Source organism: Botryllus schlosseri, chromosome 9 (assembly GCF_051294905.1).
Source record: "Botryllus schlosseri isolate E-star chromosome 9, Bs_hap1, whole genome shotgun sequence".
In the NCBI taxonomy this organism is placed as follows: Eukaryota; Metazoa; Chordata; class Ascidiacea; order Stolidobranchia; family Styelidae; genus Botryllus; species Botryllus schlosseri.
The window spans coordinates 3750783-3857539 of record NC_137244.1 but is presented as its reverse complement, the minus strand read 5'-3'; the positions used below and the strand labels follow the sequence as shown (position 1 = coordinate 3857539).

Sequence of the window (106757 nt, the reverse complement as noted above, 5' to 3'; positions counted from 1 at the left end):
TTGATTCGACCGTAATCTGAATATTACTGACACCGACTTTCAGTCACATTGAATTATTCACACATTCCACGCCGCTGTTTTAACAGTTATAGAATCAATACCAACTATCTCTAACCCGATAATATTCAATCATTTTGGTAATTTACCAACTTTAAATCCATTCGCGGATGTACTAAAGGTAAATCCAAATAATCCAAAATGAAATATTTGGACTTTGACATAGTCTGAATTGAAATAGATTGACAAACATGACTACCAACTTTCCCGCAGTCCCATTTCGATATTATATGCACATTGATTTGAAACAAGTAATGAAACATTGCAACTCTATTCGCGATCCCGCTTTCCGTTTGTCAAAGAGATATTTTAGCATCTTACCATAATCAAAAGAATTCTTCACAACATTAACAATTGTTAAAAATCTAGTTTTCAATTACTTGATTATATCACTACAACTCACAAACTTGAATTAATTCATCCTGGTTGTATTCGTATGATCGGTCTTTTTTTATTCGATTGTAAAGGTCGTTACTATTCTGAAGACAAAGTGTTTACTAATCGGTACATATACGATTTGACTTGGACATATTATATTTTGAGTATACGAGATTTGAATGTCCGAACAATAACTGAGAATTAATTTATCACAATTAAATCCGTATATTACAGCGTAAAAGATATTGGGGTGTCAGCAACTCTGTACGGTCGTAGTTACAACCACATTAACTAATCTACCCAGGCAACTCGTCATGATCATTCCTGAAATCAACACAAACACGACCACTGACTTGAGTTAACCACGAAACAGCATCAAGTTTTAAATCCGCTTGCAGCTGACGGATTATTCGAATGCATCGATGGAGAATATTATTGAACTCGTCGGTATTGTTACTTCAACAAATTACACCGACTGCGAAAGTTAATATCGAATGGTAAGACTTGATCACATATTTGTTGATCACAGACATGACAAAAAAAACATTACCGAGATTTTATAAACTAGTCATATTACTCTACACATCTATCAATATCAAAATGCGAGTCATCCAATTTTTCTACTAAAGTAACATTGCACTTTCGGATTCGGATTCGGTATAGTCATACAAATTGTATTAAATCCAACATCAAAACAAAAGGAATTTTTTTAGTTTATTGAAATCAAATCATTCGTCTTCGACTTGTGCTTTTCTAGATTGCACACAACAATTCGTTACGAATGAGCTGTAACCAAAGTTAAGAATTCTTTGTGTCCACAGATATAGAAGATGAATATAGCTAACACAATCACGAATCGACGTTTCAGAGTATTTCACGGATGTAATAAACTTGTTAGTGTCGCCTATCTAAAAGTATGCATGCGTTCGATTTCCATACCGACTGTTGCGATGTTTAGGATTCGCTTACAATGACCAAGAGTGAGGATTTAACATCAATGTCGTTACTGGAGGTATTCACAACAGAGAATCGAAACATTACACAGTGTGAAAATATATCTTTGATATCAAAGCACTATCCCAAGTACACGATTAATACTCAACTCCGTTCACACTTTCTATAGAACGTGCTAAACGTAAAATATCACGAGGTTGCACTCTAAGACTTTGATCATTACAAAAGTAAATTGAATATGTTTGCTCGACGCATTCAATTCAACTAGAAATGTCTAGTGCACAACAATCGTAATATTAAGGAAGTACTTGCTACACTGTAATTCACTAAACGTGTTTTGCATTGTTGTTCATTTGTAGCATTGATTGAAATTGTTTTTTTTTGAACCCTCAAATAATAATTCCCGACATGAAACCAAACCGCTGAAAGTCGTTACCAACACAAAGAAACACTTTGTACCATGTTTGCCAAATGTACCCTATGGTTAGGTGTACTAGAATTATTTGTGTAACACATACACCGACAATGTAATCGAGAATTTTTCCGTTGTCATTCGCTAAAGTAAATGTCATCACAATACTCTGTCACTAAAGATCTTAGTTGTATCTGATTGAATCACCGATAATTAACTCGCTAAATCAAACCATAAGGAAATTTCACTCACTCATCAGATATGAAACAGCGTCGCTTAATCGGTGTAGATCGTTTTTCTAAATGCAAATCATACCTGACCAACAGAAAACAATTTTCACTCACCTTGTAATGAAACCAAGTGGTGGACCTTCGTTCAATATTTTGTTTGTGTCAAATACTTTGCAATAAACACAGTGGAGTGGTCCAGCTTTACATCAGCAGACTGTAATCTGTAAATCAAGCTTACATCCGACTTGTAACTGTATCGTTTACCTAACCGAGTTGTATGCACAGTTTGATATTTTTTGTTATTTGGTAATTGCTGAATATACTACTTCGAAATACTCCCTTGAACGTAATTTCCATCATCGTAATAATCGAAGTACATTTGTGTCGAATTCGTAACAGCCGACTATGACATGATAAATTTTTGACAAGATATGCTTGGAAGATTGGTTGTATATCACGAAAAATAATTACCGCTCATATTGATACTGTTATCCATTGTTCGGTATTTTCAAACGAGTAAAATTTATTACTTGAGTTACTCCGCTTAATGCAAATGTAAACACAACCGTCTTTCAACATCGCAAAGACATCGATACAAAGTATACAATCAAACGCAACAAGTTTTACTTTTGTAGGTTGTATATGGTTATCCTGCATAACTCATTTCTTACCAAAGCCATATGAAATATATTCATGTTACACGAAAATATTCACTCATGCTACAAACCTGTACAATGATTGGTGGTGCTTTCAAACTGTTTCGATACCTCAAGAACTTTATTGTCTGAATGGTTGTTCATGTATCGTAATAATCAAGTAGTTCAACACAGAACTAGTACTAACAGAAACACCAGAGTTGTTTGCACAAAAGTTTGTATGTGTACAGTATACGAATACCATGTGTAAGTCCAGCACAATTGTGGTATCCATACGAGTTTAGTTAACACAATTTACGACACCGAGGTCGCGTCATCTTTCGTAAGACAACAAACCAAGGCTTCAGGATATGTCCATGTCATAGCAATGAATCGGCTACTCCAACAACAGAGTGCATATGTTTTCTAGTTACGGTGCTGACATCTTACACACAAATCAATCTACTTTGCTAACGAAAAGTGGTGAGTCATCATATGGTTATCCTCACTAGTAAAACATACTATCATACAAAATGGTCGTTATAGTTTGCACACCAACGGTACATCGTACAAGTAACAAGTCTCGAGAATCCAGTTATTCAAAAAACGTGAAAGTATTTCTACACCAAGTCGTTATGTTGACGAAAGCGTATATTGTAATATCATGATCGATTTGCATTCGTTGGTCACAAACTGTCACTACTCTAAGTAATTCTTTTTCACTCAAACACAAACGCATACTTGTCACCATTCGTTTTCATCAAGTACGAGTTCAAGAAGCTTACTTACTACGACATGAAGTCCGATTTAGTTTTGTAAATAGGTAAAATTTATTTTAGTAACACTACATCAACATCATCGAGTTGTGCGAATAGATTTACATCTGGTTTTAATCGAAGTACACAGCACGGTCTAATGTAGATTCCTCTCTATTGTACAGCAACTCGGTAATCGAAATGCATTAACATTTAAACAACGATCTTGGTTCGTCACGCGAAAAATATCTTTACTGTCGCGATACTCTGCACAAGATGTGTAAATCCTTTTCACACTCATAATAATACACTAACGGGATACCGGCGACAACGTTTAACAATACCAACGACACTGAACATACGATACCTACCCAAGTAAAAATATCATTTTCACCAGGAGGTCAGTCGTTACTTGTGTACAATTACCATTTTCCCTTGGGAGTTTAGCGTTACCCGAGTAACAAAACCATTTTCACTTGGAAATATATGTTCTCCCTCAACAACAAACGTTTTTCACTTGGAAATATATTTTTTCCCTGGGTAACAAACCCCCTTTCACTTGGAAATATATTTTTGCCCTGGATAACAAACCTTTTTCACTTGGAAATATATTTTTTTCTCTGGGTAACAAACCTTTTTCACTTGGGAATATATTTTTCCCCGATCAACAAACCTTTTTCACTTGGAAATATATTTTTTCCCCGATCAACAAACCATTTCACTGAGCAACAAACCCTTTTCTCCCCAGGCAACAATCCCTTTTCGTTTGGAAAACTATCATTTACCTGAGTAACAAAACCATTTCCATTTTGAAATCTGACAAACACACCTGACAATTTGATATTTTTGTATATTGTTACAACGGATAGCGACAAAATATACACCAACAACAACTCCAATACATTTGTGTAATCGCATATTCACTTGTGCTGATGCAACCCATCAAAATCATCGGTTACCCACATGCAATGTGCTGTTGTACATCGACGTTTATGTTTTTGGAAAATTGGACAATAGGCTTCGATAGTTCTGTGATGTCCGGGTTCGTGCTTTGGATTTTCCAGAGTCAAAATGTCTGAATAAAACACCTCCTTGACGATGTTTGGTATGTGGATAACGGTGTTCGGAAAACGGTTGGATTTATGTCACCCATCGCGATAACAACTCCAGGTCGAGTTTTCCTCCCGCATGTTTACTATATTGTATCTTTATTGGTCAATGTATGTCTCGACATTCAGTTTGAAATCGGAAACCCTGATAAAGTATGTAACCGGATCCGGATATCAACTGTGAATCGATAAACCAATGGACAATATTCAAAGTAAACATGTTACACCCTGTGTTTCCACGAAAAAATACCATCCAGACATACGTCGCGCTTGTTTGCCCTCACCAGTATACGCGTAAATGGAGGTGTGCGACATTGCATGCAATGTGTTGGTATACAAACATCGATCCACAGACATTATCATAGCCGGTAGTTTTGATGTAGATCGAATGTCACCCGATAACAATGTCATACCAATAAGCCACATTGCAATGACTCTGAGTCAATCTGAAGCATGACATACGGACACACAAACATAGGAACCGTAACATGGGTTATTCGCACGACGGTGAAAGTGAACTGTACAGTACATACCAATATTGTGTTCACAGTCAAATATGCGAACCGTGCACAATCATATACCCAAGTTTTTGTTGGATACGTACGAAACCGATAAATCGATACATATCTTTCCCCTGGACATCAATAATACAATCGCCATTCAAATGCATCGCTCGAATGTGAGGTTCGTCGGGTGTAAAATCCATGTAAAATAACACCAAAGTGTGCCTTCCGTGTTTTATTATTTCCACCGACGCTTCTTGTCTGTGTCGTAACACTATGGTGCTGGGACTTGAAAAGCGACAGATTGTGAAACGGATTGACATGACCAACTGAATCGATGACAATAGTGACGATGTCGTTTCAAAATGTTACCGATCTTTTGTAGCGATGACCGTTTCGAAATGTCACCGGACGAACTGGACCCTTACGATGATGTGTGTTATGATTGTGTGTGAAATCCCGAGGTAGTGTTCTATTGTGGTGTAGGATTGCAGTCTTCACAGAAACACACCTTATTGGATCACAGTATCAGTCCGAGATTTGCACGATATTTATCTGGAGTCGTTATGTGGGAGTAGCGACATCCATGCATCGTGATTTAGTGAAAGACTGATCGCAATCATTTCGAGCACCCATACTTCGATAGTTCATCACCTTGGTCAAACGCTGTACAACAGAGAACTTCGATGTCGACAACACGATGGATATTGCCCGATGTATCCAATTGGTCTGGGTGGTCTGTCCGGAGATAGGGTCATGACTATCTTGTAATGTTACAACGCGATAAAACCATCGAGTAAATCAGTGAACGGTGTGGAAATATCGATGTAATAGCGCGGACTCAGAGTCATTGCAATGTGGCTTATTGGTATGACATTGTTATCGGGTGACATTCGATCTACATCAAAACTACCGGCTATGATAATGTCTGTGGATCGATGTTTGTATACCAACACATTGCATGCAATGTCGCACACCTCCATTTACGCGTATACTGGTGAGGGCAAACAAGCGCGACGTATGTCTGGATGGTATTTTTTCGTGGAAACACAGGGTGTAACATGTTTACTTTGAATATTTTCCATTGGTTTATCGATTCACAGTTGATATCCGGATCCGGTTACATACTTTATCAGGGTTTCCGATTTCAAACTGAATGTCGAGACATACATTGACCAATAAAGATACAATATAGTAAACATGCGGGAGGAAAACTCGACCTGGAGTTGTTATCGCGATGGGTGACATAAATCCAACCGTTTTCCGAACACCGTTATCCACATACCAAACATCGTCAAGGAGGTGTTTTATTCAGACATTTTGACTCTGGAAAATCCAAAGCACGAACCCGGACATCACAGAACTATCGAAGCCTATTGTCCAATTTTCCAAAAACATAAACGTCGATGTACAACAGCACATTGCATGTGGGTAACCGATGATTTTGATGGGTTGCATCAGCACAAGTGAATATGCGATTACACAAATGTATTGGAGTTGTTGTTGGTGTATATTTTGTCGCTATCCGTTGTAACAATATACAAAAATATCAAATTGTCAGGTGTGTTTGTCAGATTTCAAAATGGAAATGGTTTTGTTACTCAGGTAAATGATAGTTTTCCAAACGAAAAGGGATTGTTGCCTGGGGAGAAAAGGGTTTGTTGCTCAGTGAAATGGTTTGTTGATCGGGGAAAAAATATATTTCCAAGTGAAAAAGGTTTGTTGATCGGGGAAAAATATATTCCCAAGTGAAAAAGGTTTGTTACCCAGAGAAAAAAATATATTTCCAAGTGAAAAAGGTTTGTTATCCAGGGCAAAAATATATTTCCAAGTGAAAGGGGGTTTGTTACCCAGGGAAAAAATATATTTCCAAGTGAAAAACGTTTGTTGTTGAGGGAGAACATATATTTCCAAGTGAAAATGGTTTTGTTACTCGGGTAACGCTAAACTCCCAAGGGAAAATGGTAATTGTACACAAGTAACGACTGACCTCCTGGTGAAAATGATATTTTTACTTGGGTAGGTATCGTATGTTCAGTGTCGTTGGTATTGTTAAACGTTGTCGCCGGTATCCCGTTAGTGTATTATTATGAGTGTGAAAAGGATTTACACATCTTGTGCAGAGTATCGCGACAGTAAAGATATTTTTCGCGTGACGAACCAAGATCGTTGTTTAAATGTTAATGCATTTCGATTACCGAGTTGCTGTACAATAGAGAGGAATCTACATTAGACCGTGCTGTGTACTTCGATTAAAACCAGATGTAAATCTATTCGCACAACTCGATGATGTTGATGTAGTGTTACTAAAATAAATTTTACCTATTTACAAAACTAAATCGGACTTCATGTCGTAGTAAGTAAGCTTCTTGAACTCGTACTTGATGAAAACGAATGGTGACAAGTATGCGTTTGTGTTTGAGTGAAAAAGAATTACTTAGAGTAGTGACAGTTTGTGACCAACGAATGCAAATCGATCATGATATTACAATATACGCTTTCGTCAACATAACGACTTGGTGTAGAAATACTTTCACGTTTTTTGAATAACTGGATTCTCGAGACTTGTTACTTGTACGATGTACCGTTGGTGTGCAAACTATAACGACCATTTTGTATGATAGTATGTTTTACTAGTGAGGATAACCATATGATGACTCACCACTTTTCGTTAGCAAAGTAGATTGATTTGTGTGTAAGATGTCAGCACCGTAACTAGAAAACATATGCACTCTGTTGTTGGAGTAGCCGATTCATTGCTATGACATGGACATATCCTGAAGCCTTGGTTTGTTGTCTTACGAAAGATGACGCGACCTCGGTGTCGTAAATTGTGTTAACTAAACTCGTATGGATACCACAATTGTGCTGGACTTACACATGGTATTCGTATACTGTACACATACAAACTTTTGTGCAAACAACTCTGGTGTTTCTGTTAGTACTAGTTCTGTGTTGAACTACTTGATTATTACGATACATGAACAACCATTCAGACAATAAAGTTCTTGAGGTATCGAAACAGTTTGAAAGCACCACCAATCATTGTACAGGTTTGTAGCATGAGTGAATATTTTCGTGTAACATGAATATATTTCATATGGCTTTGGTAAGAAATGAGTTATGCAGGATAACCATATACAACCTACAAAAGTAAAACTTGTTGCGTTTGATTGTATACTTTGTATCGATGTCTTTGCGATGTTGAAAGACGGTTGTGTTTACATTTGCATTAAGCGGAGTAACTCAAGTAATAAATTTTACTCGTTTGAAAATACCGAACAATGGATAACAGTATCAATATGAGCGGTAATTATTTTTCGTGATATACAACCAATCTTCCAAGCATATCTTGTCAAAAATTTATCATGTCATAGTCGGCTGTTACGAATTCGACACAAATGTACTTCGATTATTACGATGATGGAAATTACGTTCAAGGGAGTATTTCGAAGTAGTATATTCAGCAATTACCAAATAACAAAAAATATCAAACTGTGCATACAACTCGGTTAGGTAAACGATACAGTTACAAGTCGGATGTAAGCTTGATTTACAGATTACAGTCTGCTGATGTAAAGCTGGACCACTCCACTGTGTTTATTGCAAAGTATTTGACACAAACAAAATATTGAACGAAGGTCCACCACTTGGTTTCATTACAAGGTGAGTGAAAATTGTTTTCTGTTGGTCAGGTATGATTTGCATTTAGAAAAACGATCTACACCGATTAAGCGACGCTGTTTCATATCTGATGAGTGAGTGAAATTTCCTTATGGTTTGATTTAGCGAGTTAATTATCGGTGATTCAATCAGATACAACTAAGATCTTTAGTGACAGAGTATTGTGATGACATTTACTTTAGCGAATGACAACGGAAAAATTCTCGATTACATTGTCGGTGTATGTGTTACACAAATAATTCTAGTACACCTAACCATAGGGTACATTTGGCAAACATGGTACAAAGTGTTTCTTTGTGTTGGTAACGACTTTCAGCGGTTTGGTTTCATGTCGGGAATTATTATTTGAGGGTTCAAAAAAAAACAATTTCAATCAATGCTACAAATGAACAACAATGCAAAACACGTTTAGTGAATTACAGTGTAGCAAGTACTTCCTTAATATTACGATTGTTGTGCACTAGACATTTCTAGTTGAATTGAATGCGTCGAGCAAACATATTCAATTTACTTTTGTAATGATCAAAGTCTTAGAGTGCAACCTCGTGATATTTTACGTTTAGCACGTTCTATAGAAAGTGTGAACGGAGTTGAGTATTAATCGTGTACTTGGGATAGTGCTTTGATATCAAAGATATATTTTCACACTGTGTAATGTTTCGATTCTCTGTTGTGAATACCTCCAGTAACGACATTGATGTTAAATCCTCACTCTTGGTCATTGTAAGCGAATCCTAAACATCGCAACAGTCGGTATGGAAATCGAACGCATGCATACTTTTAGATAGGCGACACTAACAAGTTTATTACATCCGTGAAATACTCTGAAACGTCGATTCGTGATTGTGTTAGCTATATTCATCTTCTATATCTGTGGACACAAAGAATTCTTAACTTTGGTTACAGCTCATTCGTAACGAATTGTTGTGTGCAATCTAGAAAAGCACAAGTCGAAGACGAATGATTTGATTTCAATAAACTAAAAAAATTCCTTTTGTTTTGATGTTGGATTTAATACAATTTGTATGACTATACCGAATCCGAATCCGAAAGTGCAATGTTACTTTAGTAGAAAAATTGGATGACTCGCATTTTGATATTGATAGATGTGTAGAGTAATATGACTAGTTTATAAAATCTCGGTAATGTTTTTTTTGTCATGTCTGTGATCAACAAATATGTGATCAAGTCTTACCATTCGATATTAACTTTCGCAGTCGGTGTAATTTGTTGAAGTAACAATACCGACGAGTTCAATAATATTCTCCATCGATGCATTCGAATAATCCGTCAGCTGCAAGCGGATTTAAAACTTGATGCTGTTTCGTGGTTAACTCAAGTCAGTGGTCGTGTTTGTGTTGATTTCAGGAATGATCATGACGAGTTGCCTGGGTAGATTAGTTAATGTGGTTGTAACTACGACCGTACAGAGTTGCTGACACCCCAATATCTTTTACGCTGTAATATACGGATTTAATTGTGATAAATTAATTCTCAGTTATTGTTCGGACATTCAAATCTCGTATACTCAAAATATAATATGTCCAAGTCAAATCGTATATGTACCGATTAGTAAACACTTTGTCTTCAGAATAGTAACGACCTTTACAATCGAATAAAAAAAGACCGATCATACGAATACAACCAGGATGAATTAATTCAAGTTTGTGAGTTGTAGTGATATAATCAAGTAATTGAAAACTAGATTTTTAACAATTGTTAATGTTGTGAAGAATTCTTTTGATTATGGTAAGATGCTAAAATATCTCTTTGACAAACGGAAAGCGGGATCGCGAATAGAGTTGCAATGTTTCATTACTTGTTTCAAATCAATGTGCATATAATATCGAAATGGGACTGCGGGAAAGTTGGTAGTCATGTTTGTCAATCTATTTCAATTCAGACTATGTCAAAGTCCAAATATTTCATTTTGGATTATTTGGATTTACCTTTAGTACATCCGCGAATGGATTTAAAGTTGGTAAATTACCAAAATGATTGAATATTATCGGGTTAGAGATAGTTGGTATTGATTCTATAACTGTTAAAACAGCGGCGTGGAATGTGTGAATAATTCAATGTGACTGAAAGTCGGTGTCAGTAATATTCAGATTACGGTCGAATCAAAAGATCACATTAAAAAGATTTCTCAAATTAATTAGAATTGTACCGAATTAACACATTCAGATACGAATCAACTTGAGCTGTGTAGTAAGTTTCATTCCATTCAATTGATACATTGCTTGAATATTCGCATGATTCTTATCATACAACTAACGTCAAACACGGACAAAGTGTCAAAAACATATAGCGACCATACCAGAAAGTATCAAATTGTTGGTTTAGGAATCACCGTCTGCGACGACTCTGTGACAAACTAATTACGGAAATATTACCTTGTGAGCGGGCATGAGGGATCGCTTTGTCTGAAGCATTACCCTGTGAGTGTCGTAGGATTTTAAAATGATATCACACCCTTTTGAGTAAGCGTTCACTTCACAAAGGATTAGGGTTAGAGCGGAAATAAGTGACAATTTGTCGCTATTCAAGTTACCGACACTGGTGGTCCTGTCATTCGTTACTTATTAAATCTTACGAGTGAAATCGAGTTCTGTGACAAACTGCTTACTAAATTTTCACCACGTGAGCGATCGGTATGCCTGTAACACCAAGTCGCGAAAGATGGTTATGTCCGAGACATTATCTTGTCAGCGATCGCGGGATTTGTTATATATTTCACACCTAATTGAAGTGTTAGTTTGTGAGCGTGGTTATTGTTGGTATTCGAATCGCCGTCTACGCCGGTTCTGGGGTAATCTAATTACTCAAACATTACCATGTGAGTAATTCCTAGATTTTGCAAACTATTTTCACGCCTTTTTTGTTGAAAGTACGACATTCCGCCCGCAGTCTATACCCGAAAGTACGAATCATCGCCGCGTCCATAAGAATAACGATATATCATTGTCGTACTCGCCGTAATTTGGAATATACACATTAACTAAGGATCAATCACATGACTATTTACTTGATACATATTCAGCACCGGGCGGGAGATGTCTATACCCGAAAGGGTGATTCACGGTTGCACCCATAAGACACAATAGCCGCATGCCACCCCCGCCATAAGAATAACAATATATCATTGTCGTACTCACCGTAAACGTTGGGATTAACTCGAATCGGTCATATTTAATAATTTGGAATATACATACTAAGTAATGGCGTCGCTGTTTACTATACTTGATATTCAACACCACTTCATCGACACAACCTATACCAAGAGTCACCATGTGAGAGATGCCCATACCCGCAAGTACGACCTATCAACACGAGTTTTCGAGGCACCGCGAGAGAGATGGCTATACCTAGAAGAGTCACCGTGTGAGAGATGCCTATACCTGAAAAGGTAACCATGTCACCACCAGTTTTCACGGCACCGTGTGAGCGATCCCTATACCGAAAAGGGTTACCGTGTGAGAGGCTCCATAAGACACAATGGCACCGTGCGAGAGATAGGGGGGGTCAAAAGGGTCACCGTGCCAACACGAGTTTCGAGGCACCGTGTCAGCGGGCCCATAAGGAACCAATGGCGATTCGCGACCGATCTATATAACTACTGACAAGAATTTTTTGCCATGTCAAAAAATAATTTCCCCACTTATTTTCAATTCAACTTACAAATATAGTCACCCAAAATCCTAATAGTAAGCTTATTGCTCGCAGCTCCGTTAAAATGTAGCGTTTGAGCGCAAAGTTATGTAACACGGAAGAATGTGAGAATTTCGTGGTAAAGTTGACCAAATCATATCGGCTAACAATGATCTCCGCCGCTGAAGTTTTTTCCTGACTTCGAGTAATTATTTGAACAGTGAGTCCACCGCCAGTAGAATTGATGTTCGGCGAACCTCGCGCGTGCCGCACGAATTCCTTGGAAAGTCGTGGTCATCAAGATTATGCAGGTAATTGGCACGTTTACTGTTGTCTATAGCAGTGCTCTTCAACCGGGGTTTTCGTACACCCTAGGGTGTACCAAAATTTTAAAAGGGTGTACCACTCACATGGGGTGTACAGGGGTGTACCAGATCCGAATTAAAATGGACCGATGACTATATAGCTATCACAATAAACAGACAATTGTATGCTTCAGAACATCAATATGTTGACCGGGCGTGCATTATCGTAAAAGATCTTCATATCAGCTGTACTTGCTTGTAAGCTATATTCCTTTTGGTGTATCATTTCATTGAATGTATACTGAGCGTGGCGGAAATAACCATCATCGGTTGAAAGCGCTACTTTTTCAATAATAATAATAATAATAATTTTGGTGTATCATAAGCATATGTTTGTGCACATCACCTAAATGTTGTTATGGACTTTTGGATTCCTTTTGGAGTAGAAAATGATGGAGATGACATGTGTTCCGCTTACAATATTCGACTGATGATGCTTAAGGAAACCACTGCGAAGGTTCAGAAATATTAAATTCTACTTTCTGTGAGCTCCTTATAAATTGCGCAGTGTACATCATTACAGGAGCGTAGCCAGGGTGTCTCGATGAGGTCTAGTTTGAAAACCACTGTGCTGGCTGGTGGTCCGTATCCTCGAGCCCTGATTAGTATTTAGCATTTCAAATATGTTGCAGCATTGTTCATCCTTATTTCAATAGGCCAGCACCTGCAAACATACGGTCGCATGCAGCCGTTAAACAATATTTATGCAAAACATATTAATTAAATTAGAGCGTGTTTTGGCGTCGGTTAATATGAAATTTGAATTAACGAATAGGTTCTCAAATCTTTGAGAGATTTTAAACTTGAAAATTTTATTCACGCTTGCGCGATTCAGAGGACCAGGAGTTTTCGTATTTTATATAGTGTAATCTGAGTCCCACTGAACAAATGCAAACCGTAAAGGAAAATGATGCACCCCATAAAGAAATACAGAGACGGATTCGTATGCGTGTATATGCCTACACCCCCTCCATCAGCTCCATCACTTAATCATTCACGTGCGCCAAGAATGGATAAATAGTTGACAGTATATGAAACTACCCATATTATAGACGAAATAAATTTTCCACATGTTAAAGTTTTTAGCGCCCACGCGACTACTGTTACAATTAAAACTTCGATACGCAATAAGGTATACCTCAAGAAATCAGTGACGGCGCAGAACACCACAAGCGCTCTCCGCGGTGTGAAGTTACCAGTAGCCAATTTAACATGAGTATATGCAGGGCCGAAACAGCCCCCCACCCCCTAAAAAAACGTTGGTCTTGGGCCCCCATAGCGTCATAACCCAAACAGTAGACCCCTCATCACGGTCTACGTTTTAACCGCTACTTTGTCAGCGAAATTTGTTATACACGTTAGTGGGCTAGTTTATAGCGTAAGATCGCGCGAGGCGTGAAATTTTCTATCATTCGTGATTGAATCCGTCAATAATATCAGAAATTGCATACATATTGTCATAAATTTTGTTATTCTCTCTCTCTCTCTGCCCACGTAATCAAATCTACTTTAAGATTTACAATCAAAATGAAATGTATTGGAAAATGTAGAACCCGTAAATAAAAATAATTCGGGCGGGCCCCTTGGTCCCCTCTGGGGTTTCAGTCAGCACAAGGGCGGTCCTTTTTGACCAATGTTTTTTCGCTGCCGATCATTCTCGCACACTTCTAGGACTGCATTTTGTTACATGGCCCAAAACTGCATATGTCTTGGAGCGTCGTGACGCGGTAATGGCCCATTGCTATTAATCCTGCATATTTTTTCTTGGGGAAGGCTACCCAATAATCAAGAAATTAGACATTAAATCGAGCGTAGGGCGAAAAAAATTGAATGAAGTTGAACAAATTTTTAAAAATATAATTGATTATTAATGTTTATTCAAGAAATAATTTTGGACCCCTTTGAGCTCGCCCCCCACCCAATCGACGGGTTTGGGGTGCGGCAGTTGAAGTCCTGATTATATGACGTCCAGATGGGCCATTACGACTCTTCGCCGGAATGCGGTAGTATGCTATGTAAGGAATCGAAGCACGGCCGTGAATAACAGGGAGGTTGAACACCCCTGGGCTAGGCTTAGGCCTACTATACGGAATCAATGAGTTATCCGGTCAGGGGTGTACCAGTTTTAAGTTAACCTTAAAAGGGTGTACCACGATGAAAAAGGTTGAAGAGCACTGGTCTATAAGATGGTTGGTTTAGCTTTAAACTGCACATCTTGATTGCCTTGAGTTACAAACAGATATGTACCCTGCAGAAGTTCCCGATCCCTGAAGCTAGGCTGAAATGTCACATCACTCGACCCCTCAGTACGATTGAACGTGATTTGTTCTCATCACATTTCATTCCAAGAGATTTTTGAAGGTCAGGTCGGATCGGAGGAGTGCGAGTAGTCAGTAGTGTGACTTTTCATACGATGAACATTTGCCATTTAACTTAACCCCTGTGTATTGACATAACGCAGGTATTATAGTTGGGGATGGAATCATATGTAGGCCTACGTCTTTGTCTAAAATGTGTGGAGCTCTGAGTCGCATGTCCTTATTGTTTCAATTGGCTGATGAGATGACTATCTGCGCAACCCGTAAAGATTATAATAAATATTTACAGCGAACCCGAGGGATTTTTACTGTATGAATCGGGTATCTTGACCTTCGGTGAACAGAACAACGCTTACGGACCAATGCCTGAGGATCGCTAATATCAACTGTTAGTACCAACTCCAGAAGGCGCCTATCACAAACGGTGTATAGCAAGTCACGAGCTCATTGCCTGAAAATGTCGCAGCGCACTTAGAATTCTTGAATTTAGAACCACGGACAAAGCATTGGCCTTCCACTGCAGTGAGCAGCTGGTACACTGCAGTAACTAATCCAGATGCCAGCAATTATCAAATCAACTCGCATGATTAAGATAAACATGCATGGTACATTCGAGTATAGTTCTGGAGAATTTCTGCTCTACTTTCCAAGCACTGTCTGACAAATTACGTCAATGTTTTGTATTTGATATGTCGTAAATGATAGAAGAAAAGGCAATCAAATTCTAGGATTTCTTCTTCCCAGCCTTCACTGCTCGTCTTTCTTCTCTCCTTTGACGAAATTTCCTTCGCTTTTCATTCCTGGCAACCTCGTCGGGATCCTAAAAGTCATCAAAGAGAACATTTTAAACACCATTCACAGACTGAAAACCATTCTGAAATACGTTTAACGATGCTTTTGCATGCCAAATCCACTCCGAGTGACGTAGAAAATGAGTGATTTGGGAAATTATCGGGCAATTGAATTTTAGTAGCTTCAGTCTGCGGCTCTTGCCAACAACCAACGACAGATTTCAAAATAGTAGATTATTCGGCATGGTAATGAAACAGGCACTATATGGAGTCAAAGGAATATCAGAATTTTCAACCGACACCTATATGACACAATTTTACGGATAAACCGACAGTCTAGTTCTACCGATATCAAAATGTGATATATTTCAACTAGAACATTTCAGGTAGTGGGAGGTATTTGAAAAGTACGCCCCATATCGATTTCATTTATATACAATGAAACTGCAGCTGAGCGAAAATAGCATTCCCACTCCATTACATTTGAGGTAATACAAGACTCCGATCGCCACACTGACAGATATAGAGTTGCTATGAAATCAAGAATCTCACCTCTCCATTTCGCATGATTTCTTTCCGTTTATTCACTTTCCTGCGTTCGCCAAAATCCTTTTCTTCCAATTTCTGATCAAAACAACAAAACGCTCACACATACGCTGCAGTTGACATCAAGCGAGGCCACTCACAATTTCGACCTTTCTCCTCATGACGCTGACTTTCGCAAGGATTTTCAAGACCGCGTTCTCGTCCACTTCATATTCCTTCAATTTCGTACCTGAAATAAAACAAGTTGGTATGGCACCATTTGTCAGCGGCGAGGTTAACTTAGAACGGCGGTTCTTGACCATTTTTCTTCCAGCGCCCTCTTTCAAAAATATTCATAGCCTGGCGCTCATTTCCCCATATTTTTATTGCATGTACTAAAGCAGGGGTGGCCAACCTGCCGCCTTATGAATAAATTTGTGTGTGTTTGCAGCCAGTGACATGCAAATTTAATTAACGAATTGACACCCGAATTTATTTGACCATGAAATTTCTTTCGCGCTATGCGCGGTTAAGTGCGACTTCGCTTTTAATATAGTAGCGCCCTTTGCAATCTGATCCCCACAGTAAATGCGAACAGCAGAGGAAAATGATGCGCCCCCATATAAATGTATCAACTTCGAATCGTGTGCGACCTAAGAAAAAAAAATTCTTGTACGTTTGGGCGATTCCAATATCTTTCCACTACACTGACAATCCTGATGGGTGGTCAAGAAATAACAGCATCTAACTAATGACATGACTAAAAACAATTGGCCCACCGGAAGATGCATCATTTATAACTTGTCCTAAATTTTGAAAAACACCGTCTCTATCAACTCTAACATTGAGCTGAGAAAGGATAATCATTTGATATCAATATGTGAAACTAGTAATATTAATGACGGAACTCATTTGCGAATTCGAATAACAATAATGACACCCTGTAACAATTTCTAATATGACTGATTGTGATTTCGGTGCGTATAGTTAAGACGATATGAAAAAGCAGATTAGTCCGGAGTTCACAGGAATGGACATGGACAGTTCGACATGGGTATTTGACGTGCAGTTAATTCATTACCGTGCATTAATTCATTAAATCATTACTACATCCTGGAATACGGCCGTAGGCTACATAAGTAACCGAAATGCGGCCGAAATGCACATTGTGCTGCAACATGCAATACCTTGTTCGAAACATTTTGTTGGGAAAACCTTATCTAGTGTGATGGGATGATGTTAAGGGTGGCTTTACAAACTAAAATAACGTGTATGAAGCATAAAACCTACATTTTACATGATTTATTTTTATAATTTTTGCATACATCGGAGTGGAAGTCTCTGACACATGGTACGAGACTAGATTCATTCAAATTGAAGGCTCGATCTATTTTGCTGACATATTGCTTTCTTTTTCATCCGATCATCAGCTTGGTCCACTAATTCCCACTAATTTGTTAATTTTTTTACAGGACCCCATAGTACGTTGCTCAGAATTCTATGATACCGATTCGGCCTGCAAAATTTTCCACCCATAGTTGTGGCTTACACAAGGTATGAATCTCTGGTTAGTCACAGCTGTTCTCCGACAATTTTCAGAAACCACACCATCTCAAATGGACAATGTTTTCGATCAAATTCATCAATATATAATATTATCGCATTACATCACAAAAGTTTTACTTTTAAGACGGGCAAGTTCAATTTTATAAGCATTTCCATTTCGGGAAACTAGCAGGTTACAATACATAACGATCTAACATCAAAATTTTAGCAGGTTGCCGCCAGCGATATTCACCAATCTGAATAATTGGGCCCGCTGTCAGCATTGAATTAAGACCACCCCTGGACAGAGCTTAGCTCACCTATGACCTCTTCGATTTCTTGAACTCTATGGATATCGAACTGCGTCACCAGCGATATCGACATTCCGGTCCGACCGGCTCTCGCCGTTCTTCCCACTCGATGAATGTACGTTTTCGGTGCGCCGGGAATGTTATGATTCAACACGGTCTAAAAAAAATTGCACAAAAAACTTCAAATCTTCAAAGCTGATAATGTATCACTCTAGGTAAATCTAGCACACTCGATCACTGCTCGCTAAATTCAAAACAGAAAGAAACGGAAAAGCAACACAGTCGACAGAGAGGAGAGGAAAAACAGGCACTTTCAATTAGAAAACCTTTTCAAACCTTTTCTTCTTCCACTTGTAGAAATTTCGGCACGTCTTAGAAATCGCAAATCTTACTTATAATTGAGTGTAAATTTACGGCGTTACTGCTACTTCTACACGAGTAGCAACGCTGGCTACTTGGAAAAACCTCTGGGACAGTAGTTCTTGACCGGGGTCCACAAGAACCCCAAGGGTTGCCGAAGCTAGTCCAAGAGGTTTGCCAGAGGTCAAACACGCACCCAGCTCACACAGCTAAGGTCAGTAAATACCGTAGTAAATATTCATTATATTCATCCTGTTCTGTGTGAAAATCATGTTTGATGGTTTCCTTCTCTTAACACTGTTGTTTGCACCAGTGTTCTGTAGATTAGCACAAGGGTTCCCTATATTAGTGAAAGCTAAGAACCACCACTCAGGTATTTACCATGTAAAACAACATAGGATCTCACTATGCTGAAGATTGAAACGGATCAAAACGTACACAATTTCAATCCCACAGTACCTGAACTAACGGGATGTCCAACCCTCTCGCCGCAACATCGGTGGCGATAAGAAGCCGTGTGCCGCTTGACTTGAATTTAGACAAAGCCTGGAGACGACTTCTTTGACTCATCAACGAGTGCAAGGACACGCAATCGAACCCGGCATTCCTCATGATCATCGTAAGGATCTGACAATTCCTGCACAAAATTCAAGGATATATATAACTCACCGTGGGTACGCGTTACCAACATTGAGTCAAGCGATTTCTGACAGACACAACTGTGCAATTCTTTTCAATGGAATGGTATATTCGTATTGAAATAGAACTGAATATTTGCAAGTGACACTCGTCAGTGGTAATCATCAGCAACTAGCATGGAATTCAAAAGAAAATATAATGCTGGTCGGGCTCTAGTTAAGATCTTCACGTCAAGCCGGTACCCTGGAGATTAGACACATATATTATACACTCGTGCTTACTAGTTATGTTATATAAAAACACAGCGGAAGACTTGATGCAATAGTAAATGGGGAACAGGCTACATTCCATTAGTATTTACTTAGGAGTAATGCAAGGAACTCCGCCTCAAATGATGGAAAACTTGTACTTTTCAGTCGCAGGGGCAATTTATTCCACACATCAATTTAAGCATGACTTAGAATAAGCAGTATTTCTGTTGGCATGGTGCTGTGAAGATTCGCAACTGATCAACTGATTGCAGTCAGCGATTTCGTGTGCTCGGATCATGAATTTGAGTGGACGTGAAGACCAATTTTGAATGCACCAAACAGAAGCTTACCCAGTGCAAACTGTCACTCTATATTACTAGCCATGACCATTCAGCTATATCAATAAGCTATTGACAATAGGCAAAATTATCTGTTACCGCAGAGCAAATACTGGAGCAGGTTGATTAGTAAGAATTCATTACCAAACAGTATTCGGGTCCAATAGTGTGTAAAATAAACTGCCATAAATGATGGTCTCACACAGATAGTGTGAACAGTGACAAATAGCGGTTTCCTGGTACATCTTCAGAACGTACTTGCAAGTTTTGGTGAATATCATAATAGAATGGTCCTTGGTAGATTCTTCGATGATTTTGTTACAGATAAATACGAGGTAGGCGTCTTTGACGTGTTCAGGTATAAGAACATATCTCTGATCCAGACCCTCCACCGTCGATACCCTGGAAAATTGAAAGAAAATACAATAAAATCAGGCACAACATCATCAGATGTGAAAGAATTTGAAGTTGAGACCGTAAACCTCAAAAACATTTGTCTCATGGTAAGTGCTGGGCATAATTGAATACTTTGTGGTCGGATTCAGCCGGTTGGTACCGGTTGCATATAACCATCTCTGGAAATTTTACGAGATCAACAAACAGGTTACCAACTGGTTACTTATCTATGGCTTCTGGTAACAGAACCAGCTGAAAATTATGTTAGAACAGACTGATACCAAATTCTAAATTAGAGCACCTCACAGACAGACTTGGACAACTAGAATTATCTAATTAGACTAATTAGGGTGAAATAACGGTAATTAATTCTAATCTAAGTTATGAAATGTTTCCATGCTCCATTTTTAATTCTATTCTAATTTACGGTTTTCCTGAAAATGCCACAGGAGAACTGTATAGTGCAAAACGAGACTAGCTTGCTGTAAGGACATTTGCCATTGCTATTCTTGTGAGAATAAACTCTAATTTAATATAAACTGAACTTGATTTAATTTCCAATTTTTCATGAATTCAGTAATTCTAATCTAATTTGGAAGAAACCGTGTAGCAATAATTCTAATCCTAATCTAATTTGAAAAGGCTGAGAATGTTTTACTTGTCCAATTCTGCAGTCACAGATCAATTTTATGTCTCTATTTGGATTTAAAAAAATACATGTTAACCAATGTTACCTCTAATTTTTGACGAGTCTGCGCACCCTCACTAACTTACTGCGCAGACCCTTGGACAACAGGGCATAAGGACTAAAAAAAAGTCATCACTTCGTAGTTTTTGTGCGCAACTTAGATTTTCTGTGCGCAGAGACCGTGTCAGCACTGCGCATTTGCGCACGTGCGCGGCTTAGAGGGAATATTGATGTTAACTGCCTTTTATCGAAACCCACCAAACTAGTTTGTCATAACCGAAGGATTATGTGTATATCCGAAAAATAGTGCATTGAGCTCAAGCCATCTGTTCGCCTCGATTGTAAACTCAAATTTTCGTGCCAGTGAAGTGATATTTGGTGATAGGATTGTTGATATACAATGTTGTTGTGAACTCTCTACTGACTGCTGACAATTACCCGTAATGATAGTTTGCCTAAATATTCAGGTTTGTGTCAATATCAATATATCATTCAAATATGTATCTTAAAACCAGATTTTGGATACTGGTTTGCCATTATATTTCATAAGTGAAAATTTCGCAAAAAGACCCGAGGCTTACTTTTTCGGTTCGCTCCACATAAACGGCTGCTTCGCGTTCATTCCCTGCAACTCTTTCAGAGTGTCCGTCAACGTGGCGCTAAAGAGAAGAGTCTGTCGTTCTTTCGGCAAAACGTTGAATATCACTTCCAAGTCGTCTCCGAAATCGCCGTCCAATCGATCCAGCAATCGGTCCGCCTCATCCAAAACTAGGAATCTGTTAAATTGGAAGACAGGTTGACTAATAGATTCAACAATGAAATAAACCCGAACATTTTCGACTTGACAAGTGTCAGGGGTTATCGTCGGCAACTAGTAGAGAATTGAAACAACATTGTGTATCAACAGTCGCATCACCAAATATGACTAACAGAAAAATTCTTATTAAATAAGGTGCCTTCAGAATGGTCGCAGGTAACTTTAGAAGAAATGGGCCTGAAAACTGAAGGAACTCAAATTAGTCACACGATAGTGACTACAATATCATATTTAATAAGGACCACCATTCGTGTTTTATAACGCTTTAAAACTATGCATCGAAAATATTGGAGTAGAGAAGTGTACGAACAAAACTACTTGGGGAGTAGTTTATAAATGTATATTTACTTTGTTACTGCTAAACTGTGGATTTTAGAGAGGGGGTGATAAGAGGCAATTACACAAACAAATTTGACAACCACCGATCTGAAACTGACAAAAGTAGGAGACTCTTACTTGATCTTTTTAAAGTTGATGCCCGTTTCCGTACCCCTGATGTGATCTGCCAGTCGACCGGGTGTCGCTACCACAATATGAGGTCGCTTCTTCAAGATGGCCGCTTGGTCCAGCGAGTCTGCAGAAATACGGGGAGCAAACTGAATAAGCACAGCCACATTTCGATTGAAGACTAGGGCTGGGCAAGATCGTGCACCTGACGAGTGACTTGATTTTGAATAAAGTGTTCTGCTTCGAGTCGAGTATGCGACAATGCGAGTGTAGCTCATTACAGTTCAAAAGGTAACTTTTATGCTACCACACAGAATAGAATGCCAGGTCTACATCACATCCACGATAATTTCTATATTTTAACCACACCTACTGCATTGCAATTTGCCACAATGCTGTGGGCAGATCACGACGTCACAGATATGTCATCTCCACTAAAGTGTGTGTTAGGTTGTTCAAAAATAACGTTTTTTTCCAGATTCCAGGGATTCGCTGCTTAAACCGTTAAGTTGCCTAAACAACGCCGCACAGCAAATTTGGCTCAATGCCAACCAGTAAAAGCAGCCGCAAAAAAAAAATTAGATTTAAAAAAAAAAAAAAATGACAAATTTTTTTTTCAAATTTCACTGTCAATCCCACGAAATTGTCGAGTTATCTACAAAAACGATGCAAAACAAATTTGACGCAATTCCAATCCGTAAAGCAAAGTTATGGTTTTACGACTCGGGTCCGAGTCCAAGTCATTGCGTTGACTGCTCAGTTTCTAGTTAAAGTCTTATTAAAACCACTTTTTATAACTTTGTTTGTTGATATCGAATGGCTCGCATTTAAAATATACGAATTTTCTTCACTTTCAACAGTTTCTGATCGCATTTTCAAGCACCAGTACTGATGGGCAAAATACCAACAGTGTAGCTACTTTATTATTCTTCGAAATTTCAATGAAATATCGGTCTTGAGCTCTTGGCCGTCTGAGAATCGAGTCTTATGACTTGGTCCGAGTCATGTGCAATAACTGAGTCCAAGTCGAGGCAATTTTTAGAAAATGACTCGAGTCAAGTTATGTCATCAAAAATTCACGTCATTACAACCCTGGTTATATCTATCATATTTGTTGCTACATTAACTCCTACTCGAAAACATCATCTTTCACTATTCGTATCAAATCATGAGAATTAATATTCAATTCATATTGGAGTGCTCGCAAACAGCACCCAGTACCAATACTCGCAACTAAATCCCACCCATTCCACCGACAACGACAGTAGTTCGAACGTTGATCGGTTTTCCCAGCAGCGCAAACTGTTCCGATATTTGATATGCTAATTCTCTGGTGGGCGTCAGCACGAGGCAGAATATGCCGTAAGGATCTTCCGACAGCTTTTGCAGGATAGGAAGAGCGAACGCGGCGGTTTTTCCAGTTCCGGTTTTTGCGCATCCCATGCAACCTTGCCCTGAAAAACAGAGGTTTGACAGCAAAAAAGTATTTCTATTTCTTTAGAGCTCCCGCGTACGTATTGCCTTTTCACACTACTTATTCAGGTGTTTTTGCCTACATCCACTTCTACCTAAATTTTCAAAAGTAAAACCACATACGGTACTTTTGACAATTTTGGTTTTATAAGGTACAAATTATATTTTTGTGAGTGAAATTGTCGTTAGTTAAGGTCACCATATTTTCATCTCCTAAAAACAGGACGTTCTTTACCAGTTACCAAAGACATAATATCTGTTGAGAAAACAGGTCAGTTACCAAAGACATAATATCTGTTGAGAAAACAGGTAATTTCAAAATTTTTAGGTGTAATATTATTGGGTTGACTGAAAAAAAAGTGTCAAAGAGTTTCAAAAAGAAGATTCTGATTGTGAATACGCATAATAACTCCATGCTCCAAATTGCATGGAAATTGTCATGATGGAACCTAATTAATTTCAAGAGCAACACAACTGATAAACAATAATGGATCCATCAATAGCAGAAAACAAGCTTTTATCTGCATCTATATTACCTTCTAATATAGGCTTTATGCAGTTGCTTTGCACCGGCGTCGGCTTCGTGAATTCCAACTCTTTTAAATGGTCCAAAATCCATTTGTTCAGTCCGAGTTCATCGAAACTGGTGGCTTGATCAGACATTTTGAGTATTTTTTAAAATAAATACTATATACGAGTCTGGTAAAAGTAAAAATTCTCTATCACAAAAAAGATTCAAAATGGAACAAACAGATATCATGGAGGAATTGGCATCGATATTCCGACAAGGGGCAGTGATGATAAACCGACCGACATCATCAATACATCAACCGATACCTTATTCTCGTATGAGCCAGTGTGACAAAACAAACCTAACAGAGAGCAATTGCAAAGCAGATCAACGTAATTCCAATCCATAGATATCTCACCTTGCATGATATTGGAAAAAGATAGATAGCCCAAGAACCTACTGCGCGTCTCGGACACAAACACCATGGCCGTGAAGGTGCAAAGAAAAAACTTTTGCTACCGTTAGATACAGGAAGTCAAATTTAAAACACAAATTTCAATTAATAGTGCAGAATGATCATTTTCAAGGAGGTAAACAAATATTTTGCAAAACGACAGTTTCGTAAGCGAGGCCGTAACAGGACTATGACAGTCCCCTATAATGTTAGTCGTTGGCCCCGGATCATTGTCGGCATACAAAAATAAAGACTTTACAATCAATCGATAAATTCATGATGAAAAATAGTGAAGTTACAAAAATCAGCCGACAAAAAGGGTCTAGTTTCATATCAATTTAGTAAATATTTTGTCCAGTCTCCCACCCGTAATCGCGGTGCAGCTACGGTCTTGCCGACAAATACGCTGGCGCGATGATTTGTGTAGTTGAATCAGAATTGAGTATCAATTCTACTGATTCGAGTCGAGTAGTAAGGAATGCTGTTTTTGATTACTGAAATTATACGCTCCTTGTCACGAAGCAGGGTCGTGACGATGTCACAATGTTCCGAGTCAGAAGTCAATCTCATTTTTACAGTTTTGACTCGAGTCAAGTAGAGTCATTTTCAATTCACCATCGAGTCAATCCGAGTCAGTGAGTAGAGGGTCAAGTGCAAGTCATAGTGTTGTGACTCAAGTCCAAGACCCAGTCATTGTGTTGACTGATCAGTTTTGCGATCAACCCACTTTTTTCAACTATGCTCGAGGGATATAGAATGGCTCACATTCAAAATAGTGTAATTTTCCTAAGACCTAACAGTTTCTGGCCCTATTTATCAGGACCAATAGATGAAGTACCAATAATGTGGTGACTTTACTATTTTTCGAAGTGACAATGAAATGTCTGTCTTGGCAGTCCTAGTGTCGAGGCATATGACTTGGTTTGAGTCATGCCCAATGACTCGAGTACAAGTCGAGTCAATACACAAATTGACTCGAGCAGAGTCATTTTACGCATTTGAAAAAATGACTACAGTCAAGTCAAATCACCAAGAAATTGTGACTCGAGTCATTACAACCCTGCATTTTGGCTCCATCAGAACGAGTAAGGCACGTTCTTCACTGTGTGGAACCTTTTACTTTCTTCCGCGCCTTCAAACGCTCCATTAACGTCATAAAAACGGGACTATGAGTTATTAAAGAGTCCTGTTCACAATCAATTTTCAGTGGTGTGGTCTGCTTCTTCGTTTCTTCAGCACCGGCGTTGAGAGAACGTTCTTGAAGCGGATTTGCGTGTTTGCCACTCGTTGGTGTTGTCTTAAGGTCACAAACGCGATCATTTAATGGCGAGGACAGAAGAGAAAAATTTATGTCCGCAGAGAACGTGATGTTTTCAGAATCGTTAATTGTATCTGACGGACAGATTTCGGTTGCATCGTCGGACTCGCTTTCCGAATCGCTGCTAAAAACGATGACACGCCGTGCGACCTTACGATGTGCGCCATTTTCATTGTCACGCGCGCAAACTGATTGTTTCGAGCCTCTGAAGACGATTCCAGTCTGCCTAGACGCAAGACCTTTCTCATCTTCATTCTCCGTGCATTTGTCACTGCGAGGTCGGTTTTCGTTTGAAATCGTCATTTCTTCGAGACGACGTTCCAACTCCACGACGGGCGCTGCCAAACACAAATCGATTGTCGCAATCTATTTCTTCACATTCTTCAAAGATTTTCGATATAAAATATGAAAACAGAAAGAAAAAATAAATAAAATAGAAATAAAATAAAAGTAAGACATGCGTTTACAGAGCTATCTCATGTTTGGCGACATGGCTGTGTTCGTGCAAATTCGGTAGATTACGACGTTACATGGGTTTCACACATGCATCCCCGATCGAAATCATGTATTTTCAAGTATTTGTAAATATGTTAGTGATAGCATTCCTTTTCTCAGATTTGAAAAGTTAAAATACACTCTAAAATTGCTCTAAAAACTAGACTCGGCTAACTTACAATCGGACTTTTTCATATTGCATATCCTATTCGGAAATTGGCCCGCTAGAACATGCGAGTTTTGAGACCTCTGACTGACGAGCTAGCCGGGCGTGGTATCGTACGGATTGGAATATGGTACAGAAATTTTCAGGCATGCCATCAAAATATCCATTCCATACTACCACATTTTGACGGTTTTGCAAGAACAATCACAAAGATCCTTTTGCGCTCTGTCAAATCATTGCATGCGGTGCCTCACAAAATCGTTCACTGACAAGTCTCTTGTCATATCTCAACTTAGGTCACCGACTCGCCAAATCTGGTCGAGATATTTTTGAAGACAACAAAAGTTGCACAATACGCATACAAAAGAAAATAGTAATGGCAATTAATCTAATCATGCATATTAAAAAAGCAAATTTCATTAATAGTAGTGCTAGGCAAAGTCAAGTACCCTACTAGGTGAGTGATTAGATTCAGAATTACGATGTCACAACAGTATGCGGGACTGAAAACTTGGAATATGTTGCGGCCACAAATAATATAATGTCCGTTCAACATCACATTAACGATTTCTTGGTATTTTTGAACCATATCTATTTTACCGCACTCTGCGACAATGCTGTGAGACGATCACGACATACCTAGTATACCTGAGTTCGGCGCATATGTGGTGTATACTTGGGCTGCTCAAAAATAACTCGTTTCCGGATCCCGGGGATTCATTGATTTAATTGTTAGGTGGCCTAAAGAAACGTTGCACACCGAATTTGGCTCAATTCCAACCAGTGTACGTCGACGCAGAGTAAATTGAAATTTTTGAATTTATTATGAAAATATTTCCAAATATTACCGTCAACCTCATGAAATTGGTAAGTGAAAAATCCCAGAATTATTAATGAAAAACTCGAATACCTTCGCTTCCACAGCTTGGAATTGCGTCAAATTTGTTTTGCATCGTTTTTTTATGACAGCGTAAAAATTTCATGGGGTTGAAAGTAAAATTAGAAATTTTTTTGTACATTTTTTATAATAAATTCAAAAATTTAAATTGGATCGAGTCAGCTTCTACTGGTCGGAATTGAGCCAAATTTGGTGTGCTGCGTTTTTTTAGGCAACCTAATAATTTAATCACTGAATCCCCTATTTCTTGTTGATTAATTAAGTCTTAGTGCCATTAAATTTCCGCACTCGAGCAAATTATTCCTCACTACTTGACTCCAACCATTGGAATTAATACTCGATTTGGATTCAAGTACTCAAACCATTGTGCCCAACCTTACTTATTAGGATCCAAAACATACCTGTTTGCGATACCCTTTCCGGTGCTTTGTGTTTCACTGAATATGCGGACGGCTTTTTCGCTTTGTAGAAGTCAGTAATTTTCATGTTTGCAGCCAAGGAAGGAGTCTCGGTTTTAGAAGCTGCAAAAAATGAGCCGCAAGTTGGCTAACTTTCATTTGAGGGATGGATTACGACACCAAGTTTGTTAAGGATCATGGCTGCTTATGGATAACGCGCAAATCCGTGTGAAATATTGTTTGGGCAGTGACAGCCATGGTGCAGTTAAAGATGCCGAATGCAATTTTAATGAGCCCCAATTGTAATTTCCGAGCCAGATTGCAGATTTGAGTCAATTTGCGTCAGTTTTGGTCAGGGCAAAAATATAGGAGGGTGGCTTTTGGTTGTTACGTATGGTTTCCATCCATCCTCTTTTACAAGGATTTGTCCTCTTTTTACAATAAATTGAAAGCGTACTCGAGAGACGCCTAAATGTCCACTCTTTTGGTAATTAGTCCTCTTTCTCTAGAAAAAGTATTAAAATGCGATCAAAGACTCGACTCCGACACGGCGAATCTCAGAGTATCGTAAAAATTGGAAGTCTAGTCAAAGTGGATGATTCTTTGGCACTTCTTCGATAGTAGGTAGACATCGAACAATGCTCACCATGATCACCAATAAATGTTTCTCGTGAACACGTCAAAATTTATAAACGTCAAAATAAAATGTTTTTGCGTTTGGAGAGACGGATATTTGGGTTGGGAGAGGGCTAGGGTCAAAGTTGGGTTTAGGGTATCCCAAGATTAGGGTTGCAGGAGGAGGGGTAGTAGGGTTTGGGAGGGGGATATTAGGGTTCAGGGAGGGGGGATATTACAGTTGGAGGGGGGGATATTACGGTTGGAGGCGGGGGATATTAGGGTTGGAGGAGGGGGTATCAGGGTTGGGGAATATTAGGGTCAAAAGTTGGGGTTAGGGTATCCCAAGATTAGGGTTGGGGAGGGGGCACGATATCCGACTCAAATATATCCCCTCTCCCAATCCTAATATCCCCCAGCCTCCAACCCTAATCCTAGGATACCCTAACCCCAACTTTGACCCTAACCCACCTCCAACCCTAATATCCCCCCTCCCCGAACTCTAATCTCCCCCTACCAAACCCTACTACCCCTCCTCCTCCAACCCTAATCTTGGGATACTCTAAACCCAACTTTGACCCTAGCCCTCTCCCAACCCAAATATCCGTCTCTCTAAACGCAAAAACAATTTATTTTGACATTTATAAATTTTGATGTGTTCATGAGAAACTTATTGGTGATCATGGTGAGCATTGTTCGATGTCTACCTAGTTTTCTAATTCACCGGTTTTCCTTTCCAGTGCTGCAGCTTTCAGAATTTATGAAAAAGCGTCGTCTTTTTCGGATATCAAAATATTGCTACGGAATGCCAGCAATCTTACAAGTCAGAAAACCTTTCGTTAGTAGTGACGATCTGACATGTGACGATCGGTCAAAACTAGATGTACCGCAAGCTTAGGTACTATTTATGCATATTTTTCAAGTAGCAATCAAGCCGATCAAGCCTAGACTTATGTGACAGTACGTATTCGACTACGCAAGCTCAACTTTCACATTATTAGTAAATTTCATGTGTTTACAATACATTGTTTTTCTCATTCGTTTTGCCATAACTAATTGTGAGTCGCGGAAAGGTTGAGCAGTACTGAACTAGATTGTAATTTGTGCATATCTGGCTAATAGAGCATGAAGATGCTCAAATGCACAACAGCCAGCATGGAAGAATTTGCAACAAACCCGTAGTCTTGCGGTCAGTTTTTCGCAACGCGGCCTTCGACCTCTTCTTGTCTTCCTTCTGTCCCCGCAAGTCTTTGTGAAACAAATCCACGGCGTCCGGATAAGCCAAAGCCATCGCCGATTCAGGCTCAACCGTAACGATGCGGTCGGGAACTTCCAATCTGCTGATGAATTGCTCGTTCGGAAGGATCCATTTCACTTCGAGAGAAGGCACGAAGTCCACCACTCGTTTCTTCAAAATTCTAAGAGCAAATAGTCAATCTGTAAAATAATCCTTTATGTGCAGAATTTTAGAAATTACTAAAATCTTTGACAACCATAATATAGGCTATATATGAAAAATCAGCATAATACCAACATTCTGATATACGATACCGATGATCAGACTTGGACAATTAGAACATTTTCAGTTTTTTGAAATTAGATTATAATCAGACTGATAGCCAGGGTTGCAATGACTCGAGTCTTGATGACTCGTCTTGACTCGAGTCATTTTTACAGATGCATGAAATGACTCTACTCGACTCGAGTAATTTTTTTGTGTAGACTCGACTTGTACTCGAGTAATTGTGCGTGACTCGGACCAGATCATACGACTCGAGACTAGGACAGCCAAGACAGACATTCCATTGCAACTTGGAAGAATAGTAAAGTCACCACATGATTGGTATTTCATCTATCAGTCCCGATACTTTGAAAATAGGGCCAGAAACTGTTTACACTGAGAAAAATTATGATATTATGAATGCGAGCCATTCTATATCACTAGGCCAGGGTTGAAAAAAGTGGGTAATATCATGACTCGGACTCGACCCTCGTATCGCTGACTTGGACACACACTCGACTCGGTGGTGAATTGAAAATGACTCAACTTGACTAGAGACAAAACTACAAAAGTGAGATTGACACGTGACTCGGAACCTTGCGTATCGAAATTATTAAAAATAACACAGTTGATGAATTGACTTCTAGTGGCAATAGTCGCTTTATGTCCAGTCAGATTGATAACCTTCAACTTATCGGTTACCTATCGAATTTGATAACGGATTGCTTCCTTCTTGAATCACGATAACCAAGTACGTAGTACGTCAAGAGAGGCACAACCTTCCCAAACGCATAATCGACTCCCCACTCCAATTTCTCCGTCAAGTATCTGCACGCCTCCTCCAGCTCCGGGCACTTTTCTACCATGTTCCGTCTTAGAACGTCCATCGCCGCGGAGGGATCGACAGGTCTGTTGTCGCACATGTAGTTTTGGCGCCGGGTGAACTCTCGAATGATTGCTTTGTCGGGGAATGAGGGATCCTAAGCGAAATGACATCATGACAAATTTTTACATCCAAAGCATTTAAGGTACTGCAGGTAGGCTTGTAACCAAGTAACAAGGCTCCGAGTCACAAGTCAATCTCACTTTTATAGTTTAGACTCGAGTCAAGTCGAGGCATTTTCAATTCACCACCGAGTCAAGTTCGAGTCCAAGTCATCTAGCAGACGATCGAGTCCGAGTCATGGCATTATGACTCGAGTCCAAGTCATTGTGCTGACTACTCAGTTTCCAGTTAAAGTCTTGCTGAACTCAATTTTTATAACTCTGTCTGGTGATATCAAATGGTTCGAATTTATAATTTACTCATTTTCCACACTTTTAGGACTTTCTGGTCGTAGTTTCAAGTACCAGTGCCGATAGACAAAATCCCAATAGGGTGCTTACTTTACCATTCTTCGAGATTACAATGAGATGTCGGTCTTGGATGCCTGAGTCTCGAGTCATATGAATTGGTTCGAGTAACGCGAAATGACTCGAGTCCAAGTCATACGCAATGAGTCGAGTAATTTCCAGATTTTGAGGAACATTTTTTCAAATGCGTAAAATGACTCGACTCGAGTCAATTCGAGTATCGACTTGGCTCGTACTCGAGTCATTGCGCAGGACTCGTACCAGGTCATATGACTTTAGACTAGGACGGCAAAGACAGACATTTCATTAATTGGAAGAATAGTAAAGTCACCCCATGATTGGGTCGGAAACTGTTGGGACTGAGAAAAATTCCGATACTATGAATGCGAGACATTCTATGTCGCTCGAGCAGCATTGAAAAAAGGAGGTTGAACCGGATTGAACTCAAAACAGCAAAAGTGAGAAGGTTTGGATAAGTGCTTGCTATGACATCACAAGAATTCCAATTTAGTCAGTGACACGCCTAAACCATATTGCACACTGACCCCATCAGTTACTCTTGTCAAACGCTATGCTGTATAACACAAAACAGGTGTAACATCAAAAAGATGATTTTCCCATCAATTTAAAGTTCTCAATTCTCGGTTCCGAGGCGCATGCTTTCATCGTAACCAAGTTCTGTGATGATTTCGAGTTTGCAAGCTCACCCGCCCGCAGATTTTGTTTTTAAATTGTCACCTGTCTGTAAGCTGAAACTTGGAGGACCACCATTCTAGACAGGAAACTTTTTACCGTATCAGAGGAACACGTTTTGGCAGATTCAAATACCGATCGTACTTGTAAAGCCGCCGACCTGACTTTATCTTCGAGCTGGTAAGCTTTTCGCGATGTCTCATTTTTGTGCCAATCGCAAGTGCATGGGATTGTTGCGGCCCGCGATTTTTTCGTGACGCATTCCTCGCCGCACGAATCGCACCCTCTTGCGACATGGTCCTTCTTCGAGCCTTGAAAAAAATAGCAAACTGAATTTTGAGCGGGCGTCAACGTGAACCATGGTAAGCAACCTGTACCTGAACCAACTTGAAAGGTACCGAGTAACGAGTCAATTTTACTTAATTATAGTCTTGACTCGAGTCGTTGCAATTCACCACCGAGCCCAAGTTAGGGAGCAACGGGTCGAGTCCGAGTCATAATGTTCACTGTTCATTATTAAATTCAAGTCAGGTTCCACTCACTTTTGTGAAACTCTTTGGTGATATCGAAGGGTTTGCAATAAAATATGAGGGTTGTAACCAAGTTAACAGTCAATCTCACTTTTACAGTTCTGACTCGAGTCAAGTCAAGTCATTTTCAATTCACCACCGAGTCAAGTCCGAGTCCAAGTCAGCTAGTAGAGGTTCGAGTCCGAGTCATAGTGTTTTGACTCGAGTCCGAGTCGAAGTCATAGTGTTAACTGTTCAGTTTTCAGTTCAGTCCGATTCTACCCACTTCTTCAACTATACTCGAGTGATATGGAATGGCTCGCATTCATAATACTAATTTTCCTCACTCTTCACAGTTTTTGGCCCATTTTCCAAGTATCAGGACTGATAGACGAAATACCAATCATGTGTGACTTTACTATTCTTCAAAGTTACAATGAAATGTCTCGAGTCATGTACAATCACTCGAGTACAAGTCGATTCAATATAAAAATTGACTCGAGACGAGTCATTTAACGCATTTGAAATAATCACTCGAGTCAAATCGAGTCACCAAAAAATCACGACTCATTTTTCTCATTCTTAGCATATGTGTTAAAATAATAAAAGGCAGCTGATACACATCACTCGAATCAAGATATCTAGAATGGCTCAAGTAAAACGCAATGACTCGAGTACAAGACTAGTCAATACACAAATTAAACAAAGGCGAGTCGAGTCACTTAAGACAATGCCTCGAGTCAAGTCCAGTCAACCTAAGATCGAGACTCAAGTCATTACAATCCTGACGCGAATCGACAAACCTTCGTGTCCACAAGTGGAGCAGTGCGACGGTTTCCTAGAAGGATATGGGACGTTGTGATATTTTCCAGATTGCCATTCGCTGAACACGTCCAGTACGTTCGCGTCTCCAAAACTGGAGATAAGCTTGGTAGCTTGCGCCTGAAAATAACATTTGCCTCAATCACTCTCACTATTGTAACAGACATTCTTGAAAATATTTACAGTGACGGTGGACAGAATTATGGCAATCGTAATCAGCCGATATCTACCAGGTGTCGGGGTGAGCAAAGATTTCTTCCTTGGTGCCGTTGTTATCTGGCAGACAGAGTAACAGGCCTATGCCAAATCTGTACACTTCGTAGAATTCATGATGGCAGAACTGAGACGACTTGGAAATCGAATTGAGTTCTAACGCGAGAAGCGTCAACATTCAGGGACACTGATAGAGAATGACCGAAGTTATATTTTCAAAAGAAACTTCACTACTGCTATAGTAAAATATATAATTAATCGTGGAGTGAGGTGTGCACCAAAGGACCAAAGTCATTGACAATGCATATTATTCCATCAAGCGGATTCGAAGGTGCCGTAAACAGGGGTAACTTTGGACAATTTTGAACAATTCCGCTTTGTATCTTGGAAATGCTAGGGCGTAGGGGAGGCAAGTTACGTGTTTTTCAGGGGTCATGGAGCAAAGATTAGAATTTCCTAATCCAAAATCTTCATGGTCATAAATAAGAAGGCTACCTCATTTTTGTAAATTATCCGTGTCCAAAGTTATCCCAGCATGTGCGGTAACTTTAGACAATGTAGTTTTTTGTATGCCTTTACACTCTATTGTTTATGAAACCTCGTAAATGAGGCTTATTTGGTAAGAGTTGATGAGAGCAGTGGCTAAAACTGAAACAAAATAATATAGGCTATGTCTGGCCTATTGCATGATATTTACCATTTTTTTGTATTGATCTAAGGGTGAGCCTACTGAGATTTTTGCCATGGATTAAGACTACTTAAGGTAACTGCTGCCAAGTTTTGAATCTATGAATGACATGCTATCTATGTTTGGTTGTAAGAAGTTTAATGGCCATAGTTTTTGATGGAATTGAACCCCGCCATTAATTTATCAATGTTGGGTCAAGTTTACCTTGCAGTAAAATGAATTCCCCTTTCATTGAGACTACTTGTGGTACTGTTGCCTCATGAAAAAGAATTGGACATCCAGCAGCAACCCTTTTCCATCAATAACCATTTAAATATTTTACTGCTTAGTGTCCGAAGTTACTCCGGTTTACGGTGTTGAATATGCTACTGAAATTTGCGCCATGGATGTTTACAAATTGAGTACAACTTACGACTCCAATGCCAGGAACTCCTTTCGGATAGTAATCACAGCCGAGTAATAAACCAAGCCCGATCAAGTCATTCCTGTCGTAACCCAATTTCGATTGCACGCTCTCCATCGTATACATTTCGATAACAGAGTTCTGTAAAATTAAATAAATGTGATATACTACTAATGCCAGCGTGGAAATACACTCATCACACCTTTTCTACAGAGAAATTTCGCAGAACGGTTTCGGCACCGTACAGAAAAGCATCTCCGTCATTCGTGATAACGCCATCAACCAGTCCGACTTCGTTTAAACGTGCGCACAACGCTTCCGCCTCACCTTCGGCCTTGATCCACGGAATGCCGAGCGCATCAAGAAGTTTGCAACACTGTATACATATTAAGATATGGAAGCTACTGAAAGATGAGATAGATCAGTGGTTCTTAACCTTGCCTCCAGCGCCCCCCAGGGGGCGCTGGCGATTTTGAAAGGGGCGGAAACGCTCAGGGGGCGATATGGGGGGCGCTGGGCTCAGGGGGGCGCTGGAGAAAAATGGCTTCGCAGTAGATGATGTGGTGGTAGGACATATCCTTAATGAGTATTCAGAGAAAATGAACACCGAAAACTTCGTTATATATAGCCTACAAAAGACATATAGGTTTAATTGTCCATGGGCGCCTAAATGACTGGCACCGAATATTCCTGTGTTGGCAATCTGAACCCCAGAAGACGAATTCCATCCGGCAGGGAAAAATTATATGCCAGTGAAGAAATACCAATTTGAAATCGTGTTCGTCTTTTAGTTTAGTACGATTGGGCGACAGGGATATCTAAAACCAGATATTCTTGTTGGGCGATATCCCTGTTGGGCAATTCTATATTTTTTGATATAGCAGACAGGAGGTCACGAAATAACATCATGCAACGAAGTCATACCAACGGGTTCGCCCACCCGAATATGTTTAATTATTAGCTACGGGCCCTACAGTTTCCAAGACACCTCACATTGTTCGCTCCACGTTTTGATGAGTCTGCGCACACTCAATAAACTCACTGCGCAGACCCTTGGACAACAGTGCGTAACGACTAAAAAAGGGTCAAAACTTCGGATTAGTTGTGCGCAACGTAGATTTTCTGTGCACAGATACCATGTCAGCACTGCGCACGTGAGCAGCTTAGACGGAACATTGCACCTCACTCAGCTGTCAGCTCTACCGGTAAATCTGGTAACGTGAGCAGAGTGGACAAGAAATTAATAGCAATATATATGCAATTCCCGATCTTACTGACCGATTTTATCATGAATCATCGAAAGTTTGCGCACCTCGCACTGGCTCGCTAAACAGTACAGCTGATTTCGTGGCAAAACGAACAACGTGATGGGGGCGGTCGGTTATCACCCTATGGGAGCCCAAGACCCAAGTTTCTTCAGGGGGCCTGACGAAGTGTCATTTCGTTCCTGCCAACGGGTATACGCCCGAAGATGTATAATTATTATTGAGGGGTCCTACCTTTTCAATCACACATCACTCAGCTCTACCGGTAAATTTGTTTACGTGAGCAGAGAGAGGATAAAATTTGATATCAATATACATGCAATTCCCGATCATATTTACCAATTCAATCATTAATTATTGAAATTTTTCGCGCTTCGCGCGTCTAGGCGGGAATACCTGGCTCAGTAAATGGTCACCCAATGTAGATGACTAGTATCAGCAAATAGTGGATAGCCGAAAGGGGGTCTGGGGGCGAAGCCCCCCGGAAGTTTGGTTTATCACCCGATGGGGGGGGGGCGCTAAGACCAACGTTTTTTTGGGGGGGGCTGACAAAGTGCTGTTACGGCCATGGTAACGGATTTATTGTACCTACGGGCACGCCCGAATATGTTTAATTATTAATTACGTGCCCTCCATCTTCCCATACCACAGCTCAATCAGCACTACTGGTAAATCTGATTACGTGGGCTGAGAGGATAAAAAGTTTATAGCGACTTATATATGTAATTACCACCTATTCATTCATGCATTATAGAAAATTTTGTTACCTAGGGCGACCATGCCACACAAACTTTGCTGACCATCGAAATCACGCTACGGGGTTCTTGGGGGCGAAGCCCTCGGAACTTTGGTTTATCACGCTATGGGTGCGCAAGGCAATCATTTTTAGGGGGGATGACGAAGTGCTGTTACGGCCCTCCCTCTTACTCATTGTCTTTATGACATTCCTTAAAATATGCGGTAGGGGGGCGCTGGAGCACGATAATTTTTGAAAGGGGGCGCTGGAGGAAAAAAGGTTAAGAACCACTGAGATAGATGGAAATACAATTCAATACAACGATTTTGTGAAATATCTATTCTAAAACTTCTATGTAAACTATCGTAATATTCCTTATTTCCAGGTACAATATGTTTATTCGAGGCACACCAAGACATTTGATGCCACATAAGATATATTATACCAATTATAATCATAACGTTCGCAAGATTGGAACCTATCTGGGTTTTGTCTGTAAATCGATACATGTGGTCCGAGGTTACTTATAAAGGCAATCATTTTTCTTTACTGCAGCGAATTTCATGCTTGGTTCCGAAATAACGACAAAAATCAGAAATATCCACATTTTGTGTACCTTCAGAGGTTTTGATAGCTAAACGGATTAATTGGATCTTATAATCCCGTTGTCAAAGCCGGATATACACAACTGTAGGCCTACTTCACATATTTTCACCCTCATGTGGTGGCAATAAGCCTGAATTTTACAATACAATGCAAATGGCTGGAGCTATCTGCATTTGCATTTACCATCGTTTTTGCACATGACTTTGCCTATATTGTTAGTCGATATCACAACTTACCAACTGAATATTATTTCAAGCATGTGTTCTACTTGAAATCTCCATGTATAGTTTCTGGGGCAAAACCAAACACATTTTAGGTAGCACATCACAATTGCAATCACACAGAAAATCATATAAAACGCAAAATTGACACAACTCACTTCCTTCAGTTTTTGGTTTAATCTTGTTCGAGTTCCGGAAGATTGCTTCTTCGGGCTGCCACTACTGTGAAATGGAGGAAATTGCAAATTGGAACAACGTATGAACAGAGAACATGATATGGCCAAAATCATTAAATCAGTATTTTGCAAGTTAAAATCAGAGCGTATCCATAGCACATTCGCATCATTTTGGGTATTCGGGTTCATTTCAACATGAATATATTATTCAATGGTATATTGAAGTTCTGTACCTCCAACAAGCTCTCCATTTTGGGTATTCGGATAAATTTCAGATTTACAGGCCCTGAGAGCAAGTATCAAGAAATAGATTGGATGTAAGCTACTCTCTGATTTGGCATTGCATAGGAAAACTGTCCGGGCAACTCTCAGAGCATAGAATCACAGTTACCCTTGCTGGTGGCTGGGAAAACACATTTAGCTTACTTCGATCCCAGACGACTTGCAATGGTATCCAACTTCAAGGTGGGTGCTTTTCCATCCAAGATAAAAATGAGGTGGATGTTTGCTTTCATCATGATGCTCACACGGAAAAATAAGTTTCTGCAAAGGGAAAAATTTCAGTGAGATCTGTTCCATGAAGATATCAATCTATGGGTAGGCCTAACAATCTCGCATATCAAACTAATGGGGTTTCAACACAGGAGAGAACAGCCGAGCCATCCTGTTTTCCAGAAATGCAGCTATACAGAATTCGCTTTGGAATACTAAAAGTCTTCAAAATTTCTACATAAATACTATGATGTTAATTTCAAGAAAGGTCATTTTACTAGTTCATATTCGCACGATAATAGAGCTAAATTTTACCTAAAACTTTGAGAGTGAAGACAAAAAGGTTGAGAACCACTGATATAGGCTATCTAAATTGAATATTGACAAAGAGAGACGTAAATTATTGCCTTACAAGATCGGACAGATCACAAGAAGTGTATTATCCTAGATAGGCCTGAGCGAAATGGAGTATACCTGAGTGATTTCCTTATGAATGGAGTAATATGCTTTGAGTAGAGTATTCTAGCGCCACACACCATGATGTCATAAAAGCACAGTATGGACATGTATGATGCCTTTTATGCTACCACAGAGAATATAATGCCAGTTTTAACCCACATTTAAATATAATTTGGTATTTCTTGGACAATGATTATTTCATTACACTTCGTTTGCACCAAAGGATGTTAGCTAGTAGGGTTAGCATAAGTCCTCCTTTTTAAGGAAACCGAAAATGTCCTCCGAGGACGCCTAAACGTCTTCCTTTTTAGCAATTCGTCCTCCTTCACAGCTTAGATAATAGACTAAAAACAGAGGTGAAATAGGTAATACAGACGTTCGAGCTGGACATTCAAGAGTCAAATGAAATTGATGGCCTTTTTTTTAGTCAAAATTGCAAAATTAACGTAAAAAGCTCCACTCGAATCGTGAGAGTTAGAGATGAGAACCAGATTCCAGTACTGCAATCATTGTGCCCAACGCTAATCTTGTAGGTAGAATCAGAATGTCCAGCGTAGGAAAAATGGCAGAATGATTGGTTGTGTCAAAGGATGGACAATTCAATCACCGACTCAAAGTCTAATCAATTCAGATTATTTATTTCAGATTACTTCACAAAATAGCAATCAAAATATAGCCCATAAAAGTGTGGGAAGAATTCACACAGACTTCTTGGCCTGGTTCTAAATTTTTGTCAAGACCGCTGGTTTTGAGTGTATGGTTACCCCTTACCCCGATATCAGTTTTATCAAGAAATTCGGTAGTATGTGAATAAAGGTGAGATCGATATATCAGGTCTTGGTCAGGAAAACTTGCGGGCTGACCAGTATTGTCATTCAGTAGAATTTGCTTGTATTTCTACTCGAATGCCAGACTGGAATCAGTGGTTGTTATCGACAACATGTTGTGCGTGACAGACGGATTCTCGTGTGATTGGAAAATTTCATCCGCGTGACGGAAATATATTTCGCTCTGATTCGATACTGAATTACATATTAAACGACACAATGTGCTAAAATAGACCTGGAATACGCCGGACTAGGATTACGCCGTATATTCGCTGTTGCAAAAATGCCACGCTTCCTTGCGTTCATTGTAAATCGCAAGTGCCTTATTCTGGATCTGGACTCTGGTATCGCTTTGTGACGTCAGCATAATCCATTAATCGGCGTGATCAGATATAAATGCTCGCGTGACGTTGCGCGTGCCGTTGCCCCCGATTCCACTCTGGCTTGAATGTGGACACGCTCAACGACTGTCGGATAGGCTATACTGTAGTCAGCTGTTTATAGTTAGTTAGTTACTTAACTAACCTGATATAGGATGGTGCATGATATCCTTGCAAGGGCTTGACACCTTCTGATTCGCAAATCCATGCTGCTAAGTCCACGGCGAAAGTCTTGTTTCCAAGATCAGCCAACTTCGATTCAGTCTTTGCGTCCTTCAGAACATCCCATAAATGGTGAACTCCCATTGTGAAATTGAAAACGACAACGCAGACGCAAATATATAGTTCGGATGTTAGAATGAACTATGTGTTGCTCAAATCAGAGGGCCTGAATTTTATTCAAACATCTGTACAATCAGAAAAGCAAGAAGAAAATCATTTACACACATGCAACGCAAAGACACATAATGACATAACCAACATGATGACAACCACTGTGATGCTAATAGCACATCAGCAGAAATATGATGACCGGGTGAATCATTGTGAATGTACATGGATAACAGGATTTTTTTCGGTCTATAAAATTTAGTGATAACTGGAATATGTGTTGCCAGATTTCAAAATTCTCAGAAGGAACCGTTGCCAGCTCTTAATATTTAGAGGTGGACAACAGAAAGGATCCTGTTCCGGCAAATAAACATTCAAATGCCTACATTTTAACGATAAAACCGAAAAATCATATTCACCCCTCTGCGACCCCAAGGGCAAATCCACTCCTTGCTACAAGTCGAAATGACTATCCTAACATTACCCCAAAAAATATTTCAGCCTTCGGATTACAATAGGGGACCCAGCAGAATCTTTTGGAAATGGATATTATTTCAAGAAATGAATATGCCCGTAATGATATCATAGCTGATATTTAAAAAAATCATATTCACCCCTCTGCGACCTCAAGGGCAAATCCACTCCTTGCTACAAGTCGAAATGACTATCCCAACATTACCCCAAAAAATATTTCAGCCTTCGGAAAACAATAGGGGACCCAGCACAATCTTTTGAAAATGAATATTTTTTCAAGAAATAGGGATGCACATAATGATATCATAACGGATATTCAAAAGTCATATTCACCCCTCTGCGACCCCAAGGGCAGATCCACTTCTTGCTACAAGTCGAAATGACTATCCCAACATTACCCCAAAAAATATTTCAGCCTTCGGAAGACAATAGGGGACCCAGCAGAATCTTTTGAAAATGGATATTATTTCAAGAAATAAATATGCCCGTAATGATATCATAACGGATATTTAAAAAAGTCATATTCACCCCTCTGCGACCCCAAGGGCAGATCCACTCCTTGCTACAAGTCGAAATGACTATCCCAACATTACCCCAAAAATATTTCAGCCTTCGGAAGACAATAGGGGACCCAGCAGAATCTTTTGAAAATGGATATTATTTCAAGAAATGAATATGCCCGTAATGATATCATACCTGATATTTAAAAAAGTCATATTCACCCCTCTGCGACTCCAAGGGCAAATCCACTCCTTGCTACAAGTCGAAATGACTATCCCAACATTACCCCAAAAAATATTTCAGCCTTCGGAAGACAATAGGGGACCCAGCAGAATCTTTTGAAAATGGATATTTTTCGAAGAAATGGGGATGCCCGTAATGATATCATAACGGATATTTAAAAAGTCATATTCACCCCTCTGCGACCCCAAGGGCGGATCCACTTCTTGCTACAAGTCGAAATGACTATCCCAACATTACCCCAAAAAATATTTCAGCCTTCGGAAGACAATAGGGGACCAAGCAGAATCTTTTGAAAATGGATATTATTTCAAGAAATAAATATGCCCGTAATGATATCATAACGGATATTTAAAAAAGTCATATTCACCCCTCTGCGACCCCAAGGGCAGATCCACTCCTTGCTACAAGTCGGAATGACTATCCCAACATTACCCCAAAAATATTTCAGCCTTCGGAAGACAATAGGGGACCTAGCAGAATCTTTTGAAAATGGATATTATTTCAAGAAATGAATATGCCCGTAATGATATCATAACTGATATTTAAAAAAATCATATTCACCCCTCTGCGACCTCAAGGGCAAATCCACTACTTGCTACAAGTCGAAATGACTATCCCAACATTACCCCAAAAAATATTTCAGCCTTCGGAAGACAATAGGGGACCCAGCAGAATCTTTTGAAAATGGATATTATTTCAAGAAATGAATATGCCCGTAATGATATCATAACTGATATTTAAAAAAAATCATATTCACCCCTCTGCGACCTCAAGGGCAAATCCACTCCTTGCTACAAGTCGAAATGACTATCCCAACATTACCCCAAAAAATATTTCAGCCTTCGGAAAACAATTGGGGACCCAGCATAATCTTTTGAAAATGAATATTTTTTCAAGAAATAGGGATGCACATAATGATATCATAACGGATATTTAAAATATCATATTCACCCTTCTGCGGCCCTAAGGGCAAAACTACTCCATGCTACAAGTCGAAATGACTATCCCAACATTACCCCAAAAAATATTTCAGCCTTCGGAAGACAATAGGGGACCCAGCAGAATCTTTTGAAAATGGATATTTTTCGAAGAAATGGGGATGCCCGTAATGATATCATAACGGATATTTAAAAAGTCATATTCACCCCTCTGCGACCCCAAGGGCAGATCCACTCCTTGCTACAAGTCGAAATGACTATCCCAAAATTACCCCCAAAAATATTTCAGCCTTCGGAAGACAATAGGGGACCCAGCAGAATCTTTTGAAAATGAATATTTTTTCAAGAAATAGTATACGTTCATAGTATAAATACAGAAATATCATATTGGGAGTCCATCATCGCTTTAGCTGCAATGTAGCTAAGGCTGCGTTTGTGCATTACATATATAATGCAGCGATCTCTTTCGGTATAACGTATCGGAAGTATTCATCAGCATGAAAATCGGGCTCCAACACTTTCATCAGTTCACAATTTTTATTTTGATGACCGATGGATTGAACACATTCGTGATACGTGGCGCTGAGTACGCGTGCACAGTGACAGTCGAATTGGCGCACTTTCTGAAGAGTTTCTTATGCAGGCATAACTTCGACATCAAATATCAATACGAATTTCCAATGTCATCTTCTGGTAATAATGCACTTAGTATACGCTGAGCCAATTTGAATTGCATCATCAATTTCTTGTTGATAAAAGTTTCGTGAGTTTGATGATTTGGCTCCTGGCACGAGTTTTGAGGCCTTTCACACAAAGCTGTGAAGTACGAGACTAAACTGTCTGCAAAGATTTCGTCAAATTCTCGTGGTATTTTAAACATTATCATTTGAAACTCCGTGACATTTTACATTCTGATTTCCAAATTTTCAATTGGTCTCATTCTTTTTCTCTTCACAATTTTTGGTTTTGGAGTCTCATCTTCGTCGGCGGTAGAATCATCGTCGCTTATAATCAGACGCTTATCTGGGCGTCTTACATAAAAAAATATATATCCATTCTGAGTCTTCACAGTAGATGAAACGTCACGGCTTTCTCGATAAACGTTATTGTCATCATATACAACTGCGGTACCATCCTTCTTTATTACGTTGGTGACGTAGTGTCCCGCGTTGACCGATTCGCGACGTTTAAATTAAAGCACTTGCCTCCATACTTAATCTGTTCCTCTTCTGCAAGGCTGTAGGAAAGAATATTGCTACGATCGTTCCTTGGTGCATGAACCACCAATAAACTCGGAGTCGACTAGATCTGACGATGCATACCCACCACAGAGGTACAGTTCAAACAAGGTTCTGTGGTCGAATCATCGAATTGCTTTCGGATATTGTCCTCCTGTGACTCAGTTGCATTATCCCTGACAACAAGACTGACTGTTTTGTGTGTGGTCGATTATGATTTATGAAGCCACAGAATTGGCAAGCTCCTCGTAATTCAATATGCGTGTTGCAATTCAGGTTGGCCTTTTTCAAAATTGTGGGGATATTGCTGAGCTCGAAAAATTCTATGGCGTCTTGCTGTTGTTTCTCTGTAAACTAACAAGCCTCAGTAGATTCCCTGACGGCATTTTCAATTTCCTGATCCGTACTCTCCTTGCGGTTTACTAGGTTAGAAATGATTTGGGCTATGATTGATGGATTGGATTTCTTCAATATCTCCTGCCCAGCTACACGGAAAGCACGGAAAGCATTTTCAAAAGATTCTGCTGGGTCCCCTATTGTCTTCCGAAGGCTGAAATATTTTTGGGGGTAATTTTGGGATAGTCACTTCGACTTGTAGCAAGGAGTGGATCTGCCCTTGGGGTCGCAGAGGGGTGAATATGACTTTTTAAATATCCGTTATGATATCATTATGTGCATCCCTATTTCTTGAAAAAATATTCATTTTCAAAAGATTCTGCTGGGTCCCCTATTGTCTTCCGAAGGCTGAAATATTTTTGGAGGTAATGTTGGGATAGTCATTTCGACTTGTAGCAAGGAGTGGATCTGCCCTTGAGGTCGCAGAGGGGTGAATATGACTTTTTAAATATCCGTTATGATATCATTACGGGCATCCATATTTCTTCGAAAAATATTCATTTCCAAAAGATTCTGCTCGGTCCCCTATTGTCTTCCGAAGGCTGAAATATTTTTTGGGGTAATGTTGGGATAGTCATTTTGACTTGTAGCAAGGAGTGGATTTGCCCTTGAGGTCGCAGAGGGGTGAATATGACTTTTTAAATATCCGTTATGATATCATTACGGGCATCCCCATTTCTTCGAAAAATATCCATTTTCAAAATATTCTGCTGAGTCCCCTATTGTCTTCCGAAGGCTGAAATATTTTTTGGGGTAATGTTGGGATAGTCATTTCGACTTGTAGCAAGGAGTGGATTTGCCCTTGGGGTCGCAGAGGGGTGAATATGACTTTTTTAAATATCAGGTATGATATCATTACGGGCATCCCCATTTCTTCGAAAAATATCCATTTTCAAAAGATTCTGCTGGGTCCCCTATTGTCTTCCGAAGGCTGAAATATTTTTTGGGGTAATGTTGGGATAGTCATTTCGACTTGTAGCAAGGAGTGGATTTGCCCTTGGGGTCGCAGAGGGGTGAATATGACTTTTTTAAATATCAGGTATGATATCATTACGGGCATATTCATTTCTTGAAAAAATATTCATTTTCAAAAGATTATGCTGGGTCCCCTATTGTTTTCCGAAGGCTGAAATATTTTTTGGGGTAATGTTGGGATAGTCATTTCGACTTGTAGCAAGGAGTGGATTTGCCCTTGAGGTCGCAGAGGGGTGAATATGATTTTTTTTAAATATCAGTTATGATATCATTACGGGCATATTCATTTCTTGAAATAATATCCATTTTCAAAAGATTCTGCTGGGTCCCCTATTGTCTTCCGAAGGCTGAAATATTTTTGGGGTAATGTTGGGATAGTCATTTCGACTTGTAGCAAGGAGTGGATCTGCCCTTGGGTCGCAGAGGGGTGAGTATGATTTTTTAAATATCCGTTATGATATCATTACGGGCATATTTATTTCTTGAAATAATATCCATTTCCAAAAGATTCTGCTGGGTCCCCTATTGTAATCCGAAGGCTGAAATATTTTTTGGGGTAATGTTAGGATAGTCATTTCGACTTGTAGCAAGGAGTGGATTTGCCCTTGGGGTCGCAGAGGGGTGAATATGATTTTTCGGTTTTATCGTTAAAATGTAGGCATTTGAATGTTTATTTGCCGGAACAGGATCCTTTCTGTTGTCCACCTCTAAATATTAAGAGCTGGCAACGGTTCCTTCTGAGAATTTTGAAATCTGGCAACACATATTCCAGTTATCACTAAATTTTATACACCGAAAAAAATCCTGTTATCCATGTACATTCACAATGATTCACCCGGTCATCATATTTCTGCTGATGTGCTATTAGCATCACAGTGGTTGATGACATGATGCTTTGCCTGAAGCGAGTGCGAGACCGGTGAAATCAAAATAATGATATCCGGCACTGAGGAGAGATCACTATCCGGTTAACGAATAGTGCAAAGATGGGATGGTGGCGAAACGACTGGTGGAGTAGTCTTTTATTCAGACACTCGCATTGGTCTACAGCATTTCAACAAGAGGCATGCACAATGCACTCACATGCACACTTGATTTTTAAGAAAGGATAACATAAGAGTAAGCGACAAAAATGGATGCTGTAGTTTCGGTAGCCTAGGTCGATATGTCAGATTGTGGTCCGGTAATCATGAGGGCTGACTAGACTAGTGCATTCAGTCGAAATTGCTTGTATTTCGATTTGAATGTGGACGTGGTCGACGACTGTCAGATAGACGGCGAGAGGCTGTTCCGCGCTACAGACGGTACATACTTGATAGAAATGCGTTCTCTTTTTTTCCGTCCTGACCATATATGATAGTTGTTCATCGAGGATGCGCGTGTGTGTAGCTGTGCGCTTTTGATTGCGAGGTGTAGTAGTTGTTGAAATTTGTGGGACTGTAGCCACAATGGAACTGATATATTACACAAACTTGACAATTTCTAGCTCTTTCATTGTTTGGGTAATGCGCTCTAAATAAGATGTGACATCAAATGGAAGGTAAAAGTGTAAACAGGGGTGGCTTTTGGTGTAGGCGAGGTGGGCGGTTGCCCGGGGCCCCCTGGTCGAAGGCCCCCCTATTCGGATTATACGCTTTTTTAAGGATAATAACGAATAATCATGGAAATCCGTGTACCAAGCAAGAATATGATTCCGTACGGATGCGTCAATCATCATCAAATCTCTGCATTTGTTAGAAAAAGTCCCGTATCCCGATGATCATCACGTCTCTGCATGCGGTGGAATTACTTAGTCTTGATGTAGTCTATCCTTAGACACATTCAATAATAGACATAGCCGAAACCAGCAGCTAAACCTTACCGCGGGAAAGGGGGGTCTGGGGTTACGGTTAGATACTTATAGGGGTCCCCGCTAAGTCTCGCCCAGCCCCCCCCCCCCCCCCCCCCCCCGTTCGTAAGGCCACCACTCAGTGTAAAATCCTTTTTTTGCAGCAATTATTCATCAGAAAACCACCGCATTCCAGCTGTAGCTATAAGGTTTTCACGAGTGGTAACATTCCACTCTGTCAACCTCGGTGGTAACGATGTCACGCGTCCTAGGCCTTTTCGAAATTTTGGCACGCATTTCTTGACTCTTGCACTTCCCCAACGCGACCGCCGTAGTATCATTTTCTTTTAGGGCTTTCGTGGACAAAATGTTGTGCGTCACCCACTTGTATCAACATAAAGCAATACCGCATATAAGTTCACTCTCCTTGTATTGCTCGCGGCATAATATCACCATATCATAGTGGCCGAGATACGGTTGTAAGCTCTGATCTGACATCTCTGGGCACGATCGGGATGCTCAATACATATTGACCGTAAGTATAAAACAAGAGGAACGCCTATAGCCATGACGGAAACAGCACTTCGTAGTGGTTCCTCATAGGGCGATAAACCAAACTAAAATGGGGGAAATCGCCCCCAGACCCGCCTCTGCGCCGTACATTATCAATACAATATAGTGTTCTTGTTATTGGTGGTTAGCGAAGTATTGTTATCTATATATAGTCGCACACAGTGCGAATTGCGCGGTTGAATTCGGTTAATGAAATTTGAATTGCATATATTACTGTCGAAAATTTTAACTACTAGCCCACGTGCTCAGATTTACCATTAGCACTAACGGAATTGGTGTCTTTGAAAATTTAGTGCCCGTATAAAATCAATATAGTTAGGCTACATCTGCGAACGGTCCCGTTGTCTACTTTGTTGTGTGTTATTGTTATTTCGTGACCCCCAACAGTTAGTTAAAAGATTTCCGAATTCGCTGAAACACACCAGACCTAAATAACGTGTTCTGCGCGACGCACACGACACATAGTGGCATTTCTTCACCGGGCGCATAATTTTCCACCACGGGTGGCATTTTTAATGTGGGGCTCAGATTGCCTGGACAAGAATATTAGACAACATCTATTTAAGCGCATATGGAGAACATCGGTTTCAGCCAACATGAGGTGGTTCTATTGGGTCAAGGTTTCCGAGCCGCCAAGCATTTTGGCAGCACACTTCGCATGGTTGCATGTTAGACTATAGATAACTAACCTGCGTAGGTTAGTTATCTATAGTTAGACGAAACGTTATTGTCAACGTCTTGGTGTGTCGTGACGCGGTAATGGCCGACGCTGAAATGCTTATCTCTATAAGTCAAGGGTATTTTTCTTAGGGGAGGGGTACCTATATTAATATCCAGAGGTGGTCAGTAACGAAGTAGTTCTATTTTTTTGAAGTACTCAAGTAGTTTTCCTCTACTTCTGGTACTTACTCAAGTAGATAGACTCTTCACTACTTCTACTTCGTAATATTTTGTTATCTACTTACTTACTTTTCGCTATTTTCAGTTTGTCAAGAAGAAGTAGTGTAACCCTCCAATTAGGATGAGAAAATGGGGAATTCTCGGGCTGTTTTCACGGATTTCCAACTTTCAATTTCAGTCAAACCTAGAATTTCCATCGTGCTTCACATCAAGTAGATTTAGAGTTACAAATATGTTTTCACGAAAGTGAATATTATTTAGGTTGCATTGCACGGCATCCTCGTCCATATGGCATATTTCATCAGAGTAAATATGGCCCAATATGACGTTTGAAACTACCGTTTTGCAATCTATTATTTACCCATCATATCGTAATCTAGCAGCCCATGGCGTGTTCTGATCTGGAAAAGTGGGCTCTGACTTTTTGAGCGTTAGATCTGTTTTAGCAGACCGCCGTTAAAACTGTCTGGTCTAGACAAAAGACATAAATACGTTTTCCGCTTTTCTGATGTAGTATTGGTATTTCTCGTTCAATTCGCAGTATCATTACTTAGAGTTCTAATTAGTTTCAGGTTTTTTGTCTGAAGAACATACATGTTTAAAAGCAAGTGTAGAATTGCCTTCCATTTTCCTAAAATACAATCACACTATATGACATTTTCACGTTACGCCATATTTTTTATCGTGTTTTATCGCAAAGTGTTAATATCGTATCCATACAATTTCTCCGTGTTGCTCTTCGACTAAACTAAAGGCCGTAGTATGCGTGAGGGAACATGCCATGACATTATCTAAAATGGGGTGTGGGAGTAAACAAAAGATTAGTAGCCTATCTCATTTCCATAGCAAAACTATCATTTGCATCTCATGATGCAGTCGAATGCTCATGCTGTCGGAAATTTATACCTTCTGGGATGCATCAATATGCATTGTACATGAAGCTCTCTGCATCTTCGGCTCAGCTCAATTTGAAGCTTTTGAAAGTCCGTTCGAACGTATTATGACCATTTCCAAAACTACTTACTTACTTGAGTAGATTTAAAGCCGGTCAATTCTACTTCTACTTCAAGTAGTTTTAGGTTGCTTATGAAAGAAGTACTTGTACTCGTACTTGAGTAGATTTTTGCGTCGCTACTTCTACTTCTACTTGAGTAGTTTTCTTGACTACTTTGACCACCTCTTAATATCATGACAACCAGAAACAATATATCGCGCGAAGAGCGAAGAAAATTTGAATAGACATCTATAAATATTAGAAAATACTCTATAATTCTGTACGAACGATCACAACAGAATCTTCGCAAATAAAGTAATGAGACAGCTAAATCCGAAGATATTTGGATATACTTCTGATACATATCACCAGTCGATACGGGCTTTGGAGCAGCCGTAAATTTAAACTGCTCCAGCTCCGGCTCCGGAGCTTTCTTCTATCATACATTAGCTCCGGCTCCAGCTCCGGAGCTGCATTATTATCACTGCTCCGGCTCTGAAATTATCGAATGGGCCTGTCTATATGAGGGGTGGCCACCCCGCGGGCCAAATGTTGCCCGCGAGAGGGTTTTGCGTGGCCCGCGAGGTAATTTCCCATTATACCATCGAAAATAAATTGCTCAGATTGTGAACTTGCAATGCCAACCTAAAATTACAAGTCTGACTGCGACACTTAGGATGTTGATGACTAAAATATAAAATATGAGTTCCGACGCATTGGCAGATCCAGGGTCCAGTCACACTTTCAGTAAACCATCGTGCATTACAATAAACTAAAATAGTGATGAAACTTTTCTTCACGCTTCGCGTGTTTAGTTGTCACACGATGTCGTGCTTGGTAGCCTAACCCCTACTGAAAATGAAAAAAACGCCTAATTTACCCGATTGAGTCTAACTGTATTCGCGATTACGGGAGAAAGTCTTTTCGCGTGTGCGCTCGCATACAGATCGTCGACGGTGAAATGTAGGCACAAAATGATTGTAGCATATTATCGGAGACCTTCGATATCGATGTGGCCAGACGCCGAATAGTCGTGTCCTTGCAAACTGAGCCTAGCGGGCGGTATACAGTCGACCCGCAAACTCAAGTAATAATATTATTGACCTAGTTTAGCCTACTTATAAACTTTGAAAATTTGACCCGCTTGGCGCGGCTAGGCAGTGTTGGGATGGCTCGAGTCATGACTTGACTCGAGTCAGACTCGAGTCATCTTTTTCGTATGACTTGACTTGACTCGAGTCACTTTGCTAAAATGACTTGACTTGACTTGACTCCGCTTATCAGAAATGTGGATTGACTAGTGACTCGGAGCAAATATTCACGAGTCAATTTCAAGTCATCAAGTAATCGGTGTCGATAAAAATCACTGTATCTTGCATATGTTCGGATTGTTCGCAAAACGCTATAGTGTAACCAGTGAGAACGATCAATCATTCAATAATCGTGCGTTTCACTCAGCCTACATTGTTCTCTTACAAGTAAATTGAACGCAAACGAAGTGATGGAAGCTTACAGCTTACGTTGTCGTATACTAGCAGTAAAGTAATAAAACAGAAAAATGTATTTTTATGTTCTCTGTGTTCTTACCTCAACCATTGGCGCAGGCTGGAATTGTATCTAATCAATTTGTAAATGGGTATTGTATTGCATCTTATCAATTCGTTTCTCTTTTCCCTATATTCTCTATTTTGGATGGTTAAGTGGTAACTATAAACTGAGGCTATGCAATTACTTACGTAGTTTAACAGTTCTACGTATATGTGAGCGATAAAGCGCCTTCTTGTGTGTATATTTAACTCTATATTCGTTAATTGGTTTGGAATCATGACCACTCAATCAGTATTTCAGACAGTTAGCAAAATGCAATGACGTAATCACGCCTCATACTTCGAAAAGGCAACTTGACTTGACTTGTGACTTGAATCGTGACTTGACTTCACTTGACTCGACTTGACTCGAGTAACCTCCAAAAATCTGGTGACTTGACTTGACTCGAGTCACCTTTGAAAATCGATTGACTTGACTTGACTCGAGTCAAAACGTGAAATGACTCGAAATGACTCGTGACTCGAAGGTAGTGACTTGATCCCAACACTGGCGGCTAGTGGACCGCGCACTCGTTCGTCAATTGCATGTGCCCCTTTAGCCGCAAAGGTTGGTCATTCCTGGTCTATATAGATTACTAATCTACCCATAGGTTAGTTGTCTATGGTAATCTAGAGTCTGTCAGCCGTCAGTAACATCCGATGTAGCAACGAAGACATAGGTGCCGCCGTGCTGGCTTGTGACGTCATAATGAATACAAGTCAATTGTCGATAACATCATGGTTGCACTCGAACGCACTTTACTCTATGCCAGTGATTCCCAACGTGGGCGATATCGCCCCCCAGGGGGCGATTTGTCGGTCCAGGGGGGCGAAAATAGCCAAGGGGGCGATAGGGGGGCGAAAACGGATGAAGGGGGCGATAGGGGGGCGAAAACGGACGAAGGGGGCGATAGGGGGGCGATGGCGCGTTGAAATGGCTATATTGGCGTCGCGCTGCGCGCCATTTCGTGTTCACATGTTTCTTGGTTATTGGATACCCTTCCTTCAAGAAATAATACGCATGAGGCATAGAAATGGGCATCTCGGCGTCAGCCATTATCACTCCATGACGCACCAAGACATATGAAGTTTCAGGCCATGTAACATGCGACTCCGAGAAGTGTGCCAGAACGAGAAAATCTTGGCGGAAAAGGCCTGCCTTATGCTGACCGACTTCGATATATATACGATATATATATATTTAATTAACCATAGGAACTTAAATGCCTGGCACCAAATGTTCCAGTCCTGTCCAATCAGAACCTCACAAAAATGCCATTTCGCAGAGAAAAATTAATTGCCAGCGCAGAAAGACCAATTCGAAATCGTGTGCGTCTTTTAGTTTAGTACGTATGGGCGATATGAATATCTTTGGACAATGGACATAGCTGACAGGCCACGAAATGTCATTACGTAACGAAGTCATTATACCCACCGGTCCGCCCGAATATGTTCAATTATTATTTACGGGCCCTACATTTTCCAAGACACCTCACTCAGCTTTAGTTGTAAATCTGAATACATGAGCAGAGAGAGGATAAAAAATTGACAGCAATATTTATGCAATTCCCGATCATATTCACCGATTCAATCATCAATAGTAAAAATTTTTCGCGCTTCGCGCGAATTGAGCCCGGCAACTAAAGAGTCCAACAATTTGTGCTGAGAAGTAGCGGTAAAGAGGTATCGGGGGATTGGGGTCTGAGGGGTGCAGAAGTTTGCTTTATCGCCCTATGGAGGGGGTCAAGACCAACGTATTGGGGGGGGGCTGACGAAGTGCTGTTGCGGTCGTTTAGGAATCGAGTCGGAGAAATCACCTTTTTTGTTAGTCAACTCACCAAAATTTAGCTGAAAAAGTGTAATTTCGAGGTCGAGCCGAAAAGTTGACCTTTTTTCTTAGTCAACTCAACTGTGATTTCGGTCTGTATGCCCATTATTGTGTTCCCAAAATTTGGGGGGCGATGATCGGTGTGGAATTTGAAAAGGGGGCGATGAGTCGAAAAAGGTTTGGAACCACTGCTCTATGCCATTGCTTTGCACAGCATTAAAGTTCAGGCCTGCTGTTCAATAATGATCAATCAGCAGATGTGGTTGTTGCATATATAATAGCTACTCCTCAAATAACGGGCTCCAGCTCCGGCTCCGGCTGAATTTTATGTAGAGCTCCGGCTCCAGCTCCGGTGAAAATGCACGGCTTCGGGGCTCCGGCTCCGGGCTCCGGCTCCAACGCCCTGAGTCGAACCCCTTTATATTGCTGCAGTACTACAAAAATAGTTTCATTTGGCATCAGGTAATGAGTCACAATCAGCAATACCGTAGATCAGGGGGTGGCAAACATACGGCCCGTCCGTTTTGATTTTTTAGGTCAAAATCTTTCGTTTTTTAGGTCAAAAAAATCGCTTCAGTGATTACTGATTATAGCTTACGTTGTTGTTTTTTTGTTTGTTTATTTCACAACATTGACGCTTACCAACTCTTTCGGTCATTTGCGCCCGCACGGTAATTTCATCAAGTCTTTCGAGGTCTTTGCGTTAGATTTCGGACGACTTCCATTCACGCACTCCCCCATACCATCGGTCTATCTCGGTTTTTGGTGCGTCCGAATCTTGTCTCTTTGCTGCCGATTTAAGGCTCGGCTAACCAGTCTGCAGTGGCGGCTCGTCCTATAGGGCAACTGGGGCATTGCCCCACCTAAAATTCTGTTCAATAACAATTCTTCACCATTTATAGATGCACAGCAATCAATATATACTGAAATCACAGCGAAAATCGCATTCTTCTTATTATTTCGCTGGTAAATGCCCATATATAGCGAAGTCTCTGAGAAAATCGACTTCTCTTCTGTGTTTTCGCTTTGCGAATGCCTAGCCGGGGCATGCCCCGGTAGCGCTCATAACAAGCTTTCACTGTCTATTCTCTCAAAGCCGCGCACAATAAAGAAACGGTGATTTACTCTCTCCTATTCATAAAATTGCCGAGCAACCGGGGTAACATAGGTGTGTTGCCCTTAAGGTGTGATGTAACAATCGTATCTATATCTGAACTCGGTTACCGTCATATGCGTTTAGTCGACCTTTGCTGGTATAGGTCGATTTTGATGGTGTTTCACACCATGATAATTCTTGAAACTTGGTATGTCATGGCGTGTTGGTGGTAGTTAACACTGCCCCAAGTTTCAGGGTTTCTACCTAAAGTTTAGGGTAGTAATTCCGTTTTCGAAGTTGGGTGTGTGCTGATCCGTCATGTATCGCAAACAGATTTTACTCAAAAGCCGGTATTGGTATCCATTGATTTTGACGATGTTCCATACCGAGATCGGTCATGACATTTGGCACGGCAAGTCTTAATGTTAGTATCGAACACTGTACCAAGTTTCAAGTTTGTCACTGAACTATGTTGGTGGTAATTTCTTTTCCTAAGTCGAGTGAGAACTGACCCGTCATTTATCGCAAACAGATCTTACGCAAAGCCGGTATTGGTCTCTATTGATTTTAACGATGCTCCTTACCTAGATCCGTCATGAGCTTTTGCACGGTATGTCTTGATTTTAGTATCGAACGCTGTGCCAAGTCTCGAGGTTGGCACTCAATGATTATGGCAGTAATTTTGTTATCAAGGTCGAGTATGGTAGAGATGTGCGCTGATCTGACACTTAGCCTACCTAACGCATTGCGGATTTCACGCAAAAGCCGGTGTATCTGTGCTAACGTTAACTGTGTTCCATACTGAGAGGTGATGAGATGATGATATCATGAAACAGTTTACTAACATTCTCGGTTTGCATTCAAATATTTACTTTTACTTTATATTCTCCAATGTCAATTTCACCCCTGTCAAGCGCGATAGCTGGCGACTAACAGCTGATCCCTTGATCAGCCTATTCCTCAGTAAATTTTACGCAAAATTCGATGTTGGTCTGTTCGTATTAATTTTGACAGTGTATCATACCGAAAAGTGTCATGAGGCTACTTCTCGATGATGTCATGTAACAGTGTACTAAGTTTACGGCTTTCATCCACATATTTATTCGGTAATATATTTTCCATAGGCGATTTCGCAGCAGACATATATACAGTAAGCCGTATGTGTCGTGCTACAGTCTCCAGTTTCAAGGCCAAAATCTCCTATGCTGTACCGAGACCGAATTTCCGAGTTGTTCAGAATGATGTTTTGGATTCAATATGACAGGCCGAATCTATGAGATAAAAATTGCGTATGTGTCCGGACTCGTTGACGTTTCCAGTTAGGCTTACAAATCTCTTGAGTTATAGTCATTTCCTTTTCTGCAGATAATTAGTGAGGTCAAGTGCGAACATGAACCGTGTTGAATCTTTGTTCCGTACGCCGTTTACGCAGTTACCACACTTCAAGGCACAGCTCACCGGCAGACCTCTCGTGGCACATACGTTAAAATCACTGTTGTCGGGAAATTCATGTTACCGTACCATCAAGTTACTTGTTTATGTTGGAAAACGTCATTGTGACGTCATCGTCAGTCGCTTGCAGCCCTTGCCCCACCACCCGATATTGTCACGAGCCGCCACTGCCAGTCTGGGCTTTTTCATCTCTGTTCCGTATACTGCTCAGTACTCAACTTGACGAACCTCTTGTATGATTTAAATCCGACTGGTCCAATTAATATTTATTACTCGTCAACATGCTTAAATGGTAGGCCTACCCTGTGTGGATGTGTAAGTGTAATAGTAATGTGTATTTTGCATCATATCAATTTGTTTCAACTTCCGCGGCTTCATATTTTATTATCGATACGGGTGACAGTCACCGACCTACTTTAGCACAGGAGTTCTCAACCGCCGGTGCCGGTCCGTGGCATATTTCCTGCTGGTCGCCAGATATATTTATAATGTTCTACCTCAATTCTAAAATACAAGAAGTTGAACGATTGTCCATAAAAGTATAATAAATTTTAATTTGATTTCGAAGGTTGGAACGTAATTTCTGCGCGGGGGGGTTTAACGCTCAGAATGCACAAATGTTCTCTTTTCCTCTTTTCTTATACTTTCCACAAAACTTTTCAAAAAATTACAGTAGCCATGAGACATGCCTAATTGCAGGTTCAAAAACACGTGTTCCAATAAATGTACCTACCTTATTGATAGTAACTGTCAATACAAACATCGTTCGACGTTCCTTGTAAAATCTAGCATGTTGCGTTAAGTTGAAACTATAACGCCAGACAAATTACAACAGAACCATGTTAGTTTCTGCCTGCAACTACCGGGAAAATGTAAGACATCATCAAACGCAAACGTAGCACTTCTACTTTTGTTCAAGTTGCCGGCAAAAATGTCCTCTTTTTAGGTGCTCAAATTATGATGGGTCTAGCTGTATTGTAAGTGAACGTTTTTAGAATAACCTTTAGAATAGGGATGGTGTGAACCCTTGAAAGGTTCAGGTTCGTGTGAACGCGAACCTTTTTGAAAGGTTCTGTGTGAACGCGAACGCGAACCTCATGACGTCACGTGACGTCATATCTATAATTCCAACCCTACATTTCAGTGAAGTGATATGTTTTAATGTACAGATGTACACGATACCTAGCGACGACTCGGGCCACGTAATGCCACAATGCTGAAGTAGGCCTACATACTGACCTTTTAAAGGTAGCCAAATGTATCAACTGGAGCTATCAAATGGTATAATAATTCCATAAAATCAATTTCTTCCGTCGCTTTGCTAACAGTTTCAACGAGGACTTGCAAGGGAATATGAGCTTTACTTTTACGCCTTAACGGGCTAGGCCAGACAATATAATGTATTCGGCGTCTGAGTGTTGCTACGTTGATATTGAGCAGAGTGTGCTATGGGTTCTACCCCATTAACAAGTTATATAGCAGTAGCCAACACCCCACTCACGCCGGTTGGGTTTTGATGATACCATGAACATATGAAATCGAGATGGACCCCGTGCCATTGCTAGATTTTTTACACGAGAGAACGATATCAGTTCCATTGATTGGTTGCACAAGCATAATTCGCTGACTATCTACATGTAGTGTATTTCACTCTTGATGTTCTGTGATTGCGGGCCAAGCTCACAGCACAGAGTCATTAAATATTCACAAACGGAAAGCTGGATATTTCGAGCAAATTTTTGAAACAAAGCCACTAATATTTTAGAGATTGTCAAGGGTCATGCTCGTTTAGTGTTGATTTTTTTTATGCTGCCAGCGCCATGCATATAGTGGCCCGCAGTTGAAATGCAATAAATTTCAACCAAACAAATTGTAATACATGAAATAGGTTCACAGTGCAGAACCTACCAAGGTTCGTTTGTGAACGTGAACCTCTAAATTTCCGAGGTTCACACACAGAACGCGAACGTGAACCTCACGTTCACACTATCCCTACTTTAGAATAAAATTCAACTGTGCTTCGGGAGTTTCAGGAATCAAGGAATTATCTGAAATAATCAGACTTCAAACAACACAATACAACACTTCAGATCTTTGTAGACTATATAAAATAGTGTAATTCAATAAGAAATCCATACTGAAATAAATAACCGAATGTACAATTCAATTGTATATTGAAGCTCTGTACCTCCAAGAAGCTCAATAAATGTTATAACAAATGTATGTGCCATGTCGTAAAATCTATGTACGGGTGATGGCGCTGCTGAAACAGTGGTTGGAGCTGTTGTCGATAGGAAGCGAGCTCTTGTTATTTCGACTGTGGAGGTCTGGCAAGGTATAGACGCAACTGCTACGCGCGATAGAGTTTATCATATTGCCGATGCTAGTTAAGTTAGAGAAAAATCGAGCATTTCAGGACTGTTTATTTGCAATACAATGGTGTAGTGACAGCTACTAGCGTATTGAGAATGTTGAAAGTGTTCTTCGATGACTACGATGTCCTTCTTCAAAATTTCAATATTGATTTTAGATAATATCTTTGAATTAAGTTCCGTATGCTATCGATGACGTTATATCGGGTTTAACGGTAGTGGTTTGGTATGACATTAAAAGTACGTCTTATGAAGTAGCGTTTGATTGCGTTCAGCAACGGATTTACTCGGAGTTGTAACTGAAAGATAAGATGTTTCCACGACCAACGGTGGGTAAATTCCTGTGTTGAGACAAGCATTAGATTTACACATTGATTGCTTTACTCGTGCCATACGTGCATCATAAAATGTTCAATCGTCAGATTAATGTGGCCTGCAAACTTTTCCATCAATGGAATTTTACGCCGGTAATACCCTGTAATGGTGACACAGGGCTTCAATTAGTATGAATGCTTTCATTACCGCTTTATGACAGGGTATAATTGACCGTGTTTAACTTTGCGAAAATTCCATTCCATATTGTTTATATATCTGTGGTCTTTTTAATATGTAGAATCGCATTTAACCAATCTAAAAATGTGCTATATTTAGGGTTCTGTCCCGTCACACGCACAACCATTCAAAGCGACCTCTGTGTCGGAGTTTTGTGATCGCATTAAAGATGATTTCGGCTTTCTCCAAGCGCAAAACCACAGGTAAATATAATGTAATCATGCTTGATATAGCTATTTACGCGACACCTCTAATTTATTGTGTTATTGTGCAGCTTGAAATTGGAATGTGAAAAATTAGTTAACGAAAAGACGGAAATGCAGAGACAGTATGTCATGGTAAGGTCATATTATTGTTACGTATATCATAATAAGATTTTTTTACGCCCAATCTCTACGGAGATATGAACTGCAAGACTTGATCCTGACTGCTAAATAATAGTGTTCGATGATTCTATTCAAAATCTGCTATACCGTATATGTCTCGATCATATACGGTAGTACGCTACAGACCTATCGCTGTAGTTGGTCTATTATATTTGTCAGGCACAAATCAAATATTTATTCTCCGTATAGTTGTTTGTACGCTCTCCTTATTCGCTTTGCTTATCATTTGAATTTCATTATACATTAAACAACCAAATCCTAAAAGAACATATGCTCAGAGTCCCTGGAAATGATCATAGATTATAATGAATAGTTGTTTAGTCAAGTATCCTTTGTTGCAAAGACGTAGCTTAATTCTATAAAATCATTCAATGTCTTCTAAATTTCTGAACTGGCCAGAGTTGTGTTGTCGCTGTTGTGTATGACACTACTTAGTTTACTGTGTTTTCCGTGCCGCTTGCTATAGTCTTTACACAGTCGTGAAACATTACGTGGTTACGTTATTTAGAGCAATGGCAGGTTCCCTCGTTTAACGGCAATCCATGATCAACTACTTCCTCTCGTGGCTTCCTTATATTTGTCGACGCGATATCTTTACAATAGAAACTAACCCCGCGTGGTCATCCTATAGTATTACTCTTCACAGCAGGGATATTTGCCGAAATAGACCATTAAACAGTTCAATTCTGTGTTGCCACGACTTTGTAGTGTCTTTTTATCGAGGAAAATCGTTAAGTATATATTTATCGGATTCATGCTGCAATCTTAACCGAGGTCTTTTGTCGTTCATTTCATATGCGTGTTATCCTCCGTTCTTTTGCATAATTTATTATCTGCAACGACCTCGGTTTTGGCTCACCAAATAATAATCTAACTTGCTTTGTTTGCAGTATTACGAAATGTCTTACGGGCTTAACATCGAAATGCATAAACAGGTGAGAAAGTATTTGATCTAGAACAAAACGTTCAGATGACAATGCCAGCTAACTGATCCATGTGTCGCTTAGAGCCTCCATGTACCCATTAGAGAAGGCGTAACACAAATACCAAACAGCACAGATATACGATGATATAATCAAAGGAGCGATGAAAACTCAGTAACAAGTCGATATGCAAAATACATTGTATTTGAATATTGTGCAAGCCCACTTCATTACGTAATGCGGCAACAAACTGTGTTCACGCGCCACAATATACAAAAGAGAATGCCGCATATTCTGTCTTTTCCATATCAAAGGAAACACTAATGTATCGTGCAGATATAATGTATAGGGTAAAATCGCGCGTGCGCTTCTTTCCTGGTACTGTATTAACTTTCATTTTAATATGTACTATCGTAGCACTGAGTTATACATAGCGACTTAACTCAATTGCCCCGAAATGACTGTGAGAGTTAAGTATGAAATGGTCTCTTTACCGTTTGTGTAATAAGATTGAAGTGTTCTTGACGGGTTTACGAGAGATGAACTGCACGTTTTGTGAGTATGGGCGGTTAATTGCTGGGCGTATAGCTGCGTAAAAAGCGACATAGCGCTACTGGCGCATTTGGGAGTACTATAATCGATCTTAAAATCGGATTATCGCTGTTGCGGTTATTTGGCATCTCGAGTGTGACAACCAAAGTGCACGCGGAAGTAGTAACAGCATCCGCGATGCGTGTGACCACTTCAAAAGCACTATCGCGCTGATACAAACAGGCGAATTACAATGTAGAATGCTGCAATGGGTGTTATTGTTGGTATGGTATAATGGTGCTCGGAAGCTGTGGCCTTGTGCGCAAGACCGGTTGCTTTTATGCTGTCCCAATAAATCTCTCTTCCGGTTAATGTCCCCTTCTGTACATGCCGTTAAGATATATTCAGTGCAAAATGAAGCCCCGTGTCTGGCCCCATTTCAGTTACTCTCCAGGGAAGAGTTGCACAACTACAAAATGCCTAAATTTTCCTAATTAGATTATAATTAGAATAATAGCTACACAGGCTACACAGAATCCCTATCAGTGTCAGTTTTATTAACAATTTTATCACTAAAATAAATGACTATATTTGAATTATACCTACACAGTTTTTTTCTGAATGAGACTAGAATTAAAATGATAAGTACACAGTGTTTTTCTAAATTGCATTACAACTAAAATTATAGATACACAGATTATTTTCCAAATTAGATTAGAATTAGAATTACTGAATTTGCGAAAACTTGGACATTGACCCATGTTCAGTTCATATCAAATCAGAGTTCATTATCATAAGCATGAGAATAAAAAATATCCGTACACCAAGATTAACTCGTTCCACACTATACAGTTCTCCTGTAGCCTTTTCGAGAAATTCGAATTCGAATTAGAACATAAAACCATTTACCAAATTGGTTTAGAATTAGATTGCCAGCAGCTAGCTCTAATTTGTCTTATTATACCGACTAGACTAATCTATCTGTCCTTGTGTGCTCTTGGTAATGAATATGAGTATCTGAAGTATTCAAGGAGGAAATTCTGGGATGATTCTTCTTGTCGGCAGATGCGAGATAGTCCGTCACTTTTACTAGACGGTGGATAACTGGGAAACCGGTAATGCCCCATTTTGTAGCGAATTAGACCATTTGGACGTTAGGAGACTAGCACTTTCAATTCCTTGAAAGAAGAGTCTACTAACATGTCCGCTACGATAGAAAAGGTTGCTACACGCTTTCCAGTTTCTCTGCTCTCTAATTATATCCGTCATATTGGTGCCCGACTGCCCGTGTGTCCATCAACAATGTGTGGAAACGATCCACACATTGATAGATATCAGCAACATTGATGATATCACCGATGAGGTTGGGACTAACGTTTTCATATTTTTGGTGTGAAATGCACTTGGACAGTCCGAGAAGACCGCTATTTTACACGGCGATGGACATGCCTCATAAGCCCAAATGATACTTCTGTAACTCACGATATGCTCTATTGAAGGGGTGGCAAACCTACTGCCGTATGGAAATTTGTGCGTCCGTCGACACGTAATTCAAGTCGTATCTGGTGGCAGCCGTCGACATGCAAATTTAATTTACGAATTGACTCCCGAATTTTTGAGAGATTTTAATGAAATTTGAAATTTTCTTCGCTCTGGCCCATCCGAAGATGCATAATCATTCATAACTTGCCTTACTGACGATTACCCCTGACGAGTGTCAGACGAAAATATTCGGGTTCATTACAATATGAAAATTGTATGTTGTAGCTCTGTTCCTTCAAGAAGCACTTCAACTTGCACTAAATGTTCGAAAACACTCCCTACATCAACTCGACCGGTGAATCTGATCAGATGGGCTGAGAAAGGATAAATGTTTGATAGTAAGCTGTGAAACTACTAATATTTATGACGAAATTTATTCGTGAATCAGAAATGTTCTTCGCTCATGGCGTGACCATAACGAATCCCAGTAACTATTCATAATATGACCACGGGCAATTTCAGTTCGTATAACAACCCGATATGAAGAAGTAGATTAGTCCGGAGTTCACCGAAAATGGACATGGACAGTTTAACATGGGTAGGGGAGATGTGGTACCGATGGATCAAAAATTGCAAAATGATCTCTAGCCCTCAAATCTTCAGCCGAGAATAGCAGATCTTTTGCTGTCTCAACATTTCGATACAGGCTCTACCTATCGCGGACATTAACATGAATATCCGCCTTTTCAGAAAATATTTATAAACGTTTAAAATTTGTTGCTCGAACGTGTCATTGGTCCCCACCCGGTGGGTCCAAAGGCACACGACCACGGGACCTATGAGACATGCGCTCAAAAACTCAATTTTGGTAACTTGTTTTGTTGTGTACTATAAGATAAGCTACAGCAAGCCAATGGAGAATGTTTCGTCGCGACCTTCAAGAATAAAATACATTATATCAACTCAAATGTTGGCATAAAATCATGTTTTGATTTGCGTCCAAACTTACAAAATTAATGCCACATACATATTACCCGCAAATCGACATTTTGACTTTAAAATACCTCGTAATAGCGATAAAACACCACAGGTAACTATGATTTACAGCCTATATATATGTGGGCAAGTTTCTGTTGTTAAGTGATTAGTTGGTCCATCTATTTTGCTTGATTTGGCTATGGTGCCATAGGTCCCCCGACCCATAAATATTGTAATTGACTTGAAAACAGTCCCCTCGAGGATGGTATTGATTCAAAAAATATGTGCCACTATATACCCTGATTCAAGCCCAATACTTCACATCAAAAATTATGGCGGGTTTGTTAGTGTGAAAGGTGACATAGAAAAATGCAAATGTCGATCCAAATTTACTTTATACCCCCTAAAACGTAAATCATTCGTCACGGACCCCATAACTCACGCAGGTCGAATTTTTTTGCATGTGAGGAAAGATTCTGTCAGCATGTCATTGTAGACAAATTTACGGAGTGTAATCATGGAATTATCATGGAGAATTTTTCAAGTATTTTCGGTCCCAGTGATCCATCGGTACCACATCTACCCTATATGACGTCTAGTTAGTTCATTGCGGCTATCTCCCGGAATGCGGCCGTGAATAGCAAAAAACTTTCGCCAAACTAGCTCTATGGAAAGCACGTGCCATTGGCAATGTAGACCTGCACTAAATGCGGAATTTTATCCGAGAACATAAAACCTAGAACCGCATTGACAAGATTTTTACGAGTTGTCCTTAAAAAAATGGATAGCATCCTGGTATTTACAGACAATGTATCGATTGCATACCTATGTAATCAGCATGTGGTGACTTAATTTCGGTACAAATGCGGTCAGAGTGAGGCCAACGTCAAGAAGCGGTGTTCCACGCCATGAGGGAATTGGTATTTTCTTTGGTCGATGAATAGCAAGTTCTGCAGGCGGAATGTCGCTGGGTCGCATGTTGAAATGACGAGAGGGCAAATATCATGCCAGCTCTGATGTATAATTTGTTGCGTGGATAAATCGTCATTGGCCGGCCAACATGGTACATCTACAATTCATACACCACTGCAGATACCAGAGCATTGAACTCAATTCTATAGGTAAACAACTATACTTATAGTCATATTCAATAACCGATCGCACGAGAAATATATGCAGATCTAGGAAGCAGTCTTTTGACGCACCCCATGAAGTAGCCTGACAAAGCGCAGAACAGATTCAATCAAATGCAACGGTTATCTATACCGAGTGGAGAAATTAAGCCTCCGGTGCGCGATGTAAACTTTACGGTAGAATTTGTCTAGCTTTGGGTATAAGCATTTTATTGGTTGCATCCTCCATCTCTATGGAAATTCGTTTTCGCTACACGCCTCTATACACGATTGATATTATTATCATTAAAGTTTCTATAATGGCGCCTATTGATAAAGAGAGATTGTGAATCATAGCATTGAGTTGTGGTCATTGCTTTGGTAAGTTTAGTGGGCGACTTCCAGTACTTCTCTGTAGCCTAGCTCTTTCTTAATGCCGACTTCGACGATCGGCTCACTTGGTCTCTGTTATCAGTTTTGAGGACCCCGAAAAAACCTTCAGGTAGAAACTTCAGAGCCGGGGTGGGAACTGCTCGCGTATTGATGGTCACGGTGTAGATTGGCATATTTCATCACCCGCTCTCCTGCATGATGTCGTTTCAAATGTATATTTTATGTGATCTGGCCGGACTAGTTTATTGTATCGCAAGCCCATCACTATCACACATTAGAGCTACCCGCTGACAGGATACGTAATGGCTGCTTGTACGCAAGATGAGCGAAATGCAAAATATGTTACTCAAACCTTACATGTGCGTGGTAGAGCTAAATCCGTTAAATCGACGTATTTTAAACGCTAATTTGCAAATGTTATAGTTCGGTAGGAACCGTATAAAATCGATTGGCCGCGCTGAGCATAGACCGTTTGGGAATTCTCAACTTGGTACTCGTGAGATAAGCCGTTTATGGTTTGAAAGATTCGACATATAGGCTACGTCGATTCTATTTTGTATACGAAATCGGTCTTTGAGTTCAAATGGCCCCAGCGTGAAAATGAAGTCCAGCACTTCTAATATCCACTCCGCTAGGCGCTTCATCTTTGTGGATGCCCCTTAGGGTTCACGAAATCTCAAGTGGCTGTGAACTTTCCTCAGCGCCTAATCCGCATCAGTCACGTTCCATCGTGTTGCAGCTCTGTGACCTGAAGTAGGCTAGATATGATACGTAGAATGCAGGCTCCTCATCCAGTGATTCTCAGTATTATTGTACTTTCCAATTAGGGTTGCATGTAAAACAAATGGTTGTTTTAAACACTTTGTTTAAAACATGTTTTAAACAGTGTTTCAAACAAAGGCCTTCTTTAAAAAATCATAATTGTTTTTTTTAAAGTTGTATAATTATGCCATAATTGTGTAAATTCTTTCCAAAAACATGTTGTATGAGCCTACGCAGGGCCGTAACAGCACTTCGTCAGGCCCCCCCCAAAACGTTGGCCGTGGGCCCCCATAGGGTGATAAACCTAACTTCTGGGGGGCTTCGCCCCCCAGACCCTCCTTTGGCTGTCCGCTTTTTGACGCTATTTCACATCTGCTTTGGGGGACCGTTTTGTGAATCAGCTTTTCCCGCCTAGACGCGCGAAGCGCGAAAAATTTCAGTAAATCATGATTGAATCAGGCAATATGATCGGGAATTACATATATATATTGCTATCAATTTTGATCCTCTCCCTGCTCACGTAATCAGATTTACCGGTAGAGCTGAGCGAGGTATGTTTTAAAACGTAGGACCACCCAATAATAATTAGACAACTTCGGGCGTATACCCATTGGCAGGAACGAAACAGCACTTCGTCAGCCTCGCCCCCCCCCCCCCCACACACACAAAAACTTGGGTTTGGGGGTCTCATAGGGTGATAAACCGACCCCCTCATCACAGTGTTCGCTTTTGCCACGAAATTAGCTGCACTGTTTAGTGAGCCAGCTCGAAGCGCGAAAATTTTCGATAATTCATGATACAATCGGTCAATAAGATCGGGAATTGCTAATATATTGCTATCAATATCTTGTCCTCTCTGCTCACGTTATCAGATTTACCTGAAACTGTAGGGCCCGTAAATAATAATTAAACATCTTCGGACGGACCCGTTGGTATGACTTCGTTACATGATTTTATTTCGTGACCTCCTGTCTGCTATATCAAAAATATAGAATCGCTCAAACGTACTAAACTAAAAGACGCACACGATTTCAAATTGATATTTCTTCACAGGCATATATTTTTTTCCTGCTGGATGGTATTTGTCTTCTGAGGTTCAGATTGCCAAGATAGGAAGCAACATATGGCGCCAGTCATTTAGGCGCCTATGGACAATTAAACCTATTATTTTGTATATATAACGAAGTTTTCGGTCTGCGTAAGGGCAGTCTGTTTCGGCCAAGCTTTTCGTGCTGCCGATCGTTCTGGCACACTTCTTGGAGTCGCATGTAATAAGTCCTAAATCGTTATATATCTTGTTGCGTAGTGGCGTATTAATGGCCAACGCCGATATGTCCATTTCTATAAATCTTGCGTGTTTTTTCTTGGGGGAAGAGTACCAAATAATCAAGATATTTGGCAACTTTAAATCGCGCGCAGCGCGAAAAATTTTAGAAAATATTGCATAAATTTTCAAAAAATACTCTATAATTTATGCTAATTCACGAAATAATTTGGGGCCCCCTTCGAGCTCGGGCCCCCCCCAATTGGGGGGTTTGGGGTGCGGCAGTTACGGTGCTGCCTACGGACGACTACCACCCTATATAGCCGACGTATACGATATGGGATAGTTGGAAACCTCAAAAAGGAGCTATATTTACCCTATATTGTCAATTGTGAATGTCATTCCACTATGACGTCACAATTGAATAGTGGTGACGTCATGACTTAAAAAAACAAGAACAAAAACAATAAAAACATGTTTTAAACAAGGGCCTTGTTTTAAACCTGTTTGTTTTAAAATGATTTTTGTTTCATATGCAACCCTATTTCCAATGCTGCTTACTGGATATGGTACAACTGTACCAAGACAGCGCATTTGACCTTAATTGTTATCATCTCGTTATTGGTAAGGCCGTTATAGACATCAAACAGAGTTTTCTGTAAAGCATGCCCTATATAAGCGCTTATAGATGGGAAGCTAATCAGGCAGACGCTAACTATTACCGAAGCTATGTGATAGCAGTGATCTCCGACTTCATTATGCATCGAGTCTGTTTCAAATAACATTGGATGTCTGAATTTCAGCATTTTACAATTAATTTGCTGTTAAGTTAAATACTACATCTTCGATAGAACAATACTTTTGAATTTGGTATTCAACCGTGGCCCGCATCGCGTTATAATCAACGATATAGTACCAAATCGGCAAACAATTTGCAATGAACGTAAACGGCTGAGTAACCTGTTTTTCAGCTATTGAAATTCGCAAATTTTAAATATCTTGGCTCCAGACCATCTTACACCTACACGTGTGCGCTAACAATGCGATAAGCACTCCTTGAATACTCAAATATTACAGTATAACATGCTGCCAATAAGTTACTGCCGTCACCGAATCATGTATTTTTGAATAATTTATACCTATATCGATGACTCGTGGTATTCAATTTGAATTTGCGTCCGGATGGACGGTACCTCAAAACTTGTAATCGACAAGATTCGTTTGGCAAGCTTTTCTTGTCACGAATCTGACAATTATGTCTGGAAAAATAATATCCGCAAACCAACTTGTTACTTTATTGTGCGTGTCCACAGCATTTTCATGACGAAACCATTAGCAAATCGATTACATTTTATCAACATTTCTAACTATAACATAATCACGCTCTGAAATAATTTGCGGGATAACATAATATCACGGAAATTACCGAGATGGATATGATGGCTCAGCTGAGCTGTGGCTGTAGATTATGGTTGCTCAAAAATAACTTTCGTTCAGATAGTTTTGTCTATTAGCTAAAATTGTTAGGTTGGCTGAAACAAAGTTTCACGCCAAATTTGGTTCAATTCCAACGAATAGAAGTGAAGCTATGAGGAATTTGAAAATTTGGAATGTATTATAAAAAAAATTAAAATTCCACTGGCCAACCCAAAAAACTGTCAAGTTGTCTACAAAAACTATGTAAAACAAATTTGACTCAATTCCAGTTCCTAAAAGTGAAGTTATTCGAGTTTTTTTTTTGATCCACAGACCACAGCATATAGTATTTTTATTCAAATCCAAGTTTTACAACTCCAATAACTGCACTTCTTCCAGTTGGAATTGCGCCAAATTTGATGTGTATTATTTTATTAGATTTACTTGACAATTCCATGGGGTAGAAAGTAAAATTTGGAGAATTTTTTCATAGTAAATTAAAAATTTTCCAAATTTGATAGCTTCAGTTATTTTTGAACAACCCTAATGTACATTGATTGAGAAGGAGTGAAGAATGAAGATACAGCATTGATGATAATCCAGGTGGCATGTGTCGTGAAATAAGGTGGACTCACATGAGCGAAATTACATTGGAAACAGGACGCTAACGTGCTTCACAAACAGATTGTTTTCTAATAAAAATTATGAATAACACCGCCGTTTCGTAAAACACTGTAGCGTTGCTCTCTTCCAGGTGTCGGTGTCGATACAGATAAGTGTATATACTTGAAACGGGAAAGCAAAACTATTTTGCGCTCCGTGTTATGGTAGTGGAAGACATGTTTTGACACGGGGTCGAGTACGCCTCAAGTTTTGCAATGCTTTGAATATATCAATCGGCACTTCTTAGGGGTAATCCTTGGTGGCCTGTTCAAACAACTGTAATGAAGCGCGCGTACTATACGGAATTACTTAATACGTCACGGATAACATGCATGTCTTGAGACATCGCCAACGACGCAATCCGTTGCACTAGCATAATATGTTGTACTTGTGACCATTCGGGATTTAATTGCATGGTTTCAGTACCAGACGTTTTTGCAGCAATATTCACTAAGTCATGAACGAACTAAATTACCCTTGTCTCGTATCGGACTTATCTCTAATTTTCAAGTGCATATATGAAGTATGCACGCGGTGCCAAACTGAGTTATAATCCAACAGGCTATAGTGGCTATATGCAAATTTGTAATACAACATTTATCACGGGTCAAGATTTCACTAATCACGAACCACGTACTGAGTTAACTGCGTTACTTTGACAGCGGAAATCGATGTACCTAACACTGTTCTACATCGCATACTACAGCTATAGTCCATGCAAGTGGTCTAGCAAACGTTCATGTTATATTTCTCAAAATTACAGGACTTCTCACGTTAGTTCGGCATATCTAGTACAACAATTTAGATATGTTGAACTAGGCTAAGCGGTGTATAAGGTAAAATCATCACCGCCTCTGCAGATGCACTAGTAAAACCCAAATGAAACAGTCCCGCGAGTCGTGAACTTTAACATGCGCGCATTGATGAACTTTTTCCCAATAACTACATCATTCGTTTGCGAAATCCCGTGGCGTTGATACGCAGGGAATGGAAGGCAGGTATCCCGTGTCTCTAATCGCGAAGCGAAGAATGATGACCTTGATCCATCTTTATTTCTTGGCTTTCAATTACAAAACCGCAGAACATATGATGGAAAAAGAATTGACCCTTAATATACTGATGAGTTTCAGCGTGTTCAATACACTTGGGAGTCGCAAAAGGTTTACTAATATCGCTCAGCGTGTGTGCATTGGACACAGGGGACAAGACTTCATTATCGTAACAGATAAAATTTCTAAATTAACACCGCGTCCGGCTCATCGCGATATTGATTCGGATTGTTGCGATTTGACCCGTCTTCCAAAATCGACGAATCTACAAGTTAGATGGGGAAAGGAATATTGTACCTATCATACAGTTGATGTAATGATATCGTTGATGATAGAGTTATTTTTGTCAGAATCGCGATGCTGTTAATTTGCGATGTCTTTTACATCTATTTGCTTATGGTAGTAGTAAGAAGCGCTAAACTGTAACGACTTACTGGATTAGTTCCAAAAGTAGCTGGCAATTACGTCGTTCAAGCACAGCTCGACTCTCTTCAAAGACAAGCCGTTTCGTTGGTACTACGCTTCGCTCTGTTGGTTTTCAACAAACCGTCTCCATGCTTCGTCCCTCAGTAATTTTGATTCGTACATCGCTAATATTTACACGGGCGCTAAATCCCTTCTAACCACACAATGTTGGGTACGTTTACACAACATGAAGAAATACCGCCTGTTTGTTATCGATACACGAAAGTTGGCGTGCTCAGTTGTGATCTAAATGCTTTGCTATAATGGAGAATGAAGTTGACATACTAAATATAGACTCAATATATGTCCGCATAAAACTGTATTGCCCACAAACCTCAACGGTTACCACTTTTTGGATTGCTACACTTGCCCCCGTATGGTGTCATTTCGAATCGAAGCAGAATATAAATTCCGGGTGCATTTTTACACTTAATAGCCTATGAAACGCAAGTTGGCGATAATTTCTATCAAGATAACACGCACACTAAGTGCAGCAACGCTACAAAAGATGTAGATATAGGATCCACACGCTGTTGGGGATATTTGCATGGAAACTTTTGTTCTTAATCTAGAAAGCAGAGTATAGAATCTATGTTAAGGTCAGACATATACCATAAAGACAGGAGAGGTTACACCCAATCAAGCGCATTCCCAACCCAGTGTATTTATGGTACAGTCGACATGCCTTTTTGTGGCTCTCTCTGCACCTAATTAAGTATTCGCCTTCTTTTCAGAGTGAAATTGCCAAGCGACTGAATGCACTGTGTGGTCAAATCATCCCCTATTTAGCGCAAGAGGTAATACGGTTTCCTATAGTAGCCAATACTACAGTAATTTCTGTGTATATTCTGACCACACGCATAAGCGGTGTGTCTAGGGTTGCATTTGAAACAAACGATGTTTTAAAATGTGTTTAAGCAAAGGCGATTTTAAAAAAAATTGTGTTGTTTTAAGTTGTAAAATTATGCCATAATTGTGTAACTACTTTTCAAAAAATATGTTGTATGAGCCTACGGACAATTACCTCCCGATATAGCCGACGTATATCGATATGGGATAGTCGGTTCAACAGCATTAGTATAGATATTTCGTCAAAAGAGATCTATTTACCCTATATTTTGAATTTTCAATGTCAATCCCCTATGACGTCACCATTAGATATCCGTGACGTCATGACCTAAAAAACAAACAAAAAAATTGATAAAAAAACATATTTTAAACAAGGGCCTGTTTTAAACACGTTTGTTTTAAATTGATTTTTGTTTCAAATGCAACCCTAAGTGTGTCATATTTAGCCTGAAAGCTTTTATCCAATTTCATAATTTTGTATCATTCGACAAACCGACCTCATTAAAGTTATTATCAATATACTCGATTTGATTGAAATTGTAATTGTGTATTATGGCCAAACAATACACATCTGAATCGAGTAGGAAATGTTCAGGATTCATACGATTATACCTTATTTTATATGTATTTGTTTTTTTCTAGCATCAACAACAGGTAATTAGTGCGGTTGAAAGAGCAAAGCAAGTGACGATGCAAGAATTGAATCAAATAGTCGGGGTAAGCTGATATTTGCAACATAAAACAGGGTTTTCATATGTACTCTTGGCGCACTTGTATTCCCTGACATGTTCAATGACTTGTCTGAATGTCCGTTGCTTATATAAGTATAGGCCTTTTTGCGATGAGAAGATGTGCTGATCCAAAACCGTTCAGTTTTTAACTTGTGACCCAAGACGTGTAGGTCAATCGACAATTTGAAGTTCCACGGGGAGGTGGTGCGAATTGAACTGTATCTTAGACAGGTGTTTACGTAACAAAATATCCGTTTGTACCAGATTAGGAGTAATTCGTTTCATGCGGAAGAATATACTACAATTGTATAGTTGCCTAAGTGTGCGTACTATGATTGGTTTACAGCAACGGTGTTAATTTTTTTCTTTTGTGGCCTGCTTAACCCGAGCATTTATTTAGTTGGCAACGTGTGTAAAAGAATGCTACTTCGCAAAAATGGTATCCAAACGAAATAACGGTCCGAAGCGTCTGTCCAGCGATAGGAAAAGGGGAAAGTGACAATTATAAAATATTACTGATAAACTGATGTCAGTTTCTAGTAAATCTGCTAGTTCAATCTATGCCGGGGCGGGTGGGTATGTGATAAATCAGCTGCACACTAGTTTTCAAATGCTGGAATGAGCTTTGTGACCGGTCTTTAACAAGTGCGTCCATCAATGATCCAACCCCTTAATTTAAATACACACCTGAAATGATGTCCAAGTATAATGTGAAAAGTATGATCTAGTCATTCAAATCAATGATTCGAAATCATTTTTAAACTATAATGCAAATTCTACACTTTGGTATCCTACTTGCAGCCACTGAAAATTAGATTACGTCCCCCCGTGGGGCGTGATGCCGGAAAGAATCACTGGTATACGGAGTTAACATTATGTTTAGACATTCATCGTATGATATGGTTGATATATGATGAGAAACGATGCACTGAAGGGCGTTGATTTAACTTGTCTAATGTACACTGTCCTCACTGGTTATCGCTCGCGATCAAACTTACCTGGAATGATTTTCCCTCTTTATAATACTCCTCTCTGACCAGTAGCACGCTGAACACCTCATAAATTTGCATGATATGTTCAATTGTCATAGAATAGCCTCTTGGATGTACAGAACTTCAATGTATATAATTGTTAAATATATATTCATATTCAAATACAGCTCAATATTTTCGGTTGACACTCTTCAGGGGCAATCGTCAGCAATATAGTAGAGAATTGAAAAGAACATTGTGTATCAACAATCTTATAATCGTGTACTTTTTTCTAGCAACTCCAAATGCAGAATCAGCTGGCACATTCAGCGGCCGCAGGAATTCATCCGGGCAATCTTCAAATCCCGCAGCACGCGGCCGCCTTGGCCGCGGCAGTGTCCGGGTCTCTCCTAAGTCCGAATCCGATTTTTCCTGGAGGGAGCATACCGTCGAGCTCGGCCCCAAATGCAGCTAGTTTACTAGCTCTCTCGCAATCGGGACTTCCATCATCGCACTCTCTTCATATGCTGCGAATGAGAAAGCCGGAAGATAATAGAGCCCCAGACCAATTAGCGAAATGTGAGTATGATACGCACAGCTACTACTGAAAGCATGTGTGTCGACATTTATTTAAAGAATCGGCATATTAATGAAGTATTTAATGGATATGATATTTCGGCGATATGTCTCGTAAAGAAAATCAGTTTCAATGCGGATGGATAAGTATCCATAGGATGTGCGACGTACGGCACCACACACGATTTGATCTAACACGAGTATAATTTCATTTCCAATATCATGTCATGCATACAGCTATCATAGAATGATAGTCAAAACACTTTGATCGAATTATAATTCCTTCGCGACTACCTCTGAATCCAGGATGTAGATAAATTTAGACGGAAAGCAGATTTCTCCAATCTTCAATCCCCAATCTACCACCGAAAGTTTGTGTTCCACTTTGGAATTCCCTTTCTCTGCAATTGCGCTCTTATCTGCCTTATTACCATATCGCTTAATGTGTGTGTTACACAGCTTCTATGTAATACTAGTACACCATTTGTTTTCATAATACACTGTGGCATGCGATGTCTTGATAATTTCCATGATTTTGGCAATGTAGCGTTGATTTCGCTCTTACAATACCAATCAATATGAGCCAACATGATATCAATAATTTTACATACATTTCAGGGATGGACCGTGATAGAGAAAGAGTACTACCATCGAATCCGCAACAGGTGAGTTAAATTTGTCGACGTTGGTGGTATGGAATGATATCATGATCCTGATTGACTTCTGCAGACACTCGCGCTAAGCATAGACCCGGGTAACTATGTATGTGCAACAGGCAAAGTAGTGCATAATCTGATACGCGTAGTTGCAAAATAAATATTGGCGGATCGAATTTCAGTCCTTTTTTAATTTGCAAGACACGACATCAGCAGTACCAAAGCCTCCCTGCAAATCGGATCTAGTTATCGCGCGTACTCCTCCCACGCATCGTGACATCACATTTGATGGCATGTTCAATATTATACTCTTTATTCGCAGTAAAACTGCTAAATACACACATAATCCAGGGAGCAGCCTGCCCTTAAGAAAAATAGCGAGATTGAAGTAGCCTTTTAAAATTTCAATAACAGACTCAGCTTGTTATTCCTATGTACTAAATGTAGGCTATACTATACGTACGGACGAAAAAGCGTTGTGATAAACGAATTGCACCGAAGGGATTCCTGTATCCCAAGCTTATACTGTTAAGTTATGTATCTTTGAATTCGTTCTGATGAAATAACTTGACAATAAACCATAGGTAATATCAAGGCTTCTCAAACTGTTGGGCAATGAATGGCTCTGCATGTGAATGATATTTGACCGTGGGATACCCTAAAATAAACTTGCCAATGCAGATATCAAGTGCCGTTTTCATGAAACCTTTATGCGACAAGTGCGCAATGGGCAAACGTTTATGGTAATGTCGGAATAATGTCACCAGGTCTGAGTGATCTCGGCCATGTCTGCCCAGAAACCAAATATCAGACCAACCGCACTACAACATCCTCTCAAATTATACACAGTACTATGTCGCTGAACAGCTAACGTAAGGAACGCATAAGGTCAGCAGAAAACAGTTTGTCTTATCATTAATATACTGGGCAAAGTCAATCGCATATATGCTATAGCAGAGTAAAGCATCCACGTTATCCGAATTAATACCCATGTTGATTTGACGGGGCTCGTGGGATCGAGGAAATTTAAGCAAGTCCATTTAGTGAAATAGTGCTCATCGCATTACAATAAATCATTATTACTCGAAATGCTGATAGCGTTTCAAGCATTAGAATATTGAAATATAAAAAGACAATCCTAAATCGCAAAGCTCCTTCGGTTCCGGGTCTCTTAACGTCTTGACATTAAGTACTTGACATCGATTCCGGCAGACAGCTTTTGGAAGAAACGTTATCCCCCCCGATGCCGTTTGAAGCTGTGTGCTATCGCGTAAAGTACCCCTGTAAAATCAAGGATATTCAATATCAAAAAGAAGTTTAATCTACATTTGCGGAAATTCAATACCGAGAGGGCGTGTAGTGGAAATAATGATGTTTAAAAATTAATAATCACGCGTTTCCACGCAAACGATATTCGGGACAGCGGCATGAATAATTTACGACGCGGATTTGTATATCATGTATCCTGACCCGGTAGAGTGAAGTCGGATTGTATCGGAAAATTGGTGAAGTGATTTGAGAAGTTACTTTTGCCTGTCTTTTTCAGTCGATGCTAAGGTGCTCACTGCTCATGTTATAAGTTCATTGAGGTTCAATAAAGCTTCCGTTGCAATATCAACACCATTTGCTAAGTTCTGTTATCCGGAAAGTTTCCTTTCAAGTTATATGTTCGTGAGGGGTCGTGCAATTTTGTTACTGTTCAGTTCTCTGTGGTCAGGGTTGGGACACCGTGACGCAATGAGATGGGTTTGTTTATTCATATAAGCAACTAAAACAAGGCTTTAAAAATATTGCTCTTGTCTCTTTACTCTTCCTGTGAAGGAGTATAAGTTAATTTTGTGGATGAAACGTATCTCACTACTCGTGTCGAATCATTACATTCAATAATATAATTCGAATCATTGCGCCCACCTGTACTAATATCCAAGAATAAAATCCTGCCACTTGGGTCGATTTAACAACAAACAAAGTCAACAACGCCGTGGCGAGATAGCGTAATGCTACGATCCACAGCTCCGATTTCATTACCAATAGGTTGAGGGCTCGAGTCCGACCGGGTTCGACTCCAGAATTCTTTCCTAAGTGTTTATCGACTACATTGGTCATTTACATCAGGTCGATATTCTCTATAATGATTTGTAGCTGCCGATTTGTTTCTCGGCCCACTTTCTGGTATTTTAAGACGCCGCTTGAGCGTGGGTCGCCTGAAAGTTTGACTCCGGAGGTACAGGCGGCAGTAACGATTTCCAAACACTACAGACTTTCTATTCGCACAGTACTCGAATACCATCATTACAAAATCGATCAGCGAGATCCACTATTATTAATTAGTGCCGCAGATTGAAGTTGTCGTAGGCTTTACCTGCGATCGATGGGCAAAGTATACGGGCCACCGTGCGCCCAGACCGGATTTCTCGCAGAATAAATAAACAGCTGGATGAAAAATGTGGAATGCAATACCTAAGTAGCGAAGTTCATGAATTATTTGTGATTCGAAGCGCGGTGCGGCGGGCTCATTTGAGAAATGTGTTTCCGTCGACCGCGGGTCGATCGTAATTCAATTATTACGGCGGCGAGTTACGGCTTGGGAGGCACTTGCGTAAGGTTGTCCTCGGTAAACGAATTTGATCCACAATTATCCCGACTTGCTTTATCGTCCTGGTTGTCAATGAGAAGTCCCCGTAGCCGCTGAGGTAATTCGATTACGACAGTTGAAATCTTGTTTAAGGCGCCATTATGATAATTTACAACACCCTCAAGCGGTTGCGGTTACCGATTGCACAAATCTAAGGGCCACAACTTCTGTTGATCTATGGGTCAAGTGTTGCATCTTGGCATTGCCATTCCCTTACTATTTTTGATAACTTGATAAATTATATGTGCATCAAGTGTAGGCATCTGTGTTAATAAGTCTTATACATTTCTGCGGTCAACTGCAGTTACTTGGTGTTGATGGTTTTTAACATAAGCTGGATTTCCGAGGTCTAATGCTGACTTCAAGATATTAAATTCTAAGCTAGCGCCTGTCTTGGTACACCATTCAATACCTTGACATTCCCTGGGTGCTTAGCAAACAGTAACTAAGTGTGAGCTATGCCTAGCCAATTTTATGCTTATAATGAGACCAGGCAGCGACAACAAACGTCCCGATGGAGGCTGATGATGATTTCACGAAACAGAATTAATATCAATTATTCGAATGACATGGCTACCTCATAATATGTTCACATTACATTGCGTTGTATTCGAACAAGGGTGATTTTTACGAATTTGCACCAAAGACATCGGCATGTTTTTCAACGGCAGTTGCTGCAAATAGATTTCAACCAACATCATTAATCCTGGTTAGAGAGGCAGGCATTCATCCGTGAACGATAGAGGCGGCAGGTTTTTGAAAGATTTCCGGCAACCATACGCGTGAACCGCTATGTTTCACTCGAATTATCGCGGATCAGTATTGTATACTTTACTGGGAACGATAAACCGCGTGGTCATCTGTCACAAGGTCACGGTGAAGCACCATGTAGCACCACTCTTCTATCAAACAGTTTATTTCGGTTTAAAGACGTCTGGGAGACTTTAATAAACTGAGTTATCCTTCTTAATCGCTCTACCATCTTCAAGCATTGATAAATCATTCGCATCTCTACACACGTAGCTCGCAAAGAGTGGAATCTATTCCACGTAAGCGAGAACTCAATGCACCACCCACCACTTGAAAGGGATTTTAGGTGTTATGTCTTCTAAACTCCTTGATCAATGTAATATTGGCTAATGTTATAAATATCGCCGATTACAGAGTAGCGTATCGATCCGGATCAATACCCGGATACGAATGTGTGATAGTGGATGTAGCAATTGAATCCATAATCGTTCACATTGCTTTACATTAATAATAATAATCAATAATCGTCATATTATATTTCCATCTGATTAAGACAAACACAATGCGATGTAATGAGCAGATACGAGGATGCCGAGCGACCAGTTGCGGTCTTTTAAACTGGCACTCACCTCGGCCTAGTGTCCGATGTCACTGTTCATTTTCGATGTTAATCTCTATTCTGCGGCTCTTTCTTGCTCTTTCACTTCCTTGTGAGTTCGTTCTTTCATCGGGTCTTTTTCTGAACTTTTTGTCGCCGTAAAAACAGCGACACGGGGGAAGAGGAGCCCAGATAAACCCCCGTCGCAGAATCGAACCCGGACCGCCGTGGGTAATAGCAGGCGCTTATCGTAACCACTACGTTAACATTTACGCAGAGGCGAAGGGTTATGCGGACGTTTAAGCACCAAGCAATGAGCTAACAGTTAATCCTTCATAAAATATATTCTCAAGTTCGGAGACCACCCGCTGAACCGTCAATAGATTTTTTCGGCATTGAACGAAACGCGATATTCCGTTATGGTTGGTTAATTACGGTATGCTGAGATTAGACTGCGTTTCCGCGTGGATGAGCGCATCGTCTGTTGCTATGACAAGGTGCGGTTCGGGATTATTTACACTTCACAGTATCAAACCCTAACACCGGGTTTCGGTGTCGGGCACTGCTTAGTGCTTATCTTTCGATAACGATAAAGTCCATGATATAACCCTTACTGCGTGTTACGGATTTGCTTCGATGCCCAAGCCCCCGAATCGAGCCAGATACCGGAGTGATCGCAAACTAACTGATTCTTCAAACGTGATCTGTTGCATTCTACATGGAGTAAATTGTGTAAAAGTGGTGGCACAGACCTACCTTTAGTTTGTTTACATAAGTTTACCTCTAACAGTGCATTGGGATCTATTTCCATCTCCAAGGTTGTGCCTGCTGCCTATGCCACATTATATCAGCTCCGGGTGGATTTCAGACACCCCGATCTATGAGATCGACTATATCAGTGGTTCCCAACCTTTTTCGACTCATCGAAAAATTTGGATTTGAATAAAATAGTATTTACGGTGACCGATTCTTTGTTTATTTATTATAGTTGTGCTCACTGTAAATACTATTTTATTCAAATCCAAATTTTTCGACGGCTATAACTCCGCTGCCACTGGTTGGAATTGAACCAGATTTGGTGAGCATCGTTTCTATAGACAGCCTAACACTTTCATGGGGTGAACAGAAAGTTTTCAAATTTTTTATTATTTATTTTTATATAATAAATAGAAACTTTCTTCTCCTGTAGCAAAGCGGTTACTGGCTGGAATTGAACCAAATTTTGTGTGTGGGCTTAAATTAGGTAACCTAACAATTTTATCAAGTAGCCAGTACGATTTGAGAAAAAAAGTCATTTTTGAAGAGCCCTAGTGTATACATTAAGAACGAAAGTTCTTCGCGCTAATGCCGCAGTAGCTGCACTAAATGCGTTGGATAAACTCCGTAATGCGTGGTGTTACAAAAAGCGAATGAAATACCTACCAACCGTATTGCGTTGGGCATGATTGTATACTGTAAATGCAAAACTCTCGTCAGCTCAAGATGCGAGAGGATTGATTTGTAGGTCATCGGATGAAACTTGAAAGTGCTGCTTTGTAATTCATAACAACTGCCCGAAATAGTCCAAGTTTTGGTTCGAGTGTCCTCATCGGCAATCGAAATAATCTCCAAATTGACGTCGAGGGTTCTTATGTATTTGACAAAAAGCCCGTTCGAGTATACCCGCGTGTAATGAGATGGTTGACCATGATTGGATAGCCCTCACACCAACTGTTTTTGTTGTTAAATCTGGTTTCAGCCAGCACCAGAATTTGGTGTGCGGATGGTATTCGACATTGCTGGAACACGTAATATAAATGAGTCCCTATAAGCGTGAATCTGGATACGTACGATAACTTACATCTTCTATCGCTTCAAAATCTGAATACGAACAAGAACATTGATGATATTAAACGACACTCTCTTGCAGTGCCGTGACCGGCGGAGTACAAACTGCAATGCAATCTTGTTCCTTCAAAATTCATGCTCCAGATATATTGTGACCTTATATTAGCTTTATAACGACGCGTCACTGTTGAAAATCTTTGTCCTCCAAATTTTCATTCTATAGTTCCGGTTCTGGGATCTGGATCCGTGTTATGTTGTTACGTGTCTAACGTGCATATGCTGAGTTTCAAATAATAGATTTGATGATCTCGAAGAAACCAGTGTTGAGCGATAAGTTATTGTATGGCCGCATTGCTTTAAAATGGTTTAACCGATCTGAAATTTCGCCATAATGACAATAGTTTTATGCTTGTTCATTTTTTTCGGAAGCAGATAGACGCCTTGTGTTTAGCTTCAGTTTCATCAGCGTAAATCTCCTCAAATTTACTACTTTTGTCTCAATATTGTAATGCTTCACTATATTAGTTGACATAAGCAAGCGAAACGCCTTAGCACAAGGCCGAGATTGTATACACAGTAATCTTTCGTCGTAAAAATTATTCACAAAAGCAGCAACAAAGAGTGTATGTACAAAACACGGCCGTTTACTTGAATCAAATAGAAAAACGATACTCCACTGACTTTTTGATGTCACATTATCCGTCTTGAAGAAGCGGTCTGTTTTCGTTGGTTTAACGTTATATATTTATATGATTAGTTGCAATAGCAGCGACGCCACGGCGTCACGTGTCATGGCGAGACGTGGATACCAGTTCCGTGCCGTAGTATGAGTTTTAAAATTCGCCCTTGCCCGTAAACCAGACTTGGACAACTAAATAATTGTAGGTGTAATTGTAGATGCATCAGCGCGAAATGCCGGTTATATAAGTCTAATCTAATTCGTGAAATGTTTTCTATTGTCTAATTCTGATTCTGATCAAATTCGAACAATGTCTCTATGCTTTCATTCTAATTTTAATCCCGTTTTTGGTTCTCCTGAAAAAACTACAGGAAAACTATACAGGGTACATATAATGCGAAACGAGACAAGGATGCTGAACAGACATTTGCCATTCTCGTGGCCAGGAGAATGAATTCTGATTTCAAATGAACTGAACCCGATGTTGTACATCTTTCTTTAAATTCAGATTTCCATTCAATTTCCAAATTTTGACGAATTCCGTAATTCGAATTCTGATCAAATTCGAAAAACTGTATAGCTCTAATTCTAATTCTAATCTAATTGGGAAAATATGGTGTTGCTATAATTCTAATTATAATATAAATTGAAAAATCTGAAAATTTTCTAGTTCAACTCTGCCTCAAACTAGGAATAAATGCCTTGTTTCAGTATGCACAACTCATTGGAAAGTTTGGTATTGTCAATCCGCCAGTAGCACCAATTTGATTTGATATATTCATCATGGGCGTGTTTCGAAGTAAGCTTGCAACGAATAAAATTAAATGTGGAATTTACGTCTACAATGAGAAGCGGGAGATTATCGTTTAAATTACGTTTCCACCGCCATGTTAACTTCATGCACACATGATTCTTGTTTCGTCTTGTTTTTGTTACAACCACGAAGAGGTCTTGAACCAAGTACCTATTATGCGAGAAGGCAGATTCTTTTAGACATCATGTCTACATCGACCACTATCCATATTCGATAATAACTTTCATTAAATACTCGTGGAATTATACATTGATGGAGATTTGTTGTTGTATTCGTATTTATGGTGTTTGACTACTTTCGTCATGGTCAATTCGTCATTTTACGCCAGGCCGGTGTTCTTTATTGTGACTCCTGATTTGTCGACTTGTAGCCCGACCACATATCACTGTAGGCTTTTGAAAGACACCACTTACGGTGATCAGATGAGGTGGGATTCCGGCTAAAATATTCCGATCTGATTTATACAAATCCACATTTATATCCATGGTCAGCTACACACGATCATTTCACGTACAACGCGTGCCGACCTGAGACCATCTCACGCACGCGTCGTTTTGGTTACTATGCATGAAGACGATAAATAGGGCTGTATCCGAACATTACGTTCGCGCAGTTGATAAATAATTTATCGACAATTGCCAGCCTGTCGCCGAGATAGGGGATACGCTTTTGGCTGAACCGCATTCCACGTTACAGCGGCCTTTCATCGAATTACGATGCAATTGTAAACTATTCATACCACCGTAGCATATAAACAGTTTTTTCATTCATCGACCCATCCAAAGTGCACAGAAATCTTCACAGCCCTTCACAGCCCGAGTTGATAGTTATAGGGAGTCGCATTTATGCCCCCAGCTTTGCGTACTGGACCACATAGTGACGCCAAACCCTGGGCCTAGTATTTACTTTTGCACAATGCACAATTGTACAATGTGCAATGTACATCCATTGTTACAAGGCAAGATGATTGTTTGTGATTAGTTTTCAAGAAAACCGCGGTTTTACGGGTTCATTTACCTGAGGTGCACCAATTCATATTTTAATTACTTAGTAATCGGGGTTATTCTAATTTCATAATGACCCGCATCGCTTGATAAGTCACAGACGCCCGGTAATATTTCTCGGATGCTGTCATGTATAAATTGTATCCTTTCATCCCTCGTCGACACGACCGTACAAATACGGGCGGGTCAATATTGAACTAGTGCTCTTGACGGATTCGTATAATATCACTGTTTACTTTACACGCTCGATTAAACCCGTATCAATACGCGCTTGTAAAAATAGTTTGCCGCCTCGCGCCTTTGCTCCTCAATGCCGCCATGAAGCGGTCGCCACGGCGATCGGCCATTGACAGACACGAACAGTCCACATCGCTTTATTGTTGATTATCATATGCGTCGACGCGCGCAGCAAATAAAATATAACAGTATCGGGCTACATTATGTTTGAAATCAAGGATGACCCAACAGGCGTGACATCCGTAGTTAAAGAGCCACGCTTCTCATAGGACGTGACCCGTTACAAAGGCCTTTTGTGTGAACGACTCTCGACAGTCGGTTTCGTTCTATTCGATTTACGGTCTGATTTGATTGCGGAATGCATTGGTATTCATAAACTCACAAAAGATTTCTCGAAAATTATATTTCATTGAGAAGCAATATTCGTTATTCAAATTTACACAGAGGGATGACAATAATTATCCATCAAAATTCTAATTTACCACTTTTCTCACAAACGCCCCGCAGATTGAAGCATCTTTTAAGTAACTGCAGATGTGATGTTGACCTCTGGGTAGGATTACATGGTCGATCCGACCCAATGCGCGTGTCATCTGCGCTTGGAAGATCGTTATGCATAAATCTAAAGTCTTTAATCAATATATTTCTTCTCAACTACGAAACTTGTGCCTCGTATACACAGAATGCCAGTTGATTTGCGTATCCACTTGACTATTACAGACTATTTAGTTGAAATTACTGCGATTTGGCAACGGTCAATTAAGTTACATATTCGTTACACTGCCCACGTGTGTCCATTAGGGCTGTTCAAAAATAGCTTTTTTTCCTGAATCTTGACGGTTACGTGATTGATTCGTTAGGTTGCCTTAAAAAATGACGCACACCAAATTTTAATTCATTCCAACCAATAATCGCTGATTTCGTACAGTTTGAAAATTTTGAATTCACCAAAAGATGCAAAAATTTTTTTTTGTGAAATTTTTCTGTCAACCCCATGAAATCGTTGCGCTGTCTTCAAAGACGATGCAAAACAAATTTGACTCAATTCCAACCAGTAGAAGCGGAGTTATATGAGTTTTTCGATGATAGTTCTTGGATTATCCACCGATCTAGGATGATCCCCGAATTATCGAAGAAAAACTCAAATAGCTCCGCTTCTCCTGGTTGGAATTGAGTCAAATTTGTCTTGCATCGTCTTTGAGGACAGCGCAACGATTTCATGGGGTTAACAGAAAAATCTGACAAAAATTTTTTTTTGCATCTTTGGGTAAATTCAAAATTTTCAAACTGTACGAAATCAGCGATTATTGGTTGGAATGAGTTAAAATTTGGTGTGCGTTGTTTTTTAAGGCAACCTAACGATTTAATCACGTAACCAGCAAGATTCAGGAAAAAAGGTTTTTTTTGAACAGCCCTAGTGTCCATTGTACCGGTACCCAGCGAATACGTGCATGCAATGTATGGTAACGCCTTCACAAGCCTTTACTGTGCGGACTAGATATAATAGATACAATATTACCACCTTGAATATGGGTTTATACTAGCGTCGATACCACCCCGTGTATTTGCACAGATGTTCCGCAGATTTATCACTATGATTTCAGAAATCATAGGACGCTTGTGTGCTAACTTGGATTAAGTAAATTGGCGAACTAATGGTACCGTCGAATGTAAACTAAACCAGATACCATACGAAAGCGTTTTGTTTTACCCTTCATCTTGAGTTATTTCCCATGGACATTTTACATTATTGAGACTCTCATGGGGCACTTGGCATTTCGATAATATTGTTGTGATTTCAACGATTGTTTGAATAGCTAAGAGTGACTCTACATCAGACAAGTGCACTCGATGTCCACTCGTAGTCGCAGTCTTCTCGGATAACCTCTGCGTTTCGAGTTGTGACGAAAGGGCACTTGTGCGGAGGCTAATATATTGTTAATGGGCTCTGATAAGCACTCAAAGCTTTCAATGTACCATCAAGGATTTCATTCCGTGTCATGTCTAACAGAACCGCTCTTCACCGACCGCTACAACAGAGAAAAGAACGATGTCTGATACACGCACAAGCACTACAACGCCTCCCAAGAAGCAGAAATCAGACACAAAAGTAAGATTTCTTCGTCAATTATGCTCATGTATGTTGCAATCTTGAGGACATAGTACCTTGAAACTTGCCAGTGTACTGGGACAACCCTTCTCTGCTCACTGAACCTATTTTAAACACCCTGCGTTGTTGAACTCACATTACACTGATGATGACATTTATTGAAATGTTCCTCCTGCTTTATAATTGAAGTATACTTCATGAGATGTCTTACTGCCAAGTCTTCGTCTAATCTGAATTCTGCTAGATTATACCGGTAAAGGCAGCATTTTATGGGCATATGTCGTATCTGATCGAGACCTTCAGAATCAACATTGCTTACCTGCATACTAATTCTACAGTAATATTACAGTTACATGCTTGAAATTGAACTGTGAGCTAATAAATGAATTAAATGTCGAAAAATAACGGGGTAATCATAATCAAATACAATTAAAACATGTCTAAATCGCAATAAATAGATTTAATGAATTAGGTGTGACATATCAAGTACTCCATGAAATATAAATAGCAGAGGTGGTTATTTTACGAAACACTCAAGCGGTTGTGTTTTAGATTATACCTGGATTTCTACGCGATCACTTTTTAGCCAATACATTTTATATTTTACGCTTTGTATTTTGAGAAGTATAAAGTAGTTCTGTTGCGAGTCTGCGTCGCTTTCATGGGTGAAATTGCCATAAGAACAACGAGAAATAGCCCATGTATCACGGTAATTGAATATATTTTCTAATTTTGTATCTATTTTCTTTTCTTCATTTTGCGAAAGTCGCGAAAACAAAATGAATCTAGCAATTTCGAAACTAAGCATGAATAAACTACTTTGGGAAATTACTTGGTAGTTTTCAGACTTCAAAATAGTTTTGAAATATGCTGGGAATCGCTACTTCTACTTATAATTTGTAAAAAGTTACACTTGACTATCATCGCTGACAATTTTTACCTACGTTTCCCAATTTTTTTCCTGGCCCCGTCTATATGCTTGAGACTCGTTTCACATGAGCAAAACACGTGGCGCTAGGCAACAGATGTTCGTTGAAATTATATTGCATTCACGACAAGACTCATAGGCAAAATTGCAACAAAGCCTTGTACCGAGATTCATGACATTGCATTTGTCCATTCATTGATTTCACTGTATATTGTATTCGTAGCATATTGTATTCACGATATATTGCACGAAGGGCGACTGCAATGTTACTACATGTTAGCCGGATGCAGTTTCGTTCGTCTAAACAGTCTTTGGAAAACACTGTGAGCCGTGGAGTTCGATAATATTTCGTTTTGGAATGACAGAACGGTAGCGAGGGGGAGCAAAGCGATCAAAATGTGGTGGTGGACGATTTATCTGACGACGACAACCCTAAATCTCCATCCGCAAACTCTGCGACACAAAACGAAGAGAATTCAGACCCCGAGAGGAAGTACGTAACCGCTACACCTCGCAATCGCCCCAAAACCACAAATATCCCGGTCCTTCCAGATCGTCAAGCGAGAACGTCGTGTCTTCCAGCACCCACCCGAGCACAACGGCGGCATGCACCAGCAGCACAAGTACAAGTCCGATCAATTCAGCGCCGAATTACACAAACGGACCGCGTAATAGGCACTTTAGCGCTAATTTATTTCGATGCAAATTTTATGTGTTGTATCTATAGGTAACGGAAAACCATCCCTGCCGAAAAGACCCACACCGCTACTACAAGGTACCGCGAACGGCCCAGATATGGTGATTATCACTCATTTATTTACATATTACTATGTGGATTGGCAGCAACCATATAGCATTGCTTCAGTTTAAACTTGTAGCGTTCTTATCTTGACTGTTCCTTTGAAATTGAATCAATTTTATATTATTTGCAATATAAGGTATGATGATATGTCATAGTGGGATATTTTGTCAATACAATTTTCCATACAATCCTATGCAGGCCATCTTTGCCTAATTGCGGTACTTATTCAATTGGATACATTTTTAGACAACTTCCACTTCTAATTATCCGTTTTCCAGACATCATTGCATCATGTATCCCGCAATATCTTCAAAAATCTCTCCTATTTCACGTGCCATTAGCCATTTGGCGATAGTTGCGAAGATGTATCTTGTAATTTCCAATGTATAACCAGCTATGCGAAACCTCGACCACATTCACTTTTTAAAACTATCCGCCCGAGTACTTTTCAAACCTTGTTTCTATTTCTACTTCAGGCAGGCTACCTTTGAAGTATCTTAGAGATCGCTCTTTCAACTTGTAATTAAGTCGAATTTTACGGGTTTATTGGAACTTCCACTTGAGTGCCAACGCAGGCTACTTCGGCCATCTCTGATCCGATGGCAGAGTTACTAAAATCATGTTTTTTTTACAGAAACCTTCCAGCCCCAAAAGAAGGCAAGGACCGTCGCCAACCAGTACAAAAGCGCCTAGATTGTCAACAAGCCCCGGTACAACACCGACCAAGACCGAACCGAGTAACGATTCGTTATTTTTCGTCATTCTTATCCTTCTACTGGCCGGCATGCGATTATTGGTGTTTAAAGACAAGAGTGTAACCAAGTGCCCATGTTCCGAGTCACGAGTCAATGTTCCTTTTAGGAAAGGGGTTCTAAGCCTTTACTCACCCACGGAACACTTACGCTAATCTGCCATGCCTTCGCGGAACATCATATTTTCGCTGAGCCATAACAACAGAAATCTACCAGAATACACATCTAACTAGACATCTACTACATTACTTTAGGTTACTGGTGCACAAGATGAACTGTACCAACATAGTATTAAAAGAGCGAAACCGTTCAGATAAAATTTTGACACAAAACGAAAACATTATCATGGATATTTATTGACAATCAGTGTGACGTCAGTTGTTCCCATGCATATATCCGTTCAGAAATGCGAGGTTTCATCGTGGAAAGTGCCATCGTATTGTTCGGTCTAACCGCATCAGCGTGATACTAATTGCCTAATTACAAATGGGCTTATGGAGATAGAATAGGCATTTCGAAAGGTCGGGATTTCGATTTTTAACCACAACCTATTCTGCCTACGCCGATGTACACGTCGTACCACCTCAATATTATAGTCACGATTCAACTGCACTACTGATCGCACGTAATTTCCTGCTGATGGCCAATGATAGCCAAGACGGGCGTATCATCACCAGGGCTGGGCAAATCGAGTACCAGAGTGATTCGATTCTGAATCACGCAATATGCTTCGAGTCGAGTCGAGTAATCGAGTATCACTCATAATGACGTCATAAAAGAATATGCACCATTGTACCGTACCGTTTATGCCACCACAAAGAATATAATGTCTGTTATCCATCTCAGAAAAGATACTGGGTTTTTTTTTCGACGATACCGATTTCATTGCACTTGGTGACAATGTTGTGGGATCAGCATGACTTCGCAAATGTGCTATTTCCAGTAACCTTCGAAGCGTTGTACTGTATGTTTCGTATGCTATGATACCGCCAATCAAGGTTTCAAGGCTTCAACAGTGAAAATTAGTATCGAAACTATGATTCTCGTTGATAAATTAACTTTCAGTGGTGAAAAGCGTATAATTTCAGTACTCGAAAAAATCGTCTTTTACTGCTCGACTCGAATCATTAAAATTAATAATCGAATCAGATTCAAGTACTCGAATTATTGTGCCCAGCCCTAATCATCACGAATCATATGTATGATTTGAGATCGTGTCTTGGCATCCAGGGAACCTACGAAACTGGTTCATGGAACGTCGAGTCGTTTTGAATTCAACACGGAACCAAGTCCGAGATATAGTTTTTACACTCGAGTCCCTACTTCATTCAATTTCCAAGTTTTCGCGAATTCAGTAATTCTAATTTAATGTAATTTCCAAACAATTGTGCTGCTATTATTCTCGTTTTAATCTAATTTGAAAATGCTGCTAATTTTCTAGTTGTCCACTTCTGCACACATACCCCCGTACGGGATAACATACACAGGGTAATGACATGGCTTTAATTTGTTTCAGATCACCCGGGATTCCAGGCAGGCCTGCCCGCCCCGTTCAGGTCTTTCGGATTTCCCGTGGGCTTGCCCGAGGGAAACGGACCCGGTCCGGCTAGCCTGATACCGCCGTTGCATCCTGCACACCACGCAGCGTACCTGGCGGCCGCGCGATCATTTGACAATTCGTCGCAGATGAGACTTCCCGGCGTTCCGAATACCATGCCTACAAGCGCGTTTCACTTATCAAAAACGTAAGACGCGACATTACAATGTGGACTTAACTATCGGATAGGTTGCTAAGGAGGTTTACTAAACCTCCTCAAAAATCTCCTCCGAGGACGCCTAAATGTCCTCCTGTTTGTAAATCCCCCCTCCTGTATCGATTTTAAAGCCAAAATAAAGGACAGGCTGAACGAAAATAATAGTCTCGAAATCCGAAACTAGAACTAGAACTACCGACTTTTTATAACTTTCAACTAGAACTAAAACTAAAACTACCTACTTTTTAAAATCTGAAACTAGAACTTGTGACTTTTTAAAACTTGCAACTAGAACTAGAACTAGAACGACCTGCTTTTCAAAATCCGAAACTAGAACTAGAGCTACTGACTTTATAAAGCTCGCAACTAGAACTAGAACTAACGATCAATTAACTAACTAAAACACGATCAACTAGATAAATGGTTCTTGACCGGTGTTCCTGGGAACTTCAGAGTCTGCGACGTTACGTCCTAACCAACTTGCAGTACTTATAGAGTAATTTTCAAACTAGAAATGTTCACCTCTATTGTTTCATGTAGTATAGTCTTCTTGAAATCGCAACTTCTACTGGTTTGGGTAGAAATTCACGACATTACTTCTAATTGTATTTGAGTGTTATGCATGAGTGCGGTGAAAAACTTTGCCACCTTATGTGTCGCCAGATCAATTCGAAATGAAACCATGAAATATTCAGATAGTAGAGATATCGTTCACGCTATTAATGCGATAAGAATAAGCCTCTAAACGTGTAATTCGCCGTGTCACAGAAAAGCAAGTGATCGGCATAAATTATGCATAGAATGCCCGTTAAAATCAAGAATAACCTCTTCCATGACCATTAGAATTTGAATTATTATAGCTACACAGTTTTTTTTCAAAATTAAATTATAAGTAAAATTACCGAATTCGCGAACATTTGGAAATTGAATCAAACTCAGTTCTTTTGTTCATATCAAATCAGACTTCATAAGCACGAGCAAAATGGACTCATTTCGCCCTATACAGTTCTCCTCCGACATTTTCAGTAAATCCGGAAATGAGATTAGAATTATAATTGGAGCAAAGAGACATTTCATCAATTAGATTAATATGAGATTCCACGCATGTTATTATCTATTTGTCCAACCTGACCACTATTTCGCGTTCGTTTACCGACCAGGTCTTACGCTTTCCATGTGAGCGACGACGAAAGATCGCCTAAACCGGTACAGTTTCCGGCAGACGCCACATCAGCGCCTGGCATTCCGACTGGCGTGCGGCAGGCGATGGTACTAAACCACGGAGAAGTAGTGTGCGCTGTAACTATTAGCAACCCCACGCGCCGCATCTACACCGGAGGGAAGGGCGTCGTGAAGATCTGGGATATGAACGACTTGAACCACGCAGCGGTAAGTGGAACCGTAGCATTTCGCTCATCTTTGGTATTCTGGAGTCATAATTGTTAGTTGAAAACTATACTAGCTAAAAACAATCTAGCTTTCAACAGGATATATAGATTAGAACAACGGTTCTTAACGTTTAATAGCCGATCGAACCCTATGCTAATCTGCAAGCCTTCGTTGAACTCCAAATTTACTATGTCCCAAAATAAAAATCTACCTCATAACACAGGGGCGGGCAACTTCTCCAGTCAGCGGTACGGATATGGGAAGTGCTTGGCGCGCCAGATTCCTGAATCGATACATTAAACGCGTATTCATCCACCTGTACAAGGATTCGTCGTTTTTAATGTAACCTTTTAGTTTGAAGTATAGAGACCAAAACAGTATTCAATAAATTTATTAACGTAATGTACTGCAATAGCTGTTGAAGTCAATGAGACATCTGTGGTCGATGAAAGTTGTGGATAGGTTCTTCGAAATCTGACTGCATCTCGGACACAAAGAAAACACAAACTAACTATCATTATTATTTGTGTCCGAAAGAAAGACAGAATAAACCTACAGTCACTATAATTTGACGTAGTAAGAAAGTAATGGAGAATTGTGGCAGATTGTGGCCGCGGAGCACACTATTATGTGCGACCGGAAACTGTCCGCGGGCGGCACAAAATCACGTCGAATTTGAATTCGAATAAAATAGTATTTACGGTGGGCACCACTATAATAAATAATTAAAGAATTGGTCACCGTAAATACTGTTTTATTCATAATCCAAATTTTTCGACGGCGATAACTCCGCTTCCACTGATTGGAATTGAACCAAATTTGGTGAACATCGTTTCTATAGACAACCTAACACTTTCATGGGGTGAACAGAAAATTTTCAAATTTTTTGTTATTTATTTTTATATAATAAATAGAAACTTTCTTTTCCTGTAGCAATGCGGCTACTGGTTGGAATTGAACCAAATTTGGCATGTAGGCTCAAATTAGGTAACCTAACTATTTTATCAAGTAGTCAGTGCGATTTGAGAAAAAAGTCATTTTTGAAGAGCCCTGTAATGCCCGTCCCTGACATAACACATAGGCTATAATACATTACGATAGAATACTGATGCACAGAATGTATATCAGCAACAGTGTTACATGAACAAGACCATTAAAACGTGATTTCCTCACAGAACAGAAATATCATGATGCATATGGACTGCAAATCAATGTAAGACCTACTGTATGAGTCGGTGTGTGTCTTGACTATAGGGAGGGATGCAACGATTCGATCATCCGAGTATTAATTTTTATAATCCGAGTCAAGATAATGAGAGATGATTTTGTTTCTCAACTTAAACGATTTTTTCTCCAAGAGGTAACTTGTCAACAAGAATAAAATCGATACTATATATTACATTATAGTATGTAAGCATCAATTGTTCGTATTACAGCATACGAAAACTGTAGTACAAAGCTACGCATCTTTGCGGAAATGACCTAACTATATTCGATGATTAAGACACAGCATTGTTACAAAGTGCAATCACAAAGGTATGGTCGAAAAACACAATTTAACTATAATGTGATGTAGGATTGGCGTTGTATTCTTTGTGGTATACACATAATTCAACTTTACGATAAAATTAACGTGATTCCATATCACACCGCCCTCTTCGACAAATTCCATTCGTATCCTACGTAATATTGTGCCGTACCCTCTCAAATCGCTGATTTCAATATAATTCCACTTTACACGCATGCAAGCAGTCCGGTATTGGTCTTTACTGCGCAGGGCAAATTGACTTATGCCGACACCACCAACAAAACCAATATTTGTGCAAACTGCTTCGCAAAATATTTTTGTGTGCTCATGACTTTTGTACCGCGTTTGCAGGGCAAACCTTCAAGTCCACATCCGCCGATCATAAAGCAAAAGCCGATATCACAGTTCGAATGTCTTGCACGGGATAATTATATCCGTTCCTGTAAACTACTACCGGACGGAAGAACATTACTTATAGGCGGAGAGGCAAGCACATTGTCGATTTGGGATTTAGCGGGACCGGCCCCTTGCCGTAAGGTACAATATTTATTACCAACATTAAAAGACATGCAAAATTGTATATTTGATTGAGAATATACTTTCGACAGGCCGAACTACCATGCACAGCTCCAGCATGTTACGCCTTGGCGATCAGCCCAGACTCGAACGTATGTTACAGTTGCTGCAGCGATGGCAATATAGCGCTCTGGGATCTTCGTAATCATAAACTAATAAGGTAAAACGCTTGAAGCTAAGGCAGTGCTTCTGAACTCTTTTTCAGTTCGCAGCCCACTTTTAACGCAAGTTCCATTGTGGTTTCTGTTTTGATGCAACACCCCTAGAAATCCCTCCTGTGATATATCTCCATAAGAATTGGTGTAAGTGACTCATTTTCACTCATTGATATGGGTGTGAAAACACAATTTAGTACCCGAAGGTGCTGTTTGTCTGATTTACGCCCCATGCTATTCTGGAAATCTGATAAATACAGCTCTTTTCCACAGATGGATTCGCGGTGTATACTAAATGATGTAAACTTTGAAGCTTAATGAAAGGAATATCATATGCTTCCCTGACTCCGTTACCAAGCACAGTTGGGCAGAGAATTTTCAGCTTTTCCAAATTAGATTAGAATTACAATCAAAGAAACATGTTTTCCTTTTCAAAATTTAACTTTAATTAGAATTTAAGCTACACCTTTTTCTTTTCAAATTATATTACAATTAGAATTATAGCTGCACTTTTCTTTTCAAATTACGTTAGAATTAGAATGAGAACTGCACAGTTTATTTCCAAATGAGATTAGAATTAGAATTACAGCTGCACAGTTTTTTTCCCTAATCATATTTGAATTAGAATTATAGCTGCACAGTAGGGCTGTTCAAAAATAACTTTTTTTTCCTGAATCTTGCGGGTTACGTGATTGAATCGTTAGGTTGCCTTAAAAAATGACGCACACCAAATTTGAATTCAATCCAACCAATATTCGCGGATTTCGTAGAGTTTGAAAATTTCGAATTTGCCTATGGATGCAAAAAAAAATTTTTTCAAATTTTTCTTCCAGCCCCATAAAATTGTTGCGCTGTCTTCAATAACGATGCAAAACAAATTTGACTCAATTCCAAGCCGTAGAAGCGGAGTTATTTGAGTTTTTCGATGATAAATCTGGGATTATCCTTGATTGGGGGATGATCCCAGAATTGTCATCGAAAAACTCAAATAACTCCGCTTCTACGGCTTGGAATTGAGTCAAATTTGTTTAGCATCGTTATTGAAGACAGCGCAACAATTTTATGGGGTTGGAAAAAAAATTTGAAAAAAAATTTTTTTGCATTCATAGGCAAATTCGAAATTTTCAAACTCTACGAAATCCGCGAATATTGGTTGGAATGAATTCAAATTTGGTGTGCGTCGTTTTTTAAGGCAACCTAACGATTTAGTCACGTAACCCGCAAGATCCAGGAAAAAAAGTTATTTTTGAACAACCCTACTGCACAGTTTTTGTTTCCAGATTAGATTATAATTAGAATTACTGAATTCGTGAAAATATGGAAACTGAATTAAGTTAAGCTCATATCAAAGCAAAGTTAATCAATCGGAGAATGAGAAATGTCTGTACAGCAAGCTTGGCTCGTTCCACACTGCACAGCTCTCCAGAACCATTTTCAGAAAAACGAGAAATTATATCAGAATTAAAAATCCTTTCTCTATAACGCAACTTATTTGTGCGCTGCAGGCAATTTCAAGGCCACACGGACGGCGCGTCGTGCATCGATATTTCCCGAGACGGCACGAAGGTGTGGACGGGCGGGCTTGACAACACGGTGCGCGCGTGGGAAATGACGACGGGCAAGCAATTGCGGCAGCACAACTTCTCGTCGCAGATCTTCTCGCTGGGATACTGCCCATCCGGAGATTGGCTGGCTGTGGGGTGAGTATTACGAAGAGACAGATGCAGTTTCACGATTCGCGATGCCTGACTTTGCTACCAAAGTTGGTCAACCTAGGCATTGTTAAATTCTCTCAAGTTGCTACTCAAGTAGAAGTAGAAGTAAAACCGTAAACACGTACTCAATTACTTAATTATAAATAGAGTAGCATGTCTCAAAAAATTTCAAAGCTCTTTTATTGAAAGTAGAATGTGGAAGGTCCATAAATAACTGAAGTAAGTAGTTTCAAAAAATGTATAATTTTTCGGTGGGATGGTTAACTTTTCGCAGTTAATCTTAGATGGCTATTTTCGGTATTGCAAGATAAAGTTGAATAAGATATTCATATTGAAATAAACCCGAATATTTTCGGCATTCACCCGTCGGGTGTGATCGTCAGCTACTAGTAGACAAATGAGAATCCAACGAATCTACAATTTACTGATGATTACTCTGATGAGGTTTATTTCAATATGAATGGGCGATAATATTCAACTGCATATAGAAGCTCTGTACCTCCGAAAAGCTCTTAAAACTGGAAGACTACTTGTACCACAGTTTGGATAGAATTTTCGAGAATTTGTTCCGTTACCGTGATACAAAAAGGTTTCACGTAAATCTCAAGACAGTTCCGCTCGCAAAATTGATGCAAACTTATCCCGAAACCACTTTTACTTTTCAAAATCGAAATTATAATAATAATTAGATTTTTAGTTTGTTATGTTCAATTATGTGGAAGTAGTAAACTAACATAACAACTTGATTAAGGAGTACAAGTATGCAAACCTACTAGAGTACTCCGAATAGTAGAACCACTTCGATACTGACCAATGACCGCCTTTGCTTGTTACAGTGCTGCTTTTCAGACTCCTCATGAATGTAATCTAGAATCCCCACCAACAGTAGAAATCGTGTTGCCTTGTGCCGCGTGTTTTTGTGCGAATCGAGGTCTCAAGCATATGCGCATCTATGTGCTAAACGTTATGTTTTGGCCATTGACATTTTGATACGAACCAAGGATCACGCCCATTTTTTCTCTCTGTGCAGTAAGCTATCTCTGATTTGGAACGAGTCGTTTCAGGACTGGCTATTTACCTTTACTGCAGTTTAAACCAGAACGCGACATTCTTATCATTCCCAGAATGGAGAGCAGCATTGTGGAAGTTCTTCACGAGACCAAGCCCGACAAATACCAACTGCATCTTCACGAAAGCTGCGTTCTGTCTCTGAAATTCGCGCATTCCGGAAAATGGTTCGTCAGCACCGGAAAAGACAATCTTCTCAACTCGTGGCGAGCACCGTACGGCGCAAAGTTATTTCAGGTGCGCGTTCATGGTTATGCTCACCTTTTAAGTCGCCAATCCGTCGAGATTCTGACTAACGCATGTTGATTATTGATTGTGCGAATATCATTGATATAACCAATGAGTTACGGGTTGGAGTCCCGCTGAGGCCGACTCCAGAATCCATTCCTAATTTGTGGAGGTTTATCTTGGCCCCTCAACCTGATTCGCATAAACGGTCTCTTACAAATGCCTAAATCGAGGATGATCCGTGCTAAAAGTACTTAGTAATAGGCTTGGTCCAGGCTAGGACTAAAAGGCCCGTATATGTCGAGAGACGCTTAACACGAGCCCAAAACTGATTATCTCGATGTTCTTTTGTTTCCTGTTTTCTTTTGCCCTTTTTATTTTATCTAATTGAAAAGTCGATATATATATATAGATGTCGACAAACTGAAGGACAGAAACTAGACATTTTGGCGATACGGTTCAGATATTTTCACAGAGGTCGTCTCAAAGTCGCTCTTACAGAATTAATTAAGTGCTTTTCGTTTTCGAAGTACTCCAAATAGGTTTACCGACTTGCAGTACTTACTATAGTGGTTTCGATTATAGACTCATTCTACTTTCACTAAACAGTTGTTAGTTTGTCAGTCAAACTACAGTTTGAATGCTTATTTTTTATAGACTTGGAAATCGCCATTTCTATTTGTAATTGTAGATGAGTAATTGAGTATCAACTTATACTTGAGTGCTAACGAAGACTACTTTGAACACCTACGGAATTGATTCTATGCTCCAACTTGAGTTCCTCGCAAGGTTTTACGACTGTTAACCTACAGAAACGTAGTAGTAACTGGAGTCAGTCTGTAGGTTGGTAGGACTGGGGGATCTATTTCATTAAACAACGTTGAGAACATTTAGTCAATGACCAGTTGAGGACCGCATTCTCAAACACAATATTTCTTATCCCGCTGAAGGTGGCGCTAATGTTCACAAAACTTCACTTCACAAAACCTAGAATATTCTGAGTGTAATTACTGATTACAAGCCTACTTGACGCTCAATAGAATGACATAATTGTTCTGTCATTCGTCTCTTCAGAACAGGCGTTCGCTGTCTTAATGTTGGTGGCTATTTCGGACATTAACTTGCGATTATCTGGGAATTGATCGGAATTCTGCGTGAAATCAAATCAAATTCCAGAAAACATCAATAAACGAGCGTATTCGTTAAACCGCTCTTCATATTGACTCTCATCGCTGGTTTATATGGTCTATATTTACGGAACGGTCTCCCTTATCTTTGCAAATATTAGTTTCTGGTCGGCTAATACAGGACGGTATTGTAGGCGGTGTCGTTGAGTCTATTTGAGTTCTCTAAAAATTAGTAGGGAAGGTGTGTCGTAGTCCGCTCGGATTCAATACGGAAGATACATGTATGCAGAAGAGTGTAAATATTGAAAAATGTAAGAGCACTCTATCGCAAACCTGCGACTGTAATTACCGCATCCATCGCATGCCATGGTAAAAATTAATTTTTAACTCGCGTGTTTGGATAACGAATTTAGTTCAACTGGGCGTCGTGCGTTTGATATTATGGGGTTGTACCGGTCAATCATGCTACTCAAATACAGGAAGAAGTCGTACCGTAAATTTCCACTCAGTTACAAGTTCGAAGTAACGAATTTCGAGTCATTTCAAAAATACATCAAGCATAGTATTGAAGAACACTATGTCGGAAAATTACTCGGACATTCATAAAAAGTAGAAGCACTTCGTTGCTGGCGGAGGAGGTCAAGGTACGGAGCATTGCTAGTTGCTACTCAAGTAGAAGTAGTACTAGTGTATCAAACATCTACCCAAGTGCTAGTAAGAGATCTTGGCAAAACTAAGTACCTGAGTGTATTGAGTATTTGGCTTCGGGTCGAGTCGGGTATACTAGTATAGTATCACTCGTTATGACGTCACAACAGTATAATTGATGCGGAAATTTCAAATGTGTACCTTTTGTGCGACCATACAGAAAATAACGCCAGTTCTATATCACATTAAAGATAGTTTGATATTTCATAGCACCTATTCCATAGCACTTTGTGAATAGCATAGCAATGACAACTCTCGTTGGTAAATTACCTCTTAGCGGCAATAAGCGTCAGGATTTTCGTGACAGTTTCGCTTACTCGCGGCGAAAACTTATTACAAAACTAATTTCTATTTTTCAAGTTCCAAATCTTAAGAAGTAAGTAATTTGGATGTTCAAGTACACGTAGAAGTAGTATCAGTTCTCCAGGTCATAATTATATCCTTTCAAAGCACCAAAAGACATCGATACAACGAAAAGACAGGGCGTTATCGAAACGACTTGGTGCAGTCTTTGAAATCAGTATAAAGGCGTGAGGTCTGTGTGCCTACATGTCTGCGACACACCATACCAGACTATACGATCATACTTGTACAAACTACCTGATTAACTACTTGTTTTCCAAAGTGGTCAACTAGAACTAGAACTAACGGACTTTATAAACGCGCAACCAACATACCAAAACACAACTACCGGTAACTATATTAGATGCAATCCCGATGAATCTCATCCCTTTTTACCGAGCTAAGAAATATTGGACAACGAATCGCGATCCCAAAATGAGGGGGATTCGAGTTTCTAGTCGGAGGGGTTTCAACCCTCACACGCACCCGCTGACTACGATACTGTTAGTAGTGATGACTCTGTGATAGCAATGACTGCAGGAACATCACATAACCGAACACCAGTATCACGCTTCACGCGAAACCACGACACGCGTTTTGTAGTTGTTGTAGAGCCACATTTCCGTTAAATGCGCAGCTAAAACTAGAACGAAAACTACTCACTTTTCAAAATCCTTAAAGAAAACTAGAACTAGGACTACTCAAAAGGACAGTCGTTAGTTGACTGTCAACTAACTATACCGGAGTGTTACGAGATAGCGTAGAGTGGTATAATCCACGGCTACAACACCAATGGGCTGTGGGTTCGAGTCCGACTGAGGTCTTAGTTGGTACAAATTTTACTGTATATTCGATAAAGTTGTTAGGTTGTCTAAAAAAGTCTGCACACCACATTTGCCTCAATTGCAACCCATAGACGCGAAGCTATTAGGAGTATTTTTTTCTTCAAATTTGACTGGCAACTACATGAAATTGTTAAGTTGTCAAAGACAGCGAAATGATTGGTGTTCAAATTTTATATTTGAAATAATAGTGTGAAAATCTCAAAATTTTTGTACATCGATAATTTGCTTCTATTGGTTGAAATTGAGCCGGATTTTTTATTCATCATTTCTTTAATCAAGGTAACAATTTTATGGGGTTGCCAGTAAGCTTGAAAAAATACTTTTTTTAGGAAATTAAGTTAATAAGAACTCCAACAGCTTGGCATCTACAGGTTAGAATTGATCCAAACTGGTCTGAGTCGTTTTTTCAGCCAAACCATCTATTTTATCGAATAGTCAGTTAAATCTGAAGAAAATTAATTTTGATCAACCCTACTGTACCACGTCTGACTGTAATGTATAATCTCTTCATTTCAGGCCAAGGAAACCTCGTCGGTGTTGAGCTGCGATATATCCTCGGACGATAAATACATCGTGACGGGCTCGGGCGATAAGAAAGCCACTCTGTACGAAGTCATCTGAAATCATCCGACTCGCTTCAAGCCACCTCTCTACGCGATTCCATGATCAACGTTCATTACATTCGAGGAAACCGAAAATCAACAAGAAAAATTCAACGCTGTGCACTTTTATCTTAATTCCTCTATCCTTCAATTTTTGCACAATACGCTTAATTGTCTATCGCGGAGAACGTGTCACTGTTACGTAAGCTTTGCAGCGTGCGAAAGGCTTCGATTTCAAATTCCTGTAGAGGCGCAATGATAACTGTCGCTACGATATTCGGTCGAACTCCAGACCCGGGGATGCCGAAATAGACGAACGCGAAATCCACGACTTAACAGCGCCTGTCGTTCTGTCGTTTACAGCAAATGTCATACATTTGGCGCTGAAATTATGAACAGCCCACCTGTGCTTCAGCTGATTTGAACATCTCATAACTAGGGCTGTGTTAAATCGTTTTTGCGCTGACGGATGTCGAATGCCATGCCCTTGTACTGCTAATTATTGAAATCTCTGCGCCGCCGAGACATGATTTTAAAGCTGGGCGTCATGTGGCGAATATCGATAGAGCGCTGTGTATTTCAATACCCCCGCTGATGACAGAACCAAACCTCGTTTGACATTCTTGACGACAAGCGCTTGAACCATATTTTCTCTTGCCTTCGATTTTTGTAAATTATGACACCCGTGAATAATTCCTGTTTTAATTCGTAGCAACATTCAGTATATGATTTGTTTATCAAATGATTGTATGTTCACGATTGTTGTATATTGCTGTTTTGTACGTACGTTCACATAGCCGAGTGAGTGCGCCCGTTTAGGACGTGTCTTGTGGAGAGCCCGGCTGATTATCGGTTCGCACATAATGTCGAGTCGATATCACACGCTGAAGGAAATATCGGTACCGGCCATTAGAGGTAACAGATATCGGTAATTTTTTTGACATCATAACATGGTAGTCAGAGAACTATATCTGTGGCTGTTAGGCTCGGAATATTGCTCTTATAGCTTACAGATTAGGGATGGTGTGAACCTCTGAAAGGTTCAGGTTCGTGTGAACGTGAACCTTTTTGAAAGGTTCTGTGTGAACACGAACGTGAACCTCGTGACGTCACGTGACGTCATATTGCTAATTCCAACCCTTTCTTTCAATGAAGTGATAGCCAATATGCCCTATATTAATGTACACGATACATAGCGAAGATTCGGCCCACATAATGCCACAATGCTGAAGTACATATCGGCGTTTTAAACGTCGCTAAATGTATCAACCGCGGTAATCAAAGGATATAATAATTGCATAAAATCAGTACATTCCGTCGCTTTGCCAACAATTTCGACGGGGACTTACCAAGGAACATAAGCTTACGCCTTAACGGTCTTAGCCAGACCGGACAATGTGTTCGGAGTCTGAGTATTGCTACATTGATATTGAGCAGAGTGTACAACGGGTTTCTATACTCGCTACCGATACCACAAACAGCAAGTTATGCAGCAGTAGCACGCACCTTAATCGCACGGATTTGGTTTTAAGGATACAGTAAAGATTTGAAGTCAAGATTGACCCAGTACGACCGTTCGATTTTTTACATCAGAAGACAATATCAATGTCATTGATTGGTTGACTAAGCATCATTCGCTGACTACGTTTATCGATTGGGGGTCAGGCTCACAGCAGAGAGTCACTACATATTCACAAACGGAAAGCTGGATATTCCGAGAAAATTTTTGCAACAAAGCAAGTACAACTTTCAAGGTTGTCGAGGTGCATGGTGCATGCTCGTTTAGTGTTGATTTTCTATGCTGCCAGCACCATACATGGAGTGGCCCGCAGTTGAAATGCAATAAATTTGAGCCAAAGATCTTATAATGGAGTGAAAATTGCAATTTACCAAAAGGTTCACAGTGCAGAACCTACCAAGGTTCTGTTGTGAACGCGAACCTCTAAATTTCAGAGGTTCACACACAGAACGCGAACGTGAACCTCACGTTCACACCATCCCTATTACAGATGTGACGATTCAGCCGTTCTAGTTTATGTCATGCCCAAGCATCGTAATGGCTGTGTAGCTGTTCGAATAAATGATCTGACGTTTTGGAAATGCGCCTTAAGGTGCAAAAGCTAGACGACATATCTTTTGTAGGCTATATCGCGGTTATTGGTGACGGTACTTGGAATCGGGTTTACCGGTAAAAATCCGAATCGGACTCGGACGGGCCGTAATCTTGTGTTAGTATGAGAATATTGGCGCTAGAGGGCTGTCGCCACCCATGACCATGGGGGCTCGGTCTTATTTCCTCGAAAAGCTACCCGAAAAGTATGTGTGAAAGATATCTTCAAGTTCATGAAACCGCGCGACATGTTTGAGATTTCGACGCCGCGGCCTCCGATCTACTCGCCGACTGTCGAAGCAACACAGATATTTGAAGGACGATTCCTAAATGCCATACCCGTTTGATTGCGTTTGACAGCTGTCATCCATTATTTCTTGTGATGTAGCGTTAGAAATGAGGTTTTGAACAAATATTTCATCGGCAGCAATTTCAATCAGCAATTTCAGTCTCGTGGAGTTTCTAGCAGTAGGCTTAGCATGCGACGGACTCGTACCGGTGTTATAGGCATTGATATCTGATTTGGTGAACAGCGTGGAGAGATGTCAATGCGTGGGATATATGTTTGTATTGCAGTTAAATGCGGTGCGGTGTAAATCAGTTGGAAGCAGACTTTGCAAATTCGATTACAATCAGAATTACAGCTACAAAACATTTTCTACATTAGAGTAGAATTAGAAATACAGCTCCACAGTTGTTTCCAAATAAATTTATCATTAAAATTACATAGCTAAACCTTATTTTCAAATTATATTCGTGGACATTGAATTAAGTTCCGGTAATATCATATCATAGCTCAGTCTAATGACCACGAGAATATAGCTATAATGTTTGCACAGCAATTTAGGCTCTTTCCGCACTATACACATACACTACAGCCCTCCTGTATCATTTACAGGAAAACCAGAAAAGACTGGAATTATAATTAGAGCAAAGAAGCATTTCACGCATTATATCATCATCGTCATTGGTTTTATTAGCAATTTTTATCAGTTCAATACACTACAAAAATGCGATACAATGGAAAGACAGGAAGATGACGAAGCGACTTGGAGTAGTCTGTGGAATCAGACACCCACCTTGGCCTAGGCATTATATTAGAAATAGATTACCGATATTTCGCTCAACTTTGTCTCATTATCTAGTTGTCCAATGTCCATGTCTGGTTGGAAGATATCAGGTTGGAAGATGTCTGGTTGGAAGATATCTTCATTATTACACATGGAATTACAGTGACGCTTATCGCCGTTTAGGCCTTGTGCGTCACGACACAGATATTGTACAGTTCAGATGCATTGACTTTGTACAGCTTAAGAATCTTCAGCTTGATCATAGGACGACTTTCAATCACACTTTCATTCACTATGCAGGCATATCCTCTTCCATTCGTCCGTCTTCGAGTCTCGGCTGCCGACTGTTTTTAAGACGGTGGCTTATAGGCCTGCTCTGTTTCTGGTCTTTTCAATACACTGTTAGTACAGCGGGATCGGCGATGAGGAGCCCAGAGTGGAAGATAGATGGGTAAGCGGCACGTTAAGCTACCAGATTTTCACGCTCGTCTAATGGGTGAAAATGACTCAAATACACCAATCCTTGTCAGGGGTTCCCAACATGTGGGTCGCGACAACCAACTACCGACTTTATGTATCTGTACATAGGTGGCTTCATATGGGGTCAATATAGGTGCGAGGCTGGCCATTGACCAATTGGCCATGGCCTACTAGGCCATGGACTGACTCTTATTCACAATCGGATCGCTTGGTGGGATCTATATCCTACTTCTAACTATAAATGGGGATAAAGACAACACCCTGGGTGTCGGTCGTCGGGGTACAAGCAATAAGCCCAGTCAGACAGTTTGCCGTAGCCTATTATATTGCGCACGCGTATAATTGGTAACAATGACAATCTTCTTCATAAATATTGGAGCGATGTAGACCAGCGATGTCAGGCATGCTCACTTGCTCAGGTCGCCGGAGAATGTCATCCGGGCAGCGACGCAATTCTAAATCCAGCACATTGGAGCGATGTAGACCAGCGATGTCAGGCATGCTCACTTGCTCAGGTCGCCGGAGAATGTCATCCGGGCAGCGACGCAATTCTAAATCCAGCACATTTCTAATAAATGTTGAGATTTTTAGTAGGAAATATATATCCAAGAAATAATTCCTCAATGTCGAGCATGTTCTTAGGCCACATATAATCACTACCCGAGGTGAAATGTAGTTTCACTCTAGGAGCGAGTCGCTAGCAGAAGCGAAAACGCCAATGCGAAATCTTTATATATGCACTATGCACTATGCAGGTTACATCGAGAATATGATAGTTACACCAAAATGTAATCCAAATATCCGTTGTCGCGCTGCTGTACCACTTCTGACCAAAGCTATGGAGTTGGAGTCGGAGTTTGGCTGATTTTCGCTTGATGGAGTCGGAGTCGTCAGAAGTATAGTGACTGGAGTCGGAGTCGTGCAAAAAATATTGACTGGAGTCGGAGTCGGAGTTTGTGAAAATTACCAGTGTTGGGATCAAGTCACAACCTTCGAGTCACGAGTCATTTCGAGTCATTGCACATTCTGACTCGAGTCAAGTCAAGTCAATCGATTTTCGAAGGTGACTCCAGTCAAGTCAAGTCACTCGATTTTTGGAGGTGACTCGAGTCAAGTCAAGTCAAGTCACGAGTCAAGTCACAATTCAAGTCAAATTGCCTTTTCGAGGTATGAGGCGTGCTTACGTCATTGTATTTTGCTACCTGTCTGAAATACAGATTGAGTGGTCATTGATTTTGAACTGATGAAGGAATATAGAGTTAAATATACACGCAAGTAAGGCGCTGTATCGCTTACATATAAGTAGAACTAATAAACTATACGTAAGTAATTGCACAGCCTCAGTTTATAGTAACCAGCCAAAATATAGAATAGAGAAACAAATTATTAAGATGCAATACATTACCCTTTTGCAAATTGATATGATACAATTCCAGCCTGCGCCAATGGTCGAGGACTATATAAACTATTTTCGAATTCAATTTCAATAAAACACGAGGTTTGGTTAAGTTAAGAACACAGAACAGAAATAGACATTTTTCTATTAAACTACTTTACTAAAGTCTAGTTTACGACAACTTAGGGTGTAAGCTTCGATCACTTCGTTTGCGATCAATATATTTGTGAGAAAACAATGGAGGCTCAGTAAAACGCACGATCATTGAATGATTGGTCGCTCTGACGGGTTGCACCAGCGTTGCGCGAACAATCCGAACATATGCCAGGTACAGTGATTTTTATCGACACTGATTACTTGATGACTTGAATTTGACTCGTGAATTTTGCTCCGAGTCACGAGTCAATCCACATTTCTGATACGCCGAGTCAGGTCAAGTCAAGTCACACAAAAAAGTGACTCGAGTCATCCCAACACTGGAAATTACCCTGACTCCAACTTTTTTATCATGAAAACTATTGATTTCAAAGGATTTTCAATGTGATTTTTATGTATACCATCAATCACCGTTATTAATAACGATATAGATTAAGGGGCCATCCCGTGGCCCGCAAGCCAAATGTGGTCCGCGAGAAGGTTAATTATGTGTGGCCTGCGAGGTAATTCTCGAAATTAGACAATTCCTACAAAATGATAGAGGCGTGCTCACCACAACAGACGATATTGCTATGTCTTAACGCCGAGCAATCTTGCCCTTGCCAAATGAGCCCAATATATGTGAGTAGCTTATTTATTGACAGAATTCAATCATTACCTTAGGAAAAATTTCGCTCTTCGCGTGACCACTGACCAGTGCATATCTGCACACTGCGCAGTTGCATGACTTGATTGTTATCAATTTTAATGCGTAGTAATATAAGTCTTGTTTTCAATGTTACCTATAATTCGGTTCGCTCCTATCGAACTACTAAAAAAGGGTTAGCCTAGAGGCATTCCAGCTGCCCGCGCAATGGTTCGTACATCTCCTGTGGCCCTTTGGCCGGAAAGGTCTGCCACCCCTGATATAGATCAAATTGGACATTATTTGCAAATTGCAATTCAGTTGCATAGAAGAAGAAAATCGCACTATACATCTTCGCGATGCAGTCACAAATTGATGCAAATTTTGGAATCATATCCATGATACTGTGACAGAGTAAATACATCGTCTAGTTTTGTAAAATTCATGCAAATTTAACCAAACGCTGCTTCCCACTTGACAAAATTAAAAATATTTGTAGTGTAACTTAGCTGCTTGGGTCGAGCAATGACTAAAAAAGACTGCAAGTCCTAGTCTTTGAATACTGGACTTAGTACATATAGACAAGGACTAGACATATGATATTTGACTACTTCCTAAATTTCATTAACGACCAATGTCTATTACTCGGTTATATTTAATATACTGAAAGCGGAGATCGGGGCGTAGCGGAAGATGTTTCGAAGTAGCGGAGAATAACGGAAAAGTCAGTGATGCAATTGTCCGGCCAATTATATATATATCAGTGACGTGCGGTGAGGTTCGTGGCTGGTGAGGCACGTTCCCACATACACACACACACAAACACGCACGCACGTAGCAATAGCAGCGGGTATAGAGAGCATTTTCATTTCATACTGATAGCCTTTGCAATTCCATATTCTACAATGCATATAGGACTATGGTCGCTATATTGTGCTAAATGGGCAAGTTTAGACGGATAGTAATTACTATCTCTTCGAATACCGGTATAAATTATTCGAAGCACATGAAAATATCATCCTCAGTTACAAATTTTTTTCAGTAAAAAAACACTACATTCGCCGAATTTCGAAAGAAAATGCACTAGGACACTAGGTCAAGTCAAAATACACTAGATCTAGTTAGTGTAAAAACACTAGGAGTGGCACCACTGACTACAAACAACGACAACGTAGGCTATGTAATTATAGCTATTTCATACCACAATTAGGGGTTATAGCCCAGGTATTGCATTCGAACACAGCATAAAAGACACAAACAAGGACAATGCAGCCTATGCAAGTAGCTATCACATACCACAATTCAACGTAGCTAGGGATGGAAAATACATAACTGCTACACAGGGCCGTAACAGCACTTCGTCAGGCCCCCCCAAAACGTTGGTCTTGGGCCCCCCGTAGGGTGATAAACCTAACTTATGGGGGGCTTTGCCCCCCCAGACCCCACTCAGTCTATTCGCTTTTACCGCTACATGTCCTCTATACATTGGGTGTCCGTTTAGTGTGGCAATTTTTCTCGGCTAACCGCGCGAAGCGCGAAGAAATTTCTATCATTCATGATTGAATCGGTCAATATGATCGGGAATTGCATATATATTGCTATTAATTTTTACCCTCTCTCTGCTCACGTAATCTGATTTACCGGTAGAGCTGAGTGAGGTGTGTTTGAAAAGGTAGGAACCCTCAATAATAGTTAAACATCTCTGGGTGTATACCCGTTGACAGGAACGAAATAGCACTTCGTCAGGCCCCCCAAAAAACTTGAGTCATGGGCTTCCATTAGGTGATAAACCGTCCCCCATCACGTTGTTCACTTTTACCACGAAGTTATAGTGGTACCGTTTCGTGAGCCAGCGCCATGCGCGAAAATTTTCGATAATGCATGATAAATCGGTTAATAAGATCGGGAATTGCATATATATTGCTTAAAATTTCTTATCCTCTCTACTCATATTTACCGGTATAGCTTAGTCAGGTGTCTTCGAAACTGTAGAGCCCGTAAATAATAATTAAACATATTCGGGCGGGCGTACCCGTTGGTATGACTTCGTTACATGATGTTATTTCGTGAGCTCATGTCTGCTGTATCAAAAAATATAGAATCGCCCAAACGTACTAAACTAAAAGTACACACGATTTCAAATTGGTATTTCTTCATTGCCATATAATTTTTCTCTGCGGGATGGTATTTGTCTTGTAAGGTTCAGGTTGCCAAGACATTCGGCGCCAGTCATACATGCGCCTATGGACAATTAAACCTATGTGTAATTTGTAAATGTACATATAACGAAGTTTTCGGTCGGTATAAAGGCAGAAGTTTTTTCGCTGCCGATCGTTCTGGCACACTTGTTGGAGTCGCATATTGCATGGTCTACGACTTTATACGTCTTGGTTCGTCGTGGCGCGGTAATGGCCAACGCTGATATGCCCATTT

General features: G+C 40.0%; 3 protein-coding genes and 2 long non-coding RNA genes across 6 annotated transcripts; 2 read left to right on the top strand and 3 right to left on the bottom strand.

The window, feature by feature from the left end:
• Positions 1–857: 857 nt before the first annotated feature.
• Positions 858–4031, bottom strand: LOC145445927 (uncharacterized). Its single transcript, XR_013917149.1, has 2 exons — positions 2759–4031; positions 858–2099 (listed from the first exon to the last, which is right to left on the bottom strand). It is a non-coding gene; the product is annotated as an uncharacterized LOC145445927 (long non-coding RNA).
• Positions 4032–6833: 2802 nt separating this feature from the next.
• On the top strand, positions 6834–9426 carry LOC145447181 (uncharacterized). The gene is made up of 2 exons (XR_013917486.1): positions 6834–8086; positions 8746–9426. It is a non-coding gene; the product is annotated as an uncharacterized LOC145447181 (long non-coding RNA).
• A 6290-nt stretch (positions 9427–15716) lies between these two features.
• LOC145445857 (putative ATP-dependent RNA helicase DDX49) lies at positions 15717–24331 on the bottom strand. The gene is made up of 10 exons (XM_080324011.1): positions 24169–24331; positions 23404–23613; positions 22169–22286; positions 21477–21671; positions 20070–20213; positions 19043–19220; positions 18233–18380; positions 16529–16617; positions 16395–16466; positions 15717–15871 (listed from the first exon to the last, which is right to left on the bottom strand). Exons 1-10 carry the CDS (start codon positions 24293–24295, stop codon positions 15776–15778), a joined length of 1377 nt encoding a protein of 458 aa, XP_080180137.1. The 5' UTR covers positions 24296–24331; the 3' UTR covers positions 15717–15775.
• LOC145445846 (flap endonuclease GEN homolog 1-like) lies at positions 24331–40278 on the bottom strand. Its single transcript, XM_080323994.1, has 11 exons — positions 39977–40278; positions 38100–38216; positions 37656–37719; positions 34872–35045; positions 34679–34810; positions 33347–33485; positions 32179–32345; positions 30691–30968; positions 29664–29905; positions 27876–27995; positions 24331–26253 (listed from the first exon to the last, which is right to left on the bottom strand). Exons 1-11 carry the CDS (start codon positions 40135–40137, stop codon positions 25697–25699), a joined length of 2151 nt encoding a protein of 716 aa, XP_080180120.1. The 5' UTR covers positions 40138–40278; the 3' UTR covers positions 24331–25696.
• A 17407-nt stretch (positions 40279–57685) lies between these two features.
• LOC145445843 (transducin-like enhancer protein 4) lies at positions 57686–99254 on the top strand. 2 transcript variants are annotated; one of them, XM_080323991.1, is made up of 20 exons: positions 57686–57884; positions 58207–58310; positions 58382–58445; positions 59384–59428; positions 70266–70328; positions 71023–71097; positions 72379–72661; positions 73277–73323; positions 83870–83968; positions 85262–85389; positions 85449–85564; positions 85624–85694; positions 86333–86435; positions 87967–88195; positions 89365–89593; positions 91473–91658; positions 91730–91857; positions 93358–93552; positions 94692–94872; positions 98402–99254. In XM_080323991.1, exons 1-20 carry the CDS (start codon positions 57867–57869, stop codon positions 98504–98506), a joined length of 2469 nt encoding a protein of 822 aa, XP_080180117.1. In that variant the 5' UTR covers positions 57686–57866; the 3' UTR covers positions 98507–99254. The 2 variants fall into 2 exon arrangements, with proteins under 2 accessions (XP_080180117.1, XP_080180118.1); XM_080323992.1 differs by lacking the exon at positions 59384–59428.
• Positions 99255–106757: the final 7503 nt, after the last annotated feature.

Excerpts from the sequence above, each read along its gene's own strand:
- LOC145445857 (XM_080324011.1), bottom strand. The coding sequence starts at position 24,295 with ATGTCTGATCAAGCCACCAGTTTCGATGAACTCGGACTGAACAAATGG. Across the intron at positions 23,614-24,168 it reads CATAAAGCCTATATTAGAAG|GGCAAGGTTGCATGGGATGC; the intron begins GTAATATAGATG and ends TCTGTTTTTCAG. Across the intron at positions 16,467-16,528 it reads TGAGGAGAAAGGTCGAAATT|AAATTGGAAGAAAAGGATTT; the intron begins GTGAGTGGCCTC and ends TGTTTTGATCAG.
- LOC145445846 (XM_080323994.1), bottom strand. The coding sequence starts at position 40,137 with ATGGGAGTTCACCATTTATGGGATGTTCTGAAGGACGCAAAGACTGAA. Across the intron at positions 37,720-38,099 it reads GCAAGTCGTCTGGGATCGAA|TAGTGGCAGCCCGAAGAAGC; the intron begins GTAAGCTAAATG and ends TCCATTTCACAG. Across the intron at positions 32,346-33,346 it reads CTCCACTTGTGGACACGAAG|GCTCGAAGAAGGACCATGTC; the intron begins GTTTGTCGATTC and ends ATTTTTTTCAAG.
- LOC145445843 (XM_080323991.1), top strand. Across the intron at positions 58,446-59,383 it reads TGCAGAGACAGTATGTCATG|TATTACGAAATGTCTTACGG; the intron begins GTAAGGTCATAT and ends CTTTGTTTGCAG. Across the intron at positions 83,969-85,261 it reads AGCAGAAATCAGACACAAAA|AACGGTAGCGAGGGGGAGCA; the intron begins GTAAGATTTCTT and ends TTGGAATGACAG.